The sequence below is a fragment of the Bubalus bubalis genome, chromosome 2 (genome assembly GCF_019923935.1).
Source record: "Bubalus bubalis isolate 160015118507 breed Murrah chromosome 2, NDDB_SH_1, whole genome shotgun sequence".
Lineage (NCBI taxonomy): Eukaryota > Metazoa > Chordata > Mammalia > Artiodactyla > Bovidae > Bubalus > Bubalus bubalis.
Genome location: NC_059158.1, coordinates 146,582,131 through 146,726,309, shown reverse-complemented (window position 1 = coordinate 146,726,309; position 144,179 = coordinate 146,582,131). Strand labels below are relative to the sequence as shown.

General features: G+C 40.0%; 3 protein-coding genes, 1 long non-coding RNA gene and 2 other non-coding genes across 28 annotated transcripts; 2 read left to right on the top strand and 4 right to left on the bottom strand.

Moving 5' to 3' along the window:
• The first annotated feature begins 36,726 nt into the window (after window positions 1-36,726).
• Window positions 36,727-84,112, top strand: CMKLR2 (chemerin chemokine-like receptor 2). 20 transcript variants are annotated; one of them, XM_044937572.1, is made up of 7 exons: window positions 61,907-62,070; window positions 63,522-63,679; window positions 64,917-64,945; window positions 65,691-65,814; window positions 70,514-70,576; window positions 80,784-80,865; window positions 82,572-84,112. In XM_044937572.1, exon 7 carries the CDS (start codon window positions 82,593-82,595, stop codon window positions 83,658-83,660), a length of 1,068 nt encoding a protein of 355 aa, XP_044793507.1. In that variant the 5' UTR covers window positions 61,907-62,070; window positions 63,522-63,679; window positions 64,917-64,945; window positions 65,691-65,814; window positions 70,514-70,576; window positions 80,784-80,865; window positions 82,572-82,592; the 3' UTR covers window positions 83,661-84,112. The 20 variants fall into 20 exon arrangements, with proteins under 20 accessions (XP_044793554.1, XP_044793555.1, XP_044793541.1 ...); XM_025278078.2 differs by having other exon boundaries at window positions 65,691-65,884; XM_025278080.2 differs by lacking the exon at window positions 65,691-65,814.
• A 14,287-nt stretch (window positions 84,113-98,399) lies between these two features.
• Window positions 98,400-101,567, bottom strand: EEF1B2 (eukaryotic translation elongation factor 1 beta 2). 2 transcript variants are annotated; one of them, XR_003107226.3, is made up of 7 exons: window positions 101,242-101,567; window positions 100,670-100,792; window positions 99,553-99,679; window positions 99,212-99,278; window positions 98,950-99,095; window positions 98,685-98,810; window positions 98,400-98,599 (listed from the first exon to the last, which is right to left on the bottom strand). XR_003107226.3 is itself a non-coding variant. In XM_006063622.4 (6 exons), the coding sequence occupies exons 1-6, from the start codon at window positions 101,319-101,321 to the stop codon at window positions 98,445-98,447; spliced, it is 678 nt and encodes a 225-aa protein (XP_006063684.1). In that variant the 5' UTR covers window positions 101,322-101,528; the 3' UTR covers window positions 98,400-98,444. The 2 variants fall into 2 exon arrangements, 1 of the variants encoding a protein (XP_006063684.1); XM_006063622.4 differs by lacking the exon at window positions 98,950-99,095 and having other exon boundaries at window positions 101,242-101,528.
• LOC112583100 lies at window positions 98,951-99,084 on the bottom strand. Its single transcript, XR_003107447.1, has one exon. It is a non-coding gene; the product is annotated as a small nucleolar RNA SNORA41 (small nucleolar RNA).
• Window positions 99,359-99,434, bottom strand: LOC112583098. The gene has a single exon (XR_003107445.1). It is a non-coding gene; the product is annotated as a small nucleolar RNA SNORD51 (small nucleolar RNA).
• Window positions 101,568-101,832: 265 nt separating the features above from the next.
• Window positions 101,833-131,835, top strand: NDUFS1 (NADH:ubiquinone oxidoreductase core subunit S1). Of its 3 annotated transcripts, none has more exons than XM_025278077.3 (19): window positions 101,833-101,987; window positions 104,525-104,589; window positions 105,284-105,375; window positions 107,489-107,596; window positions 108,268-108,344; window positions 108,976-109,057; window positions 109,149-109,279; window positions 109,724-109,909; window positions 112,261-112,395; window positions 113,069-113,183; window positions 114,828-114,973; window positions 115,325-115,453; window positions 118,908-119,037; window positions 122,732-122,892; window positions 126,264-126,418; window positions 127,948-128,123; window positions 128,800-128,934; window positions 129,036-129,108; window positions 130,375-131,835. In XM_025278077.3, the coding sequence occupies exons 2-19, from the start codon at window positions 104,529-104,531 to the stop codon at window positions 130,464-130,466; spliced, it is 2,184 nt and encodes a 727-aa protein (XP_025133862.2). In that variant the 5' UTR covers window positions 101,833-101,987; window positions 104,525-104,528; the 3' UTR covers window positions 130,467-131,835. The 3 variants fall into 3 exon arrangements, with proteins under 3 accessions (XP_025133862.2, XP_006063682.3, XP_006063681.3); XM_006063620.4 differs by having other exon boundaries at window positions 101,848-101,987; window positions 104,528-104,589; XM_006063619.4 differs by lacking the exon at window positions 101,833-101,987 and adding an exon at window positions 102,003-102,147.
• On the bottom strand, window positions 126,191-137,150 carry LOC123332042. Its single transcript, XR_006548885.1, has 2 exons — window positions 137,050-137,150; window positions 126,191-126,429 (listed from the first exon to the last, which is right to left on the bottom strand). It is a non-coding gene; the product is annotated as an uncharacterized LOC123332042 (long non-coding RNA).
• Between the last annotated feature and the right edge of the window lie 7,029 nt (window positions 137,151-144,179).

Below are 144,179 nucleotides of genomic sequence, written 5' to 3'. Positions count from 1 at the left end.
ATTATGACAAACCTAGATAGCATATTAAAAAGCAAAGACATCACTTTACTGACAAAGGTACATATATTCAAAGCTGTGGTTTTACCAGTAGTTATGGATGGATGTGAGAGTTGGGCCAGAAAGAAGACTGAGTGCCAAAGAATCGATACTTTCAAACTGTGGTCCTGGAGAAGACTCTTGAGAGTCCTTGGACAGTAAGGAGACCAAACCAGTCAATCCCAAAGGAAATCAACCCTGAATATGCATTGGAAGTACTGATGCTGAAAGTGAAGCGCTAATACTTTGGCCACCTGATGCGAAGAGCCGACTCACTAGAAAAGACCCTGATGCTGGGAAAGACTAAATAAAAAAGGATAAGATGGCAGCAGAGGATGAGATGGTTGGATTGCATCACTGTCTCAATGGACATGAGTTTGAGCAAACTCCAGGAGATAGTGAAGGATAGGGAAGCCTGGCGTGCTGCATTTCATGGGGTCACAAAGCATCAGACACGACCTAAGTGACTAAACAACAATATTAGAGTATTACATGGTAACTGAGAGATACCAATAATCCATATGAAAAATACTTCTTCACTACAGGAGAAATTCCTCTCTGGGCTTCTAGCTTTAGGAGCTATTGTTTTTTACAAGGATATCATCATCAAGCACTTAGCCTGATAACTACCAGCTATATGCCTTTGGCTAAGCCCAAACCTCAATGTACAAACTTCAGGGTTTGCTAGGGCTTCTATCTCAACTGCAGATTCAGTCTGTTCCATTTGTCCCTTGAGAAACAGAGTGCCCCCAACTTGGTTAATAAATCTCTTCCCATTAAAGGGATAGGGCAATCAGGCATAAACAAAAAGGAATGTAAAAGTAGTTGGCCATTAATGTTACGTATAAGGAGTTCCAGGAAAGTATGTCCCTGTCTTTTTCCTGATATGATCACAACATAGTCTTTATGACTGCTAAGATTTCCATTTCTTTGGATTAAGACAGAGAAGGTGGCATCAGTGTCTATAAGAAATTCTATTAAGTGACCTGCCACTTCAATGATCACTCGAGACTTGGCACTAGTTATGTAGATGACATCTCTAGGCAGAGCCTCTTCTGGTCTTGGCCCTATCAATCTTCTGATTGTGAAACCTGCAATGACAAGATGACTAAGGGGCCCCTGTAGCTCACTGGTGTCTGGGGAATCTGCTCTGCCAATGCCCTGGGCTAAGATTAGGGTCCCTTGTGTAACTCAGGAGTTCCAGAATATGGTGGTGACCTCTCCTCAGCCTTGGGTACACTTTCCCCTGGGATTTTGGCCTCAGCTGGAGCACAGATCTTGCAGAAGCAAGGAGCCTCTGCTGGCACGATATCTCCTCCAGGAGGGTGAGGAACAGCTCCCACTGGGCAGGCAGCTTTGGTAGGAGCAGCAGCTTCTTCCTGTTGGGGATATGGTCTTTGCACAGCCCATACATTGGGTCAGCTAAAATGTCCTCTGATTCCTTCCTTAAATTAGCCATCTGGGTTACACATATACTAGATTCCCTTCCAGTTATATTTTACAGAAACAAGGTCATAAAAACTTGAACATAGGATATTTCACTCCATTTTGATTCCTTTCTATGGTATAAGTCCAATTGCAATACAGTATTATAACTTAGAGACCCATTCTGGCCACTTTTCTTGGCTCTCTATCTTATGTTGCAGCCAAACGTGGTTATGTAGCCTAATATGCTTTTTTTTTTCCCTTCAAATCTTGTTGTTCAGGTTTTTTCCAATACTGGAGTGTGCATCCCAGAGGGGTATCAACTTAGAGTGATTGAGTTTGACCCATCACCTGAGGAAACCTCTCTGATTCTGAGTCTCCACAAGCTTTGTTTTCAAGCAATATGATCAAGATTTGCACTTACAAAGTACGTAAGTGGTAGATGGTATAGCTTCCAAAACAGTCTCCCAACCAGATGTTAGTGGCCAAGAAATTGCCACAAAGGCGTAGTACGGAAGAGGTCCCCAGTGGTCCTCAGACGACAACCTGGAACCAGTCTAGCGGCAAGTCAGAAATAAAAGGGTTAACATTTTCAAGAGCCAGAGGGAGGAAAGTGACTGACATCAGGACCCGGTAGGTCCTCCATTGGGGAAAAGTACTCTAAGTCTTGTAAGCTAGTTCCCTGTCACGTAAACTGACAGAGAAGGATGAATTATTATATCTCAGTGATCACACAGGTCTTTTGGAGTTAAAAGAAATGGAACAGAAACAGCTATAAAGCATAGCAGGAAAACCTCAGAGTAAAAGAGAAGAGTATAGATTGCTAAATCCTGTAACATCATGTAGCATCTGACTTTATTCCAGACTTGGCGGTTGGATATGCACAGCATCCTTTTGCAAAGTCTTTTTATGTTTGTGTGCTGCCAGGACTTGAACCTGGCCAAAGCAACCCGGGGAGTGAAACTCCTTCCTTTTCATATACCTTCTCCCGCATCTCCTGAACCAGTGATAAGATCCCTTCCACATCTCCACACCACCATTCTATGGCAACCCATGCTGACTGCCACCATTCTTCCAATTTCCTATCTTAAATATCCATATCCGTACAATCATTCCTCTGGCCTGTCTGTATCCAATCAGAGCCTCAAAGCATTTGAGGCTGAAAACTGCAGTCAGCTGTGGCAGAGCATCTTCCTTGATACTCCTGGCCTGTGGCGAACCACGACCCTTCTAGGACCTGACTCCAACCTTTTTATCTTACCACGGTCGTGCCGCGGTCGCCACCTGAAACCATTTGGTGTAGTTTTCATGGCACCACAGTCCTTTATATCTCAATACAGAAAGGAATTCAGCAAGAGACAAAGTGATAGATAAAAAGTGATTTATTACAATAGCACCTCTGTAGGGTTCACAAGGATGCAGGCAAGCTTTGTGCTTCCCAAGTTCTCAGTGGGTTATGTTTTTAAAATCAAAGGAAGGGAGGGGAGGGAGAGAAGATCTTTTTTGTATTTCTCTAGTAGACATCACGTTTCCTCATCAGCCCCTCCCCTCAGGGAAGGCAAGAAGTATACTTGTCCCTATATGGTCAGGTCACGACTGTCATTGATAACACTTTGGAAAAATATTTTCAGGTCTCTGTACAATGAGGGTCTTTCATTTTTAAAAGTCACCTTTCCATAAATGATTGTTCTTTTGTGTGCACATAGCATGTTTTGGGGTTCATTAACTTGGTGACGCCACTGGACAGGATGTAGGTCTCATGCCACCATCTTTTTATTGTTTGGGGGCATTTTTCCTACTCTGTTGCATAGTTTGGTTGTGTGAAATGAAAATATTAGTGGTAAAGAACCTGGCTGCCAATGCAGGAGAGATAAGAGACACAGGTTCGGTCCCTGGGTCAGTAAGATCCCCTGGAGGAGGGCATGGAAACCCACTCCAGTATTCTTGCCTAGAGAATCCCATGGACAGAGGAGCCTGGAGGGCTATAGTCCATCGGGTCAAAAATAGTCAGACATGACTGAAGCGACTTAGCACGCACCTGCCATATTAATAAACAAGAAATGTCACAGCCATCGTGATTTCCGGCCTCCAAAAGTGAATGAGGGCTCCCAAAACTGCAATCCAGTGCCTGCTGCCACCCCCAACAGTGACTGCTGAGGAGCGGAGGGAATGCAAGAAACAAGGTGAATAAGGAAATAGGATTCGCCCTGACCAGGTAGCTGAGGTGCATATGAAAGGAATGAATTCAGTGAGCCCAGAGGCTTGAATCTTCCCATACATAGGATGCTAAATTCCTTAACTTAATACCTGACCTTTGATGTTTTGACTGCCTGCTCCCTTTGTTGCAGACAGCCTGACTTCCCCTCCTATCTCCCTGGAGCAGTTTTCTCAGAGCTTCTGAGATATTGTCTCCTGCGCTTGAGTCCTAAACATTACCACCAAATAAAATAACTCTCTACTTTCAGGTTATGACTATATTTTTTAGTCAACAGTTTCTAAGCAAGTTAGCTTGATTAATTAAGCAAGCCAATCTGGCTTTGGTGCTCAGCAATTTGTTCTGCTTTATGAGTCAAGCAAGCATACACTGTTTCAGAATTTTCCCTCCGTTGAGTGATCATTAGCCTTATTGGGACACCCCAAAGCCCTCTCCCTATCGCCAATGGGAGCTTCCCTAATGGGGTTTCTAAGTTAACTATTTTGATCATCCTACCCAATCTCGATCACTTTTGGTCCCAGAGACACAGAGAATCGTCACACACCACTTTAAGCATAAAGGATCTGAACAAATGCTATGAAACTTGTTGTCTGCCTTGTTGCTATTGTGATCGTCACCCAACTCAGTGAGATTGAGGGATTGCATCTTTGGAGACTTAAGCTAATGAAAACAAGGGGAAGGAGTAACTGGTTCAAGTTAGCCACAAAATTCCCCAAGAGGTGGACCAATTTATAAAAGATTACATGGAAGAAAGGAGTATAATCTGTAAAAATACTGAATCACTATTAGAAACATCTGAAACAAACATGATATTGCATTGGCTAATGTGGAGGACACGCTGGCACGGGACACTTGAGGGAAACCCGCTGACCCCTCTTTGGGCTCCAGGCCACCATGGAGGACTGGGTAGCACTGGGCAGGTGAAGGGGAGAAGACCTCTGAGCCCCTCTGTGGGATTATGGCCAATGTGGAAGACCGTGGGGAACTGGGTAAGTTGTGATACGGGGTTAAGACCACTGAGCCACTGTGGGGCCTGTGCCGTGAGAGATCCGGTGGAACTGGGCATGTGGTGGGGTAATCCCCTGAGCCCTTTTTCTGGGGCTCAGACACACTTTGGGCTCCTGGCTGTCGTGAAGTACCGTGGGGAAGTGGGCAGGTGAAGGTGAAGCCTGCCAGGGTCCTCTTCAGGCTTTTGGCCACCGTGGAAAACCAGGCCTGAGGCTGTGGAAAACCCAGCAACACTGGGAAGGTGTGAGGGTTTGAACTTCTCTGCTCACCCTGGCAGCTGTGGAATCAGTTCAGTTCAGTTGCTCAGTTGTGTCCAACTCTTTGCCACCCCATGGACTGCAGCATATCAGGCCTCCCTATCCATCACCAACTCCTGGAGTTTATTCAAACTCATGTCCATCGAGTTGGTGATTGCATCCAAACATCTCATCCTATGTCGTCCCCTTCTCCTCCTGCCTTCAATCTTTCCCAGCATCAGGGTCTTTTCCAATGAGTCAGGTGGCCAAAGTATTGGAGTTTCAGTTTCAACATCAGTCCTTCCAGTGAATATTCAGGACTAATTTCCTTTAAGATGGACTGGTTGGATCTCCTTGCAGTCCAAGGGACTCTCAAGAGTCTTCTCCAACACCACAGTTCAAAAGCATCAATTCTTTGGTACTCAGCTTTCTTTAGAGTCAGACTCTCACATTCATACATGACCACTGGAAAAACCATAGCCTTGACTAGACAGACCTTTGTTAGCAAAGTAATGTCTCTGCTTTTTAATATGCTATCTAGGTTGGTCATAACTTTTCTTCTAAGGAGCAAGCATCTTTTAATTTTATGGCTGCAGTCACCATCTGCAGTGATTTTGGAGCCTAAGAAAATAAAGTCTGTCACTGTTTCCATTGTTTCCCCATGTATTTGCCATTAAGTGATGGGACCAGATGCCATGATCTTCATTTTCTGAATGTTGAGCTTTAAGCCAACTTTTTCACTCTCCTCTTTCACTTTCATCAAAAGGCTCTTTAGTTCTTCTTTGCTTTCTGCCAGAAGGGTGGTGTCATCTGCATATCTGAGGTTATTGATATTTCTCCCAGTAATCTTCCAGCTTGTGCTTCATCCAGCCCAGCATTGTACTCTGCATATAAGTTAAATAAGCAGGGTGACAATATACAGCCTTGACGTACTCCTTTTCCTATTTGGAACCAGTCTGTTGTTCCACTAACTGTTGCTTCCTGACCTGCATACAGATTTCTTAAGAGGCAGGTCAGGTGGTCTGGTATTCCACCTCTTGAAGAATTTTCCACAGTTTGTGGTGATCCACGAAGTCAAAGGCTTTGGCATAGTCAATAAAGTAGAAATAGATGTTTTTCTGGAACCCTCTTGCTTTTTCAATAATCCAACGGATGTTGGCAATTTGATCTCTGGTTCCTCTGACTTTTCTAAAACCAACTTGAACATCTGGAAGTTCACAGTTCATGTATCGCTTAAGCCTGGCTTGGAGAATTTTGAGCATTACTTTGCTAGTGTGTGCTGCTGCTGCTGCTGCTGCTGCTAAGTTGCTTCAGTCATGTTCGACTCTGTGGGACCCCATAGACGGCAGCCCACCAGGCTCCCCCATCCCTGGGATTCTCCAGGCAAGAACACTGGAGTGGGGTGCCACTGCCTTCTCCATTGCTAGTGTGTGAGATGCGTGCAATTGTGTGGTAGTTTGAGCATTCTTTGGCATTGCCTTTATTTGGGATTGGAATGAAAACTGACCTTTTCCAGTTCTTTGGCCACTGCTGAATTTTCCAAATTTGCTGGCATATTGAGTGCAGCACTTTCACAGCATCATCTTTTAGGATTTGAAATAGCTCAGTTGGAATTCCATCACCTCCACTAGCTTTGTTGGTAGTGATGCTTCCTAAGGCCTACTTCACTTTGCATTCCAGGATGTCTGGCTCTAGGTGAGTGATCACACCATCGTGATTATCTGGGTCGTGAAGATCTTTTTTGTACAGTTCTTCTGTGCATTCTTGCCACCTCTTCTTAATATCTTCTGCTTCTGTTAGGTCCATATGATTTCTGTCCTTTATTGAGCCCATCTTTGCATGAAATGTTCCCTTGGTATCTCTAATTTTCTTGAAGAGATCTCTAGTCTTTCCCATTGTATTGTTTTCCTCTATTTCTTTGCACTGATCACTGAGGACGGCTTTCTTATCTCTCCTTGCTATTCTTTGGAACTCTGTGTTCAAATGGGTTTACCTTCCCTTTCCTCCTTTGCTTTACACTTCTCTTCTTTTCACAGCTTTTTGTAAGGCCTCCTCAGACAGCCATTTTGCTTTTTTGCATTTCTTTTCCATGGGGATGGTCTTGATCCCTGTCTCCTGTACAATGTCACGAAACTCCGTCCGTAGTTCATCAGGCACTCTATCAGATCTAATCCCTTAAACTTATTTCTCACTTCCACTGTATAATCGTAAGGGTCATTTGATTTGGGTCATATGATTTGGGTCATACCTGAATGGTCTAGTGGTTTCCCCTACTTTCTTCAATTTAAGTCTGAATGTGGCAATAAGGAGTTCCTAATCTGAGACACAGTCCGCTCCCGGTCTTGTTTTTGCTGACTGCGTAGAGCTTCTCCATCTTTGGTCGCAAAGAATATAATCAATCTGATTTCGGTATTGACGATCTGGTGATGTCCGTGTGTAAAGCCTTCTGTGTTGTTGGAAGAGAGTGTTTGCCATGACCAGTGCGGCGGCTGCGCGGCGGCGAGGAGCTGCAGCTGTGCTTCGCTGTAGCGGCTGTGAGGAATATCCTCCGGCAATTAGGAGATTGCAATTAGAGCCCTCTGAACCCCCGTGCCGGCTCCTGGCCACTGTGGAAAACCCAGGGGAACTGGGTAGACGTAAGGGAGCCCGCTGAACCCCTCCACACACACCTGAATGCCGTGGAAAACACTGTGTCACTGGAAAGGTATAGAGGGAGCCCGCTGAACGCCTGTGTGCGCCCCTGGCCGCTGTGGGGAACCCTATGGCACTGGGCAAGGGTGGGAGGAACCTGCTGAAGCCTTCTGCTCTACCTTGGCCACTGTGGGAAATCCTGCAGCATTGGGCAGCTGTGGGCCGGGGGTGGGGGCTGCAGCTGTGCTTCGCTGTAGCGGCTGTGAGGAATATCCTCCGGCAATTAGGAGATTGCCATTAGAGCCCTCCGAACCCCCATGCCGGCTCCTGGCCACTGTGGAAAACCCAGGGGAACTGGGAAGATGTAGGGGAACCTGCTGAACCCCTCCACACACACCTGAACGCTGTGGAAAACACTGTGTCACTGGAAAGGTATAGAGGGAGCCCGCGGAACGCCTGTGTGCACCCCTGGCCGCTGTGGGGAACCCTATGGCACTGGGCAGGGGTGGGAGGAACCTGCTAAAGCCTTCTGCTCTACCTTGGCCACTGTGGGAAATCCTGCAGCATTGGGCAGCTGTGGGCTGGGGGTCGGGGGAGGTGCCTCTTGAAGCCCTCTGGGCGCTCCTGGCCACTGTAGAAAACCTGTGTCATTGGTCAGGTTGGTGGCGGCTCTTGAACCCGTGTGTACCCATGAATGCTGTGGAAAATGCTGGTGCACTGGGCAGGTGTTGGGGGGAGCTCTTGAACTTTCCTACATGCCCCTGAACACTGTGGAAAATGCTCCTGCCCTGGGCCGGTGTAGTGGGAGCCCTCTGAACCACTCTGTTTGCCCCTAGCCTCTGTAGAAAACTCTGTAGCACTTGGCAGGTGTGCTCCTGGCTGCTTTTGGAAAAACCTCCAGCACTGGCCAGGTTTAGGGTTAGCCCATTGAGCCCCTCTGCCTGCCCCTGGCCACTCTGAAAAGTCCTGCGACATTGGGCAGGTGTGGGCAGAACCCTTGAACCCCTCTGTGCACTCCTGGCCACTGTGTAAAACGGTGGGACACTGGGCAGTCGTGGGCAGAGCCCTCTGAACCCCTTTGAACCCCTCTGTGTGTTCCCTGTGGCTGTGGATAACCCTGGGGCACAGGCATTTGGGAGTGGGACCTGGCTGAGCCCTTTTCCATATACTGGCCGGCGAAGGAGACCATGGAGTACCAGGCACGTGGAAGGGGATCCTGCCGAGTCCCTCTGTGGGCTCCTGGTGCCTGTGGAGGACAGTGTGTAACTGGTCAGGTTTCCGCGGGACCTGCGGAGCTGTCTGCAGACTAATTACTGCCGTGGAGGACCAAGCAGTGCTGGGAGGGAGATCACTCAGGGAGGGAGCCCCCTGAGCCCCACTGCGGGCTTCTGGCCGCTGTGGAGGAACCTACCACCCTGGCACTTTGAGGGGAGTCTGCAGAGCCCCTATTTGGCCCCCTGGCTATTGAAGAGTAGCATGCGGCACTTACTACTTGGGGCACCTTACAGGGCCCATCTGTGGGTTTTTGGCTGCTGTGGAGGCATGTTTGGCATTGGGGGGGACCCTGCCCAGCCCCTCTGTGAACTCCTGCTTCAGTGAAAGAAAGTTTGGCATTTATTTTACCACAGAAATCCCACGGACAGAGGAGCCTGGTGGGCTGCAGTCCATGGGGTTGCAGAGTCAGACACGACTAAGCAGCTGAGCGCGCACAGGTGCGCGCGCGCGCACGCACACACACACACACACACTCCATCAAAAAGTACTGCCACTGTAGGTTTCTGCAAGAAATGCAGAGCTGGTGGCTGATGAACCCAAGGATCCAAAGAAAGAGCAAGCTGACGCTGCCAAAGGAGCGTTCAATAAGAAGTCTCCCTTCCTAAAGAGGATGGCCAGCGGCCATGTAGGGAATGGTTCAAAGTGGCCTTTTGCTGGTCCGCAGCCAGTTAGGAACCAGGCCTCACAGCAAGAGGTGAGCTCCCGGCAAACAAGGGAAACTTCAACTGCTGCTCCCTCCCTCGCATTACTCTCTGAACCGTCATGCTCACTCTGTCGTTCATGGACAAATTGTCTTCCATGAAACCGGTCCATGGTGCCATAAAGGTTGGGGAGCTCTGGCATGGAATGTGTCAAAGCATCAGACTGTGTAGACCAGTTCTGAGCCACATGCGGGAACTGCATACGGAAGTACCCAGAGGAGATTCCTTGTTGGCGCAATAGTTAAGAAGCCACCTTCCAATACGGAAGACACAGGTTCAGTTGGAAAATTAAGATTCCACATGCTGAGGGGCAACCAAGCCTGAGCCACAATTACTGAACCTGCACATTCTAGAGTCAGTGCCCCAAACGAGGAGCCCGTGAGCTGCAACTTAAAGACACCGGGTGCAGCAACTAAGACCCAAGGTAGCCAAGAAATACATATTTTTAAAAAAAAATGCGGCAATGAAAGTTTCTCAGTGCCGCAGCTAAGACCCGATGCTGCCAAAAATAAATCAATACATAAACATTAAAAAGAGAAATGCCCCGAACTCCTATCCTGGGGGATGGTAGAGCTGAAGTACCCCTAGTCAAAGTGTTACTCAGTTGTGTCTGACTCTTCGTGGGCCCCATGGACTGTAGTCTGCCAGGCTCCTCTGTCCATAGGATTCTCCAGGTAAGAATATTGGAGTGGATTGCCATTCCCTTCTCCGGGGGATCTTCCCAACCCGGGGATCAAACCCGGGTCTCCCGCAGGCAGGCAGGCAGGCAGATTTTTTTTCCCATCTGAGCCATGCTATAATTTCATTCATGCCTGATGTTGACACCCCAGGTGATTCATTGCTGTATTCAATTCTCTCTACCATCTTGCTTCTGGATATTCTGGGCTTGTGATAAAGATACTGCACTACTATATCCTATACATTACTGTACTGTACAAGTGCACAAAAGCAAAACCAGTTGTAGAGGGTGCACACCGTAACAGTGTACATGACTGAACATACCGACTCACGTTCGTATCAAAGTTCACAACTTGAAGGGGACTAACTGTATCAGTTAGGGAACCACGGCCCGCAGCTTCACCAGACTCTGAATTCCAAAACATTCAATGTGCTGGACGAGGCGCTGCAGTTCCACCGCGAGGTGTCGCGGTAACCCTTATGGTGCAGCCATAAAGAAGACTATTCCATGATGCTTCACGAAATAAAATTCCTCTTCATATTCAAGAAAAATTTAAGCAAAAGAATTCTTCTTGAGAGTTGCTTGCTGGTCTGGTGGTTAGGACTCTGTGATCAAATCTGGAAGGCGGGAGGTTTCGGTGAAATTACCAAATTGGATTATAGAAAAAAGTTTGCAGATGAGCCTAGGAGAACATTCAACAGCCTGACAAGTTATCAGGATCCTCTAATGCGTGTCTTCCTCAGTACCAGGAGTGTCTCTAAGAATGCCTAACTTTCTCAGTTCCTTTTTTTCTCACCAGTGGAATCTTCCCCCCAAACCAGGACCCCCTAATGAGGGTAAAAACCAAGAAAAAATAAGATTCTGACTCATGTACAGAAATATGCAAACATCCAAGATGAAAGCCAAACCAATTCCAAAGGGCTCACTTTGATATAGGGCTTCTCTGGTGGCTCAGATGGCAAAGAATCTGCCTGCAATGCGGAAGACTTGGGTTCAATCCCTGAATTGGGAAGACCCCTGGCGGAGGGCATGGCAACCCACTCCAGCATTCTTGCCTGGAGAATCCCATGGACAGAGGAGCCTGGTGGGCTACCGTCCTTGGAGTCACAAATGAGTGACCACACTTTCACTTTGATACAATAGCCTAAGAAGCCTATGCGTACGGAATTTCATCCCATTTTCTTTCCCTTTTACAAGACAGTTCTAGTTGAAAGACAGTATTATAAAGAGTCATTAAAGTATAAAGAGCTGTTGTTCTCCAGATCCCAAGAAGTACTGAAGCTAAGCTGTATTATGATCAATACAATTTTTTTTTTTTAATTTCATGGGAATATAGCTGAAGATCTCCCAGCTTTGCAAAATACATGCTGGAGACTTGTATGGATGGAATTGTTTCTATAGAAACAAGATGGAATTGTTTCTAGTCATGGCCAATATTCTAGTCATGGCTAGAGACAGACTGGCAGATCCATGTCTGGTAACTTCTAAGGGTAGCAAGTTCTCTAGCGCTAGGATGGAAACTTTCCTACCTGCCATTCCAGGCAAAAATGCAAACGAGCCTCAATCTAGCAGGGAGTTTCCCAATTACCACTTAAGTGGTGCCAGATGGCCAAGGAACTCCTCAACCCAGAAGTAAAAATCCAGTTTAAATGATGAAACCATGCTACTTAGATATCGACTTGAACCCACAGTCTTTTAACTGAGATCACACACCTGGTCTCAGGACTTAATGAAGCTCAGGTTCTTGATGTCTCCTTGCAGAAAGAATTCAGTGAGAGGCAAAGTGATAGGTAAGAAGTAGAATTATTTGGAGAGAAACACACTCCACGGTGTGTGGGCCATCTCAGAAAGTGAGAGCAGCCCCGAAATATGGCATGGTTAGTTTTTACTGGTTGGTAATTTCATAGACTAATTAGTGGGAGGATTATTCAAACTATTTTAAGAAAGGGGCAGGAATTTACAGAAATTGGGCCAGCGCCCACTTTTTGATCTGGGATGGTTGTCCTCTGCTGCAACTACTGAGTCCAAGTGCAACAGCTAGAGAAAGCCCATGCACAGCAACATAGACCCAGTGCAGCCAAAACAAAAAATAAATAAAGTTCGTGCCCTGCCCCCTTCCTACCTGTTTCAGAAAGGATCCCCCCTTCCTGAGGGGCTTCCCAGGTGGTTCAGTAGTAAAGAATCTACGTGCCTATTGTCAACTACAAATGAGCACTTGCCAAAAGCATTTGCCAGCAACTGGAAAATGACAAAAAGGACATTTACCATCTGCAAAATCTGTGGAGGTTGAACCCTGGGCTGCTGCAGCTGCCACACCCACTAAGGGAAATTCAGGGTGGAGAGTAAGGCACTCTGTGCTCCAGGGAAACTAGTGGGACAGGTCTTTAGATAGTTACATATTTCCAGGGACTGATTTCATGATCTCAGTCCTTGGATCTCCTCATATCTAGAAAAGCATTAAATCCTTTCAGGGTAACATTAGCTCCTCATGACTAGTAGAAAACCTTTTGTAAAGGAAGTACTTAATTGCATTGAACTCCCTCTTCACCAAAATCTTATGTACTGATCCTCACTGCCTCTTTGGAGCAGTCTCTCAGAGCTCTCTGAGGTCCTGTCTCTTGGGCTGCAGTCCTCATCTTTGCCCCAAACAAAACTTAAGTTACAACTCTCATGCTGTGCATCTTTTTAGTTGATACAGTGCAGGAGACATGGGTTGGATCCCTGGGTCTGGAAGATCTCTTGGAGGAGGAAATGGCAACTCACTCCAGTATTTTTGCTTGAAAAACCCCATGGACAGAGGAGCCTGGCAGCCTACAGTTCATGGAGTAACAAAGAGTTGAACACAACTGAGCATGCACCCATGCCCCCTTCCTGTAATAGCAGCCCTCTGCTCAAAATCAGATTACCGGACTTCCCTGATGGTAAACTGGATAGGAACCGCCTGCCAATGCAGGGGATGTGGGTTCAATCCCTTATCCAGGATGATTCAGAACAACTAAGCCCATGACCCACAACTAATGAGTCTGAGCTCCAGAACTACTGAAGCCCACACACTTAGAACCTGGACTCCACAACAAGAGAATCCACTGCAATGAGACACCCACCCATCACAACAAAGAACATCCCCCACTTGCTGCAACTAGAGAAAAGAAGCCCATGCAGCAGTGAAGATCCAGAACAGCCAAAAGATAAATGAATAAAAAATATTTTTTTTTAAATGTCTTTCTTCTCACAACCAACCCCCCAAAGAGGAAAATTCCAATCAAGGAACCCCAGTAGCAAAAAATACATTGATGTCGCCCCACCTCTTACCAGAAGTGTCTTTCACAGCAGGATCTTTTGTTTCCTTCATCAGGGAATGTGGGACTGGAAAGCACATAGGCAGATGCGGGTTCGCGGCAAGTGCTAATGGACGGTCTGTGAGGCCAACGTGTCCAGGCTTGGCTGGAGAGGATCCAAGTGACACAACTAGGAAGGAGTCCATGATCCAAGGGTTAGATACTCACTCAGGTTTGCTCTCCCTCAGTAATCACCACAATTTTTGTAGAACTAAACTTAGATTCTCTCATGCGGCACAGCAAAGCCAACTTAACTGGCACCAGACTATGGTGAAGGAAAATATAGCATTGATTGCAAAGTCAAACAGGGAGAAGAGTAGCTCTTTCTTAAAAGACCCAAGATCCTGAATAGCTTTGGGGGCAACGTTTGGGGAAGGGTTGCAGCTTGGGGACTTTCTTCTGATTTGGTTGGTGGAATTTTAATCATCAACCTTCAGATTCCAACCAGTCTGGGCTCTACACACTCTAGTCAGCAGTAGTCGCCATCTCCAATTGAACAACTGAAAGATATGCATCCAGTTGTTATGTAAATTTATTTAAGAGGGACCAGCACTGCATTATCAATGAACATTGTTTAACCTATCATTACTTTTCCTATTTAACTGCTTTTCCTTTATTTCTGCTTTCCCTCATTTCTCTAATTAGTAACTGCTTGAGAGCTTTTGAAGCAGATCCAACCAGTCCATTCTGAAGATCAGCCCTGGGATTTCTTTGGAAGGAATGATGCTAAAGCTGAAACTCCAGTACTTTGGCCACCTCATGCGAAGAGTTGACTCATTGGAATAGACTCTGATGCTGGGAGGGATTGGGGGCAGGAGGAGAAGGGGACGACAGAGGATGAGATAGCTGGATGTCATCACTGACTCAATGGACGTGAGTCTGAGTGAACTCCGGGAGTTGATGATAGACAGGGAGGCCTGGCATGCTGCAATTCATGGGGTCGCAAAGAGTCGGACACGACTGAGCGACTGATCTGATCTGATCTGATCTGAAGGGAACATTTCATGCAAAGATGGGCTCGACAAAGGACAGAAATGGTATGGACCTAACAGAAGCAGAAGATATTAAGAGGTGGCAAGAATACACAGAAGAACTGTACAAAAAAGATCTTCATGATCCAAATAATCACGATGGTGTGATCACTGACCTAGAGCCAGACATCCTGGAATGCGAAGTCAAGTGGGCCTTAGAAAGCATCACTACAAACAAAGCTAGTGGAGGTGATAGAATTCCAGTTGAGCTATTCCAAATCCTGAAAGATGATACTGTGAAAGTGCTGCACTCAATATGCCAGCAAATTTGGAAAACACAGCAGTGGCCACAGGACTGGAAAAGGTCAGTTTTCATTCCAATCCCAAAGAAAGGCAATGCCAAAGAATGTTCAAACTACCGCACAATGTACTTATCTCACACGCTAGTAGCTGCTGCTGCTACTAAGTCACCTCAGTCGTGCCTGACTCTGTGTGACCCCATAGATGGCAGCCCACCAGGCTGTGCCGTCCCTGGTATTCTCCAGGCAAGAACACTGGAGTGGGTTGCCATTTCCTTCTACGATGCACACTAGTAGAGTAATGCTCAAAATTCTCCAAGCCAGACTTCAGCAATACACGAACCGTGAACTTCCAGATGTTCAAGCTGGTTTTAGAAAAGGCAGAAGAACCAGAGATCAAATTGCCAACATCCTCTGGATCATCAAACCAAGAGAGTTTCCTTTATTTCTGCTTTATTGACTATGCCAAAGATTTTGACTGGGTCACAATAAACTGTGGAAAATTCTGAAAGAGATGGGAATGCCAGACCACCTGACCTGCCTCTTGAGAAATCTGTATGCAGGTCAGGAAGCAACAGTTAGAACTGGACATGGAACAACAGACTGGTTCCAAATCAGGAAAGGAGTATGTCAAGGCTGGATGGTGTCACCCTGCTTATTTAACTTATATGCAGAGTACATTATGAGAAATGCTGAGCTGGATGAAGTACAAGCTGGAATCAAGATCGCCAAAAGAAATATCAATAACCTCAGATGTGCAGATGACACCACCCTTATGGCAGAAAGTGAAGAGGAACTAAAGAGCTTCTTGATGAAAGTGAAAGAGGAGAGTGAAAAAGTTGGCTTACAGCTCAACATTCAGAAAACTAAGATCATGGTATCTGGTCCTATAACTTCATGGCAAATAGATGTGGAGACAGTGGAAACAGTGGCAGATTTTATTTTGGGGGGGCTCCAAAATCACTGCAGATGGTGACTGCAGCCTTGAAATTAAAAGATGCTTACTCCTTGGAAGGAAAGTTATGACCAACCTAGTTCAGTACAGTTCAGTCACTTAGTCGTGTCCGACTCTTTGCGACCCCATGAATCACAGCATACCAGGCCTCCCTGTCCGTCACCAACTCCCGGAGTTCACTCAGACTCACGTCCATCGACTCAGTGATGCCATCCAGCCATCTCATCCTCTGCTATCCCCTTCTCCTCCTGCCCCCAATCCCTCCCAGCATCAGAGTCTTTTCCAATGAGTCAACTCTTCGCATGAGGTGGCCAAAGTACTGGAGTTTCAGCTTTAGCATCACTCCTTCCAAAGAACTCCCAGGGCTGATCTCCTTCAGAATGGACTGGTTGGTATCCTTGCAGTCCAAGGGACTCTCAAGAGTCTTCTCCAACACCACACTTCAAAAGCATCAATCCTTTGGTGCTCAGCCTTCTTCTGCCATAAGGGTGGTGTCATCTGCATATCTAAGGTTATTGATATTTCTCCCGGCAATCTTGATTCCAGCTTGTGTTTCTTTCAGTCCAGCGTTTCTCATGATGTACTCTGCATATAAGTTAAATAAGCAGGGTGACAATATATAGCCTTGACGTACTCCTTTTCCTATTTGGAACCAGTCTGTTGTTCCATGTCCAGTTCTAACTGTTGCTTCCTGACTTGCATACAGATTTCTCAAGAGGCAGGTCAGGTGGTCTGGTATTCCCATCTCTTTCAGAATTTTCCACACAGTCAAAGGCTTTGGCATAGTCAATAAAGCAGAAATAGATGCTTTTCTGGAACTCTCTTGCTTTTTCCATGATCCAGCGGATGTTGGCAATTTGATCTCTGGTTCCTCTGCCTTTTCTAAAACCAGCTTGAACATCAGGAAGTTCATGGTCCACGTACTGCTGAAGCCTGGCTTGGAGAATTTTGAGCATTACTTTATTAGCATGTGAGATGAGTGCAATTGTGCGGTACTTTGAGCAGTCCTGTGGCCACTACTGAGTTTTCCAAAAATTGCTGGCATATTGAGTGCAGCACTTTCACAGCATCATCTTTCAGGATTTGAAATAGCTCAACTGGGATTCTATCACCTCCACTAGCTTTGTTCGTAGTGACGCTTTCTAAGGCCCGCTTGACTTCACATTCCAGGATGTCTGGCTCTAGATGAGTGATCACACCATTGTGATTATCTGGGTCGTGAAGATCTTTTTTGTACAGTTCTTCTGTGTATTCTTGCCACCTCTTCTTAATATCTTCTGCTTCTTTTAGGTCCATATCATTTCTGTCCTTTATTGAGCCCATCTTTGCATGAAATGCTCCCTTGGTATCTCTAATTTTCTTGAAGAGGTCTCTAGTCTTTCCCATTCTGTTGTTTTCCTCTATTTCTTTGCATTGATTGCTGAGGAAGGCTTTCTTATCTCTTCTGCTATTCTTTGGAACTCTGCATTCAGATGTTTATATCTTTCCTTTTCTCCTTTGCTTTTCACTTCTCTTCTTTTCACAGCTATTTGTAAGGCCTCCCCAGACAGCCATTTTGCTTGTTTGCATTTCTTTTCCATGGGGATGGTCTTGATCCCTGTCTCCTGTACAATGTCACGAACCTCAGTCCATAGTTCATCAGGCACTCTATCTATCAAATCTAGGCCCTTAAATCTATTTCTCACTTCCACTGTATAATCATAAGGGATTTGATTTAGGTCATACCTGAATGGTCTAGTGGTTTTCCCTACTTTCTTCAATTTAAGTCTGAATTTGGTAATAAGGTAATGACCAACCTAGACAACATATTAAAAAGCAGAGACATTACTTTGTCAACAAAGGTCCGTCTAGTTAAGGTTATGGTTTTTCCAGTGGTCATGTATGGATGTGAGAGTTGGACTATAAAGGAAGCTGAGCAATGAAGAATTGATGCTTTTGAATTGTGGTGTTGGAGAAGACTCTTGAGAGTCCCTTGGACTGAAAGGAGATCCAACCAGTCCATCCTAAAGAAAGTCAGTCCTGAGTGTTCATTGGAACGACTGATGTTGAAGCTGAAACTCCAATACTTTGGCTACCTGATGCAAAGAACTGACTCATGTGAAAACACCCTGATTCTGGGAAGGATTGAGGACAGGAGGAGAAGGGGATGACAGAGGATGAGATGGTTGGATGGCATCACCAACATGATGGACATTAGTTTGAGTAAACTCCGGGAGTTGGTGATGGACAGGGAGGCCTATTGTGCTGCAGTCCATGGTGTCGCAAAGAGTCAGACAGGACTGAGCAACTAAACTAAACTGAACTGAATATTCCATTATGTATATGTACCACAACTTCTTTATCCATTCATCTGTTGATGGATATCTAGGTTGCTTCCATGTTCTAGCTATTGTAAATAGTGCTGCAATGAACAATGGGATACATGTGTCTTTTTCAATTTTGGTTTCCTCAGGGTATATGCCTAGGAGTGGGATTGCTGGGTCATATGGTGGTTTTATTACTAGTTTTTAAGGAACCTCCATACCATCTTCCATAGTGGCTGTATCAATTTACGTTCCCACCCATGGTGCAAGAGCATTCCATTTCTCCACACCCTCTTCAGCATTTATTTTGTGTAAACTTTTTGATGATGGCCATTCTAACTGGTGTGAGGTGATAGCTCATTGTAGTTTTGATTTTCATTTCTCTAATAATGAGCGACTTTGAGCATCTTTTCATGTGTTTGTTAGCTATCTGTATGTTTTCTTTAGAGAAATGTCTGTTTAGGTCTTTTCCCCACTTTTTGATTGGGTTGTTTGTTTTTCTAGTATTGAGTTGTATGAGCTGCTTGTATATTTGGAAATTAATCCTTTGTCAGTTGTTTCATTTGCTACTATTTTCTCCCATTCTGAGGGTTGTCTTTTCACCTTGCCTATAGTTTCCTTTGCTCTGCAAAAGCTTTTAAGTTTAATCAGGTCCCACTTGTTTACTTTTGTTTTTATTTCCATTACTCTAGGATGTAGGTCATAGAGGATCTTGCTTTGATTTATGTCATTGAGTACTCTGACTATATTTTCCTATAAGAGTTTTATAGTTTCTCATCTTACATTTAGGTCTTTAATCCATTTTGAGTTTATCTTTGTGTATGGTGTTAGGAAGTGTTATAGAGAAATTCTTTATTCCTTTCTCACCTACAGAAGACTCCATTGTATGGAGGTAACATAATCTCTTTGATTTAGGTGTGATTCCTATATATACCACAGAATTGTTAGTTTGTTTTTTAAAGTTATAAAACAATTTATGACATCAGAATGTGGTTACCAATTCTTACACTACCTCTGTATGGCCCTAACTGTGAATGACTGTTATAGAAAATGTTTCCTTCCACTTACATTAGGCCACTGTTTGGATAAGTAAGACAAAATGCTGGGGAAGCAGTAGTCTTATCTTTTATGTGTTTTGCACAGCATTTTGGACACTATGGCTTCACAAAAAATGTCTCATGACATAGTAATTTTCTTTTTTTTTTTTTTTTAACTTTAAACATTACAAGTACTTTTATTTTTTTTTTTAAGATCTTTTTTTTAAATTTTATTTTATTTTTAAACTTTACATAACTGTATTAGTTTTGCCAAATATCAAAATGAATCCACCACAGGTATACATGTGTTCCCCATCCTGAACCCTCCTCCCTCCTCCCTCCCCATTCCATCCCTCTGGGTCGTCCCAGTGCACCAGCCCCAAGCATCCAGTATCGTGCTTCGAACCCGGACTGGCAACTCGTTTCATACATGATATTTTACATGTTTCAATGCCATTCTCCCAAATCTTCCCACCCTCTCCCTCTCTCACAGAGTCCATAAGACTGTTCTATACATCAGAGTCTCTTTTGCTGTCTCGTACACAGGGTTATTGTTACCATCTTTCTAAATTCCATATATATGTGTTAGTATACTGTATTGGTGTTTTTCTTTCTGGCTTACTTCACTCTGTATAATAGGCTCCAGTTTCATCCACCTCATTAGAACTGATTCAAATGTATTCTTTTTAATGGCTGAGTAATACTCCATTGTGTATATGTACCACAGCTTTCTTATCCATTCATCTGCTGATGGACATCTAGGTTGCTTCCATGTCCTGGCTATTATAAACAGTGCTGCGATGAACACTGGGGTACGCGTGTCTCTTTCCCTTCTGGTTTCCTCAGTGTGTATGCCCAGCAGTGGGATTGCTGGATCATAAGGCGGTTCTATTTCCAGTTTTTTAAGGAATCTCCACACTGTTCTCCATAGTGGCTGTACTAGTTTGCATTCCCACCAACAGTGTAAGAGGGTTCTCTTTTCTCCACACCCTCTCCAGCATTTATTACTTGTAGACTTTTGGATCGCAGCCATTCTGACTGGTGTGAAATGGTACCTCATAGTGGTTTTGATTTGCATTTCTCTGATCATGAGTGATGTTGAGCATCTTTTCATGTGTTTGTTAGCCATCTGTATGTCTTCTTTGGAGAAATGTCTATTTAGTTCTTTGGCCCATTTTTTGATTGGGTCATTTATTTTTCTGGAGTTGAGCTGTAGGAGTTGCTTGTATATTCTCGAGATTAGTTGTTTGTCAGTTGCTTCATTTGCTATTATCTTCTCCCATTCTGAAGGCTGTCTTTTCACCTTGCTAATAGTTTCCTTTGATGTGCAGAAGCTTTTAAGGTTAATTAGGTCCCATTTGTTTATTTTTGCTTTTATTTCCAATATTCTGGGAGGTGGGTCATAGAGGATCCTGCTGTGATGTATGTCAGAGAGTGTTTTGCCTATGTTCTCCTCTAGGAGTTTTATAGTTTCTGGTCTTACGTTGAGATCTTTAATCCATTTTGAGTTTATTTTTGTGTATGGTGTTAGAAAGTGTTCTAGTTTCATTCTTTTACAAGTGGTTGACCAGAGTTCCCAGCACCACTTGTTAAAGAGATCGTCTTTAATCCATTGTATATTCTTGCCTCCTTTGTCAAAGATAAGGTGTCCATATGTGCGTGGATTTATCTCTGGGCTTTCTATTTTGTTCCATTGATCTATATTCCTGTCTTTGTGCCAGTACCATACTGTCTTGATAACTGTGGCTTTGTAGTAGAGCCTGAAGTCAGGTAGGTTGATTCCTCCAGTTCCATTCTTCTTTCTCAAGATCGCTTTGGCTATTCGAGGTTTTTTGTATTTCCATACAAATTGTGAAATTATTTGTTCTAGCTCTGTGAAGAATGCTGTTGGTAGCTTGATAGGGATTGCATTGAATCTATAGATTGCTTTGGGTAGTATACTCATTTTCACTATATTGATTCTTCCAATCCATGAACATGGTATATTTCTCCATCTGTTAGTGTCCTCTTTGATTTCTTTCACCAGTGTTTTATAGTTTTCTATATATAGGTCTTTAGTTTCTTTAGGTAGATATATTCCTAAGTATTTTATTCTTTCCATTGCAATGGTGAATGGAATTGTTTCCTTAATTTCTCTTTCTGTTTTCTCATTATTAGTGTATAGGAATGCAAGGGATTTCTGTGTGTTGATTTTATATCCTGCAACTTTACTATAGTCATTGATTAGTTCTAGTAATTTTCTGGTGGAGTCTTTAGGGTTTTCTATGTAGAGGATCATGTCATCTGCAAACAGTGAGAGTTTCACTTCTTCTTTTCCAATTTGGATTCCTTTTATATCTTTTTCTGCTCTGATTGCTGTGGCCAAAACTTCCAAAACTATGTTGAATAGTAATGGTGAAAGTGGGCACCCTTGTCTTGTTCCTGACTTTAGAGGAAATGCTTTCAATTTTTCACCAATGAGGATAATGTTTGCTGTGGGTTTGTCATATATAGCTTTTATTATGTTGAGGTATGTTCCTTCTATTCCTGCTTTCTGGAGAGTTTTTAATCATAAATGGATGTTGAATTTTGTCAAAGGCTTTCTCTGCATCTATTGAGATAATCATATGGTTTTTGTTTTTCAATTTGTTAATGTGATGTATTACATTGATTGATTTGCAGATATTGAAGAATCCTTGCATCCCTGGGATAAAGCCCACTTGGTCATGGTGTATGATCTTTTTAATGTGTTGTTGGATTCTGATTGCTAGAATTTTGTTAAGGATTTTTGCATCTATGTTCATCAGTGATATTGGCCTGTAGTTTTCTTTTTTTGTGGGATCTTTGTCAGGTTTTGGTATTAGGGTGATGGTGGCCTCATAGAATGAGTTTGGAAGTTTACCATCCTCCGAAATTTTCTGGAAGAGTTTGAGCAGGATAGGTGTTAGCTCTTCTCTAAATTTTTGGTAGAATTCAGCTGTGAAGCCGTCTGGACCTGGGCTTTTGTTTGCTGGAAGATTTTTGATTACAGTTTCAATTTCTGTGCTTGTGATGGGTCTGTTAAGATTTTCTATTTCTTCCTGGTCGAGTTTTGGAAAGTTGTACTTTTCTAAGAATTTGTCCATTTCTTCCTCGTTGTCCATTTTATTGGCATATAATTGTTGATAGTAGTCTCTTATGATCCTTTGTATTTCTGTGTTGTCTGTTGTGATCTCTCCATTTTCATTTCTAATTTTATTGATTTGATTTTTCTCCCTTTGTTTCTTGATGAGTCTGGCTAATGGTTTGTCAATTTTATTTATCCTTTCAAAGAACCAGCTTTTGGTTTTGTTGATTTTTGCTATGGTCTCTTTTGTTTCTTTTGCATTTATTTCTGCTCTAATTTTTAAGATTTCTTTCCTTCTACTAACCCTGGGGTTCTTCATTTCTTCCTTTTCTAATTGCTTTAGATGTAGAGTTAGGTTATTTATTTGACTTTTTTCTTGTTTCTTGAGGTGTGCCTGTATTGCTATGAACTTTCCCCTTAGGACTGCTTTTACTGTGTCCCACAGGTTTTGGGTTGTTGTGTTTTCATTTTCATTCGTTTCTATGCAAATTTTGATTTCTTTTTTGATTTCTTCTGTGATTTGTTGGTTATTCAGCAGCGTGTTGTTCAGCCTCCATATGTTGGATTTTTTAATAGTTTTTCTCCTGTAATTGAGATCTAATCTTACTGCATTGTGGTCAGAAAAGATGCTTGGAATGATTTCTATTTTTTTGAATTTACCAAGGCTAGCTTTATGGCCCAGGATGTGATCTATCCTGGAGAAGGTTCCATGTGCACTTGAGAAGAAGGTGAAATTCATTGTTTTGGGATGAAATGTCCTATAGATATCAATTAGGTCTAACTGGTCTATTGTATCGTTTAAAGTTTGTGTTTCCTTGTTAATTTTCTGTTTAGTTGATCTATCCATAGGTGTGAGTGGGGTATTAAAGTCTCCCACTATTATTGTGTTATTGTTAATTTCTCCTTTCATACTTGTTAGCATTTGTCTTACATACTGCGGTGCTCCTGTGTTGGGTGCATATATATTTATAATTGTTATATCTTCTTCTTGGATTGATCCTTTGATCATTATGTAGTGTCCATCTTTGTCTCTTTTCACAGCCTTTGTTTTAAAGTCTATTTTATCTGATATGAGTATTGCTACTCCTGCTTTCTTTTGGTCCCTATTTGCATGGAAAATCTTTTTCTGGCCCTTCACTTTCAGTCTGTATGTGTCCCCTGTTTTGAGGTGGGTCTCTTGTAGACAACATATGTAGGGGTCTTGTTTTTGTATCCATTCAGCCAGTCTTTGTCTTTTGGTTGGGGCATTCAACCCATTTACGTTTAAGGTAATTACTGATAAGTATGACCCCGTTGCCATTTACTTTATTGTTTTGGGTTCGAATTTATACACCATATTTGTGTTTCCTGTCTAGAGAATATCCTTTAGTATTTGTTGGAGATATGGTTTGGTGATGCAGAATTCTCTCAGCTTTTGCTTGTCTGAAAAGCTTTTGATTTCTCCTTCATACTTGAATGAGATCCTTGCTGGGTACAATAATCTGGGCTGTAGGTTATTTTCTTTCATCACTTTAAGTATGTCTTGCCATTCCCTCCTGGCTTGAAGAGTATCTATTGAAAGATCAGCTGTTATCCTTATGGGTATTCCCTTGTGTGTTATTTGTTGTTTTTCCCTTGCTGCTTTTAATATTTGTTCTTTGTGTTTGATCTTTGTTAATTTGATTAATATGTGTCTTGGGGTGTTTCGCCTTGGGTTTATCCTGTTTGGGACTCTCTGGGTTTCTTGGACTTGGGTGATTATTTCCTTCCCCATTTTAGGGAAGTTTTCAACTATTATCTCCTCAAGTATTTTCTCATGGTCTTTCTTTTTGTCTTCTTCTTCTGGGACCCCTATGATTCGAATGTTGTAGCGTTTAATATTGTCCTGGAGGTATCTGAGATTGTCCTCATTTCTTTTAATTCGTTTTTCTTTTTTCCTCTCTGTTTCATTTATTTCTACCATTCTATCTTCTAATTCACTAATCCTATCTTCTGCCTCTGTTATTCTACTATTTGTTGCCTCCAGAGTGTTTTTAATTTCACTTATTGCATTATTCATTATATATTGACTCTTTTTTATTTCTTCTAAGTCCTTGTTAAACCTTTCTTGCATCTTCTCAATCCTTGCCTCCAGGCTATTTATCTGTGATTCCATTTTAATTTCAAGATTTTGGATCAATTTCACTATCATTATTCGGAATTCTTTATCAGGTAGATTCCCTATCTCTTCCTCTTTTGTTTGGTTTGGTGGGCATTTATCCTGTTCCTTTATCTGCTGGGTATTTCTCTGTCTCTTCATCTTGTTTAAATTGCTGAGTTTGGGGTGTCCTTTCTGTATTCTGGCAGTTTGTGGAGTTCTCTTTATTGTGGCGTTTCCTCACTGTGTATGGGTTTGTACAGGTGGCTTGTCAAGGTTTCCTGGTTAGGTAAGCTTGTTTCGATGTTCTGGTGGATGGAGCTGTATTTATTCTCTCTGGAGTGTAATGAAATGTCCAGTAATGAGTTATGAGATGTCTATGGTTTTGGGGTGACTTTGGGCAGCCTGTATCTTGAAGCTCAGGGCTGTGTTCCTTTGTTGCTGGAGAATTTGCTTGGTATGTCTTGCCCTGGAACTTGTTGGCCCTTGTGTGGTGCTTGGTTTCAGTGTCGGTATGGAGGCGTTTGATGAGCTCCTGTTAATTAATGTTCCTTGGAGTCAGGAGTTCCCTGGAGTCAGGGTTTGGACTTAAGCCTCCTACTTCCAGTTATCGGTCTTATTTTTACAGTAGTTTCAAAACTTCTCCTTCTATACAGCACCATTGATAAAACATCTACGTGAAAGATGAAAAGTTTCTCTACTGTGAGGGTCACTCAGAGAGGTTCACAGCGTTACATGGACAAGAGAAGAGGGAGGAGGGAGTTAGAGGTGACCCAAATGAGATGAGGTGGAATCAATAGTGGAGAGAGTGGGCTAGCCAGTAGTCACTTCCTTATGTGCACTCCACAACTGGACCGCTCAGAGATGTTCACGGAGTTATACAGAGAAGAGAAGAAGGAGGCAGGAGACAGAGGTGGCCAGAAGGATAAAAGGGGGAAATGAAAAGGAGGGAGACAGATCCAGCCAGTAATCAGTTCCCTCAGTGTTCTCCACCATCTGGAACACACAGAAATTCACATAGTTGGGTAGAGTAGAGAGGGGTTAGGGAGGAGATACAGGTGACCTGGTGGAGAAAATGGAGAGTCCAAAGGGAGAGAGAGCAGTCAAGCCAGTAATCTCGTACCCTAGTGAAAAATGGGTCCTGAAGATTGGGTTCTTAAACGTACGAAATTGGTAACAAATACATAAAAGCAAAAATTAAAAATCTAGAGTAGAGTTTGGAATTTCAAAAATGCGATGTTAATGAAAAGAAGAAGGAAAAGAAAGAGAGAAAAAACGAACAAAGAAAAACAAACAAGGTCGTGAAAATTATAAAGAAACTACAGGTACAAAATTGATAACTAATACCAAAAAGCAAAAATTAAAAATCTAGAGTAGAGTTTGGAATTTCAAAAATACAACGTTAAAAAAAAAAAAAAAGAAGAGGAAAAATAAAGAGAGAAAACAAACAAACCAACAAAAACAATGTCGCAAAAATTATAAAGAAAATACAGGTACAAAATTGATATCAAATACCAAAAAGCATAAATTAAAAATCTTGAGTAGAGTTTGGAATTGCAGATATACGATGTTATATAAAAGAAGAAGAGGAAGAAACAGAGGGAAAAAAAGAAAAAAAATCACAGAAATTATAAAAAAAAACTATAGGTACAAAATTGATAACATATACCAAAAGGCTAAAATTAAAAATCTAGAGTAGAGTTTGGAATTTCAAAAATACAATGTTAAAAAAAAAAGAAGAAGAAGAAAAATAAAGAGAGAAAACAAATAGTCAGTAATTTTCAGAGAGGCCTGTCTCCTAAATCCAATGAGAATAAGCTTAAAACAAGATAAATATAAATTACCTGGAGCTGTCTCTGGCATTTTATTGCTGTTTTACAGTTTAACTAAAAAGAATATAATGCTAAAACAGACTGACCCAATAAAAAAAAAAAAATTCTCCTCAGTGTTTAAATTGTGACTTCACTTAGGCTTTTGGCAATGACAGTTCATCTGAAAGTTTCAGGGTCACCTGTTAATCACATTGGGCACTGTAGATTGGGGAGACAATCCTTGTAGATGTTTCCACTGTTCAAAAATACACAGAGCTACTGAGTTCATTCCTGTTCTGTGTTGTGATGTGCTGGTTGTATGACCAGCAAATAGGAGTAAAGAAACAGGCAATGATGAGCCAGCGTCTCAGGACCAGGCACAGCTGTGCTTTTCTGAATACACATCCTACCTAGACATTGAACCATGACAGTCAGTTCAGGGTACAATGGTGTGATTTCTCTCATAGCCCAGAAACACATCAGAAGATGATAAATTGTGGCCTGATATCCTCTGAGTACAAAGTTACTCCTGAGCTTCCAGTCTCAGGAAGTCTATTGACCCTCCTTTATGCCTGGCCTTCTCAATCAGTCTTTTTTTAAGAAACATGTTTGCTATTTTTATTTATTTATTTATTTGGCTGTGCCAGGTCTTATTTGCGGCACATGGGCTCTCTAGTCTTGGTTGCAGCATGTGGGGTCTTTAGTTGCAGTGTGCAGACTCTTAGTAGAGGCATGTGGGATTCTATTTCCTCGACCAGGGATTGAACCCAGGCCCACTGCAATGGGAGTGTAGAGTCTTAGCCCCTGGACCACTGATTGTCTTCTCAATCACTCTTGAGCTGAAATCCTATTGAATACATCAGATGAAAAACAATAATATAAAAATGTCAACTGATGAGCTATAAAAATAATTGTCCCTACTTTCTACTCCAAGGACAAGGCAAAGTGGTCTCTAGCTTGATTCCCTTTGTGATAGTCCTGTAACGTCAGCCACTACAAACCAAATAGACACACATACCAGGGACTCTATTAGGCAAGTCACTTTATATGCTTGCTTTCTTTCCATTTCATGTTTACAACACTATCAGGTAACTTCTCAGAGTTTTTTGGTTTGTTTCAAGACAGACTTACTCAGTTTACCTCATACAATGAGACTTTATTATGATTATAATGATACCTTGAGTAATGAAGTCATCACTATTTTTCAGGGATTTTAGCATGGTGTTGGTGTATGTGAGTTATCATTTGATTTGGTAAAATATGATAGCAACAAACTCAAAGTAGTAGTGACCCAGACACATAAAGGCTTATATTTCTAATAAACAATAAGTTTGGAGGTAGAAGATGGCTGGCACTTAGTGCCTCAAGAATTTCAAGACTGAGGTCTCTAGAAGTATAGGCTTTTTGTAACATCTCTCCTGTACTTTTCCTTCCCTTATAGCTCCTAAAGAGCTGCTGAATCTTCAGTCATCTTGTTGCCTTCCAAAGTCTACCTCCAAAGCAGAGCTAGCTTTCCTTGAAGCCCCGGCCCATGTTTTCTACATAAATCTTAGTGGTCATTCTCAGCATCTGTGGAAACTGAGACCTTTATCTCAGTAGTGCTTTATCTGAATACAACAACAATATTTATTTGCTAAATAAAATTGTGGTTCTGATAATAAGAAAGAGAAAGGAATGGATTTTGAGGAGGTAACTGTGGTCCCTGTCACATAGTGTATGGACAATAAAAGCACTTCATTTACAGATTGTGTAAGCGAAGAGCACCTTGGGCAATTCAGAGCAAGTAATAATACAAACATTTATTGAGACCTTACTCTTTATGTGGCTTTATATATGTCATAGAAAACTCACAACACCATGATATAGGTAGTATCATTATCCCCATTCTCCAGATAAGAAAATCAGGGCTTAAAGAATTTCAGAAACTTATTTAAAGTCATTCAGCTGGTCAGTGGGCGAGCAGATGGAATCAGAAAACCAGGCTTTCCTAATGCCCAACGTTTTGCAGTCAGTTTGTGGTGTGTTCTACTTTTCTGAAACAAGTGACTAAACACAAAATTGAGCATTTCTATCCTAGAGAGGAAAGAATTCTAGAACATGTGTGGTCCATGCCTTTCTAAGGCCTGGGCTCTTTATCTTAAAGTGCAATGTTAATCAATCTACTTTTTCTTCTAATGAGTAATTTCTTCAGTTCCATTTCCACGTTCTGTTTTGGCCACAGGTGTCCTGGTCTTTGCATTGATCACCCTTATGTGCTTTCCTACCATAATAATTTTGGGTGTTTTTTTTTTCCAGGTAAATTCCAGGTGTGATTTTATTGCAGTATTTTGACAGCTGCTATGATAGGAAATAAAATAAAATATTAAGTATGCTTTTTAAATTATGCTTTAAAATGCCATAAATTTGCCTTCACTGGGGAGGGTTCATGAATCTAACTGAAGCTAAAAACTTGCAGCTCTGTTGCTAATTAATTCTGGAAGATGATAGAGAAGTTTTCATTTTTCCATTTCAATATGCTTGTAATTCAATATTTCTCCCCACTTTGCTTCCTTTGCTCATTACATTTAAATGGAAAATATTAAATGGCTTAATAGGTAGGCCCCACCAAATAGCATGTTTGCCATGACTTACCTTTTCAAAATATAAAGTCTCATTATATTAAATACATCTCATTATTGTAATTATACTGCTACAAATATAGTGGATAACGCATCAAATTATTATTTAATTCTAGGAAAAAGTTTTCTAAGTTGTTTGTTGACAGATAATACCAGATTCTATTTGTCTAAATTGCAGCCTGTGCTAAGGTTTTATATTTCATTTTAATATTTCTGAAAATGTGCTCATTTTTGGTATCAAACTTGATAGAACTTTGTGTTAGTATAAGATGTATTGGAAATTACTTTGAAGACAGGTTTGACAGTACTGCAATTTTTGTGTTCTAGGATGACAGTCAAGTTGCCATCTTTAAAAACGTCTTAAAGAACATCTGTAGATTGTGATATTATGCAGTCATTTAAAAAACATATTTTTGAGTAACCTATAATGACATGGAAAATGCTCATGGAGGAAGTGGGCAGGTTATAAAACTGTAAGTACAATCTAGTCTCACATAAACATTTTTAAAATAAAGAATTATGCCAAAATTCCAAGGCTCTGATTTCTTGAAATGGCGAGGCTAAGGATGAATTCTCATTTTATGCTCTTTTGTATTTTCTGAATTTTTTTAGATAAGCATACTACTCACTTGAAAAATGTTATTGTTTTAAAAAATGACTTTGTGGGAGTCAGGTGTCAGTCATGACATTGACAGCACAGTGGTAAAGCTTCAACTAGCAGCTGATGTCTCGTTCCATGGACGTCTCAGGGTGAGGACGCCAAGCGTCTTCAAATGCTGAAGGAAATAGTGGTCTCGGCCTCACTTTAGCCCCTCCAACAACTCCACCTGGAAGACTGCCATACCTGGCAAACCAGCCTTCCCCTGGCAGGATCTGCGCATATCGCCTTTTCTATCTCCATGGGCACTGTGTGATGTTGGTTCCCTCACCCGTCATATTACCCTTCCCCATGCTGGTTACTTAGCCAGGGGTCCTCCCTTTACCTAAACTGTCAGTTGAAATTTCATTTAAAAATTCACACACACACATGGGAGTTCCCTTGCAGTTCAGTGGTTAAGACTCAGTATTTTCACTGCTGTAGCCTGGGTTCAATCTCTGGCTGAGAAACTAAGATCCTGCAAGCTATGTGGTGCAGTGGGGGGGAAAAAATCACAAGAAAAATGGGAGTTCTTGTTTAATAGGTATAGAGTTACACATCTGGAAGATTTAAAAAGAAAAAAAATTAAATGGAGTACAGAGAACTCCAGGGGCTTCTCTGGTGGCTCCACAGTAAAGAATCTGCCTGCAGTGTAGGAGACTTGGGTTCAAGACTCAGGTTTGATCCCTGGGTCAGGATGATCCTCTGGAGAAGGAAATGACAACCCATTCCAGTATTCTTGCTGGAAAAATTTCATGGACAGAGGAGTCTGGCAAGTTACCATCCATGAGATCACAAGAGTCAGACATGACTTAGCTAATAAACTGCAGAGAACACCAACACAGAATAAATCCAGGGACAGACACAGGAGCCCATGAGGTAACTGAAGGGGATCAGCATAAGCCAACCCAGAATATGCACTTTGACATAAGGATTATTTTACCTGAAAGCAGTTAAGAAGCAGCAGACACAGGAGGAACTCTCTGCCCTCCCTCTTTCTGCCTAAAAGCAAGGCGTAAATCTTCCACTTGTACAGGTGCCTCCCGTTCCTGCACCAGGAAGAGAATGACTCTCAGTACTGGAGATGGCACTGACTTGAGTCTACATAATAAACCTGACTGACGTCTTGGTCCGCTCCTGCTGCTGTAACAAAGACCACGGACTGTGCAGCTGACCAACAACAGACAAGTATTTCTCACATTTCTGGAGACTGGGAAACCCAAGATTAAGCTGGCAGCATGGTGGTATTCTGATGAGGGCCCTTTTCCTGGTTCATAGCTGGCACCTTGCTATGTTCTCAAAGGCAGAAAGGGCAAGAAAGGCATTTCTCTGTACCTCTCTTATAAGAGCACTAATCCTACCCATGAGGGCTCTGCTTGCTTACCTAATCACCCCCTAAAGGCCCCCTCTCCTAATACTATCTTAGTGTATGAATTTTGGGGGGACACATTCAGACCAAAGCACTTACTAAACAATTCTTATCTACCACACATTTTCTAGTTAAATTTCCTCAATGTATTATCTTCCAAAGCACAATCACTGGGACTTCCCTGGGGTCCAGTGCCTAAGACTCCGTGCTCCCAATGCAGGGACCCTGGGTTCGATCCCTGGTCAGGGAACTAGATCCCACATGCTGCAGCCAAGACTTAGCACAGCCAAATAAATAAATAAATATTATTTTTTTTAAAGGACAATCACTCACCTTTTTTTGGCCTAGTCACTTCTCCTTAACTTATTGCTCTTTGTTAAAATAATATATAACTTCCAGGCCTAACTACTTTAGGCTTTCATTTCTTTTCTGTGAGGTCCTTGTGTGCATGAGAAATAACCTTTCCTCCTATTAATATATCTTTTGGCAGTTTAACTCACAGGCCTCACTAAGAAACCTAAGAGGGTAGAGAAAAGTCTCTCCTCTGTAACATTATCTTGGTGGTCCCTGTGTGGAGGGCAATGGTGTACTAGTACATTGACACCTGGAATAGACTGATTTTTAGTAATCTCCTCAATATCTCTTGGAAGAAGTGGAGAGTCTCTCTGTCTCTTGTTTATCCTTACACGGCTAAGAAGATTTTTTATTTAACTTAGTCCTTAACAAGTTTTAAAAAGGAGCTTCCGTGAAAGCTCAATTGGTAAAGAATCTGCCTGCAGTTCAAGAGACCCCTGTTCAATTCCTATGTCGGGAAGATACCCTGGAGAAGGGATAGGCTACCTACTCCAGTATTCTTGGGCTTCCCTTGTGGCTCAGCTGGTAAAGAATCCATCTGCAGTGTGGGAGACTTGGGTTCGATCCCTGGGTTGGGAAAATTCCCTGGGGAAGGGAAAGGCTACTCCACTCCAGTATTCTGGCCTGGAGAATTCCATGACTGTACAGTCCATGGGCTCGCAAAGAGTCGGACATGACTGAGTGACTTTCACTTTCACTTCACTTTCCCAGGTACCTCTAGTGGTAAAAACCTGCCTGACAATGCAGGAGATATGCGACGTGGGTTCGATTTCCAGGTTGGGAAGATCCCCTGGAGCAGGGAATGTCAACCCACTCCAGTATTCTTGCCTGGTGAATTCCATAGACAGAGGAACCTGGCAGGCTACAGTCCATAGGGTCACAAACAGTCATACATGACTGAGCAACTAACACACACACACCCACCTCAATATGACCAAATAATTTCCAGCAATGTCATGAAATGAAACAATAATAAATCTAGGTAGTGAGAATTTTTATTTACTCAACTTTGGCTATATAATTATGCCAGGAAACAAAGTGAGAAATAAATACATAGTTGTAAAACAAAAGAAGAAAAATTGAACTGTTTCTTCAACAGTTTTTAATATCTAACAATTTGACTGTAGATCCTTTGTTTACAGTCTGATGTAATAATGAAAGTGAAAGTCGCTCAGTCCTGTCTGACTCTTTGCGACCCCATAGACTATACAGTCATGGAATTCTCCAGGCCAGAATACTGGAGTGGGGTAATTCTTTCCCTTCCCCAGGGAATCTTCCCAACCCAGGGATCGAACCCAGGTCTCCCACACTGCAGATGGATTCTTTACCAGCTGAGCCACAAGGGAAGCCCAAGAATACTGGAGTAGGTAGCCTATCCCTTCTCCAGGGTATCTTCCCGACATAGGGATTGAACTGGGGTCTCCTGCATTGCAGGTGGATTCTTTACCAACTGAGCTATCAGGGAACCCCCAATGTAATATTTTCTGCAAATAATTGTCCAGTGACACGGCTCAGGATACATCACCCCAAAGTGTGGCACCTTGCCATATTGAATATTTTGAGCTGAAGGAATTTAAGAAACAGGTTGTCCTTCTGAGCTGCTCCTGAGGCATGAAACCATCATGTGCGTGGTCCCCTTCCTATACTGATGAAAGGGGCATTTTCATCTCTAAGACACCAGGGGAATCTGAAAAGATGGGACTTGCTGTTTACCCCAATTTACTGCACTTAGTTCATACTCTTTCTGTCCCATCTAATTTTCTCAAGACTGGGCTGTTCATCAAACCAAGCATAAAAACACTCAGGTTCAACTGCTTCCTCAGGCCTTCATTTTCTTATGAAGTCTCTCAAGTCATGTAAAACTAAAATTATGTAAATTTGTATGTTTTTTGTTATTAATCTGTCTTTTGTTAGAGGGGCCTCTTTTGATGGATGGGGTGAAAGATTCTTTTCCTGCCCTACATCAACAATTAATAGCTTAATTTTAATAAAACTGATATGTCTGCTGAAGATACAACTTAGGCAACTTTTTTCTTAATAAGTTTATTTATCTATTTCATTTTTGGCTGTTCTGGGTCTTTGTTGCTGCACAAGTCCTTTCTTTAGTTATGGCCTGTGGGAGCTCTTTGTTGCAGCGTTCTGGCTTCTCATTGCAGTGGCTTGTCTCAAAGCCCGGGCTCTAGGGCACATGGGCTCAGTAGTTGTGGCACACAGGCTTGGCTGTCCCTCCAGGAATCCTCCTGGATCAGGGATCCAGTAGGTGTCCCCTGCATTGTGAGGCAGATTCTTAACCATGCGACCATCAGGAAAGTCCTAGGCAACTATTCAGTCACATCACTGCTCTCCATGCTTTTACTTCTTGAATCAGTCTTTTTTTGTTGTTTTTTTAAGATTTATTTAGTTAGTTCGTTTTGGCTGTGCTGGTTGTTAATTGCTGTGTGCGGGCTTTCTGTAGTTGCGGAGAATGGGTCTCTTCCCTGGTTGTGGTTCTTAGGCTTCTCACTGCAGTGGATTCTCTTATTGCGGGGCATGGGCGCCTAGAGTACAATGGCTTCAGTATTTGCAGCACATGGGCTTGGTAGTTGTGGCCCATGGGCTTAGTTGTCCCTCAGCATGTGGGTTCTTCCTGGACCAGGGATTGTACTCATGTCTCCAGCCCTGGTAGGTGGATTCTTTACCACTGAGCCACTAGGGAAGCCTAAATCAGTCATTTTAAAATAAACACTTTTCTTGAATGATTTTCAATTTTTAAAAAATTATTCAAATTCAGTAAAAAAAGAAAATTATCTCTGGACTAAAATTTACATTTGCCAAAAACAAAAAATAGCATAGCTTGCAGTTCCCCCTTGGTTTTACCAATGTACGTTTTAAATATAACTAAAAATTCCAAGTGGTTTCACAGAATAAAGAATTTGAAATAGACTGCCCTTTGTTCATCCCCCTTTGATGATATATAAGCACATATATATAAACACATTGTCTATTAAAGAATAAAAAGGAGTACGTCAAGGCTGTATATTGTCACCCTGCTTATTTAACTTATATGCAGAGTACATCATGAGAAACGCTGGGCTGGAAGAAGCACAAGCTGGAATCAAGATTGCCGGGAGAAATATCAATAACCTCAGATATGCAGATGACACCACCCTTATGGCAGAAAGTGAAGAGGAACTAAAAAGCCTCTTGATGAAAGTGAAAGAGGAGAGTGAAAAAGTTGGCTTAAAGCTCAACATTCAGAAAACGAAGATCATGGCATCCGGTCCCATCACTTCATGGGAAATAGATGGGGAAACAGTGTCAGACTTTATTTTTTTGGGTTCCAAAATCACTGCAGATGGTGACTGCAGCCATGAAATTGAAAGGCGATTACTCCTTGGAAGGAAAGTTATGACCAACCTAGATAGCATATTAAAAAGCAGAGACATTACTTTGTCAACAAAGTTCTGTCTAGTCAAGGCTATGGTTTTTCCAGTGGTCATGTATGGATGTGAGAGTTGGACTGTGAAGAATTGATGCTTGAGCAATGAAGAATTGATACTTTTGAAGTGTGGTGTTGGAGAAGACTCTTGAGAGTCCCTTGGACTGCAAGGAGATCCAACCAGTCCGTCCTATAGGAGATCAGTCCTGGATGTTCATTGGAAGGACTGATGCTGAAGCTGAAACTCCAATACTTTGGCCACCTCATGCAAAAGTTGACTCATTGGAAAAGACCCTGATGCTGGGAGGGATTGGGGGCAAGAGGAGAAGGGGACGATAGAGCATGAGATGGCTGGATGGCATCATTGACTCAATGAACATGAGTTTGGGTAAGCTCTGGGAGTTGGTGATGGACAGGGAGGGCTGGCGTGCTGTAATTCATGGGGTCGCAAAGAGTCGGACACAACTGAGCAACTGAACTAAACTGAACTGAACAGAAATTAAAATAAGAATAAGTAGCTTTCATATAAAGCACATCACCTATTAAAAAATAAGGCAGTGTATATGTAATACAAATATGTATATGTAATTAAAACTCAGAATAATTGTTGCTGGAAAGAGGACACCTTGCAGAGCCCAAGAGTGGGCTCATGTCTAGCACTCGAATAAACTGTCCAAGGAGGTACACGTGCTGACGAAGCAAGAGACTTTCACGGAAAGGGGTGCCTGGGCAGAGAGCAGCAGGGTAAGGACACCCAGGGGAACTGCTCTGCCACCTGGCTTTCAGTCTTGGGTTTCATGGTGGTGGGTGTTAGTTTCCAGGTTGTCTCTGGCCAATCATTCTGACTCAGGGTGCTTCTTGGTGGCTTGTGCATTGCTCAGTCAAGATGGATTCCAACGAGAAGGATTCTGGGGTTGGTAGGACATATAGACTGGCCTCCCCTCTCTCCTTCTGACCTTTGCGAAATTCTTCTGGTTGGTGGTTGCTTGTAAGTTCTGTGTTCCTTACCAGGAATTCCTGTTGTAAGGTAACTCATGCAAGTCATTACTATTGTTCCTGACCAGGGCAGACAATTTCTGTCCACAAATTTAATTTAATTTCTGTCCACTAATTTCTGTTCCACTAATATGATATCAGCAATTTTCTAGAACTTAAAAAATTTTTGAGGCGGAGAGTGTTTCATCACCTGCTTAGAATTTCTGGCACACAGTGATCACAAAAAGCAGAAGGGCTTTAGTTGGTTTTATTATTGGGTTGAAATTCCCTAAGGACAGCACTCCATTATTGCCTACCTAGGGCAGGTTGCTCCCACTGCTCTTCCTTTGCACCTACCACCAGTTAAGCTAGTTAAAGCTGGTTTCATTGATTTAATCATATTTTATAATGCAGTCTGGTTTTAGGAGGGAAGTTTTGGGGATTCATATTTTTTAAATGACCAAACCTAAAATTCCTTATGCAATAAAAACGATTGCCCAATGACTTATCTTTCTGTGTACGCAATTGTCCTAAATTGAAGAAACTCAACAGGAAAAGAATTGGAAAAGAATATGAGCGTTGCAAGCCCAACCTCGTAGGTCCACATGAACATTGTCTGTGAGTGAGAAGGCAGGGGAGAAAGGTATCAAAATGAATAGAAATGCCCAGCTGCAAGTGGCAGGTGACACCAGGAGCAGCTCCTATTCAGCCTTCCCCAACTGTATCCTTGTGGGACATAGTTACCAACCTCTGGCAATTTTTTTTCATGAGGAGCTGACAATCTGATGTCTTTGTAATATCCCTTGATTTTTAAATGATGGAAATTAATTCAAACTCTAGAAAAACACTGCGACGCAAACAAAATAGGTCCGCAGCTGCAGTTCACCCGCAGGCTACAAAATTCCTAATAAAAATGCAAGTAGTGATTGAATCAGTTACAGAAGTTGAGAAAATACAATTTATTTTCTGATCGTTTCCTTTCCCCAAATGCGACATTTTAGAAAAATCCAGCTACACTTACATCACATCCATAATCAGCAGTTTAACGAGAAAAGAAGCATAATTACAGTAAATAGTTGGGAGTGGCCTGAAGCCCCAGAGTCCTCCTTTCTCTTGAGTCAGAGCCAAGGATGGTGTCACCCAGATGCCTGTGGACTAAGTGATATACACCAGATTTATTTAACTACTGGCAACCACTTTTTTTTTTTCTTTGTAGGGCAATGAGTTAAAAGATTATTTACCTCCCTTGGTTACAAAAAGAAGAAATATTTCTTCCAAGACTCTGGGTAGCTGCAGCCAGTTCTTCCAGATAAATTCTTTACCTCAAAGATTCAGAGCACGGAGCCTGGAAGCCTTGGCCCACCGGACTCCTTGCCGCTGCGCTGCATGGGCACCTTCTGAGGGGTGAGTGAGTGCTTGGCCCTCCAAAGGTTTCAGGCTCAGAGCCTCTGAGATAGGTAGTTAAGAACAGCATTCTAAGTCTCAGTATGTAGATTTCATTTGAGCTGGCATTTGGCATATTAAAAGAGGTTTTTTTCAAGTAAAAGACAACAATAGAAGTTGTTCCACTCATTTCCACAGGTAATTAGAGCTTTGTGTATCTTAATTAAAAAGCTATATTTTAATTCCTTTGACAGATTTACTAAGTATCCTCAGGCTGGGTTCCTGCAGGGGCCATACAAAATTTAAAGCAAGAATTTGAAGCTGGCTTTGTCTTCTGTAGCTGTTAAGAATTGTCTGGTTTAAGTGCACGGAAGCGGCCCTATATGGCACATGGGCATGGCTCCTTGCTGTGACCTCCCAAAGAACTGAATCTGCCACTTAAATCTCAAGGAAAAGCTCCCTGTTAACCCACTAAAGGCCCCCAGGTATAATCTCTGACTCTGCCTACCCCAAAGAAACAGGCCTAAGAAGGGCATTTACACAAGGAGATAGTCATCTCCCTGTATGACAAGAGGAAAAAAACTCAAAAGAAGTGAGGTTTTTGCCTTTTTCACAGATCAGTTTCTTTTAAAAGAAAATATCCATCTTATCATATTGTCTCTTTCCCAGCGGTTATGTTCCGGGCCAATTTTTTTTTTTCTTTTTACGAACAACAACAAAAATATTAGAAATGGTCAGTAACAAAAACCACTGTGACCTATTGTGTTCTCTCAAATGTCTATTTCTGAAATTTCTATCATCAGAGTATTCAGGTGTTTGAGGTAAATTTGCTATTTTATCATCATACAAGAAAGGAAAAGAATAAAGATATTCTTGAACATTGCAAGATATGGGAGACCAAGTTCAGTTCAGTTCAGTTCAGTCACTCAGTCGTGTCTGACTCTTTGCGACCCCATGGACTGCAGCATGCCAGGCCTCCCTGTCCATTACCAACTCCCAGAGTCTACTCAAACTTATGTCCATTGAGTTGGTGATGCCATCAGACCATCTCATCCTCTGCAGAGACCAAGTTACTGATCCCAATTTTTTCTGGAGGGGTTGGAGTAAGGAGAAGGGACAGTCATCTTAAAAGCACCCAGTCCATTCTAACCACTAGAACCTTATTTAATACAAAGTTCTTCTTTTAAAACGTACTCTCTTCAAAAGACTTATTTTCTAAGAGTGAAATTTCAAGTATCAGTGTAGAAAAAGTATTTTTAAAGAATGATCCCATTCCTCAAAAACAGTATGATAGAGGCATTGTGTATCTTCCTTCTGAGCCCAGCTGGCCCTTTAGACCTGCTTATACACACCCACCCCTCTAGAAAGACCCCTTGAAACCCTGACCACAGCAGGCTTCAGAGAACTCGCACTGATTTGGAAAATGCTGGAACTGTCCTGAAAGTCTTTTATTTGGCAGAAGTTATTCCTGTCCCTTCCTCCTAGTCACTTGATTCTGGAAACATCTCTTCTCATAGAGCTAAGTGTCTTAATGTTACTAAGTCCAAGCTCACTCTCCGGACTGCACCAGAGGCCAATAAATCTGAGGGACGAAGTGTTGAGGCTGACTGAGAAAATGGCTGACTAAGGTCTCAAAATAACCATCTTGTTGGGGGCTGGATGCCAGGTTCCTTTATGGATCAGAGATGAGGGGAGGTCAGGAAACAAAGTGAAAAGACCGTTTTACTCTTGCAATTATCTCCTAGAATGGCAAGCCTCAGGCAAGGGGATATGTTAGTTTCTTTTACTTACAGTCATTCATTGGTGGGCCAGGTCAGATAATCTCCCTGTGAGCTAAACAAAGGCACTTTAATTTAAGGGTCAGGCAGAGGGGGCAGGGCTCTCTGAGGCAGGCCTTTATGTATGATTATAATAACAGAAACGGCAAAAACAGGGTTAAAGTCAGAGAAACAGATCCTGCAGGGAGTCAAAAATTAACCCTTCCGAGTTACATTAAGAGCTTGGCATTTGGAATCAGAATGCCTAGGACTGAACTCCAACTCTGCAACTCACAGGAGAGGTTCTCGTAACAGATCCCCAATGACCTGTCTCATCAGCTTAACCAATGCAGGTAAGCTAATGTCTAGTATACATGAGGACTTCAGTTTTAACTACTTTTGAATAAAAGATCAAGTATAAGGCAAGCCTTAGGAGTTTGAAGCCGAGCTCCTCAGACACAGAGCATAGAGTATAGGGCTGATTAGGATAGAGATTTTATTTACTATCCTTGATTTGGGGGGACCAATTTCAAAGCTAAGTAAGCATCTGTCACAACTTTGTTGTTTTAGGTGGTAACTAAAACAGAAAACTGAAAAGGCTGATCCTTTCCTGGGTTTCAGTGTGATTACTGTGCTTGGAGCACAGTAAATGCTTGTGAAATGTCATTTCTTTTGTCTTTTTTGCTACCTGATGCTTCACACTCCACTACTAGAAAATAAATCTAAAGCCATGTAAAGTAACCAAAACTTTCTGAAAAAGCTTCTTCTAAAAAAGTGTCTTTTATGGATGAAATTGTGCTTTTGTGTGATTATGGAAGACAACATGTAACTCAGTAAATACGAATATAGCTGATGCCAAGGGGTAGGAATTAGTGAGTGGATATCACCTCCATCAGGTATCACCTCCTTGATATGAGGTGATATAATATGCCAAGATTATTAATAGTGATATTTCTGTGGAATCAAGGACTGGGGGCAAACGTGGGAGAGTGTACATCCCTAGGGGGCTGAGGGACATTTGTAGTTTGAGAAATCATACCCACTCTATCCCCCAGTGTTATCCCAGTCTGCCCCCACCCCACTCTCACCAACTCCACCCCCCGCCCCAACAGAGGATTATTGTTTTCGATTTTCTGGACTTCATCTTGTAGAGGGGGGAAAATAATTTTCCTTCAACCTTTCATTATACTTGGCTAAATCTGCCACTGCAGATAAAAGATTAATGGGGAAATTTTTAAATTATGTACATACAGAAACCCCACTGAAAAGAAGATTGAAGAGAATATTCCATCCTGAACTAAGGAAAAGGATGGGGTCTGAGGCTTAAAGGTGGGGGAAGGCAATTCACAGACTGGTGAAAACAGGAATTGTTTGGTAAACTGAGGTGGCTGGGTCCAGAAGTTAAGTCTCAAATGAAAAAGAGGAATCTCTGTCTTCCTGATACCAGCCCCCTTTCTAATGTAAATTTCCTTTACAAATGTAAAATTTCCCTTACAAATGGGTGACTTCTACTTAGTTTTCGGAGCTTTTCCTGAACTTGAAGTTCCTTAAAATAAAAATCTCAAAATAATTCTTAGTCTTCAACAAGGCACCTTTCAGGGTGACCCATTCTCCTAAGCCCTCAGAACTCACAGCAATCAGACACAAATTGTGTTTTCTGGCCTCTCACACCTCACAGTGTTCAATTAGCTTGGCTAACGTTTTAAGACCTAGTAATGTTCACATGGACAAGCTGATGTTTGACCTTAAAGAAAATTGAGTTAGCTCTACAGATGGACAAGCTAATTGCATCAGGGCTGGCTTCCTAGTGTGAAGTATCAGCCTCCACACTTCTCATTCTCTGAGTCCTTCAGGTACACAGACTTGCCCTCATCTGCCCTCATCACAGATGAAATGAGAGAGAAGAATTGGATCTTTAATTTCCCCAAAACCTGGAAAACTCTCTCTCAACCCACCTCAATAAAGAAATAAACATTAAAATATTAATTCATACTTAACTATTGTGTGATTCTGATTCCTCCCACTGAAACCCAGGAAATAAAATCTCTTTCCTAATGAGCCCTGGGTACATTTGAAGAGCTCTACTTAGATTCTATGGTTCTTTTCATGCTAACATTGGAATGAACTTTAAATTGATTTGTAAGCAAAAGCCCATCCAAACAAAGGAGGGATTGGTGCCTCCCCCTTTGGAAGCTGGTTTCCAGCTTGAGGCGCTGCAGCCAACAGCAATGATCTTTCAGGGAACAGACCTCTGATACACACGTGTACATGCTGAGCAGAAGAATTAATCTGTGCAGTGTGTTCACTGCTTACTTTTCTCCTGGAATACATGATGAGTTTTTTTGGAGGGTAGAGGAGGAAGGGAAAAACCACATTCAAGCGAAACCCTACATCATTCTCCTCTTCAGTGTCATTTCAAAAGCCAGATAAAAGCCGAATGAAGAGGCTGGGGAAAGTGTCCAACGTAGCTGTTCTGAAAACCACTCTCCATTTCATTCTGGAGCAGGGAAGTTACACCCAGACATTACAAAAGCTTCTCTCCTCACAGAAAATTAACTGGTAAGTGCTTTCTTGTTTTCCTCACACTGACACGTTTGCAGCTGACCTGATGAGGATGCCTGCAGATGATTTATTTACAAAGCAGTATTTGGACCAGCTGGCAAAAAACAAAAAGGAAAAGGACTTCTGATAGCTTATGAAACACTCTCTGTGCAAATTCATATTTTTGGTCCTGTCAAAAGTGTTTACGAAGAGTGTAACTGGGTTTGCAACAGCTGTGATTAAATCTGAAACACTGAGAGAACAGGGCTAGGTTGCTGGGGTGGTATGGGGGAATTGGGAAAGCGCAATGAAGAACTTTCAGTCATTTCGTCAGCTTTTACCTAGAAAATGACAGCCCATAAATGCAGTTATGAGTCAGAAATGTCTACCATCATTAGTGGAAAGCTCGCTGTAGTGAAATCGAGTAGGAGGAAATGGTGCTCTCAGATGAAAACTTGATTTTGCCCTCTTTTGATTACATGGTAGGAAAAAAGTTCTAAATTGAATTGTAACGTGGCTTGGTTTTCTCCTTTTTGAGATGAATAGCATTCGGTTCTTCAATACCAACATTTCTTTGTTGCTGCCGCGTTTTTGAAATCTCATTATCAATTGCCTGTTAGAGGATTCGGTATCTGAGCTCATCTAATGCAGGACGAGTGGCTCACTGAAGGGAGGTATGTGGGAGAAAAGGTTGGGCTAACCCTGGGTGGTCAGATAACTGCGCACCAATTGCTCTTTGTCAATAGTTTATTCTTTTCCCCTAAATGAAAACTAATGAAAACCAAATGAAAATTTGATAATAGAACTTCCACCATCAGTTACTCTCTTAAGCTGGCCATGCTTCCTTCAAACAAACTCATTTGCCCAAGTTTCCACCAACTTGTTGCTAAATTAATCCACTAGTATGTCTTGTTTTGTGAAAAAGCCAACAGACATCTCAAATTACCTAGTTCAAGTAATTTCTCTTTTTGTATAATACTCATCATGTTTGCACTTCTTCCAGACACTGAATGATTTTTAAGTTTTTTCACAGATATTATTTATGATTTTACCTAAAATTTAAGTTCTTCAGTTTATAAAGAATGTCATACCTTTTCTGTGTTACTTTACTACTAACTGTCATCTCCCTGAGAGACAGTTATTTAACCCAACATTCCCCTCTCAAAGGCTACAGCAGGAAAAAAAAAAAAAAAGGCTATAGCAGTTGAAGTTAACTCACAGAAGTAATTCTGAAATAAGAAAAGTCTTGTGCTCAAAACACTTTTTTTCTGAATTGTTTACAATTTTAAAAAACTAAAAGCAATCTAAATATCCAGCAGTAGAAAGCTGCTTAAGAGGTGGGTAGGAGGGAGGGGATTATATGTGTGTGTGTATACACACACACACACACACACACACACACATATATAGCTGATTCACATTGTTATTCAGCAGAAACTAATACAACATTGTAAAGCAATTATACTCCAATCATTAAGAAAATAAAGCTAGTTAAGCTTCTTATATATTATTTCAGTGAAATGTTTAAGTCATTAGGCAATAATACTTTGGAGGAATATGTTACATCATGGACAAGTGCTCATAATACTGACAATGACTGTGATTATGTAAAAAGGTAAATGGGAATGAAAAAATTGAAGAAAAACACACAAAATTGAAAACAACTGTGTTAAGCTAATGGCGAACTGATGCTTTATCAGGGAAGAAAAACTTTTCCTCTCCCCTCTTAAATTCAGTTTCTGAAGGCTTATGAATTAAACTAATAAATGAGAGATGATGGACTTCACAGAAAAATGTCACTCAAAGGAAGGGCTGGAATTGGGGGCTGGCAGCAGTAGCAGCAGCAACACCATCTTAAAGGGAAGGGAGGAGAAAGAAGGACACTTACAGGAATACACGTGACTTCTTAAATATCTAAATACGGAAGGAGGAGGTGGAGAAAGGGCACTTATGGGAAAACAAATGACTTTTGAGAAACAGAAATGGGCCTTTAGGAGAATAGATGGGCAACAGGATAGTTTGCATGACCTTGTTTGGATCTGTTGTGGAGACTTCTCGTCCATGGAGGTTAAGCCTTGACCTTTCCTTGCTGCTGCTGGGGAGGGGGTTTACAACAACTGAGTTCTTTGGGGACCTCACATGCCCTCTGTTCAAGATAATTTTTATGCCACAGTGGCACATGCTGGACCCCTTCAGGTGATATATCCTTTCTCTTTCCCTAAACTTTCTCTCTAATAGTCCATTATTTGTATAATTTTAAAATTTTATAATATTGAGAATTCCCATCTATTTTTTTCTTCAGGTCTTTAACCTGAAGATCTGAAAGTTAAACCCTTCAGTCTGGTGGAGGCTCTTCCATTCTAATTCATCCAGTTTCTTTGGTGACATTAACTTGAACAAAGGTTTCTGCCTCATGAGGCGTCTTTTGACAAATGTACTGAAGTATAGTTGGCTACCAACATTGTGTTTGGTTTCTGCGGTACAGCAGTGGCCGAGTTGTACATATGTGTATATGCATTCTTTGTCCTGCTCTTTTCCAGCATGTTTTATCACAGCATATTGAATGCAGTTCCCTGTGCTGTAGAACAAGTAAGACCCTGTATTTATTCGTCCTATGTATAATAGTTTGCATCTACTAATCCCAAACTTCCAATCCTTCCTTCCCCTACTCCTGCTGCTGCTGCTGCTAAGTCGCTTCAGTCGTGTCCGACTCTGTGCAACCCCATAGACGGCAGCCCACCCGGCTGCCCTGCCCCTGGGATTCTCCAGGCAAGAACACTGGAGTGGGTTGCCATTTCCTTCTCCAATGCATGAAAGTGAAAAGTGAAAGGGAAGTCGCTCAGTCATATCCAACTTTTAGCGACCCCATGGACTGCAGCCCACCAGGTTCCACCGTCCCTGGGATTCTCCAGGCAAGAGCACTGGAGTGGAGTGCCATCAGTGGTTTAGGAGGACTTTTTTTGAACACCAAAAAAGAGAGACCTTACTGGTATTGCTGGCAAGAATGCAACCACTAGATGACAACATTCAAGAAAGTAATTTATTTAATAAAGTTTAGCATATAAAGAGTTAAATAAAAAGAAGTCATAATCTTCTCTCAGGAATCATGAAGAAGCAAAGCTTATCCTGTGTCCTTTAAAAGGCCTCAAGGGTTACTCTCTGAAGTTCTACTTTGGTATTTCTTCTAATGCAAGAAACAAACAAAAAAAAGTTAAATTTAAGAACTGTCCATGGTCACCCAGTCCGTAATTTAGTACAATAACCAAATCATTTGGGTGTTAGAGAGGTAGAAAACTTCCCTTCTTACTTTCAAAGGTGTTTGGCTGGTGTAATAATCAAATAAAACTGATTAACAAGAGAAAAACTAATTTCATGTGTACAGAAGTCCATATATGAAATTCAAAGCAGTAACCAAGGCAGGCAGCTTGTATACCTTTTAGACGAAGAATAAATTTGTGAAGAATTGATAGGACAAAGAAGTTTGGATTTGGAATAGTGAATTAGTGAAGAAGTAACAAGTTTTTTTTATAACGTCTTCTTGGCCCCAAATTCCCTATTTCTGGTGATAAACATGCTTTCTACCCTCCTGATACACGGAGGCTACCTTTCACATAGGAGGGTTATTTCCTACTTTGGGGACAAAGAAGGGTCAGAGTATCCTTGTACCAGCTGTTTCTCACATAACTTTAACTTGGAATAATCTATATGCCAAAGTGGCATATTTGAGGGTGGCATATTCTGACCCCCTTCAGTACAGTTCCTCCATTTTAAAATGCTTTATACAGTTCCATAAAGCAGACACCAACATTCAACAAAAAGTCATCGTTATAAACAGAAAAATTACTGAAGTGTTTGAGGAACACTAGCGGGTGCATCGGAGAAGGCAATGGCAACCCACTCCAGTGTTCTTGCCTGGAGAATCCCAGGGACAGGGGAGCCTGGTGGGCTGCCGTCTATGGGGTGCCACAGAGTCAGACATGACTGAAGCGACTTAGCAGCAGCAGCAGCAGCAGGGGATGCATCAGGGCTTGGGATAAAGGCAGAGTTAATACTAGAAGGAGAGGGCTTTATGAAGAAGGACTTTTGCATGGACTATGCAACCTGGCAGCTCAGAAAAGAGAGAATCCAAGTCAAGTCTAATAATATGTGCTGGGTTGAATTTTCATTAGGACCTAAGGGCTTGAAATATAATTTGTATGTGAAATTAGATCATTAGACCTAGTAGTAAGTGCTTATAGATATGACATCCTTAATTTTCATAAATCTTTCTCTTTGGCAGTTAATGATAAACCTCTATTTCAGTGGAAAACATATGGTAATGGTACATTCCGCTTATTGTGTAATTAAAGAGTTGACATGGATTTTTTTTTTTTTCTTTTCACTTGGTAGACATGGATTTTTTTAAATGAGGTTGTACCATTTAAAAGTGCTGTTATCTGTCCTTGATGATTTTTGACCTAATAAAATGGCAATGTTGTATGCTTCAACATAAAATATAGATTATTAATTTAATAAAATAGAAAGATATATATAATTTCTTTTATTGCATAAATATTTGGTTTGTATATTTTATTTATACACATTATATGGTTAACTATGTCTAACACTAAAACTATACTCAACATGCTATAGTTTTGAGGATGGAGAAAGCACTTCCTCCTTCATTCACTAAACTTTTATTGAGTACCTACTATGTTCCCTGCACTCTCTGTTCTGTATCTGAGATACACAAACGAGTAAAGCTTTGTCTTTATCTTTATCACCTTGCCCTTGAGACTTTCAACATTTAGCAAGAGAGATAAACACACAAACAGGTGGTTACTACAGAGAGCATGTGTACAAGGCTTAAGAAGGAAGTCCCTGAAGTCAGACCCAGAAGTCTAGTCTGGGCTTCACCACTTTTGTTAATTGCCCAACCTCCCTTAGCCTCATAGAGATAATAATAGTACCTCACAGGGTTGTTGTGAGAATGAAATGCGAAAATGCAGTTGCCTAGTGTTGTAGTACACATAACAAGTACTCAGGAGATGTTACCGTGTTACTGTAATGTGTTAAATGGTGTCGTATAATTAGGTGTCGTATAATGTCGTATGCTTCGGTTGCTTCATTTTGAATGTAGTTAGGTAAACTGTTCTTAATAATAAGGCATATGTTATTGGGTGTAATTTGCTCCTGATAATAGTTTAGAGAAAAATCTCATCATCTTTCCCTGTAAGTGGGACTTGTTTTCATTCAAAAATCCTGATCTAATTAAGTGGCCAGACAGATTTAAAACATCTCTAAGGAGTGAGAGTCATCATTCTTTTAACACCTTTAATAAGAAAGAGGACCTGAGAACAAAATCTAATGGATTCGATGGTAATTAAGAGCTGAAATTTCCTTCTCAAACTCACCTTTGCCTTTCAAGCAAATATAAATATTAGTTGCCCATGACCGTGAATGCCTTTTCTCAAAACCCACCAAATATGGGACTACCTTGGTGGTCCAGTGGTTAAGAATCCACCTTGCAATGCATGGGGTGTGGGTTCCATCCCTGATTGGGAAACTAAGATTCCACGTGCTGCAGGGCAACTAAACCAGTGTGGCACAGCTACTGAGCCCGCATACTGCAACAAAAGATCCCAAGTGATGCAAATAAACCCAATACAGCCAAGTAAATAAATTTTTTTTTTAAAAACCCCACTGAATAGTTTTACTGCCAGCCAATAAATATTTGTGCATGTGCTCTCAGTTTGACTCTTTGTAGCCCTCCAGGTTCCTCTATCCATGGAATTTTTCAGGCAAGAATACTGGGCTGGGTTGCCATTTTCCTACGTCGGGATCTTCCTGATCCAGGGACCGAACCCACGTCTCTTGTGTGCACTGGATGGGCAGGCAGATTCTTTACCACTGGCACCACCTGGGGAGCAAAGGGAGTATGACGGAAGTATCTGGGAGTATGAAGAGAAGCGAAGCAACAGTCTGGTGGAGGAGAGAGATTCATCAAACAAACATTCAAATATATAAAAATTCTAAAGGAAGAGTTTAGAGCAGGGATCCTGATTTAGGTTGAGGGATAGACTTGTGGAGATCAGGAAAGAATTCACTTAGGAAAGTAATATCTAAAAACATAGCTTACCCTTTAGAAGAACTGATGATTTTCTCCTTAATTCTAAACCACCAACAAGTTTAGGAAATGAGTTTAGTCAAATCAATTGTTTGGTTACTTTATGGGAAATACTAAGTCTATAGAAATTGTTTATTGTATTACTCAAATGTATAGATAATACTAAATGTGACTCTTCTTTTGATTGTCATTCTGTCCCATATAGGCTTTTATTTCATTAATTATTCAAAATAAGACCATTCACCTCTAGGGTAATTCTGTCATTATCAACACACTCAGACACAAAATGTATATTTAATTCAGTTGTTTACATTGAATAACCAAGAAGGTGGAAAATTTTGAAGATAGTAAAATGACTAAATTCTTCCTTGTTTGGGAGAGGTGCCTTGCTCTGGGATGGTATAAGGAGGCATTTCTCCTTGGTTTGCTTTTTGATTTCTAAGAGATTGAATAGGGAAGGAGGAACTTCAGAACATGCCTAACATGGTTTATCTCTTAGGAGGGATCATAATATACCAAACCCTATTTAAAAGTGTATTTTCATATCTCCTTACAAATGTCTTCTATCCCCCAGAACATAGGAGCGGGTGGAGGAAATGATTGTGAAGAGTATCTCTTCATTGTAACTTTCTATTAGATTATTTATAAGAATATTCACACTCATTTATTTCAGTCTTAATTAAACAAAAGCTTGATTTGTTAAAAACTAGGTCTATTTTTAAACCTTGTCAAATGGAATTTGTACTGAGTACACTTCAATAATTTTCTAAAAAGACAACTGCTTTCTTTTTACACTTTTCTCAAGCAGTCAGTAAATAACTCATTCATCAAACTTAAGAGAGCACCCAAACAGGATTTCTTTGGAAAAGCTCATTTTTTGTTTTTTGTAGGGCTTTTTTTATTTTTGCTTAGTCAGACAGTTGATGTATTTTCTAACCAGTTGGATTGCAGCAAGTCACAGAGATTTCAGCAAGAAGCCATTCCCATTACTTCATTCCCATCTTTATCACAAGAAATGAACTTGATCTACATAAATCATTTGACATAAAATAAATAAACTCCTTTAAATAAAATATTATCACAGGATCAAAATGTTCCCCTTTGGAGAGGAAGGAATGAGTGTAATGTAGCTTTACTGTCCCAGCAGGAAACCATTATTTTGTTGCTCCCGTGGTATCTTTCAACTAATGTTTTCTTTCAGGATGAAGCACAAATCCAGAATGTTATCTAAACTAATTACAAATAATATCATCAAATGAGCTCTCTGATCAGAACCAGTGATCATTAAACTAGCTGGAAGCCCAAGAATGTGCTACCTTTCAACAAAACCATATGTTAGTTATGTGAATTATTTCATAGTACACCCTAATAAAAAAGCACTAATAAAGTAAGATATAAAAATGATATTGCATATTTCCTGAGCTCTTACTATGATCCAGGCACTGTGCTAGGCACTTATATACATTATCCTGTGTAATTCTTACAACAACCCTAGAGTGGTTTGCTGATGGTGTTCCTCCCCAGATCCCAGATGAAGAAACTAAAATTTAGTTCAGTTCAGTTCAGTGGTTCAGTCATGTCTGACTCTTTGTGGCCCCCTTGGACTGTAGCACACCAGCCTTCCCTGTCCATCACCAATTCCCAGAACTTGCTCAAATTCACATCTGTTGAGTCAGTGATGCCATCCAACCATCTCCTCCTCTGTCATCCCCTTCTGCCTTCAAACTTTCCCATCATCAGGGTCTTTTCCAATGAGTCAGTTCTTCTCATAAGGTGGCCAAAGTATTGGAGCTTCAGCTTCAGCATCAGTCCTTCCAATGAATACTCAGGACTGATTTCCTTTAAGATGGACTGGTTGGATTTCCCTGTAGTCGAAGGGACTCTCAAGAGTCTTCTCCAACACCACAGTTCAAAAGCATCAATTCTTCAGAGCTCAGCTTTCTTTATGGCCCAACTCTTACATCTGTACATAACTACTGGAAAAATCATAGCTTTGACTAGATGGACCTTTGTTGAGAAAGTGATGTCTCTGCTTTTTAATATGCTGTCTAGGTTGGTCATAGCTTTTCTTCCAAGGAGCAAGCGTCTTTTAAGTTCATGGCTGCAGTTGCCATCAGCAGTTATTTTGGAGCACCCCCCAAAATAAAGTCTGTCACTGTTTCCAATGTTTCCCCATCTATTTGCCATGAAGTGATGGGTCCAGGTGCCATGATCATCGTTTTTCGAATATTGAGTTGTAAGCCAGCTTTTTCACTCTCTTTCACTTTCATCAAGAGGCTCTTTAGTTCCTCTTTGCTTTCTGCCATAAGGGTGGTATCATCTGCTTATCTGAAGTTATTGATATTTCTTCTGGCAGTCTTGATTCCAGTTTGTGCTTCATCCAGCCTGGCATTTCACATGATGTACTCTGCATATAAGTTAGATAAGCAGGGTGACAGTATATAGCCTTGACCTACTCCTTTCTCGATTTGGAACCAGTCTGTTGTTCCACATCTGGCTCTAACTGTTGCTTCTTGGTCTGCGTACAGATATCTCAGGGGGGCAGGTCAGGTGGTCTGGTATTCCCATCTCTTTAATAATTTTCCACAGTTTGTTGTGATCCTCACAATCAAAGGCTTTAGCGAAGTCAATAAAGCAGAAGTAGATGTTTGTAATAAAAAATATGGTACCTGTGACCACTGTTATTGATTTGCTGATGTAGAGGAGGAAAAAAGAAAAACATCTTTCTTCCTCTTCTAGATTCTCAGCTGGAGCACCTATAAAAAATACAAGTTAATAGGAGGAAAGCATTCAGATTTTTAAATATAAGTTTAAATGAGAGCCTTTACATAAGAGCCTTCATAAGGAAATGAAGACCTAAGGAAATAGTTAAGTTTGAGTGTTTTTATGCATACTAGGTTTCATGAAAAGTGAAGAGTCATTGAGAAATGTCATAGAACAAAATGAATGTGAACTAAGAGTGGTAAATTGGGGGAAACTTAGCAAGGCTGTTCATTCAGATTCCACTCAGCATCCTTCCTTCTTTGGAGATAAAGATGTTCCTTTCCTTAGGGCATAAGGAGGGCACCTTTCACTTGAGGATCTCATGCCTGACTCAGGGGAGGGTCAGAAATCCTTCTTGCACCTGTTGTTTCTCATACTCCTTCAGCTTAAACTATTGCATATGCCAAGGTGCCATTATTTGGGGCTAGCAGTTGAACCTCATCAGTATCTATGTTGGATTGAGGGGGGAAATGTGAAGTAGTACCTACAATAACAAAATAAGAAATAGAAGTACACTATTAACAGAGAGAAGACTGGAGACAGAAGTAATAGATGGCTATGTATCTGACACTAAGCTTCACTCCATTGCCAAGTTTTTCTCCTCACAACTCCCTGATACAATAGATATTATTATTATATTATCCCTATTTTTACAGATGGAGAAATTGCTGCTTAGAGCTTTTGACTGACTTTCCAAGGCCACACAGGTGAGAGACAGAGAGATAGCAGTGGGTGGTAGCGAGAATCCAGATCTTAGTTCTCTGCCCAGGAATTGGACCTGGGATGAAAATCGGGAATCCCAGCCGCTAGCTCACCAGGGGCTAGAGGCTAGAAGCAAAATTCCCCTGGCCCTTGCCCCCATTGAAAAGTGCATTTCTCAAGGAGGCAAAAACTGTAGAAACAGGTACAACGTTTATTTTTAGAAATATAGCACACCAAGTGGGAGAGGACACAGAGAAATAGTTTGTTTCATTAAGACAGAAGCAAGACAGAGATATACACCAGGAGAGAAAGGGTGTGAGCATCCTGGCTGATAAGGAGGAGTGTGGTAAAGAGGTGGTTAAATCATTTACGTAGGGCAGTTCTGGGTCTTTGTTTACCTTTGGCCAATTATCTGTCTTCTCTCACCCGCTATCTGTCCTAGGACGCTCTCTGACATACATGTGCAACTTTTTCCCAAGATGGATTCCAACCCAGGGGCCTATGGAGGGACCTTGGCATCACCTATGCTGGGGTGGTGCCACCTCCTTTTTGACCCCTAAGGAGACTTTCTACACATGTGCAGTGACTCCCTTGGCCCAAAAATGGGAAATACGTGACCTCTTGATCTTTTATTCCAACAGGGTTTAGCCTCTCTCCGTTCCTGCCATAACCATTATCTTAAAGTGTCCATAGGAGGCAAAGTCCAACTGATATTTGCATTCCAAGATGGAAGTAAATATCTAGCCCAGAGCCCACCTGCATCCTTGCTTAGAATTGTAAAATGTAGGCTAGCTGTAAATGCCTAGCCTGGAGCCCATCTATTTCCTGCCTCCAAAGTGGCACTGCAGTTAGAAGCCAAGGTCTGCCTGACTCCAGGGCTTTCATTCCTACCTACCATAAAATGTGGCCCAGAAAGGATTCTGATTGTTTCTGGATTATGTCAAAGCACATGGTAAGGAGGGACTGGTAGGGAAGAAGGTAGTTTACCCAGGGTAACAAGACAGAAAGAAGACAGGAGGGAAGACTGGAGAAGGGGATGTAGAAGTAAAAGTCAGCTTTACATAAATACCCTAGTGGGTTTAGTTATCTCAGGGAATAGCTAGGGCAGGGCAGGTCTCTTGGCTGATCTCATAGAACTGAAATTTCTTGGGTGGCCACTGGGACTTCTCTTCATCCTGCTTTGGTGAGGCAAATGGTGTATCCTCAGGATGAGGAAGGCATCCTGTGTCCTCCAGCTGCAGCGCTGACCAGGCAAAGTGCCATGTCTAGCCAATTATTTTGAAGTTTGGAGGTGGCTGGAACATTGGCTTGGTTCCCTTTCTCTGAGTAGTGGCTGAAGGGATTAAGAGGCCTCAGTCTGACTGCAAAAAAAGAGAAAAAGCAAGAGAGATAAAACGAAAGCTGTACATATTTGAATGCTGTGTTAATGTCCTGGCTGTGTAAAACAATTGTACTAAGCTTCCAACAGTCATATCAAGGGCCCGGCTTTAACATACCGTTCTTAAAGAGAGCAGATAGGAATGAAGAGTGAAGGGGAAAGAGTTTGAGATCCCTAAATTTAGGAAGAATTTGCTTCAGCAGTACAACCTCGTGGTGGTATCAGGATTTTCTCTCCTTCAGCCCTCCCTGCTTGCCTGGTATTGGACTTCAACCAAGCCCTCGCCCCCACCTCACCCCTTCCTCTAAATGAGCCCTAATGTTCCCTTCCTCTAAATGTGTCCCCCTGTCCTAATGTTTAGTGGTATCATTACCCTAGGACTAGAAGGTAAATTTAGATTTTGGAAATTCATGGCCAGAAAGAAACTTTATAGACACTTCCCTACCTCTCTCTTCCTACTTCCATTTGTCCTCCCAAGGTTAGACTAATACTGTTGGAAGAAAGACCTATTAAAAGACCTGATTTTATTTTTTAAAACAGGTAAATCATGACTCACATACAAATATAAAGTTAACCTGTTTCAAAGGCTTTACTTAACTCATTAATTAATGATACAATCAGTTAAATGGGTTAAAAGGAGAATTCAAAGTCTCACACATGTATAGTATAGACCATCAGGACTGTTGAAATGGATTTATAAACAGTTGCAAAACTGGTCAATATTTATAGGACAATAATTGATTGCATCTCACTAGACACAATTCATTTGTATTTCTCTGGAGGAGATTATTTGCATTATGAAAAGTTGTCTGTAACTTTCATGATTGCAAAATACACAAAAGACAATCACAAGCAGAGAAAACCTGAAATAGAGCTCCACCATAAATCATATTTTTCAGGATGTCTATATATCATAAATCGTGTCTGACAGTGTACCTCTGTATTAAGACCACTTGTACTTACTGATTTTATCTCCAATGTTCCACCTCAGTATGTCAAGAAGTTGAGGATTATGGTCCTTTTGAGCAGTATGATAAGATATCACTTTGAAAACACTTTAGATAATTTGCTGATCTTATTTAAAAGGATAATTTTAGGTTGGTGGTTTTAGTTACTAAGTTGTGTCCATCTCTTGCGACCCCATGGACTGTAGCCCACCAGGCTCCTCTGTCCATGGGATTCTCCAGGCGAGAATACTGGAGTGGGCTGCCATTTTTAGGTTACTCCATGTAAAATAACTAATTACAGATTTAAACAAATTATTTTGGATAAAAGGAAATGGCAACCCGCTCCAGTGTTCTTGCCTGGAGAGTCCCAGGGACGGGGGAGCCTGGTGGGCTGCCATCTCTGGGGTCGCACAGAGTTGGACACGACTGAAGCGACTTAGCAGCAGCAGCAGGGAGCAAGCAGCTTTTTAGATCTGAAAATGAGAAGGTGGATGCTGGACAGGAAAAATTGAAGTCTCCCACTCCAGTGTTCTTGCCTGCAGAATCCCAGGGACGGCAGAGCCTGGTGGGCTGCAGTCTCTGGGGTCTCACAGAGTCGGACATGACTGAGCGACTTAGCAGCAGCAGCAGCAGCAGTGATACTTCACTTGACGTTCTCTGTTTCTAAACTGGAAGTAGAAATAGTAAGGCTAGAAGAGCAGACTATAAAGCGTGCCCTGAAACAACCGCAGTGTATGCCTCTGGGGGACACTTTAGCCCCCGTTAGCCACCAGCGCTGTCAGCCCCAGTGGTCTGCAAGGAAGTCATGATCCTGAGAAGGTGTTTGTTTCACGGTTAACACTTCCGTATTGGCCCAGGTGGGGAAATATCCAAATAGGACAAAAGGGATCCCCCCGGCTGCTGTGACCTTTTTCCACATCTGTTTAGTTTTCTCTTGATTCTTGCTCCAGTCCTGATTTCTGCATTCTGATTCCTGACTGTTCAGTCTCCTGCAGCGTTATTCATTTCTGGTCTCGTTGAGTATTGACCATTTGTTAATAAATAAGCTACATGTTTTGATGTGTTGGCTTCATATGGCCTCCTGACTTCGTTCCTCCACATGTAGTGGAGCATTGGTTTTCCTAGTTTCAAGTCAGCTCGAAATTGTGTGGTGGTGGGTCCTCTCCTCCTAAGCCCTTAGTTGCCATTGTCCTTTTTTCCTCAAGGTCACCCTGTACCTGAGCACCCTAACAGGTTTGCATTCAAAAGGCTCTCTGCTGCCCCCTCCAGGAACCCAGAAGCACTACTTCAAACTGCTTCTCAACTCAGCTTCACCCAGATTAACTACTTGGCTGTTGAAATAATCACAGAATTCCGATTCTCTCAATTTACAGTAAGAAAGAAAAAGTAAGCAAAAACAGTAAAACGAAGTTCTTTTTTGGCCATAATGATAGGAGCTGATGTGTAATAGGTAGAATTATTCATCCATACCGAAATTCCCAGGTGGCGCTAGTGGTGAAGAACCCGCCTGCCGATGCAGACGACATAAGAGATAGGGGTTCGATCCCTGGGTCGGAAAAATCCCCTGGAGAAGGGAATGGCAACCTAATCCAGTATTCTTGCCTGGAGGATCCCATGGACAGAGGAGCCAAGGATCAACCACAGGCCCTGGGCAGTGAGAGCACAGAGTCCTAACCACTGGCCCTTCCCTGCCCCGTTTGCTTTTACTATACTGTATGTAAGTGTATATGTTGTTTTTCTGAATTGCTTGAGAGGAAGTTGCATACATTACATCCCCTTTCCCATATATTTTTCAGTGCCTATTTCTTAAAAACAAGGACATTCTCCTACATAACCACTGTATATTTACCAATTACAGTAAATTTAAAATTGATCCTGTGTTTTTGGCACAATGGTAAAGAATCCATCTGCCAGTGCAGGAGGTGCCAGAGACGCAGGTTCGATCTCTGGGTCTGGAAGATCCCCTGGAGAAAGAAATGGCAACCTGCTCCAGTATTCTTGCCTGGAAAATTCTATGGACAGAGGAGTCTAGGGGTCTATAGTTCAGGAGCTGGCAAAGAGTCGGACTCGACTGGGTGACTGAGCATACACACACACATAGTTGATTTATAATGTGTTAGTTTCTGGTATACAGCAAAGTGATTCAGTTATACATATATGTGCATTCTTTTTGATATACTTTCCATTATGGTTTATCACAGGATATTGAATATAGTTCTCCGTGCTCTACAGTAGGACCTTGTTGTTTGTCCATTCTATGTGTAATAGTTTTGATGCAATCCTTTTTTAACTCTAATCTATAGTCCGTATTCTAGTTTTGTCAATTGATCTTGCAATGTTCTTTCTGGCTTTTTATTTTCTTCCAGTACAAGAGGCATGCCAGCATCACATATCTCATTAAAATTGTCATGTTTCTCTAATCTGTTTTAATCCAGAACATTTACTCAGCCTTTTTTGACTGTGATGACACTGGCATTTTTAACGAAAACAGAACTTAAAAAAAAATGTTCTTTGTTTGGAGTTTGTCTGATACCCATCTTGCGTTGCAGATTCAGTTCTGCTAGAAGAAAATTTTAGTGGTCTTCTTCTAGTTTAAGACAGAGTTTAATGGTCAGATGTTTACTAGTTTATGCCCTTAGAATCAACATCTGCATGTGGAATGGGAGGTGAGGGGGTGGGCATGGGGGACAACACAACCAGGCAGAGGGAGAGATTAAGCTGTAACGTAGAACTGACAACCATATTTGACTCTCGATGGACCTCTGAAGCTAAAATGGACTTATCAGAATTACCCTTCACTGGTCCAAGGTGACCAGGCCTTCCTACTTCCATCTTAATCATTGTTGGCAGTTGGCTACTCTAGAAGGGTAGGATCTTGGGCCAAGGGCCTCTACGTAGTAGCAGAAGTCTCTGAAGGGCTGTTATTTATAATTGGGGCCCTCTCTTGACAGCTCTTCCAGGAGTGAGGGCAACAAGTTTGTCCTTATAGAGGGATCTGGAGAATGCATTTCCATTCACCACATTTCACGATAAAAATCAGATTTTTTCACTTCTATCTGGATGACTACTCTGTATGTGTATACATATATTATGTATATTTTCTTTTTTATTGGAATGGGCTATGATCCATAGTGTCACAAAGAATCAGACACAACTGAAGTGACTTAGCACACATGCATGCACATGGTTGATTTACAAGGTTGAGTTACAATAATTTCTGCTATACAGCAAAATGACCCAGTTATATATACATTTTTTAACATTCTTTTCCATTATGGTTTATCCTAGCGCTTTTCTGAATCTTTTGAAAGTTAGATTGTAGACTTCAGCCCTAAAAACTTCAGCATTTACCTAGAATAAAGAAAATTGTCCTACAAAACAATATCATTAACATACCTAAGAAAATGAATAAGATATCTTAATGATATTCAATTCATATTAAAATTCCCCCTATTATTCTCAAAATATCTTTTATAGCTTTTTAAAATCAGTATCTAATCAATCATATTAAATCCCTAGTCATATTAAACTCCCTTTTCTCTTTTTAACTAGAATAATCACTCTTTTTCCATGACAAAGCCTTTCTAAGGAGACGGGGTCTGATGTCTTGAAGAACCTTCCTATTTTTGAGTGTTTTGTTTTGGTTTTTTTTTTTTTTCAAATTTGAAAGTCATAAGACTTAATGTTGCAAGAACTGAGGATGTTGCTTTTTCTTAGATGATTTTAAGTATTAATACAGATGAAATAATTTTTAAAGATGTGAACTGCCTTTGTTGGTGAAGGACAGGTAAGCCTGGCATGCTGCAGTCCAGTTCAGTTCAGTTGCTCAGTCATGTCCAGCTCTTTGCGACGCCATGAACCGCAGCATACCAGGCCTCCCTGTCCATCACCAACTCCCGGAGTTCACCCAAACCCATGTCTATTGAGTCGGTGATGCCATCTAACCATCTCATCCTCTGCCGTCCCCTTCTCCTCCTGCCTTCAGTCTTTCCCAGAATCAGGGTCTTTTCTAATGAGTCAGTTCTTCCCATCAGGTGACCAAAGTATTGGAGCTTCACCTTCAGCATCAGTCCTTCCAATGAATATTCAGGTCCGATTTCCCTTAGGATGGACTGGTTGGATCTCCTTGTTGTCCAAGGGACTCTCAAGAGTCTTCTCCAACACCCCGGTTCAAAAGCATCAATTCTTCGGCACTCAGCTTTCTTTAGAGTCCAACTCTCACATCCTTACATGACTACTGGAAAAACCATAGCTTTGACTAGATGGACCTTTGTTGGGAAAGTAATGTCTGCTTCAAAAAGACATTACTAGATATATGCTGTCTAGATTGGTCACAGCTTTTCTTCCTAGGAGCATCTTTTAATTTCATGGCTGCAGTCACCATCAGCAGTGATTTTGGAGTCCCCCAAAATAAAGTCTCTCACTGTTTCCATTGTTTCACCATCTGTTTTCCATGAAGTGATGGGACCAGATGCCATGATCTTAGTTTTTTTTCTAATGTTGAGTGAGTTTTAAGCCAGCTTTTTCACTTTCCTCCTTCACTTTCATCAAGAGGCTCTTTATTACTTCTTTGCTTTCTGCCATAAGGGTGGTATCATTTGCTTATCTGAGATTATTGATATTTCTCCTGACAATTTTGATTCCAGCTTGTGCTTCATCCAGCCTGGCATTTCACATGATGTACTCTGCATATAAGTTAAATAAGCAGGTTGACAATATACAACGTTGACATACTCCTTTCAGTCCATGGGGTCACAAACAGTCAGACACGACTGAGTGACTGAACAATAACAATCTTTAGAATTGTAATTGAAGGCCTACTTTTATATCCATTATTAATTAAGGGGAGTCAAAGAGAAGAGATAAAATGGTTTTTATACCATTTTTATTACATTTTTACAAAATTTAGTCAATATTTGTGCACTACTGTGTTTGTATGTGGAAACATAACTAGATTCTATTTAACTTTCACATCTTCTCTAACAAAAAGTAAAGGAAAATAAAAAGCCACTTAGTATTTCTGTAATTTTTTAAAAAAGGAAATGAAAGACTCATTATCTCACCCTATCATATTATGTTGTTTCATGATCATATTGCTAAAGCTTTTTAGTCTTTTCAACTTAGCACTCATTATGAACAGCTCTTATCCTCTTAAAATATTATGACTCATTCATTATAACAGATTAAGAAAGGTATGAGACACAAGTATGTTTTCAGATTATTTCCAAACAGGTTTTTTTTTACCTAATGTCCTTCAATTGAGCTAGTTATGAATTTTCTGATGGAAAATAAGTTTGTTTCTGCAAGGTATTTGTCAGAATACTTGCAAAATTTGTTGGTGCCCCCATCTTTTCAGCTAACAAGAATACTTTTCTGTCTCCTCCTTCTTTTCTCCTTTCTTCTATTTTTAACAGAAAGAATTTACTGTTAAACCTATATTTTTACCCAAACTAAGATATATCCCATAAAAACTAAAAGAAGTGGGAAACCTAAATATAAAACTAAATATTTAATGTTACAAATAGGATAAAATATAATAGACAGCAGGTCATTTTTTCCTATTTTGAGCTAATCTATTTTGGTTCAGCACCATTCTTTGAGTGCCTATTATGTTTAGGTTCCTGTACTGAACTGTACAGTCCCTGTACTGTGTGAGTCACAAATTTCATTAATTCATTTATTTATTCATTCATTTTTATAGTCTCTAAGACTAAAGCAAGTTTAAGAAAGAGAAGGAAATGGTGGGAAAATATATGTTTTTCCATAGAGATTTATTAAGTGGTTATTCCTCCTCTTTGATTTCATAAGCTGAATTTTTAAAAGAACACCATGCTGTTTCAGTCAAATGGTTTCCAGACACACAAAATATGCCAATTCAAACTCCCTATCCAGGTGACATGAGCAAAATTAGTGGAGTAAGGATCTCAGAAAATCCTCTTTCACAGAAGCCGCAATAAACTGGCAAAATGGTCAGAATCAAATTTTTCAGAACTCTGGAAATTACCCAAAGACTTGCAACAATCTGGGGAGTGCTTGTCAAAGACAAGGAGGAGAAGGAGAAGGGAGAGGAGGAAAAACAGCTCAATCTCAGTGAAAGAAACGAGTTTTCTGTGTTAAAAATATTTTTTTTTTTTTAATTTTTTGGCCACACCACTCAGCAGGTAAGATCCTAGTTCCCTAATCAGGGATCAAAATCATGCTCCCTACATTTGAAGCATGGTTTCTTAACCTCTGGACCACTAGGGAAGTCCCTCTATGGCATTTTTAACTTTCCCTAGTCCCATCTCATACTCTCCTGCTTTATGATATTCTTAAAAACCAACAGCCTGCTGGTGAAGGGTGAAGAACAGCAGCCTGAGAGCCAAGGGAAGGGACAGAAAGGGGCTGAAGCTCTTTCAAAACTTCATCCCCAGAGAATTATTGTATGGCCTGTCTGTTGGATGGGAATTTTCCCTGGAAAATTCCACTTTCTGGGTGATTTATTTGACTTAACTCAGAGCTCATTCAGCGTGAAAAATTTTTTTCCCCATAAGCATTTTTCAAAAAAAATTATAGGCAGTTACTTAACTTTGCAGCTGCCTGAGGTGATGGATACCAGTTGGGTGAAAACATTAGACTAACCAAAAAATTAAAAACTGGGAATGAGACATACAGAGGGTCTCTTTGAAGCTTCTGAATCAAGAAGGCCACACACATGTATGGATTATGCTCATGCTCATGGCTCTGTGCATTGCCAAGTCTGACTTGAAAAGGCTCTAAGCTCTCACCTCTCGGTGACCTTAAGATTCTGTGTAAGGGAGGTGAAGGCTAAGGCGGAGCTGAAAAATGCACCCTCCTCCCAACAAGCACATAGAGCCTCTCACCAAAAGCTGGGATACTTGTTGGTTCTAGGCATTTACGGAAATTTCCAGGTCCTGAAACTCTGAGTTGATATATATTAGATATTCTCCATTCCTCATTTTTAGCCTTTCTTTCATATCTTGCATATCATCATCTTTCTATACTACATTTTGGATAACTTCTTCAGATGTGTCTTCTAGTTTACATTCTCCCTTCAACTGAGTATAAACTACAATTTTATGTATCCATTAAATTAAATTTCAAGGTTAACTTTGTAATTTCTAAAAGTTCTACTTTATTTATTTATTTATTTTTTGGCCATGCCGTGTGGGTTCTTAGCTCCCCAACCAAGGTTGGAACCCATGCCTCTGCATTGGGAGCTCCAAGCCTTAACCACAAGACCACCAGGGAAGTCCCTCTATTTGATTCTTTGTAAAACTTTCTTTTCCAAAAGTCAATATTCTGCCTAAAATTTGAGTGGTTATTGGTGCTTCTGTCCTTTGTATTCAGTGTTTTAAAGTGTTCTGCTAAATTTCTGTTTTCTTGTGTATAAGATGGAAGGACTAGAGTAGATTATCTCCATTATCTTATCTCACTTCAAGGACTATGATTCTATGGTGTTTAGCCACCCTGACCCCAACCACTTTCAAAGAAATTAAAGAATTGAAACTAATCTGTAAGGGAAGAGAACTCTCATTCCACAAACAATAATGGAAAAAGAATAAAAGTAACAGAAATGACAACCAGATATTTGGGGGTGAATAGGGGATATAAGAAAATTGTTTCCCTTCATTGTACATCACATATGAAGGAACTGTTCTAGTGTTTTCTCTCTACCCTTCATGCTACCCTATCTATCTTAAACACTTAGCAGAAAAAATTTATAAAAAAACAAATAAAATACTTAGAGACAGCACCGCATATATACATGATGGATAGAAGACCATGACTAAGCCACAGAATCAGCTGTACATCCTGATCCATAGCCAGGAGAGCCATCAAACTGTACCAAGTATAACATTAGAGTAACCAAAACCTGGAGTTTCAGGGTTGGCAGAACTTTAGACATTAAGTCCAGTCACGTTTGATGTCAGAAAAACCTTCAGCTTATTGTTGTCTCATTAAACATCTCTTAAGAATGAGATCTGCACCATCATCTAACAAAGCTTTGTACTTGACCAAAAGCTCCATGGCTTCATTTCATTACTATTCAGCACTGTTTCATTGGGGCCTTGAACACATAGGAGATATTCAGAAGATACCTATTAAATGAACAAATGCCCCTTTTAACAGCTATTTATAATCTTAAGAAAGTTTTGCTTTATATTGAGTTAAAATGTCTCTTTCCCTCATAGTCTTAGCTTTACCCTCTAGCCAGATAAAATATTTCCTGCCTCTGCATGAAAAAAATGTTACCCTGATCTTTCTTTTCCAGAATAAACAGCTAGAACCATGTCATCCAAAACTCCTCCCATGATGTCATTTTAAGCTTTCCCTTCATCCTGTTCCCTCTCTTCTGGACATGTTCCAGTGTATCCTTCTTCATAAATTTAATTTCCAGGAAAGAACACAGTACCTCCAGGTGCATTCTGACAACTCAAGCAGAGTTGGACAAATACTCCCTCAATTCTATCACAACAGCCAAGGGCAAATTCACTCCCCCTTCTGTTTTTCTAAACTGCCGCATCCCTTTCTTGACTTTGATTAAGCTCATGGTCAAGGAGAAAGCATGTGTTAGGCAGAAATTTAGTATATTCAGAGGTCAGAAGAGGTCACCCAAGGGCACTGATCTCAGTACATTTGGTGAATGGTGCCCATCCCATGGAAATGCAGGTGAAGGGGGTTGTGGGGAAACCTTCTGGGTGCATCTATCCCCTGCTTGTGGATGGTGAAAAGGCATGGAATAAACCATTAGTTCATAGGTATGTATCTCTTTAATGTAGGCTTACCAAATCCACTTTAGGGAAATAATTCAGGTCCTGTGACGGCTGTCTAAGCACATCGCAGCCGGGAAAACCTGTCTGAGACGATGATTTGCTTTGTGCTGTAACTGGCATAAAGTTCAGTGCAGGTATTGCTTAACAAGCAAGTTCTGAAGTGAAAGAAGATAGGTAAATTCTAAAGGACATTCTGGACACTGCCTTTCAGCCGCATTTTCCAGGTCAGTATGGTGGAATTCGACTTTTTTAGAAGCAGTAGAATAACCATTCTGACTATCTCTCTAGAACCTTCAAAACTTTGTGTTGAATGAAAGCAAAACTAAAGTGTTTTAGACTCAAGGCATCTATGCTTATTATTAATATGACTGTTCTTAAGTGCCATTGAAATAGAGCTTAGAAATGGCAAGGTTTTTTTTTTTAATAAATAGTCACATGAGTTATTAAACATAGCTTCAGGGAATCAGACTTTAGACTTGAAGTAGTTTATGTGACTTTATCTTATTAGAGAAAAGCTGTGATTTGCAGAAGAGAGAGAGGAACTTGTTCTAAAACTAGAATTTTTAAAAAGAGATTTTATCGCATCCAGGATATCAAGTGATTTGCTACTGAGTTTCATCCAAGTTCCTTGTCAGGAAATACACTGCCTACATTTTGTTCATTTAATACATATATTGTGTTATTTGTATAGGTGCTCAGATATTTTCTGACTGCTCCTTTGTGCTTGAGTACTTGGAGAAGTGCTTGGCTTTTGAATTATCCAAAGTTCAGACCATCCCCAACTTACAATGATTCAACTTACAATTTTTTCACTTTACAGTTGTGTGAAAATGATACACATTCAATAGAAATTCTACTTCAATTTTTTTAAAGATTTTTAAAAAATGTTTATTTTTATTTTTTTATTTGGCTCTGCCAGGTCTCAGTTGCAGCATGCAGATCTTCAATCTTTGCTGTGGCTTGCGGGATCCTTTAGTTGGAGCATAGAAGCTCTTAGTTGCAGCATATGGGATCCAGTTTCCCCACCAGGCGCCCTGTGCTGGACCATGTCTTAGCCACTGGACCACCAGGGAAGTCCCTGTACTTTGAGTTTTGATCTTTTCCCAGCTAGCAATGTATAGTGTATGATATACCTCTATACTCTGTTGTGATGTTGGGCAATGGCAGCAGCCTCCGCTCCCAGGCAGCCAAGTGATCTCCAGGGTAAACAAGTGATACAACCGCTCTGTGCCCAGACAACCGTCTGTTTTTCGCTTTCAGCATAGTATTCAGTACATTACATGAGCTCTTCAACACTTTATTATAAAATGGGCTTTGTGTCAGATGATTTTGCCCAGCTGTAGGCTAAGTGTTCTGACCATGTTTTTAAGGTCAGCTGGCTAAGCTGTAATGTTCCTAAGGTTATGTGTATTAAATGCATTTTTGACTTATAGTATTTTCAAGTTACGATGGGTTTCCCTGGTGGCTCAGACAGTAAGGAATCTGCCTACAATGTCGGACCCCCAGGTTCAATCCCTGGATGGGAAAGATCCCATGGAGAAAGGAATGGCTACCCACTCCAGTATTCTTGCCTGGAGAATTCCATGGACAAAAGAGCCTGGTGGGCTACAGCCCATGAGGTAGCATAGAGTTGGACATGACTGAACGACTAACACTTTCACTTTTTCACCGTCAGAATATAAACCCGATCAAGGAAGATCTGTACTGAGATCATATATGCCTACATATACCAGATATATGCCTATGTCTTTCTCATGAACCACCATACTAATGACCTTGAGAAGATCACTTTATTTTCCTGAAGTACCAGAGGCAAGGTGTTTCTGAGGCAAGGTGAGTAATACTAAATATAAAAGAAACAAATTAAATATATTAAAATTATTTACTGAATATTTTTACTGTGTTCAGAACCAGTTTGCAAAATAACGTAGTTGAGGTCTCAAAAGTGGTTCTTAGGACTTCCCTGGTGGTCCAGTGGCTAAGACTCCATGCTTCCAATGCCGCAAGCCCAGGTTTGACCCCTGGTCAGGTAACTAGATCCCACATGCTGCAACGAAGAGTTCAAATGCTAGACTAAAGATCCCACATGCTGCAACGAAGAGTTCAAATGCTAGACTAAAGATCCCACATGCTGCAACTAAGACTCAGTGCAGCCAAATAAATAAAATACTTATATATGTATTTTTTTAAAGTGGTCCTTGCCTCAATTTTCTACCATTGGTCAGAGAGTAAGTAAATGTAAAAAATGGCCATAATTTAAAATGAGCTAGGAATAAGGAAAATAGCACTCAAAATAAAATCATATGTTTTATCAATATCTTCCTACCTCCCTTGTCTTTCCCCTCTTGCCTTCCTCCCTCCCTCCCTTCCTTCCTTCTGTCATTTGTCAAGGAAAAAAGAGGAGGAAATAAAAAGGAATATGGGCTATGTGAACAAATACTGTCTCTCCCTACTTTCTAATTATGCAAACTTAAATACTGTATGAAGATCTAGTTAGGAAGGGGAAGTCTCATGTCTTCTGCAGCTCTATGACAATTTCAGGCAGGGCTGTGTGTTTATAAACTTTTCTCGCAGATGTTACATTTTATGAACTCTGACTCACCAAGGGTGGTACTGGTGTCTTTAGATGGAAAGAAATCTCTGAGGGATGAAGGATTACACAAGTCTGGTTCACTCAGAACCTGAGATATTTGAATAGAATATTTCCTGGGGGCGGGGGGGGGGGGTGGGGAAGCAACAAGATTTTGCCACACTTAAATGAATTCAAATCCATTTTTTTTCTCCGAAGAGCATGAGGGAGGGACAGGATTCTTGTCTGGGGAGGTTTTGTTTTCATTTGCAAAGTGTTTTTAATTTGTGTAGGCATTTTGTTCTGGGCTTTGGTCCATATTTGTGTTCCAGTGTTCAAAAAGCCACTTACTAGTAGACATTTTTTGAATACTCACTCTAGGCAAAGCACTGGATTTGATGCTACTTGGAGGCACAGAGAATAAAAGGGCTAGAATACTTTGTACTGCCATATTTGATCTTCTAGTGAAAGTTTAAACTCAGTGTCACCTGTATCTTTCAGATTTGGCACCTGGGATCCTAAGTAGGAAGGTAACTCATACAAAGTCTTAGAGTGATGACACGTAGGACAAAAACTTAGAACCATCTTTTCTGAGTTCCAGTGTTCTTTCAACACACCAGGCTACCTAATACCAATGAACGTCAATGGGGTCAAACATTATGACACCAAAAATCTCAGTAAACAAAATGAATACAAGAAGTCCATGCTGAACAAAATACCAAAATTTTAAGTGGAGTCAGGATCTGACCCTGTACTTGCATGACCCAACTTCACTTGCCTCACCAAAGTCTTGGCCCTACGTCATGTACTCTGAATTTGTGGGTGGACCAATGGGGAAAGCCAATATGAAAATATTCTGGGACTGGGATAACACTAAAGGAATCCTGGAGTAAATAGAGTAACATGTCCAGATATTCAGAGATGGATCACACACGATCCACGTAGTAGTGTATTGAGATAAAATAGCTCTCATTTGTTTTAATAAGACACATATCAAAGACAAGAAGAAAAACTTGAGATGCGATGGTGGGTCATGCTAACTTCTAGGGGACAAGAACCCCGTTTCCCTCAAGGGCTCTGCAAGGTGAGGACAAAGTGGAGTCCTGAGAGTCTCATAATGGGGTTTGGTTGGAGGGCTTTGATCAGAACTAGAAACTGGGTTAAATTTTTCTTCCTCTTTCTGATTTTCTTTTCTCTCTCACCCATGTCCTGTGCTTGAAGTGATAGTCCAGGTCCTGGATATACACCATTTGAAAATAGTCTTGCCCTTTGTAGGACAAGAAGAAGTCACAGTGGAGTCCTGGGGGAAAGAAGAGGCTCTTGGGCAGATGCAGTACCTACGTGGTCCAGGCCACAAGGGGACTTGAGACTTCGCCAGCTGTGGAGTAGTAAAGGATAGGTATTTGCCTGGATGTCCTCAGAACACAGCTGCCATGGCTGGATGAGCATTGGTTTAGGTTCCTGGTCTGGTAATTTTGTTCTTCACGTTTCTACATTTGCAGTAACTTTAACAGCAAAGTTAGAACCACGCCCAGGAATAGAACAGATTCTGGATAAATATGGATCTCTGGCACAGCTCTGATGTGTAGCCACAACAGAAGCTCAAAGACCAAAACTTCTTATAAGCTGGATCCATCCAGCCTGGAGGTGGGGTTGTGGGGTGAGGAATGGTGGGAAAGAGTCTAATTAAAAAACAGTGTAGCTACTTTTTTTTTTTGCTTCACAACAAGCAGGATTTTAGGTCCTTGACCAGGGATTGAACCTGTGCCCCCTGCAACAGAAGATCAGAGTCTTAACCACTGGATGGCTAGGAAAGTCCCCAAAGCACCTTTCTTTTCTTACATTATTCTGAACTTCCTCCTTACTTGGAAGGAAGAGGGGTTTATTTATTTTGCTTTTTATTCAACCAATTATGGCTCTAGAAAAGTAGAATTATACTCTCATTTCAGTGTTGTTCTTAGAAACTATTGCTTTAAACACTCTGGAGAAAGGATTCTTATACCTTGGGTGCCTAGAGGGTAAGAACTTGGGCACTTACACATTTTAGTAAGAATCTAACCATTCTAATTTGCCAACTGAATGGTTTTTGCAATTTCCTTAAGTTTCCTCACCTTCAGTTTCCCAATCAGTAAGTAGAGAATAAAATCTCCAAAGTAATATCTATTATCATAGATTCTTGTCCTTGATGGATGATGTTAAATACCCTCTAAATACAGATGTCAATACCTTCTAAAATGTCCCCGTCAGCAGCCATTCAGCCCCCTTCATGCCCACCCAGTGCCATGGATCTCTTTGTTTGTTTGTTGGCTGATAGATTTTGAACAGCTATAAGTTTTGGGTACTACTAAGCCAAACTTTTCCTAGCTATTGTGCCAAGTAATTTTTTGCCCTAGCTTCAACATTGGAACCACACAGAATAAATGTTTTATTTTTTCCTCATCTTCAGGTATATGAAAACAGCTCTCAGACCGCCTTTATTTTAAATTTTTTAATATTGGAATATAGTTGATTAACAGTGTTGCGTTAGTTTCAGGTGTTCAGCAAAGTGATTCAGTTATATATATACACAAGTCTATTTTTTAAAAAATTCTTTCCCCATTTACATTATTAGAGAATATTGAGTAGCATTTCCTGTGCTATACAGTAGGTCCTTGTTGGTTATCTATTTTAAATATAGCAGTGTGTACTTGTCAGTCCCAAGCTCCCAATCTATGTCTCCTCCCGACCTGTCCCAGCTGGTAACCATAAATTCATCCTCTAAATCTGTGAGTCTGTGTTTTGTAAATAAGTTAATTTGTATCATTTTTTTTTAATTCAACATGTAAGCAATATCATGTAGTATTTGTCTTTCTCTGTCTGGCTTCACTTAGTCTGATAGACTCCAGTTCCATCCATTTTGCTACAAACAGCATTATTTTGTTCTTTTAAATGACTAAATAATATTGATTGTACATATATACCACATCTTCTTTATCCATTCAACTGTTGATAGATGCTTATGTTGGTTCCATGGCTTGACTATTGTAAACAGCCTTCCTTTCTTACCGATTCCTTCAACCATTCCAACAAATGTAATTTAGTCTCGAGTCCTTTCTTTTGCATTACTTCTTTTTCCAATGGTCTTCTCAAAATCTGTTTTTGCAGACTTCAACCAACTATACCTCATATAGACGGACAGTGATAAAGTGGAGTGCTGAGCCTACTAGCTTACTTTCACTACCATCAAATAATTTAAAGTGTTCATGAAGAATGTTTCTAAACCATTGCAATGATGACTTTGGTATCCAACTGTTTGGTTTTTATCAATGGCAAATCTTTCACCTGGTGCTTTATTTTGCCTTCCATTACTACATTTGATCCTATACTCATTTCTATTTCCTCTAAGTGAAAAAAATGGCAGAAATATTTTCAGGCATAATCTTGTATGAATGGGAGGAAATTCTAGAACTGTTGTCCCTCCCTCCTCCTACTTTTTTGCTGCTATTTTGAAAAAACATTACTTTTGCTACCAACACAAGTTTCCCTTCCCCCCGCTTTACCAAGTTCACTAACCATCTCTCTGTATGATGAATAGTATTGTTTTGTGAAGTGGCTGAAACTTCAATATATTTTGTGAATTACTTGAGTACTGTTTTTTCTCCTTTTGGAGACTAGCCTTCTCTCTTCTTTTTAATTTTCTTAGCTATTTATTTGTTTTAACAAATATTTACTTACTTATTCGGCTGCTCCAGATCTCAGTTGTGGCATGTGGGATCTTAATTGTGGCATGTGAACTCTCAGTTGGGTATGTGGGATCTAGTTCCCCAACCAGGAATTGAACTTGGGCCCTCTGCATTGGGAGCTTGGAGCCTCAGTCACTGCACTACCACCTTTCTTTTTTAAAAGAAGGAAATATCTTGATAAAAATTGAAATAAGCATGTAGTAGCTGGCCAGTTCAGTTTCATCCTAAACTGGATGTTTCTCCTAGATTTCTGTCCGTGTCACAGCAATATGTGATTAAGATCAAAACATCTTCAGTGCGAAGGCTTCAGAAAACAGAAGTGTGGTACAGCAGCAGCACAAGCTTCTACTGTGTGTCCCTGACTTTGCTGAAGCATGTGTTTGTCTGCAGAGATATCAGGTCATGGTTAAAGATTTTTGATGCACACCAACATAGTCGTGTTTGACTTTTTTTTTTTTACTGACTAAACCATGGATGGTATCTATGAGAAGTTTTATAATCCGGTAGGTACCTTGTTGTGATTTTTGCTTCCAAAATCAGTTCTTCAGTAAACATAATATTGCCCAGAAGACACTAAAAAGGGTTAAAGCTCTACTTTTGATCGCTTATGTGGATGGATATATCCATGACATAAATCGAACAATTCAGATGTCCAATAGCTAGCTAGTCATATGCCTTACAAAAATAAAGTTACAGAAGTCCTCTAGCATCAAAGTTTCCAAATTAAGTGCCCACTTCTTCTTGCTAAAAAATTATTTGCATGTACAGAAATCCTTTTTGAAGAACATTTTTAAAATTTGCTCTGACCAAGGGTTTGAAACATTACATTGTTAATTGGGGTGATTCTGTCCCAGATTCCAGACAAAATTTGGAGAAAAGTGGGACTTCCCTGGTGGTCCAGTGGTTAAGACTCTGCTCTTATACTGCAGGGTTCAATCCCTGGCTGAGGAACTAAGATCCAGTGTGCTATGTGGCACAGCAAAAGAAGAAAAGAAAAGAAAAAAATTTGGAGAAAAGCGAGATAAAGACCTAGATCTTTAATAAAAGGTGAAAAATAGCTTTTTTAAAGAATAAGAGAAATATAATCTTTATAGTGTTCTGTTTTCTCACCACTCTTGGTCAGATATAGGGATAGTACTGGCATTTGGGGCTAGACCCAAGGGTTCCCCAACTTCCTTTGGAGGACAGGCATCTGACAGTGTGTGATCTCAGTCCAGATTCGGTATTTTTCATAATATAAAGCACACAAAACAAAGCAAGTTTAAAATCTCTCCTTAAGTCTTCTCACTCTTCTCCTAAAGTGACATAAAGAAATCCCATTATCTTTCTACTTTCCTTCTAACCCTCTATTGTGTACTGCTTTTAGTCTTAAACTGGTAGTAATTGGAACTTCCCTGGTAATCTAACGGGTAAGACTCCCAAAGCAGGGGGCCTGGGTTCACTCCCTGGCCGGAGAACTATATCCCACTTCCTTCAATTAAAGCTCCCTCAGGCTGCAACAAAGATGGAAGATCTCGAGTGCCGCAATTAAGACCTGGCACAGCTAAATAAATAAGTATTAAAAATGTAAATAAATCCTAAGAGTTCTCATCACAGTTCAGTTCAGTGGCTCAGTTGTGTCTGACTCTTTGTGACACCATGGACTACAGCACGCCAGGCTTCCCTGTCCATCACCAACTCCCAGAGCTTGCTCAAACTCATGTCCATCAAGTCAGTGATGCCATCCAACCATCTTATCCTCTGTCATCTCCTTCTCCATCCCAGCATCAGGATCTTTTCCAGTTCTTTGCATCAGGTGGCCAAAGTATTGGAGATTCAGCTTCAGCTTCAGCATCAGTCCTTCCCAGTGAATATTCAGGACTGATCTCCTTTAGGATGGACTGGTTGGATCTCCTTGCAGTCCAAGGACTCTCAAGAGTCTTCTCCAACACCACAATTCAAAAGCATCAGTTCTTCAGCACTTTGCTTTCTTTATCACAAGGAAACACTTAAAAAATGGTAGTGATAAATAGCTATAATTACTGAGCATGCTCTGTGTGCCAGGCACTGAGCTAACCTTTTTTTGAGGATTTCCTTATGTAATCATCATAGCAACGCTATGACTTCGAACTATTACTGCTCTCATTTTGCAAATGAGGAAACTGATGTTTCAAGGTAGCAGGTGATTTGTCCAAAAATCCACAGCCAGAAGAGATAGGACTAGGATTTGAAGTCAGGTATTCTGATTCCAGAGGCAATAGACCCCTTTGTGGTCTGATATTTAAATTACACCCATGTGTTAATTATCTTAAAGTCTTGCAAAAAGAATTAAGCCTGAAAATTTCTCCCTAACCTAAGGTTATTCATTCACTCTGTTTTCCTCCCCCAAATCCACAGAGCTTAACAGATTGTGCAAATCAGGACATAAACCTCTGGGTGGAACGTCAAATCAACTGTTGTGTAAGTAGGCACTGACCTTTCAAATATGTGCTATGTTCTCTTGAACTGTCCCAATGAAGCATGAGGGTTAGACGTGTAAATCACTCAGCAAGTGCCTTTTATGAAAAGACCTTGATCCCAACAGAGTGAAAATAGGTATCACTTCATGTCCACTTGGTCAATTTATTTTTTTAACTAAAGAAAAAATTTTCTCTTCCCTAACTCCATTTCTTTCTAAATTTTTTTTTTTTAATTTTTAATTAGAGGATAACTATAATATCATGCTGGTTTTTGCCATATATCAACATGAATCAGTAAGAGGTATACTTATGTCCCCTCCTTCTTGAACCCCATTCACACCTCTTCTCCATCCCATCCCTCCGGGCTGTCACAGAGCCCTGGCTTTGGGTTCTCTGCATCATACTGCAAACTCCCAGTGGCTGGCTGTTTTACATATGGTAATGCATATGTTTCAGCGCTAGTCTCTGAAAATCATCCCACCCTTTCCTTCTCCCACTGAGCCCAAAAGTCTATTCTTTACGTCTGTCTCCTTTGTTACCCTGAACGATCATTGTTACCATCTTTTTAAATTCCATTTATATGTATTAATATACAATATTTATCTTTCTCTTTCTGACTTACTTCACTCTGTATAATAGGCCCTAGATTCATCCACCTCATTAAACTGACTCAAATGTGTTCCTTTTTATAGCTGAGTAATATTCCATTGTGTACATGCACCAAAACTTCCTTATCTATTCATCTGTCGATGGACATCTAGGTTCCTTCCATGTCCCAGTATTGTAAATAGTGCTGCAGCAAATATTGGGGTACATGTGTCTTTTTCAGTTATGGTCTCCTCAGAGTATATGCCCTGTAGTGGGATTGCTGGGTCTTAAGGTAGTTTTATTCCTAATTTCTTAAGGAATCTCCATACTGTTCTCCATAGTGGCTGTGTTAATTTGCATTCCCACCAACAGTGTAAGAGGGTTCCTACCTGCATTTCTTTATGACTTGTGGGTTTTTAGTTCCCCTATATGCTAAGTCACTTTAGTTATATCTGGCTCTTTGTGACCCCATGGGATCACAGGCTTCTCTGTCCATGGGCTTCTCCAGGCAAGAATACTAGAGTGGGTTGCCATGCACTTCTCCAGGGGATCTTTCTGACCCAGGGATCGAACTCACATCCATTCCATCTCCCGCATTGGCAGGCAGGTTCTTTACCACTAGCGCCACCTAGGAAGCCTTTTAATTCCCCTATCAGGGATCAAACTATGCCCCCTGCAGTGAAAGCACAGTCTTAACCACTGGATCACCAGGGAAATCCTTGAAATTAGCTAGTGTTTAAACCCAGGGTTGAGTTTCAAAGCCAAGTCAGTAAAAAGTTATTGTGAGTGTTACCCTAGCTTAGCTAAGCTTCCTAAAAGATTCTATTCATTTCCTAAATGAATGTCTTTCCAATATGTCTCCCTCATCTCCGTTCTAACTCTCACTGCCTAGGGGCCCTTCCATCTTTGACCTCAAGTGTGTCAATATGTCCCAAACTGCCTCCAGACGATCTTTACAAAAATTCAGTGATGACACTCACTATTACAAATAGTTTTATTTGCTCCTAACTCACAATGGAATAAAACCTTAACTAGCATGACTTTCAAAGGCCTTCATTACCAAAACATTCCCTTGATTGGTTTTGTCTTTTCCAGTCAAACCAAAACACTTTCACTTATCCTAATATGCCCATTTTCCTAATAAGGGATATTAACATTTGTCTTAATGTGTGGCACTAAGGAATAAATGGGAGCTACAGATAGATAGGCTGCTGCTGCTGCTGCTAAGTCACTTCAGTCGTGTCCGACTCTATGCGACCCCAGAGATGGCAGGCCACCAGGCTACCCGTCCCTGGGATTCTCCAGGCAAGAATACTGGAGTGGGTTGCCATGTCATTCTCCAATGCATGAAAGTGAAAAGTGAAAGTGAAGTCGCTCAGTTGTGTCTGACTCTTAGCAACCCCATGGACTGCAGCGCACCAGGCTCCTCCGTCCGTGGGATTTTCCAGGCAAGAGTCCTGGAGTGGGGTGCCATTGCCTAGATGCCTCTTACTCAAGGATAGGCTCTGCCAGGGCTTGGGGTGGAAAGAAGCAATCCAACAATAACCGTTTAACCATCAGTATCACACTCAACCTTCAATTTCCATTTAAAACTCCCTTGCTTCTCTTGGGTGAATAAACAGGGAATCTTTATAAAATACTGCTGTGTCCCAACACCTTCCAAGCAGAGGTCATCTTTCCAAAGGGCAACAAAATATTCTGCTGGTGCCAAACATCTTGAGAACAAACTGGGGTGTGGTATACTGTTTATGTTTGATAGTGAGTGAAAAATATTGAGCAATGACCTCAAATAACCCTCCCCCACTCTCTTTCTCTCTCTCTCTCACACACATGCTTTTGAACAAAGTCTCTTCCCTAAGTAGACAGCTTTTGAGAGATATAATTTACTGATCACATATGTTTGCTGATTGATGGATTTGGGTTTTCACCAAAGAGTTTCTCTCTCATGTCCATTGATTCTTCCTGCTTATTTTTGTCATTCAATCAGAAGCAGGATATAGATATCCTCAAGGTTCCCTATGGTTTTCATGGGAGATACATTTCATAGGAGATGCATTCTTGAGTTCTTTATCAGGGTAAATGGGGGAATTCTGGGGCTTCACCGGTGTCTCAGTGGTAAAGAACCCACCTGCCAATGGGTTTGATCCCTGGGTGGGGAAGATTCCCTGGAGAAAGAAATGGCAACGCTCTCCAGTATTTTTGCCTGGTAAATCCCATGGACACAAGGAGCCTGGCGGGCCACAGTCTATGGGATTGCAAAAGGGTCAGACACGAGTTAGTGACTAAACAACAACGACAACAAGGGAAATTCTACACAGGCAGACAATGGTCAGCAACATCAAAACCTTCTCTCTGGCTGAAGCAGATTAGACCTTAAATTTTCTTAAGATTCTGTTAGGTGTACATTTTTGCAGTGGTCCATGACAACCCATCTAACTCAACAATATGAAACTAAATTAAACTCCTTTGCATTCACCAAATGTTCTGCCAGAAGGAATCTTTGTGTTTTGTCAAGGTAAATAAATGTTTCCCTCTACAGTCAAGTCTCATTTAAAACCACACTTAAAGATACACATTTCTACCAGATGTTCTTTCCCCAAATCATCTGGATATTATGGAATGTTTATCACTATTTTTTCTGCCAGGACTCTTGTAGTGAAATCTATTTATTCAGGAAAGAGTTTCAGCTTTACCATCTATTAAGCCTGCATAGATCAGAAACCAATTTGCTTAATTCAATAAACTGCTCTGTGCTCCAGAAGTAGATATTTGTCACTTGAGTGTCAATGTAACTATAACCCAGGAATGTGACAACTTGGTTCCCCACAGCAGCTGAATCCCTGCGGTAAACATGCCCCTCCACGTTCTTTGGAAACCAAACCACAAACCTCAGGGGGTGCTTCTCTGAACTTTGCTCCACACCAAGCATTTTTCACACATTTCTGATGGACTCAGGCGGACCTTTTTTATATTCATGTCCACAATACAGCTTGGCACTCACTTCAGAGTCTACTCAAAAGATTTAAGATCATGGAGATCTTTCTGTCTTTATTTCAGTCAGAATTATTTATTTGCTTTTCAGCAGCACATATGGTTTAAGACAAATACAGTAGCTATTTCCTCTTTTTCAGTCAAGTCAAAAGGACTCATCTTGGCGATGTTTTGTGTACTTCCAAATTGAGAAAAATATGTGACGTCTCAATGGAAAGCCACGGCCAGCCAAGACAGTTTCATTTTTCCTGTTTAATGAATGTGAAAGTTTCCTTTAAATCTGGATTCTGAGTTGGCCTGCTCCGCATCTTCATTTCTGGTTATTGCCTAGCCAGGGTTTTTTTTAATTGTTCAGACATTCCTCCAGTTTTATCTGAGTCTTCATTAATATCTCCTCTTCTCAAAAACAGAAAAAGTTTTATGTGCCTAAATATACACATGTGTGTGCGTATATGTAGTATGTATATGTGCTCAGTCATGTTCAACTCTTTTCAACCCCATAGACTGTAGCCCACCAGGCTCCTCTGTGGAATTTCCCAAGCAAGAATACTGAAGTGGGTTGCCATTTCTTCCTCCAGGGGATCTTCCCAACACAGGGATCAAACCCACATCTCTTGTGTGTCCTGCATTGGCAGGCAGTTTCTTTATCACTGTCTCACCTGAGAAGCCCTGTATGTGTGTATACACATGGTGAAACTGAAGAAAAATTCCCCCATACTTTCTTTCTGTATCTCTTTTTGCTCTTTCTCTCTTATCAAGAATAAACAGATAAGTATAACAGTATGTTTGATGATATAGCAGAATGTCAGGGGCTTTTTTTAATAGAATTTTTTTTGGAGTATAGTTGCTTGAATATCAGTTTTTAAAAGTTTAAAAATACTTGTTCTTAAATGTAGGCCCTTAAATTTAAATTGGCAGAAATGCCCAAGGTAATATCCTTTCTCTGTAGACCACATTTTTACTTTGAGATTGCAGGTATTTTCTCGAGATTGCATTATCGTACAGTTCGTTTGCATTCTCACATGTGTATAGCTTTTCTTTTTTCAATAATTTTATCTCTTACTATATACAAGGCATAGTGTTAGCAAAGATTGCATATTCAAGTATTGACAGCATCTTGGAAAGTGTCATAAATGAGTGATTTAGAAGTGGTGACCACGACAAATGAGACAATACATCCCTTGTCTGAAGAGGAATGCAAATGCTGCTATAGGAAATACAGGTCCGTTATTACCAGATAATATACATTTTCCAAAGAAGCTAGAAATTGCAATTATTTTTGTGAAGTCTATTAATGTTTAATATTAGCATTGACATCTAGCATACATTTTTTAACACTTTTTCAACCAAATCAAATACATTTGCAGTCTCTACAAAGTGCAGTTGGTTTAGTGGGGTAGAGTGGACCAGGCCAAGCCAGGACTCCAAGGTGAGGGTGCCCACAGATAAAGAGCAGATTCAGCAGCAGGAGATAGAAGAAAGGAGTTCAGACTGAGCCCAGTGTGTGTAGATGAGGGTTTCTTAACTTTGGCATCCTTGACTTTTGGGGAACATGATTCTTTGTTGTGGGGCTGTATACTCTAGGATGCTTAGCAGTATCCCTGGTCCCTACCCACTACATAGCAGCAGCATTCCCCCTCATCCTCCATCCTTTGTTGTGACAATCAACTGTGTCTCTAGATATTGTCAAATATCCCCTGGGAGGCAAAGTTGTCCCCAGTTTGAGATCCACAGGTGTAGATTGTGGCAGGGACGGACAATGGGAATTGGTGTCAGAGCACTGACCCCTGGGATGGTAAGCGGATAGTCTAACCAAGGTTTGGAGAGAAGCATGGATCTTCCTAGAGAGGAAAGGAATAGCATGATGGAAATGTCCTAACAGTGTTCTCTAGAGGACCAATGGTATAGCAATCCAAAGCTGGAACCTGGAGTAAGGACTAGGAACAAGGCAATAACCCAGTCATTCAAACCAGAGAATGAAGTAGAAATAGAACCATGGATCAGGATGGCTGCCAAGTTACACTTTGAACAAGAAATATAGTTGAGTCCAAGTTTGGGGCAGAGCAGAGCTTACAGGTAGAGGTTGAAAGCCCAAGCTGTGAGAATTAGAATAGTGATGAGGCAGGGAAATAGTGGTCTAACCAGAGACGGCAGAAAGCGGGGTGTGGGTCATTATCAGGGAATTTACTCATCATTCCCTTTTGAGAACCAGGAGCTTTGTTACAGCTCCTAGGAAGGGCTCTGGTTCTAGGTAATGATCCATTGTTTTGCCTTTCTTATCAGGGTCCTCCTTAATAACTCTAACAGAAACCCAGTAAAGTCAGGAACTTGTCCATAGCATCTTTTATCCTAGAAAAAAGAAGAGTTATCTTGATACTTATATTGATTTGGAGAAGGTTAAAATGAGGGTCTGTGGAGAGGCCCTGAGTAGCATTAAATCTTATGATTGCCTCACGGCACCAAGGGGCAAGTCATTCTCAGAGGCCAACTCAGAGTTTCTATTTCCATTTAACATATAGCCGCCTCTCCTTCACTGTTGAAAAGCTCAAGAGTCTTCAAAGAGTTTGCCTCCCCCAGAGGTCACAAATTTATAGCTGGGCTGAATATGACCCACAACTATTTAGTTTTAAAACGGTAGTTTAGGAGTTGGGAGCTTTTCACATTAAAAATACAGATATTCAGGGACTTCCCTGGAGGTCCAGTGGTTAAGACTCTCCACTTCCACTGCAGGAAGCACAGGTTCAGTCCCTGGGGGGAACTAAGATCCAGCATGCTGCAAGTCATGGCCAAAAAAAATAAAAAAAAGAAACACCTTAAAATATATATGTGTGTGTGTATATATATATATACGTATAAATTTTCATCCATTCATCCAAAACTCTGGCAACACTAAGCCCTCATTTCCCACATGGAAACAGTTGGCTAGAATTGAGTAGCTGCTTTCCACTGAAAGCAAGTCCACTGTTTTTTGGTTCACCCAAATCCCATTATCTCCCCAACTTGGACTATTGTACCCATTAAACTTACCTGCCCTTGTGACATTTAAATTATGAAATAAAGGGCAGAGGTCATTTAACTCTGCTCAAGTCACATAGGTCTATTACAACTCTAGATCTGTTCCTCATTTCCTTATAAAACAAGAGTCTCACCAGCCCGTCATAGTCAATGGCAAAAACTGCTCCATGAGATCATCCAGGCACCCAGGCTTCTATCTTGTGAACCGTCATACTTTCCTCATCCCTCTGGTATATGATGGTTCATCACTGCATCCTCATTCAGCCAATAAGAAGAGAAAGAGGGTAGGGGAAGGCCTGACACTGGCATAGAACCAAGAGGTCTAAACATATTATTGTGTATATAAGCCAAACTTCCAAAGTTTGCCAACAGATTACCAGAATCCAGGCAAGAAACATGGAACAGATTGTCACTGATAGCCCTCAGAAGGAAATGACTCTGCCTACACCTAGAGAACAGTTTTCTCCAGACTTTGAAACAAAAAACTTGTAATTTTAAGCTACTGAACATAGAGCACTTTGTTACAGCAGCCCTAGGAAACTAATAAAGTTAGCCTCTAGATATTTGGATAGGTCTAAGTACCGTTTGGAAACTTAATTCGATCTGGAGGCATGTGTAAACTGTAAAGCAAATATTGGGTTGGCCAAAAATTTCATTTGAGTTTTTTGTAAGATGTTACAGAAAACCTGGACAAATTTTTTGGCCAACCCAATACAAGCAAGGCAAATAATTAAGAATATGTCCTCGAGGGTTAACTGTCTAGCCAAGGACTTGGTAGGGTAGTCTTTGAATTCTGCCTTACTTCTCTATTTTCTCCATCCCACCCCTCCCTCTCACCATCACCAACACACAAAAACATCTGCTGTAAGTCACAGGGGAATTCCTAGCTTATATTTCCTGTGAGGGCTTCAGCTGGGCAGTATACAGCTCCTCTTGAAGATCTTTCTCCAAGCCTAAACTGGTCATTGCATCTAACCTACGCATCTGCTTTCTGGAAGATTAGCAATTTCTCTGGAACAGGGCTTTCTGTTAGAAGGGATTCTGTTTGGAAAGATCACTCATCCTCAAGGTAATTCTCATGCCCCAAGAGAACTGGGAAGAAGGGTGGTTGGCATCCTTCAGCAGACCCTATGACCATTCTGGCCCAGCATGGTCAGCAGTGACATCTCCTGACTTGGTGAATATAGTGGTTATGTGCAATTACAGGTCCTCCAACGGCTTTTCTATGTTTGGGGAATGAGATTCCATCTACTCATTCCTTCAGGTTTTGTAAGGTGATCCCAGGCCATTTGGTTTCAGGATTGCTAATAGCCTAAAGAATAGGTCACAGGCACCAAAAACGTGGCTTCCCTGGTGGCTCAGTTGGTAAAGAATCTGCCTGCAATGCAGGATATCCAGGTTCAATCCCTGGGTCAGAAAGATCCCCTGGGGGCCGTGACAACCCACTCCAGTATTGTTGCCTGGAGAATCCCCATGGACAGAGGAGCCTGGCAAGTTATACAGTCTGTGGGGTCACAGAGTCAGACACGACAGAGCAACTTAAGCCCTGTATTAAGCACTGTGGGGTCCAAAGATGACAGTCATTCTTGAGGAATTCACAGTTTGGTAGAGCAGAAATCAAAGAGAAATCAATGAAAGTGTAATGTGTTATGTACAGTAAAGAGCAGGGTGACAGAAGAGGGGGAATGTCACATGGTTAAGAGCTCAGGATCTGCATTCAGTGGAGCTGAGTTTCGATTCTGACTCCAATTATAGGTTGCCGTGAAACTGGGAAAGTCACTAAGCTTTTCAAAGCTTCAGTATTTTTCATTGTAAATAGGAAAATAGTAGTATTTATACACTTTATATGATTTTTTTCAAGGATCAAATTAGATCATACATGCCTAGCATCTAGGAAATTCCCAACGGCATTGACTACTGCATATGATAATAGTTATTATTAAGTATTATTAATATAATTATCTGAGGGGAGGTAATGTTAGAACACGTTCCCAAGAAAAGGTGGCATTTGAGCTGAATAATGAAAAATAAAGAGAAGTTGGCTGAGTTTGGGTTTGGGAAGATACTAATGAATTGCTTTTGTTTATTATGCTCAAATTCCTCAAATGAATTTAGATAAGATGATGAATTCAGTGTTAGTCAAATTGAGCTTGAGATGGCTGTGAGCAATACAAGATGTTTTGACCTCTTCATTCTAACTTTCTCAAATCTTATATATTTACTCTATCAGTGATTATAGTCCATGAGATGACTATAACTACTAGTATTTTTTCTACTTGATTTTGAATACTACAGATAGAAATAGCAAAATAAATTGATGAAGCTAGAATTGTACCTAATAAGCTTTGTTTTGGTTGAAAAATTGACATTTAAGTCTTCTTAGCCCAGGAAACTAGACTTGCTAGCAGGAAAGAAAAAAGAAAGCACAGAAGAAAATAAAGTTTGAAAGTGAAAGTCGCTCAGTCTTGTCTGACTCTCTGTGACCCCATGGACCATACAGTCCGTGGAATTCTCTAGGCCCTTAAATGCACTCTACAGGAAGTTAATGTAGAGATTAAGTGGTCATAGTCAAGTTTGTTCCAAAATATATCTTTTAGTTGAAAAGTCTTCCATATTGACATAATTCTGATGAATATATTTGAATTTATAAACACAGAATCAGAACATCCATTAGTGCCAAATAGCGTCAAAATCTCCAGTGCTTGCCTGTGACATCCAGGTGGTGAGCCAAGGAAGCAAGTGGAACTCTGTCCAGATCTTAAGAAGTCAGAGTACTAAAGTTTTTGTTCAGAAGTCTTTTATTATTAGAGGAGGAATTGCTTTACACTGTTGTAGTGGCCTTACTGTACATCAGCGTGAAACGATCACAGTTATATATATAGCCCCTCTGTCTGGAGCCTCCTTCCCCCCACCATTCCATCGCTCTATGTCATCATACAGTGCCAGGCTGGCTCCCTGTGTTATAGCAGCTTGCTGTTTCTATGTTTTACACATGATAGTGTATATATTGTCTCTGCTGCTTTCTCAATTTCTCCTTGCTGCTTCTTCCCCTGCTCTGTCCATAAGTCTGTTCTCTATGTCTGTGTCTCCTTCTCTTCTCTGTAAACAGGCTCATGGATGCAAATAAAGATGTTAAAGTCATCACACATAAATGTTAATCTGCTTTCTTTTGCATGTTCCATAAAATAAAAATACTTGGTAAGAACTTAATAAGTACTTGAATTTTAGATTCTCTTGAGTCAGCCCTGCAAACATTATGAACATAGAAATTGCACCTATAGTGTGAATCATTTGAATTTAGCACTTACTGAATATTTAAAAAAAAATAAACTTTCACAGCCTTGAGAATGATTATAGCAAAATTTAGGTCCATCAAGACTTGGATACCTAGAGTGTTAATCACAAGTCCTACCAAGAAATATACTATTTCTAGTTCATAACATGAAAAAGAATGCTTTTTTTTTTTTGCCACACCATGTGGCATGTGGGATCTTAGTTCCTTGATCAGACTTTGAAGCCCTTTGCATTGGTAAACAAGGAGTCTTAACCACTGGACTGCCAGGAAAGTCTGAAAAAAAATGTTTTAATTCATGATATTTCTTTAATAATTGTAGGTATATTCAGGTTTTGTTTCTACTTGTGTCCATCTTGGAAGAATACACTTTTTTCTAAGAAACATTTTGCCAAATATTTCAAGTAAGTATTTTTTTTCATAGTTCTCTCTCATTTACAAAATCTCTACTTCGTTTTTAAAATTTTTTTTATTGAAGGATAATTGCCTTATAGAATTTTGTTTTCTGTCAAACCTCAACCTGAATCAACCATGCTGCTGCTGCTAAGTCGCTTCAGTCGTGTCCGACTCTGTGCAACCCCATAGACGGCAGCCCACTAGGTACCTCTGTCCCTGGGATTCTCCAGGCAAGAATACTGGAGTGGGTTGCCATTTCCTTCTCCAATGCATGAAAGTGAAAAGTGAAAGTGAAGTCGCTCAGTCATGCCCGACTCTTAGCGATCCCATGGACTGCAGCCTACCAGGCTCTTTTGCCCATGGGATTTTCCAGGCAAGAGTACTGGAGTGGGGTGCCATTACCTTCTCTGTAGGTATACATATATTTCCTCCCTTTTTAATTTCCCTCCCATCTCCCTCCCCACCCCACCCCACCCCTCTAGTTTGATACAGAGCCCCTGTTTGAGTTTATTAGTCATACAGCAAATTCCCGATGGCTATATATTTTACATATGGTAATAGAAGTTTCCATGTTACTCTTTCCATACATCTCCCCCATTCCTCCCCTCTCCGCATGTCCATAAGTCTATTCTCTATGTCTGTTTTTCCATTGCTGCCCTGTAAGTAAATTCTTCATTACTGTTTTTCTAGATTCCGTATATATGCGTTAGAATATGATATTTATCTTTCTCTTTCTGACTTACTTCATTCTGTATAATAGGTTCTAGATTCATCCACCTCATTAGAACCGACTTAGAGGCGTTCCTTTTTATGGCTGAGTAATATTCCATTATGTCTATGTACCACAACATTTTCATCCATTCATCTGTTGAGGGACATCTAGGTTGCTTCCATGTTCTAGCTATTGTAAATAGTGCTGCAATGAACAATGGGATACATGTGTCTTTTTCAATTTTGGTTTCCTCAGGGTACATGCCCAGGAGTGGGATTGCTGGGTCATATGGTAGTTTTATTCCTAGTTTTTTAAGGAACCTCCATACCATCTTCCATAGTGGCTATATCAATTTATGTTCCCACCAATGGTGCAAGAGCATTCCCTTTTCTCCACACCCTCTCCAGCATTTATTGTTTGTAGACTTTTTGATGATGCCCATTCTGACCGGTGTGAGGTGATAGCTCATTGTAGTTTTGATTTGCATTTCTCTAATAATGAGCGATGTTGAGTATCTTTTCATGTGTTTGTTAGCCATCTGTATGTCATCTTGGGAGAAATGTCTGTTTAGGTCTTTTTCCCACTTTTTGATTGGGTTGTTTGTTTTTCTGGTATTGAGTTGTATGAGCTGCTTGTTTATTTTGGAAATTAATCCTTTGTCAGTTGTTTCATTTGCTACTATTTTCTCCCATTCTGAGGGTTGTCTTTTCACCTTGCCTATAGTTTCCTTTGCTGTGCAAAAGCTTTTAAGTTTAATCAGGTCCCACTTGTTTACTTTTGTTTTTATTTCCATTACTCTAAGAGGGGGGGGGGTCATACAAAATCTCTACTTCTATAGTTATGTCTCCCTTTTGTCCCTAAATTGTTATTAGTGGCTATTAAGATAAAGTATTTTTATCCTTATGTCCTTTATTACTTACTAAACATTTTTTCTTTGATAAGTTGTTTTCTATAAACAAATTTTTTAAGTTGTTTTCTTTCTTTTTAAATTTGCTTCCATAGATTTGTTCGTTCTGCAAGATCATGGAAGATCTAGAGGAGACATTATTTGAAGACTTTGAGAACTACTCCTATGCCCTGGAATATTATTCCCCAGAGACCAATTCAGAGGAGAAAGCACCCCTGGGAGCCATTCACTGGGTCTCCTTGGTGTTGTGCTGTTTGGCATTTGTCCTGGGCATTCCAGGAAATGCCACTGTCATTTGGTTCACGGGATTCAAGTGGAAGAAGACAGTCACCACTCTCTGGTTCCTCAATCTAGCCATCGCGGATTTCATTTTTCTTCTCTTCCTACCTCTGTACATCTCCTATGTGATCATGAATTTTCATTGGCCATTCGGCATCTGGTTGTGCAAAGCCAATTCCTTCATTGCTCAGTTGAACATGTTTGCCAGTGTCTTCTTCCTGATGGTGATAAGCCTGGACCGCTATATCTACTTGATCCACCCTGTCTTATCTCATCGGTACCGTACCCTCAGGAACTCTCTGATTGTTATTATAGTTGTTTGGCTTTTGGCTTCACTAATGGGTGGGCCAGCTCTGTACTTCCGGGACACTCTGGAGTTGAATAACCACACTCTTTGCTATAACAACTTCCATGAGCATGATGTGGACTTCAGGTTGATGAGGCATCATGTTCTGACCTGGGTGAAAGCTATTGTTGGGTACCTCCTCCCTCTGCTAACAATGAGCATTTGCTACTTGTGCCTCATCTTCAAGGTGAAGAAGCGAAGCATCCTGATCTCCAGTAAGCACTTCTGGACCATCCTGGCTGTGGTCATGGCCTTTCTGATTTGCTGGACTCCTTATCACCTGTTTAGCATTTGGGAACTCACGATTCACCACAATAGCTATTTCCACCAAGTGCTGCAGGCTGGCATCCCCCTCTCCACTGGCCTGGCATTCCTCAATAGTTGCTTGAACCCCATCCTTTACGTCCTGATTAGTAAGAAGTTCCAAGCACGCTTCCGGGCCTCAGTGGCTGAGATACTAAAATACACGCTGTGGGAGGTGAGCTGCTCAGGCACCCTGAGTGAACAGCTCAGGAACTCTGAAACCAAGAATCTGAGTCTCCTGGAAACAGCCCAGTGAATTCTTGCCCTCCCACCCATCAGCACACGACTTTTGTGTGGTTCCCCTGACATGTTTTCAGATTATTTGGTTCCAAGACATAGAGCTGATTGTATCTTTTTATTTTTTTGGTAATTTTATTGGCATCCTATTTTTCTTTAGATATAAAACATAAGAAGGATCTTCATTTTTCTTTTCAGCAACTTAAATTATCTTATTCTTGCTAATTATACTATAGTGGATTAACCAACACTACTTTTCTAATTTTAATGACTTTTTAAAACTTCTAAATTTTAATATTAAATGTATGATTGATTTCAAAAATATAAAAATAGGCGTGCTTAAGCTACTTTAATTCTGCACAAGTAATCTATTAGACTTATTCTTAAAATGCAACATATGTACTTAATTTCTTTATTTCATGTAATCTGTATATGTGCCTTTATGAATTAAAGTGATAGTTGATTATAGTAGGTTATAGTATATATTCAGGGTGCCTGAATACTTGGTAAACTGCCCCAAAATCTAGAAAATAACTATTATTATTATCTCTCATGATTCTGAGAATCAGGAGTTTAAACAAGGCACAGAAGGGAGGTTCATCTCTCTGTTTCACAATATCAGGGGCCTCAGCTGTATGGGCCGAGCAGCTTTCTTCCCTTCCACCCTATTCTCTTCCCTTCCTTCTTTTCCTTCCCCTCTCCTCCTCCCCTTGTTTCTTGTATCTTCTCCTCTTCTTTCTTCACATGGGTATTCCAGCATGGCACCTCAGGGAAGCCAGACTTAGGGTAATACAGGGCTCTAAGAGACCAGGGTGGAAACTTCCACTCCTTTTAATGGCTATGCCAGACACTGCACACTTCCACTGTACTCTATTGATCAAAGCAGTCACTGGCCAGGTCAGATTCAAAGAGAGGAGACATAGACCCCATCTCTCAACTGGGATATATGCCCAAGTAAACCCCTACACTAATATAAATATAAATGTTTATATAAAGGTTTCTGGAAAGTTCTGGATATGTGCAAATATGTATAAGTTTGCTATAAACATGAAACACTGACATCCAGATAGTAGGTAGGCCAGCCCAATATCAGAAAGATTTCAGGAAAAGAAGGCATGTATGATATTTCTGCTTTCTATTTCTATATTTATATAGACAACAGTGTAAGACCAATAAGGTATACCTTTAAGTCAGTGACCTTTTCATGATGCAAATATGTTGCATTTAAGACTATAATAGTATTTTGACTTCTATTCATTTATCGCTTTAGCAAATAGATGACTAAGAGTTATATAAAACTTTAGTAGATAGATATTTTAAGGGATGTCAAGAGGCAGCCCTAGTGGTAAAGAACCTGCCTGCCAATGCAGGAGATGTAAGAGACATGGGTTTGACCCCTGGGTTGCAAAGATCCCTTGGAGGAGGGCATGGCAGTCCAGTCCAGTATTCTTGCCTGGAGAATCCCATGGACAGAGGAGCCTGGCTGGCTGTAGTCCATAGGGTCACAAAGAGCTGGACATGACTGAAGCAACTTAGCATGCACACAAGATGAATAAGGTACTTATAGAAAGTGAGAGTAAACTTGGATAAGAACAATCCTAAAGCAAGATAGACAGTAGTAAATACTATTCAGTTCAGTTCAGTCGCTCAGTCGTGTCTGACTCTGCGACCCCACGAACTGCAGCACACCAGGCCTCCCTGTCCATCACTGACTGCCGGAGTCTACCCAAACCCATGTTCATTGAGTCGGTGATGCCATCCAACCATCTCATCCTCTGTCATCCCCTTCTCCTCCTGCCCTAAATCTTTCCCAGCATCAGGATCTTTTCAAATGAGTCAGTTCTTTGCATCAGGTGGCCAAAGTATTGGAGTTTCAGCTTCAACATCAGTCCTTCCAATGAACACCCAGGACTGATCTCCTTTAGAATGGACTGGTTGGATCTCCTTGTAGTCCAAGGGACTCTCAAGAGTCTTCTCCAACACCACAGTTCAAAAGCATCCATTCTTCGGCACTCAGCTTTCTTCACAGTCCAACTCTCACATCCATACATGACCACAGGAAAAACCATAGCCTTTACTAGATGGACCTTTGTTGGCAAAGTAATGTCTCTGCTTTTGAGTATGCTGTCTAGGTTGGTCATAACTTTCCTTCCAAGGAGTAAGCGTCTTTTAATTTCATGGCTACAATCACCATCTGCAGTGATTTTGGAGCCCAGAAAAATAAAGTCAACCACTGTTTCCCCATTTATTTGCCATGAAGTGATGGGACCAGATGCCATGATCTTAGTTTTATTGAATGGTGAGCTTTAAGCCAACTTTTTCACTCTCCTCTTTCACTTTCATCAAGAGGCTCTTTAGTTCTTCTTCACTTTCTGCCATAAGGATGGTATCATCTGCATATCTGAGGTTATTGATATTTTTCCCGGCTATCTTGATTCCAGCTTGTGCTTCCTCCAGCCCAGCATTTCTCATGATGTACTCTGCATATAAGTTAAATAAGCAGGGTGACAATATACAGCCTTGACGTACTCCTTTTCCTATTTGAAACCAGTCTGTTGTTCCATGTCCAGTTCTAACTGTTGCTTCCTGACATACATATAGGTTTCTCAAGAGGCAGATCAGGTGGTCTGGTGTTCCCATCTCTTTCAGAATTTTCCACAGTTCATTGTGATGCACACAGTCAAAGGCTTTGGCATAGTCAATAAAGCAGAAATAGATGTTTTTCTGGAACTCTCTTGCTTTTTCGATGATCCAGCGGATGTTGGCAATTTGATCTCTGGTTCCTCTGCCTTTTCTAAAACCAGCTTGAACATCTGGAAGTTCACGGTTTACGTATTGCTGAAGCCTGGCTTGGAAAAATACTATAAGAGAGCCAAGAAGAGTGTAGCCTGTTCAGAGAGCAAAGAGATGGACTCCAGTGGGCCAGTGAAGAAGCACTGGAAATCTATGTCCTTGGCATTGGGATTTCTTAAAGATGCCAGTCCTTTTCCATGTCTCTGCTGGTTCTCTTTTATAAATACAAACTCTGCTACTCACTGCAATTTTTAAAATCCTTTTCTATAATTTCTTGATTTTATTTGAAAGTTGTGAGGGAAGATATGTATCTTTTTAATTTCACCCCTTAGTTTTTAGAAATGCTAATATCAGATCATTTACTGGCTATGTTCTTTACTGTTAGCCCCATGCAACGATCAGATCTGATTTGGAAATTATTCCAAGAAAAAAATAAAATATGTGGCACAGCTCAGCATATCCCAAACTTTTGTCATTCCCAAGCTTCCTGCCTCCTGCCATACCCAGTACAGGTTAAGGGAAGATTGGGAGAGAAAGGCTTATTGTGAGTTTCTAGCCCTCTGTGCTCCATTGAACCCTGCCCCCTGCACGAGGAGGGTTTGCAATATTTCACTCTGGTGTACCCCTCAACCTTCAAGGGATGGGATCCCAGGATCAGGAGAAAAGCTGGAGGATCCAAGAAAGAAAAGAGGATTATGTAGGTTCATCCCTGGTTTGTGCAGAGAGACTGCTAGGGGAGAAAGAAGGCTAAGGAGCAGGAAAGAAGGCCATTAAGCTACCAGGGTCAAAAGTACATTACAGAGCAGGTGGTGGTCTGGAAGTTCAGGACAGTGCTTCCTAAGCTTTGTGAGTTAGGAACCTGTGCAGAGCAATTTGGTTTTTCCCATGCTATGGGCACAGCATCTAAGGCCTCTGAGCTTTCCAAGGGCCTGTGAAAATGTTTGAGATCCTGAAAAAATATCGTCTATAAAATTAAAAAGGGAAACTTGAAAAGTCAAAATTAATAAATATTCTGAGTTTATTTGAAAGTCTAATGAAAAGTTATGGGTCCTTTCCCCAGAAAAACATGCTTTTAAATAAAACTTCAGGGAGTCCTTGTACCCCAGGCAAAGAACTCAAATTTTAGTGGCTTTTAAAATAGATGATAACGGGGCTTCCTTGGTGGTCCAGTGGTTAGGAGTCTGTTTTGCGATGCAGGAGACACGGTTCACTTCCTGGTCTGGGAGGATCCCACATGTTGAGGGCAACTAAGCCCATGCACCACAACCGTTGAGCCTGTGCTCTGGAGCTGGGGAGCTGCAGCTACTGAGCCCAAGGACTGCAACTATGGAAACCCATGTGCCCTAGAGCCTGTGTTCTGCAACAAGAGAAACCATCACAATAAGAAGTCCAAGCACAGCATTGAAGACCCAGCAAGCCAGAAATAAATAGCTGATAGCCTGGGTGTAACTTACAGGAGTCTACTGGTAGAAAGTAGCAACCAATGCAAACACTTTTGAGCAGAAACAGGGGTTCATTTTTTTCTCAACTTGAGGGAAGATCCAGAGCGTAGTGTAGGACCCAAGGCTGGGCCCAGATTTAGAGACTTCAAGCCTCCTCCCCTGGCAGCTGGAATTGGAGAGTGGGGCTCTCCAGGGGCCTGCTGCTGCTGCTGCTGCTGCTAAGTCGCTTCAGTCGTGTCCGACTCTGTGCGACCCCATAGATGGCAGCCCACCAGGCCCCGCCGTCCTTGGGATTCTCCAGGCAAGAACACTGGAGTGGGTTGCTATTTCCTCCTCCAATGCATGAAAGTGAAATGTGAAAGTGAAGTCGCTCAGTCATGTCCGACTCTTAGTGACCCCATGGACTGCAGCCTACCAGGCTCCTCCGTCCATGAGATTTTCTAGGCAAGAGTACTGGAGTCGGGTGCCAGTGCCTTCTCTCTCCAGGAGTCTAATAACCTCTAGTGAGTAGCATGAATGAATGAAAGGACACAGGGCTAGAGGAAGAGGACTGCACTGGGGCAATCTGAGGAGGAAGCAAGGAAGCTCAGTGCCTGGTTGGCAGAAGAGTAAAGAATCCCATGGCTCCCAGGGACTGGGGCATGAACCCAACAAGACAGATCTGATTCCTTCTCAAAGGAAGGAAACAGCCAAACAGAGTGCAATTTTCAGGGCCTCCTGAGGCAGGATATCTGGCTTTGAATTATGACTCCCAGTTTATCCTAGGTCTATGACCTTGGCTAAATTGACCTAAATTTTTAGACTTCAGTTTCCCCCATCTGCAAAATGGATTCATAATAGTAGTACTTACTACATAGGATTATTATGAAAATTAAATGAACTGACAAAGGTGAAGTACTTCAAGTGGGCGCTTAGTCTTATAAATACTTAATATTACTTGGTATTATACTTAGTGAAACTCCCAGCATCTTCTAACATAGTAATTACTTATTAATGTTACAGCCCTTTCACCTCTTGAATGAATATAAAAAAATCTCATAGGAAGAAGGGAACGTATACAAAGAATTTCAAATTTTATAAATTTTATTTTAAAATGTGTATTTATTAAGAATTTCCTGGGGACTTTCCTGGTGGTCCAGTGGCTAAGACTCCGTGCTCCCAATGCAGGAGGCCCAGGTTCTTTCCCTGGTCAGGGAACTAGATCCCATATGCTGCAACAAAAGATCCCGTGTGCTCCAAATAAGACTTGGTGCAGCCAAATAAATAAATAAAATATTATTAAAAAAAAAAGAATTTTCTGGCAGTCCAGTGGTTAAGACTCTGTGCACTCACTGCCTAGGCCCCAGGCTCAATCCCTGGTCTGAGTACTAAGATCTTATAAGCTGCACATTGTGGCCAAATTAATAAATATTTCTTAAAATTTATAAAGTTTAGAAATACTATAAAAGGATATTATGGGCTGAGAGGCTACATGAGGCAGGAAAAGTAGAATGAAAGACATTAAAAGAAGTGATTTAAGTGCAGCTGCTGCTACTGCTGCTAAGTCACTTCAGTCGTGTACAACTCTTCGCGACCCCATGGACTGCAGCCCACCAGGCTCCTCCATACATGGGATTTTCCAAGCAAGAGTACTGGAGTAGGGGTGCCATTGCCTTCTCTGTAAGTGCAGCTAGAATGACTCTAATTTTAACAAGTGCAGGTGAAAAAGTATTTCAGGTAGGTGGCCCCTCAAGAGCATATGTTTATAGAGGACGGAAAACAGACTGTGTTCAGAAAAGAGAGGAGTCCCATTTTATAGGGGCAAAGCAAGGATAGAAGATTCCCAGGTTGGAGTCAGGCTTGAATAGTAATTCACCACTCAATATTCTTCCATATGTGAATAGTTCCTTGGGGATGCACATTTAGAAGTCTGTAGACAGTTTTCTTTGCTGTTCACTTTAGTATAAGCTGGGCTTCCCTTGTGGCTCAGTTGCTAAAGAATCCACTTGCAGTGCGAGAGACCCAGGCTTGATCCCAGGGTTGGGAAGATCTCCTGCAGAAGGGAAAGGCTACCCACTCCAGCATTCTGGCCTGGAGAATTCCATGGACTGTATAGTCCATGGGGATGCAGAGTCGGACATGACTGAGCGCCTTTCCCTCATTTCACTTTACTAAAAGCTATTCCGGACAATGACATTTCAAATGACAGACTTTCATTTGGGACATTTTCTAGATGCAACTATTATCCATACAGGGCATGTATGGAGAGAATATGTTTATCTTTCTTAATTTTAAGTTTATCCTTATGTGATACTGTTGTTTTACTTCTCCTAGTTGAGGGTATCAAGCAAGGGTTAGATGAAACAGGATCAAATTGTCTAAATGCAGGAATGAAGAACTTTCCCCATTCTGTTACCAATATATTACCTGGCCCATGAAGACATGGGCTTGCATTCCTTCTGTCTCACTTACTAGGTGAATAACTGGGGAATGATCCTTCAGAGGTGTATCCTTACCTGTAAGTGCTGATGGTAGTGTTTGCTTTATCTCACCAGCTTATAATGGGGTTCATATTAGACAAAGTATGTGAGGCATGCACTTTTTTTTTAACACTTATTTTATGGACAATAACTGTCATTGCCAAATGCATTTGTTTGGAAAAAAATTATATACACATTCAAAAACACGAATGCAACTCTTTTTTGTATCTCTGTCTTTGTCCATAAGCTTATAGTTCATAGTTATGGCCAGTGAAAAAATCAAGCATTTTCATTGCTGCTATAATCTCCATTACTGTCTAAACTAAATGTATTAAATTTATAAAAACTTTCACATATGCCATGATTTAGCCCTTTCTGTTGTTAAACAGTCCTCTTATTTCCCTGCTTCTGTCCACAGATCTCCAGATCAGAACTTTTTTTTACTGAAATATAGTTGACATACAATACTATATTAGTTTCAGATGTACAACATAGTAGTTTGACATTTATGTACATTAAAATTGGTCACTATGCTAAATCTAGTAAACACCTGTCACCATAAAAAGCTATTACAATTTTACGGACTATATCCCCTACACTGTACATTGCTGTGACTTATTTTAAATTTGTCCCTCTTAATTCATCTATTTCACCACCCTCCACCCCTCCCACCTCCACCTCTGCTCTGCCTTTGTCATTCTCTGGCTTGGAAACCAGGCTCCCCATTGCCCTCACGGAATGAGCCAGCCTATAACTCAGATGTCTCTACAACCTGACCCTGTCTATTAATAATCCCAAACTGACACTACAAAATCCAGCCAAACTGGTCTAATTGCCTCCCCAAACTGTTCTCATTCTTGCCTTCTCATTCTGCCTTTCACACCATCCTGAAACTTTCTTTTTTTTAAATGAATGACTGATTAAGATCTATCTGACTCAAGTCCTAACTCTTCTAAAAAACTTTGATTCAATTCTAGCCTTCCCTGAGTCTCTGGACCTTTGGATTACTGGGACACCTCCTTATCTGCAGGTTCTACATCTGTAGATTCAACCAACCACCAATCAAAAATATCTGAAAAAAAAAAATTCCAGAAAGTTGCAAAAAGTAAAACTTCAATTTCTCCCATGCTGACAACCATTTACATAGCATTTACATTGTATTAGGTATTATAAATAGTCAAGATGATTTAATACAGGAGGATGCTAGTAGGTTATATGCAAATACTATGCCATTTTATATAAGAAATTTGAGCATCTTAGGATTTTGGTACCTGAGGTTTGGGGGTGGTTCCTGGAGCCAATCTACCCTTGGATACTGAAGGATGACCGTACTTAATCACAAAATAACTTAATTTTAAGGATGTTTGAACCACCTCCCTTTGGCTATTTTCTTACTCCTTTTGTAATTTTATAACATCTAATAAAGTGACACTGAATGAATCAGTTTTGAATTCCCACACTGTGCCCAGTTCTTATACTGGATGGATGAATATGAAAAAATAAAAGGTTTCAGCGTCAGGTAATCACTTAGGGAACACATCAAAAAAGATGAGGTTCTTATACCAAGGCCAGAAACAGAAAAAAAATCTTTCTTTACATAAACCTATGCCTTCTGAACATCAGAGATCAGATCAGATCAGTCGCTCAGTCGTGTCCGACTCTTTGAGACCCCATGAATCGCAGCACGCCAGGACTCCCTGTCCATCACCAACTCCCGGAGTTCACCCAGACTCACGTCCATCGAGTAAGTGATGCCATCCAGCCATCTCATCCTCTGTCGTCCCTTTCTCCTCCTGCCCCCAATCCCTCCCAGCATCAGTCTTTTCTAATGAGTCAACTCCTCGCATGAGGTGGCCAAAGTACTGGAGTTTCAGCTTTAGCATCATTCCTTCCAAAGAAATCCCAGGGCTGATCTCCTTCAGAATGGACTGGTTGGATCTCCTTGCAGTCCAAGGGACTCTCAAGAGTCTTCTCCAACACCACAGTTCAAAAGCATCAATTCTTCAGCGCTCAGCCTTCTTCACAGTCCAACTCTCACATCCATACATGACCACAGGAAAAACCATAGCCTTGACTAGACGAACCTTTGTTGGCAAAGTAATGTCTCTGCTTTTGAGTATGCTATCTAGGTTGGTCATAACTTTCCTTCCAAGGAGTAAGCGTCTTTTAATTTCATGGCTGCAGTCACCATCTGTAGTGATTTTGGAGCCCAGAAAAATAAAGTCTGACACTGTTTCCCCATCTATTTCCCATGAAGTGATGGGACCGGATGCCATGATATTCGTTTTCTGAACGTTGAGCTTTAAGCCACCTTTTTCACTCTCCACTTTCAGTTTCATCAAGAGGCTTTTGAGTTCCTCTTCACTTTCTGCCATAAGGGTGGTGTCATCTGCACATCTGAAGTTATTGATATTTCTCCTGGCAATCTTGATTCCAGCTTGTGTTTCTTCCAGTCCAGCATTTCTCATGATGTACTCCGCATATAAGTTAAATAAACATGGTGACAATATACAGCCTTGACGAACTCCTTTTCCTATTTGGAACGAGTCTATTGTTCCATGTCCAGTTCTAACTGTTGCTTCCTGACCTGCATACAAATTTCTCAAGAGGCAGATCAGGTGGTCTGGTGTTCCCATCTCTTTCAGAATTTTCCAGTTTATTGTGATGCACACAAAGGCTTTGGCATAGTCAATAAAGCAGAAATAGATGTTTTTCTGGAACTCTCTTGCTTTTTCCATGATCCAGCAGATGTTGGCAATTTGATCTCTGGTTCCTCTGCCTTTTCTAAAACCAGCTTGAACATCAGAAAGTTCACGGTTCACATATTGCTGAAGCCTGGCTTGGAGAATTTTGAGCATTACTTTACTAGCGTGTGAGATGAGTGCATTTGTATGGTAGTTTGAGCATTCTTTGGCATTGTCTTTCTTTGGGATTGGAATGAAAACTGACCTTTTCCAGTCCTGTGGCCACTGCTGAGTTTTCCAAATTTGCTGGCATGTTGAGTGCAGCACTTTCACAGCATCATCTTTCAGGATTTGGAATAGCTCAACTGGAATTCTATCACCTCCACTAGCTTTGTTCGTAGTGATGCTTTCTAAGGCCCACTTGACTTCACATTCCAGGATGTCTGGCTCTAGGTCAGTCATCACACCATTGTGATTATCTGGGTTGTGAAGATCTTTTTTGTACAGTTCTTCTGTGTATTCTTGCCATCTCTTCTTAATATCTTCTGCTTCTGTTAGGTCCATACCATTTCTGTCCTTTATCAAGTTCATCTTTGCGTGAAATGTTCCTTTGGTATCTCTGATTTTCTTGAAGAGATCCCTAGTCTTTCCCATTCTGTTCAAAAAAACAGTTCAGTATACTGGCTCACATGAATATGTAAGCATTGCTCATAATAGCAAAAAAATGAAAGCAAACTAAAGATCCAATAACCAGACTAAGTAAGATATGAGAAAATGGATTATATAACTGTTAAAAAAATGAGGAAGTCTTTTATGTACCATTACAGAATAAAAGATATCCAAGTCTATTTCTAGGGACAAAATTTAAGATGCAGAAATTTGCATCATATGCTATAATTAGTATGCTACAATTAGTCTCTACATATGCTTAGACTAGCTCTGGAAAGACCTAAGAAACTGGCGACCTTGGCTGCTTTTATGAAAGTGAATGGGAGACCTGGGGGACAGGGAAGACTTCACTGTATAAACTCTAGAATTTTGAATGATATTAATGTGTAATCTTTTTATTTTTTATTTTTTTAATTTTATTTTATTTTTAAACTTTACATTATTGTATTAATTTTGCCAAATATCAAAATGAATCCGCCACAGGTATACATGTGTTCCCCATCCTGAACCCTCCTCCCTCCTCCCTCCCCATTCCACTCCTCTGGGTCGTCCCAGTGCACCAGCCCCAAGCATCCAGTATCGTGCATCGAACCTGGACTGGCAACTCGTTTCATACATGATATTTTACATGTTTCAATGCCATTCTCCCAAATCTTCTCACCCTCTCCCTCTCTCACAGAGTCCATAAGACTGTTCTATACATCAGTGTCTCTTTTGCTGTCTCGTACACAGGGTTATTGTTAATTTTTTATTCAGGACCATGGAGTCAAGATCTTAAAGTCATATGCTTCATTATTTTAAGATTTACCAGACAGCTGTGGTTTGAATTGACTATTCCAAATTTTTTAACTCTTACTTTTAACCATTGTTTTTCCTATATTTCAGCAGTGTGGTCTGTGGTATCTTGGTTCAGATCAGGAATCCATGTCCCCTTCAGTGAAAGCACTGTGCCTTAACCACTGGACTCCAGGGGAGCCCCTTAAAAACATTTTTAATCATTAGTTTAAAATTAATTACTTTTCATACTTAACATTTTGGTCAAGCTACTTGATACTCAAGCTATCTGGTACTCAAGTAAGTGACTATGAATTATTTTTGGCTATACACTAGGCTACTACATCTCTGCTTTTCCATATCATTTCCAGAATCCCCAGGCTCTGCTGTTCACAAAATCAAGTGCTGCCCTCTGCTGGCTTCCATAATTATGACAACCTGAAAATATCTCCAGTGATTTTAGACTGGGTCTGTTGTAGTCTCTTTGGCCTACAGACTACAAAATGAACATTTTTGGAGGTCTACAATTCCCAAGCTCTACTTTTCTGAAAACTACTACTGCAAAAAAATATATAAATACTGCTGCTGCTGCTAAATTGCTTCAGTTGTGTCCGACTCTGCGACCCCATAGACGGCAGCTCACCAGGCTCCCCCGTCCCTGGGATTCTCCAGGCAAGAACACTGGAGTGGGTTGCCATTCCCTTCTCCAGTGCATGAAAGTGAAAAGTGAAAGTGAAGTTGCTCGGTCGTGTCCGACTCTTAGCGACCGCATGGACTGCAGCCTACCAGGCTCCTCCGCCCATGGGATTTTCCAGGCAAGAGTACTGGAGTGGGGTGCCACTGCCTTCTCCGATAGAAATACTACTCAAAGAAAAAAAAGGAAGTCCCACCAAGGGACTTCCTTGGTGGTCAGTGGTTAATAAGACTTCACACTTTCAATGCAGTTATCCTGGGTTTGATTCCTGGTCAAGGAACTAGATCCCACATGCCACATCCAAGACTTCTTGTTCAGTTGCTCAGTCGTGTCCAAGTCTTTGCTAGCCCATGGACTGCAGCACACCAGGCTTCCCTGTTCTTCACCATCTCCCAGAGTTTGCTCAAACTCATGTCCATTGAGTCAGTGATGCCATCCATCTCATCATGTTGTCCCCTCTTGCAACTAAGACCGGCTACAGCCAAGTAAGTAAAAAACATTTATATATATAATATATACTCAAAGGTTCAGTATATTGCTGTTAACATGCAGCTGTTTCCAATACTGGACTATCCTCTGACTACAGTACCACTCTCCTCTCAGTACATTCATTCAACTGTAGCACCATCTCAGTTTTGAAGATCCCCCCACCCTGACAGACTTAGACTTACAAATTCAGGTAGAATGTCCCACTTCCTCACCCAAGCTAGACTCATGAACCACAGCCTAGGGATCAATCACCCATCTTTAGGCCTCCCTCCCAAACACTACTACACAGTTCAGTTCAGTTGCTCAGTCATGTCCGACTCTGAGATGACCCCATGGACTGCAGCACGCCAGCTCCTGTCCATCGCCAACTCCTGGAGCTTACTCAAACTCACGTCTGTGGAGTCGGTGATGCCATCCAACCATCTCATCCTTTTGTCATACCCTTCCCCTCCTGCCTTCAATCTTCCCAGCATCAGGGTCTTTTCCAAGTAGTCAGTTTTTTGCATCAGGTGGACAAAGTATTGGAATTTCAGCTTCAGCATCAGTCTTCCCAGTGAACATTAAGGACTAATTTCCTTGAGGACTGACTGGTTTGATCTCCTTGCAGTCCAAGGGACTCTTAAAAGAGTTTTCTTCAACACCAAAAAGCATCAATTCTTCAGTGCTTAGCTTTATGAGCCAACTCTCACATCCATACATGATTACTGGAAAAACCATACCTTTGACTAGACAGACTTTTGTCAGTAATATCTCTTTTTAATATGCTGTCGTTTGGTCATAGCTTTTTTTCCAAGGAGCAAGCGTCTTAATTTCATGGCTGCAGTCACCATCTGCAGTGACTTTGGAGCCTATGAAAATAAAGTCTATCACTGTTACCCTTGTTTCTCCATCTATTTGCTATGGAGTGATGGGACCAGATGCCATGATCTTTGTTTTTTTAATGTTGAGTTTTAAGCCAGCGTTTTCACTCTCCTCTTTCACTCTCATTAAGAGGCTCTTTAGTTCTTTGCTTTCTGCCATCAGGATGGTGTCATCTGCGTTATCTGAGTTTATTATTTCTCCTGGCAATCTTGATTCCAGCCTGGTATTTCACATGATGTACTCTACATGTAAGTCAAATAAGCAGGGTGACAATATACAGTCTTGACTCCTTTCCCACTTTGGAACCAGTCTGTTGTTTCATGTCCAGTTCTGTTGCTTCTTGACCTGCATAAAGATTTCTCAGGAGGCAGGTAAGGTGATCTGGTATTCCCATCTCTTGAAGAATCTTTAGGCTTCCCTCCCCACACCACCACACAGGCTCAACACAAATTCTCCCTGAACAGTACAGAAGGTGAAGGTGAAGTCCCTCAGTCGTGTCTGACTCTTTGTGACCCTGTGGACTGTAGCCTACCAGGCTCCTCCGTCCATGGGATTCTCCAGGCAAGAATACTGGAGTGGGTTGCCATTTCCTTCTCCAGGGGATCTTCCCGACCCAGGGATCAAACCCAGGTCTCCCGCGTTGGAGGCAGATGCTTTAACCTCTGAGCAACCAGGGAAGATCGAATAGTACAGAAGGCACTGTTTAAAATTTACAATGTTGTCTTGATGCAGGTTGCAATTCATGACAAATTCTGGGAATCCTCCCCTCCTCCAGGTTGCCTACAGGCTGTCACTTTGTGTTGTCTCTTTGTGACCCCATGAACCATTGTCTACCAGGCTACTCTGTCCATAGGATTATACAGGTAACAATCCTGGAGTGGGCTGCAATTTCCTTCTCTAGGGGATCTTCCCAACCCAGGGATTGAACCCAAGTCTGCTGCATTAGCAGGTGGGTTCTTTACCACTAGCACCATTGGGAAACCAAGCTCTGGGTTAGGTAGGTAACCTTTAGTAAATCACACATACTAACTCATGTAACACGTAACATTTTTAGTTGGGACTTTTAATTGTGATTTTAGTCACAAGTAGACCCTAGCTTGGAGAAGGGAATGGCAACCCACTCCAGTGTTCTTGCCTGGAGAATCCCAGGGATGGGGTCACACAGAGTCAGACACGACTGAAGCAACTTAGCAGCAGCAGCAGACCCTAGCTTGAAGATGTTAGGTCACAACAAACTACTGTCAGCCATCGTCCCCAACTACAAAATGAGTTAGTCTTGGCCTTTAATTCCTTTAACTCCAAATGTTAACTATCCAACAAAATGATATTATTTGCCACATGCCTGGCGTTACCATAAGCACTTTACCTGTTTTTCACTCATTTCTTATGATTCAAGATATTCTGAATATTCTCATTGAGGAGTCAGCTCAGATATTAGGTAACTTTGTAACTGAGCCATCATTATACATGGGCCAAATTAATCTAAAATCAACTCTTGGCAGTTAACTGCTTTTGACCTGGGTAACTAAAGTCCCAAAAGCCAAGTGATGTGGTCAAAGAAAAAAAAAAAACTCTTAGTACAAATTCTCAGTCAAGTACACCTCTCCAATAATATAAACGCTTGAAATACTGCAGTAAAAGCTGTATCACCACTTATAGAGGACGTCACTAACAGGTAGAGAAGTTGTCCTAAGTCGACTTTTGTTTATGAAATCTACCTTACATCGATGCGTAGCCACAGTATTCATAATAGGTAGTCTTTTTTTGGCTAAATGTGGAATGACAACGCTGACCTAAATTTACATTATTTATGAATTATCTAGCCACTGAATTTCTTCCCTCAAAAATGGAATATAAGTACCACCTTCTTATTTAGAAATCAAGAGCCAAGGGTTGTCTTTCAAACTTTTATTTATGGGCACTGAACCATGATGGATTTTAGATCTTGTTGAATGCAGCCACATCCATAGACTGTACATACTCATCGAAAGCAGTGATCTGCTCCTCCAGCATGTCTGTCCCAACTTTGTCGTCTTCAACTACACACTGTATTTGAAGTTTTTTAATGCCATACCCAACCGGAACTAGTTTAGCTGAAAAGAAGATCGAAAAAAATCTTAGAATTGACACAGTTGGAAACCATGCAGATGCCAGTGTCAAAAAGAAGATTAAACTCACAAGAGCCCCAGACCAAGCCGTCTGCTTGAATGCTTCTGACGCACTCCTCTAGTTTTGCCATATCGGTCTCATCATCCCAAGGTTTCACGTCTAATAAGATGGAAGACTTGGCGACAAGTGCTGGTTCTAAAAAAATTTAAAAAGTGTACAGGAAACACCATCGTTCAAACAATTCTTTTTACCCTACTCCAAGTCACTTAACAAATCTTAAATTTGTTTCTAAATGGATCATCTCCTTAGCCACACAGAAGTATAGAACACACACCTTGTGTTTGTCACACACATGCCCACTTTCTGTTGTGCTGAGAAAGAGGTGTTGAGTTGTGCGACAGTTTCTTTCCCACAGTGGAATGCCACAGCTGCTACCTTTAAGAACAGCTGCAGACCAGTAGCTGTGGAAGTTTTGAAGCTCTACTTCAACAAAATGGGGAGGAAAGGAAATTACTTTGGAGGTTAGTTTTTTTAAAAGATTATTTACATTATGAAATCTATTAAGTCAATTAGACACAAATTATAAAATGACCCACTTTTGGCTTTCTTTGACTCATACTGGGCAAGGCGTTCTTCTCTTAGCCTCTTGGCTTCTTCACTTTCCTGTAAAGGAAAAAATTTCATGTATTTCACAAAGTGGGTTGTTCCTCAGTTTAAAGCTGGTGGGTTGTAACGAAGACTGACTGTGTCAGAAAAAAGCAAATCCATCACGAGCTCAGCCGAAAGATGGTGATTTGATTTTATTCATCATGTAGCCAGTCAGAATTTTTAAAAGGCAGGTAATTTTAAGTGAAGCCAGAGTTAAAACCCAGGGGTTTTGGCTACAGAGCCTGTGCTTAAGCACAGTAATACACACATAAGTCAATTTATGCCATACCTCCTCATCATCAGATCCAAAGAGATCAATGTCATCATCATCTTTACTATCTGTAGCTCCACTTTCTGTGGTGTCTTCCACATTAGCAGGGCCATACTTGCCCAAAGCTTTCTTCACTCCTGGCAGGCTTGAAAAAAAAAATTAATCAAATGTTACTAAGTCACCATGATGTCCCCTTTCATGTAACACAGGAGAACTTGTTTTCATTACAATTAAAGAATCTCTTTTGTACTAAGAATTTACCCTTCAACCCTCCCTGGTAAATACTTTTATATATATGTTTAGCTTCTCACCCAACAATCATCAGTACCATGTGAAACATTATATTCAATATGGACAACGATATAGTTTCAGAATGAGTACTTCTATTTGAGATTTCATTAAGTATGCTCAGTTCCATTCTTAGTGAACTGGAATCTATCTCCTCCAACTTCCATTCTTGTTAGCAGTTTCCGAAGATTGAAGAAGGACCTGCTCATCCCAGAGGTGCACCACCCCCCAAGTCAAGGTCAGGCACACTGGCAGGGCAGTGTGGGGAAAAGCTGAATTGCTGTTTTTGATCAAGTAAAATTCATATTTTGTGGCAAGACAAAATAAAAATTAAAAATTAAATTTTTCTTAGTCCATTTGAACCACCTCCCTCCCCTCTAGGCTGCATTGTATATGTGCATTAACCAACCCTCTTAAAAAAATATTTCTTCTTAATCTTGGGTCATGATGAACCATGACCTGCTTTGCACCTGTAGATCTAGATTATATAAACCGTCATTAAATAATACATGAATTAATGTACAGCCTTGTCTTACTTATGTGGAGGGAACAGTTGTCAGGTTTTGGAGGAGTTTTTCAGAGATTATAACCCTCGGTGTGGCTTGAATAAAATTTTCTATTTCCTAGATTGACCAATTTTTTTCTTCAATATGGTCACGTTCTACCTGCTACGTGAAAAAACGGGAGGATTTCGGTCTCTTGGCCCTTCTCAAGTCATGGAGAAATTATTTGCTCACAACATCCCAACAAAACTAAAATATCCTGAACCCTAACTTGTCACGTGAAAACCCCGAGTTTAAGCTCTGAAAGTATTCTATTCTTCAAGCAAACACAAAGATAATTTTACCTGGCCTTTTCCTTCTCATAAGATTTGATGTGATTATACCAACGGAGGGCATGACACAAGTCGGCAGGTGGTGGGCCGGAGACGGCTTCAAACACTGCTACATCTGCTTGGGATGGCACATACCTGCCGATGATACAAACGTAATTACACACACTTTTATAAGGAGAGATACAAACACCAGCAAATGAATGACAAACACTACGAACTCGCCCTTTCGTCACCGGGGTACCTAAGCTGCTTTGTCTTTTGTAAGAAATAAGCTTCTTAGGATAAGGGATCATTTATTTGGTTCTCCGCGATACCCTGAGACATTCTTGCCACTCAGTAGACCTCTTCAGAAATTGCAATTGCTAACATGGAGCTACAGGCTTACATCTGTTAACGGAGCAAAGACGTGGAAAAACCTGCTGGAGTTAACCGTGCGGAAAAAGCACATTTTAACCCTTGTTCCCTCGCAACCCCCTCCCCAGGGAGAGCCCCGGGACCGGGTTTCCCTTCCTCTAGCCGCAGCCGAGGCGGCGCCACGTGGCCCCACCAACCCGGCCCTGCCCGACCCGGGCCAATGCGCTCACCCCTCTATGTAACTCTTGTCCGCCAAGTAGTCGTTGAGCACCTGGAGGCCAGCGGGGCTTTTCAAGTCTCCAAAACCCATGGCGACGGCTAATCTAGAACTGGGAGGCAGCGAAGAAAAAGAGGCGCGCAACCGGTCTGCGCCCAGCGCTAAGAGGAAAAAAAGGGCCGCCAAAGGCCGGAAATCCCTTATATAGAAACGGAGGCGTTTCTCTCCGAGGCCCTCGGCCGCAGGTTAAAGGTCAAAGTACGTTAAGATTCTTCAACGTAAAAAGCAAAGGCTCTAAATTAATGGCCCGCAATTTATCCGTTGGCCCTTCTTTGCGTTTGGAAATCAATTAATAAAATGGGTATTTCTTAAATTGCCACCTCCAAGCTTTTCGAACACTCTAGGACCCGCCCTCTGGGGGTGCCGGAGATGGCCGAAAACGCTCGGCCTCAGCCGACAGGCCACTTCCGGCGGAACTGCGGGTCCGAGCCGGCCCCCGTCACCCCCAACCCTACCCCGGCCTCCTCCCGGGTGCTAGGCCCTCCGCCCCGCCCTCTGTCAAGCCCACGGAAGTTGCCGAACTCTATCAGCCGGAAATTGTCGAACTGGGGTTTCTAGTCCCTCCCGGCTTTCCGTTCTTCCAGGCCCGGCTGGCGGAGATACCCGAGACCGCCATATTGAATAAGCAACCCGGCCTCTGAAGGGGTCGGTGTATTGCAGACAATTCTGCAGGGTAGCCTCCGCGGTTCCAGGGAGAAGGTGAGGTCGTGTTTGGGTGAGAAGGCTGAGGTGCCCCAGCCCCCGGCGTTTGTTTATTGACGAGACTGTTTCCTTTGTCTCGGCCCACTCATTCTCCTCTTGTCCTTGACTTTGCGCCGCGTTCCACCCCGCCTCCTTGGGAACCCCCGAGAGCCGGCAGGTGAGGACTGTTAGGCAAGATCTCTGGTCTGATGGAGCAGAGAGGAGGAGGAAACCTGGAGGCCCTGGGGAACGCTGGCCCGAGTGCACCTTGTGGGTGACCTTCCCTTTGCACGGGAATGCAAGACAGTCCCCTTCCTGGAGAGGACCTGTGTCAGTGACTTAGGCCTAAAGACTGAAGCTTTTCCCCCAAATTAACACATACCTGGTACAGGGCATCTTTGGCCGCTGTTGCCTTAGCAACTGTGCATGCCTTTTGTTTTGTTTTTTTTTTGGTTTTTTGCAAGGGCTGCATTGGGTAGCACTTCTTACCATTTTCACTGTTGGGGAAGAAAGGGACATTTAAACAGTTGGCCCAAAGGTTGTACTGCAAATGACAAAGCTACGTTGTTTAAATTTGGGGGATCTAATGCATGCACATGTACTATAAAAGCGTGGATCAGATACAACTCTGCTCAGAAACAGAACTTTCTGAGAGTATAGAGGCTGTAACATGAACTGTTTCTGATGAATAAACATCAGGTTGGTTTTTTACTGAAAGTCTCCCCCCCCCCACTGAATTGTATATGCATCTTTAAGCAGGGTGTTACAAGACTGCCAGAGCACCTACACTCTTTAATGCCAGGAAAGTGGAAGTGATGGCCAGATGGTAGATATAGAACTCATTTAGCAAATAGTTACTGGACGTCTATTATAAACTAGAAGCGAGTCTGCAAGGAAGAATTAAATGAGTGACATGACTGGGGAGTAGTTAACGATAGTTTTAGTTAGACTGGTCTAAGAAAATCTTCCTGAGAAATGCCTTTTAAGGCAGAAATTTGAAGGATGAGGAGGGCCCAGAAAGATCTGAGGAAAGAGCATTTCAGTCTGAGGCCACGGCCCTTGGCAAGATGGGAGAGGCAATGGGAGCAGTGTGGAAGCCAGGAGACCTGTTAGGGGGCTGTTCTAATAGTCCAAGCAAGAGATGATGGTGGCTTGGAATAGGATAGTACCTTGGAGGGAAAGAAGTGGATAGATGCAGGATACATGGTGAATGTGGAGTGGTATTATCTATCCCTGTACCAAAACGAGTTCAGTCTAGTTTTAGAAATGATTCATCATTAGCACTTTCCCATCTTATATTTGATTTTTTCTGTTCCTGCAAGGTAGCCAAAAAAGTGTAAAGCACTTAGCAAAGTTTTGCAAATCTGTATTTCTTATGTTGGGGTTATGCAGTCTTCCATTTGATGCTGGGTGTTCAATACAAATAGTCCTCGTGGATTTTCTAGCTAAAGTAGGCACCAGTTTCATATTGTATTGGACATGAACAAAATAGTAATTAACATTTTTTACACTGTTGTATGAAATATTGATTGTTGATTTTGAATCTGTGCTGTTCTGATTCAGCAGTGCTTTGTCCATATGATCAAGTGAGTGGACAAGAAACTCTAAAAGATCAAATAACTTTTCAGTGTTTGCTTATGTACACCTTTAATTGGTGTTAAGTTATGTAACCTACTTTCATTTATTTCAGTAATTCAGCAAATCCTGTAGAGAGGGCTTCTCAGCCGCAGCACTTTAGGTAATTCTATTTATGGGAAATTGTCCTGAGCATTGTAGGATCTTTAATTGCACCCTGACCTCTACCCACTAGACGCCAATAGGTTTCCCCTCATCATGACCACAGACAATTTCTCTGGACCTTGCTAAATGTTCCCTGGGAAACAAAATTGTGTCTTGTAGAGAACCACTCTTTTAGAGCTTACTGTGCGCGATCCTTGGGGGTAGAGATAGAAAGATTCAGCAAGTTCATAATACAGTGTGGGGGTAGAACAAGCACAAAAACAAATAATTGCAAATCTGAAAGATAAATGTACTACTTGACACAGAAAATGGCACTCCAGACTTTTTCAAGCTTAGGCTTGTGAATATCTTAGGCTCAGAATATCTCAGGAGCATTTAGTAGATAACTGCTTAGAACATAGAATTTTGGAATGTGTATTAGCAGGAAATGAAGATAGAAAGGTAGGCTCTATTTTACATAGCAACTAATGATAAGCTAATTCTTAGAATTTATTTTACTACATAGTTGTATTTAAGTTTGACCATTTGTTTATAATTAAAAACAACAAAACTGCCCTTTGTATAGAATTAGAAGGCTCATATTTATATACTAGCGGCTCTTCCTTAGCTTCTTGATGATGTAAAAGTCAGTTACTTTAGCTGAGATGGAGTATTCTCATCTCTATAATTTGAGAAACAATATCAGGACTTGTGAAATGTTCCATGGAATAAAATATGTATATGAAGTCCTTTACACCCATGAAATATTACTGAAAAGTTTGTTATTGGGATTGTTTTTTCTATCATAACATAGCCCTTCTTTGTTTTATTTTTAGCAGTATGTTAAGGATACCTGTAAGAAAGGCCTTAGTAGGCCTTTCCAAGTCTTCTAAAGGATGTGGTGAGTATCTTTTTTTTAAATTGCAAGTTTGTGGGCACTAAACTATCTTTGTAAATTTATAGGTTTATGGAATGTTTCTTGAAAGACCCTAAATCCATAATAGATTTTAAATAAAAATAGAAACAATGTTGAGTCAGTGGTTTATTTTTATTTAAAAGTATAATAATTTTTATTAAAAATAGACTAGAATAGCTGAATAGAATAATACAGCTTTAAACAGTTCATAGAAATGGAAAGTAATAGGAATTCCCCATCAGTGCCAGAATGGAAAAAGCAGTCGTTCTGCTTTGAGAAGTGATCTTCCCAGGAACATGTGTTCAGTGGCATTAAAAGTTATAACTGGGGCTTCCTGGCAGTCCCATGGTTAAGACTCTACACTTAACAGTGGCAGGAGGCATGGTTCAAGCCCTGGTAGGGAACTAAGATTGTACACATGCCACACAGCAGGGCCAAAAAAGTTACAGCCTAAACTGCTGTTAAAAATAGACAACTATATTCCATTTGGTATTAAGGATTGGAAAAGCTTTCCTCTAATTCAGTATTTTAAAAGTTTGCATCTAGAGAAATAGAAGGGAATAGTATAAAATGAGGAAAAAATTTAGACCTGTAGGTTAATTATTTAATCCATTACCCTCTGCTGTGATAACTTGAATTCTGTTCATTTCATCTTCACCTCAATGTTTTGGATGATCAGTTCGAACAACTGCCACAGCAGCAAGCAACTTGATTGAAGTATTTGTTGATGGTCAGTCTGTCATGGTGGAACCAGGAACTACCGTCCTTCAAGTAGGCATTAATTTTAATTCTTTATTTTTGTGCATAATCTGATTGAAAAAAAAATTTATTTTCCTGATACTGTTTACTTCTAAAATTTTCAAGATTCCTTGACAAATGCTCTTTAAAGAACTGTAGATAGTAAAATTATATGAAAATAACTTCGATTTGAAATCTTGGCATATCAGAATGAGCTTTTCTGTTTCTGACTTTCTTAATGAACTATGGGAATTCTTTTGTTTCACTTCTGCCTTACAAATAAATTCCCATTTAGAAATTTTAAGTTATGTGAAATAAATTATTAGTTAATATGAGTAAGTTTGGGAGAAAGGTAATCTTTGTTATGAGCCTGCTTGATGCACATTTACATAACTTTCTTGTTTTTAACAATATTTCTAGGAAGGTGTCCTACAAAGCAGGTAAATGGGGGGTAGTAGGTTCTTGAATTTATGCCCTAAACACTTAATATCTCCAATTTCTTCCAGAACTAACAAAATTGGTCATGGAGAAGTAGTGCTTTATTCCATTGTAAATTATTGCAGAGCTAAATGCTCTTTATTCATTTTAGCAGTAACTTTTGTACCGTCAGGCATAGAAATATAAGCAATAAATATATAACAAAAATACGTTCAGTGTACAGTGGAGAGTATTTTGGCATGAATAGGAGGTGGTAGAAGAGATGTCAGAAATATCTCAGGTGATGCCTGAGAAGTTTTTAAAGGATGAATAGGTGTTTATATGTGGACAAGGAAACTTCAGGTCATTTAGTACTGGTGAAACAAGGTATGTGTAGAAGAGGAGATAACAGGAAATCAGAACTGTGATGTTGGAGAAGGTCTAGTCATTAAATATAGTCAGTGCAATGTTAAAGAGCTTGTAGTTTGGCCCATCAAGAGTTTTCATGGCTACTAAGCAGTATGACATTGACTGTAGAGTATGGTGCTTTGGCGATTAAGATTAGAATGAGACAAGGATAGAGTATATCTTGCATTAGTGGAGCAGGAAATGAGAAGGGCCAAAATAGTGGCAATGGAAATGGAAACAAAAGGGTATATTCATGAGAGAGTGAGATGTAGATAGACAGGCGTTTAGGAATGATGAAGAGCGGAGGAGTTTTTGTGATTTCTGGCTTTGTTATCTTATTTGGGGATATATAGGAGGGGACAGGGCTTGCCTGTGGCTCAGATGGTAAAGAATCTGCCTGCAATGCAGGAAACCTGGGTATGATCCCTGGGTGGGGAAGATCCCCTGGAGAAGTAGGGAACGGAAATAGATTGAATTTTAACTGTCTAAAGGACATGCACATGTAAATGCCTACCTACATCTAAAGAAGTGGAAGACTGTCAGGATTGCAGATGAAGGTTCGAATGTAATCAGTATGTAAAATGAGCTAGTGTGAAGGTGGGGACAGTTGACCCACTGCATCTAGCACACAGGAAGACTTGGTGCATTTTTATCAAGTTGTTAAAAATATTGAAAATTGATGAGATTGCTTTAGAGTGAGGGCTAAGGATGGAATAACTAACTCTCGAAATTTAAATGCATTTATAGGCTCAGAGAAGGAGCAGGGATAATTGGCAGAGCTGAACTAATCCCCCTCACTAGGCAAATGGGAACTGAGAAGAGCCCTTAGCCAACAGTGGGGAGTCCTGGGCGGGATATATGGGGCCAAAGACAGAACCAGATTATAGTCACCTAGATGATGTGAAATGAAGTCTAATCTAAAGGAGGAGAGCTAGTCAATGAGGAAATCCAGGGACATGAAACCACTGGGACAGAGTTTGAAGGAGGAATCTTTGTAGAGAATGGTTCAGAGGACAAGTGAGTAGTCAAGCACAGTCTGAGGATGCTTTATCCAGTTTTTAGGCATGGTGAGGATCTTTAAAGAGGTATCTTCAGAGCAGACAGAGGTTGGAGTCAAGAATAAAGAAAAGGAGGGAAATCTCTTTGAGGATGAAGGTAGAACGAGGATGCAGATATTTGGATTGGAGTAATTAGATAAGTAGTGGATGGCCTCATTTTTTTCTAGTTAGATTTTTGTTTGTTTTCTTTTTCCTGTGTTTTAGACAAGACACGGGTAAGGTCAGGTTATTCTAGTGCAAATATTTTTTACTTTCTCTTCTAGGCTTGTGAGAAGGTTGGCATGCAGATTCCTCGATTCTGTTATCACGAAAGGTTGTCTGTTGCTGGAAACTGCAGGATGTGCCTTGTTGAAATTGAGAAAGCTCCTAAGGTACTTAATGCCTAAAATTACACACCATGCTGTAGAAAACTTTAAATTATGTAGCAAACTTTATTTAAAATCAATATTGTTGTAACCAAGAGTCTGGTCCTGTTTACTTCTATCTATAAATTTATTTTCTGTGTGATTGATTCTCTTCATTTCACAACTGGCAACACATTGTACTTTATAAGTGCAAGTCCTATATAATTGTAATGTTTAGAAATTAAAGGGACCTTCTTAGAGCAGTCAGTATTTCCAAATGACTGTATGACACACAACACTGGAAGCGCTTATGCTGTGCCATTTTTCACTAGAGAAAAGGGTTGTAGTGAAAAGGTTCACGTTCAATTTAACTCTGTTTTGGCTTATGCAATTTTAGTTCAGTAGTGCCTGCTCATCAAAACAGTTATTTGATGTTCTGTTTCAGAGCCTCTTATTAAAAAAATCATATTAATTATTATAATAAAATTAAGATGATGTCTTATTTTTAAGAGAAATGTAAAGTGCCAGACTATCATATTATAAATATGAAAACTAAAAAACTCAGTCTTCAAAAATATTCTGTTCTTTGCTTGTTTTCAAGTATATGATTTAATATTTTTATATATTGGATTACTTATAATTACAAATAAAATTTGTATAATTACAAATACTTAGAGATTTCTCCATTGAAATTCCAGGTTGTAGCTGCTTGTGCCATGCCAGTAATGAAAGGTTGGAATATCCTGACAAATTCTGAGAAAACTAAGAAAGCCAGGTACTTTATTGTTAACTCAGCATAGTGACTTTTCTTGGCAGAAAATTGCACATTTCAATATGTAGACCTTCCCATAGATGAGAAATTCAGTGTCAGACTCTGAAGAAGTTGTGCTTGGCTTCTAGCAGCAGTTGGAAGTAAGTCCACATAGAGGAGGTGAAGTCAGATGTTTATGTTTTTGAGTCTGTATTGGAATCAGCGTTAAAAACCCCCGTTTAGAACTTTGCTCAGCTTGTGATGGCAGCGGCTCTGGGGCTCACTGAACGGAGATTATTGCTGATCCTGAACTGTACTGGCACTGGTTGTGTTTTTGCTTTGCGTTCATGTTTTTCTGAATTAATGCCTGAGTTTTCTGAGGCCCATTCAGCAACTTTTGATAATTCTGTGTTGTTAAAACTCATAATTTTCTAGGTTCTCGAATGATATTTTATTCCAGATTCATAAACATTTTTTAAATTATGTACTTATTACTTTTATGATAATTAACAGTGGTGTTTCTGATGGTAAATATAAAATCCATACTAACTGTATGAGAACATACATCTGTCACGGTTATTTAAATACCCTATATGTAAACCATTTTGAATGCCAGCAATTTACTTAAGTTCATATATTACGATTTTCTGTACAGAGAAGGTGTGATGGAGTTCTTATTAGCAAATCACCCACTGGACTGTCCTATTTGTGACCAGGGAGGTGAATGTGATCTGCAGGTGTGTAGTCTTAATTTCTTAATTCTTTTGGTTGTCGCAGGTTTTAATTTTGTTAGCAAAATTAGGTTGACTCTTTTGTAATCTACTTAAGGACCAGTCCATGATGTTTGGAAGTGATAGGAGCCGGTTTTTAGAGGGGAAACGTGCTGTGGAGGACAAGAACATTGGGCCGTTGGTAAAAACCATTATGACTAGGTGTATACAGTGTACTCGCTGTATCAGGTAATTATTTTTCTGTCTCTTGGAATATCGTTGTATTCTTAGCTCTAATATTCACAAAACTTGGTGGAATAATAACACTGGAAAGGATAGCAACTTTTATTTGGTGGAAAAGAGGGATGTTGTATTGGTTGTTTTTTACATAAGCCAATAGAGTGAATAAGTTTTCAGTTTTAGTTAACAGCAACTTTAGTTGGATTTAAAAATCAGAATCTACAAGCATTAACTTTGTGATAACTTGTTGAGCTGTACACATGGATTTGTACAATTTTCTGTATGTGTGTTATACCTCAAATGCCAGCATTTATTATTAATTTTTATTCAGGGACTGCACTTACCATTGAAAACAACCTTCTTAGTGTTTTGAAAATCATTATCTTTGCAATAATAAGAAAGGAGGTAATTTTGCGCGTCTGACCAGTTGTTTGGTGCATTTTTATCCTGTAGGTTTGCAAGTGAGATTGCAGGAGTGGATGATTTGGGAACTACAGGCAGAGGAAATGATATGCAAGTTGGCACATACATTGAAAAGATGTTCATGTCTGAACTTTCTGGCAATATCATTGACATCTGCCCTGTAGGTGCCCTGACTTCTAAGCCCTATGCCTTTACCGCTCGGCCTTGGGAAACAAGGTATTTATCATTGTATTTTTTGTCCTTTACTTCAGTACTGTTCAAAAAAATTTAAGATTTATTTTCTTCCTGAGTTCTAATTGTTTTGGTCTGCTAAGTTTATGTTTGCTTAAAGTGAAACCCTTTTACTGGAATGTAAGTTGTTAGATAGGATGAACCTGTGCAAGTCAATTGTGGTTTCCTTGGAAATGAATTGTAGAGTACTTAATCACAAAATTATTTCTTCCAAAGAGTAAGATTGTGTTGACTTTTAAAAATTTATACTTTCCTCTCATTGTATATTCAACTTTCAACCATGTATACATATCATATGTTATTTAATCAGTTCTTATTAGACCTTTAGTTTATTTCTATTTCTGTATAATTACAAATCTATGATAAATGTATTTACATTTTCTCTGATTCTATCTCTGATTCTTCTGATTAAGCTAAGAAATTAAATAGATCATTGAAAATAAATTTGAATACTTTTCAGGTTCTATAAACATATTAAATTGCCCTCTAATTTTAAACTCCTACCAGAGTATATGGGAGCATCTTAAAATTCCAGGCTTTGAACCATGTATTTATGTATAAAAAAAGACAGTACATAACTGAAAAGTTTAAGTAGAGAGTTTTTTCTCCTCTCCATAATACATATGATGGTACATTTAATGTGCTATAGGTCTCTGAGACACTATTCATTTTTCTTAAAACTTTTTTTCTCTTTGTTCTTCAGATTGGATGGATTCTGTTGACATATCATATCAAGTTCATTCTTTTACCATCCCAAATCTTCTATTCAACCGCTTCATTCAGCTTTTTATTAGTTACACTTTCCAACTCCAGAATTTCTGTTTCTTTCTTTCTTTCTTTCTTTTTTAATTTTTGTATCCTCATGGGGAATCTTTACTTGTTGATTCATGGTTTTATATTTCCCTTTAATCTTTTTTGTTTTAATAGTTATTTTTATTTATTTATTTGGCTGTGCCAGGTCTTAGTTGTGGCATGCAGGATCTTTAGTTGTGGCATGTGAGATCTAGTTCCCTGACCAGGGATTGAACCCAGGTTCCCTGCATTGGGAGTTCAGAGTCCTAACCACTGCACCACCAGGGGAGTTCTTCCCTTTCATCTTTAAACATTACTTTCCTTCTTTCATTGAACATTTTAATATTATTGTTTTATTTTTAAGCAGGGCTTCTTAGGAGTTGCTTCTCTGTCTGTATAGCTTAGTGTCAGATAATGATCATGCTCAAATTCTTTGAGCCAGTAAAGCTTCCATCCTCTGCCAGTGGATCTGTGTGTGGATTGTTGTTCCTGTTTAGTTGCTAAGTTGTGTCTGACTCTTTAGGGACCCCATAGACTGTAGCCCGCCAGGCTCCTCTGTCCATGGAATTTCCCAGGCAAGAATATGGGCAAGAGTGGTTTGCCATTTCCTTCTCCATGGGATCTTTCTGACCCAGGAATTGAACCTGCATCTCCTGCATTGCAGGCAGGTTCTTTTACCACTGAGCCACGTGGGTTGCCCTTGTTTGTGGATAGAAAAGCATATTCAGAGTTCAGGCTGTTTTCAAGTCTGCCCAACTTGTAGTTTACATTAGGTCTTTTGGGTCTCTGTGTTGTCCAGGAGAGTGTGAATAGCCTGGGCTGTCTCTGGTCTCAGCTGCACATTTGTGCAGCCTCCACTAGGAATGCTCACCCTGCTTGTGACTGCAGCCTCATGCTAGTAGGTCCTTGACTTTCCTCAGCTCAGTGACCTCCAAGGTATCACTTCCACAGACAGCTTTTCCATTTCTCCAAATCAAGTGAGTCTTTGTCTGCAAGAAAAAACCCCCTGTCTTCATAGCTTGCCCCATCCTACCAGAACCTCCAGTTCAAGGTGGTGAGAAGGGCAATAAGAATAGTCCCAAGCCAGAACACCACTGGTTTCCACCATTCTTTCTAGAAGTTCAGCAGTTTCTCTAAACATAAAACCTTTACATGATGTTTTTGCTATTGTTTGCTCTCCAGAGAGTTGAGTTGGTTACTTTTGTCAGTTTTGTCTAGCTTTATTTTTGCTTTTGGAGGGAGGATTTGTCAAGCTCCTTAATCAGCCATACCCCAAAATTTATTTATTTTGATAGTCAAGTTTTCACAGTTTGGCTATTTATGGCCTTTCCAACTGGCTTCTGTTTTAGATAACTAGATAACTGTTTTAGATAACTGGCTTCTGTTTTTGTGTTATGGTCTGCTCAAATATGAGAGTATGTGTGTATATATGTAAGGAAAGGAAAGTTTATGTAAAGTTTTTTGATTTTAGTAAACCACGTAACAGAAACTTTGTCCGTTTATTCTCAAAATCAGCTAGTAAATATATGTGTTTATTTTCTTAGAAAGACAGAATCCATTGATGTAATGGATGCAGTTGGAAGTAATATTGTGGTCAGCACAAGAACTGGAGAGGTAATGAGGATTTTGCCAAGGATGCATGAGGACATCAATGAAGAGTGGATCTCTGATAAAACCAGGTATATGCTGTGTTTTTTCCTTTAACTTTGGCAGTAGATTTAAAGGAAATTTTATAATTTTCATTTTAAGGAACAGTCTTTTATATTTGCAAATTACTGTTTATAGACTATTAAAATCTGGATTGTTAGGATATATAGTGAATTGGACAAAACTGACATTAATAATAATCCTAGGTATATTACTGGCTTTCATATTTACTGGTTTTCATATTGAGAAATATCTTGTTTTCTCCTAGATGGAGAAATTGAAGTAAATTAAGATATTTAACCTATTTCAGTTTGTCTCTCTTTCATTGGAGAATAGAAGCTAAATATAAGTTTGAGTTTGCATAACATAATTTTGAAGAAATATCTAGAGATACTCAGGTTTTATAAATGATTTGGCTTTCTCAGCTACCAAACGTATTGTAATTTTAAGTTTCTTTGGGTAGCTGAAAATAAATGATAAGAACTCAGACGTTTTAGGTGGCATTTGAGTTTCAGATAATGTTTGTAAAATATTAATTCATCTCCAAAGAAATGTGGAATGATTATTTATATCCATGTATTTATTATTCTATTTGACCTTTAACCAACACTGTACTTAAATAACATTTCTTTTAGATTTTAAATTTGAAAATTACAGTTGCCTTTTTAGAAAGATTCCACAAATGGTGTAATTTCTGTTATCTAGATTTGCCTATGATGGGCTAAAACGTCAAAGACTTACCGAACCGATGGTCAGAAATGAAAAGGGACTTTTAACACATACCACCTGGGAGGATGCACTCTCTCGTGTAGCTGGAATGGTAAAAAATTGAAATATAGAATAACTGTATTTGTGGTTTCCAAGACACATCTTTTTTTTGGCTGTACCAGGTCTTCATTGTGGCACACAAGATTTCTATTTTTGTTGCTGCATGTGGGTTCTTTAGTTGTGGCATGTGGGATCTAGTTCCCTGACCAGGGATTGAACCCAGGCCCCCTGCACTAGGAGCACAGAGGCTTAGACACTGGACCACCAGCGAAGTCCCACAGGGAGCATCTTTCTAATGAAGAGGCGTTATTGTTTCTCTTCACTTGTTTCCTCTTACCAGGATTACCTTCCATTTAACAAGCATTTATTGAGAGCCATCTGATGTCATGCTAGATGTAGGGATATAAAGATCGTACCACATGGTTCCTACTTCCACAATCATTTAGTAGGAAAAGATGCATCATCAGGCAATTATTGTATGTTGCTTTAGGGTAGTCATGCAGAAGATGATATATGAGAGAGCGCATTGGAGGGATGCCTACCAGGGCTACCATATTACCTAGGTAAGATGACTTCTTTGTTTAGTTGCTAAGTCATATCTGACTCTTTGCAACCCCATTGACTCTAGACTCTCCCAAGCTCCTCTGTCTGCAGGATTTTTCAGGCAATAATGCTGGAGTGGGTTGCCATTTCCTTCTCCAGAGGATCTTCCTGACCCAGGGTCATAACCTAAGTCTCCCACATTGACAGGCAGACTCTACCACTGAACCACCTAGGAAGCCCTGATCCTAATTTACTGGGTTTCTAATCAGAGCCTAGCCTACCTGAGAGAAGTGAAGTACCTAACCTCAGCCACCTCTTGCAGTCCTATACCATGTGGGGGAGGGGAGGAGAGAAACTGAAAGTTCACTGGCACAGGCTCATTGAGAGACTAAAACCTAATCATAGGACTAGAAAATACTTCCCCTGCCCACTCAACCTCACCACCATATTTACTAAACACCTGTTAGCTCAGTTCCTTTTACCCAGTACATCACATCCATCTTTGAGCAATGACTTTCAAGGCGTACTAAAAGGTAAAAACACAGCTTGCAGAGACTGAACAAGCATTAGACCCAGAGTCATCTGTGACGAGAATATTGAATGTATCAGACCAGGTATTTTTAAACTATGACTAAAATGTTAAAGACTATATTGGAAAGAGAAGACCGCATACAAAAATGGATGAACAATGTTAGCAGAGAGATGGAAATTCTAAGAAAAAACAAAAGACAAATGCTAGGGATCGAAAACACTACCAGGAATGAAGAATGCTTTTGATGGTCTCTTTAGTAGATGAGCCATGAACAGGCATGCCAGAGCAAGATACATAAAGGGCTTGAAGGAATGACAGATGCTTCAGAAGATTGTATTTGGCTACAAACTCTGAAGTCTTCATCTTCCTGACATCATTTTGAGGCCTTTTGTTCCTAATTTAAAACAAACAACTTTTATTACAAGCAGATGTTGTTATTCTTGGCCCCACATACACTTTCTGCTTCTCACTTTCAGACTAATAATTAGTGTAAAAAGCTTTTTCGTCAGAAATTTGTTGCTTTTATTTTACTTGACGTTATTGTTTTGTTTTCTGAATGAGTCACTGTGGTCTTTTTCTGAACGAAGGTTTCTTGGTGATAGCCTTTTCATCCATTTCTAGTTACAGAGTTTTCAAGGCAACGATGTGGCAGCAATTGCAGGTGGCTTGGTGGATGCTGAAGCCCTTATAGCTCTCAAAGATTTACTTAATAGAGTGGATTCTGACATGCTGTGCACAGAAGAGGTCTTCCCCACCGCAGGAGCTGGGTGAGAAATTTGAGGCTAGGATCTAGGTGTTCTGTTCCTTCTTCCTTTTTTTCCTTCTGTTTATAGGTTGTGTTTAAACCAACACATCTGTGGCATCAGTGACTTATATGTGACAACTTGGAGACTCCAACATACCTCCTGGTTATTTTCACATATAGACCAAAGTCAAACCTGGAGCTATTAGAAAATCTAATTATTAATAAAGTATTTGAACCTTTGATGCAGTTTAAGACTACTTCAAAAAATTTTTTGTCAGGCAGTGAGCTGTGGGTTTAATGACAGAGTATTTCATGGATTGTCAGTGTGTATTAATTTTAAAGTAAACTTGGATTTTATATTTTATGTTTCTAGCACAGATCTACGTTCCAATTATCTTCTTAATACTACAATCGCTGGTGTGGAGGAGGCAGATGTTGTCCTTCTAGTTGGTACAAATCCACGTTTTGAGGCACCGCTATTTAATGCTAGAATTCGAAAGAGGTTTGTAATAATATTCTGGGTTTTAAAAACATTTACATGATAATTTGTTTTGTATATGAAAAATGACTGTCTTAGCTGATTCCTAATAGTGGGAGTAAGATTCCAAAAGATAATTGAAGGGCAGTTTCTAACAGCTCCATTTCCCACTTCTTCCCTGCTGATCTTTTTTTTAGTTTGAAATAACTCAACTTTGTATACCCACGTTTGTGTAGTGTTCACACAGATTAATCAGTGCTAATGTTTATATTTTTTTCTTTTCTCTCCATCTGTATATTTGTGTGAACATAACCATTTGAAAGTAGGTTGTATACACGATGCCCTTTTAATCCCAAACTAAACATGTCTGTGTGGGTTTCCTAAGGACAAGGACATTCTCCATTTAGGAATTTGATTGTTTATTTAATTAAGAATATAGTATTGATACAGTATTATTATCTATTTGTGCTTAAATTTCACTGAATTTTTTCCATAATTGTTTCTAAAATTTCCATAAGTTTTTCCATTTTGACATTTTTTTTTTAAGACTACAGGCCAGTTATTTTGTAGAATGCCTCTCTATCTTTTTATATCTTAGAGACTTGTAATAGCTCAACCATATAGTTGATTGTCTAAACTGGGACAGTGCTGGGAGTAGAAAAGGGATTTGTTATTCCAGGGTGACAGGTTAAAAACCCCTACTGTCTCGGACAAACCAGAATATATGGTCACCACATTTATTAATATTTTTGGAGGAGCTGGATCCATATTTCTTTGTCAGTAGACAATAAATATGAATGATGTAGTTTGTTTTTTATGAACTTTTATTTAAATGATAACAGATAATTAGGACTCTGCTGTGTAAATATGGCAAAATAAAAACATCACTTATTCTAAAATTAAAGTCTGTTATAGCTAGCTTAGAGTTAGCATTCTAACACAGCAAGTTAATTAACTGACTTTTCTTGGTGTGTGCAGACTTACCTTATTTTGTTATACTTTGCTTTATTGCACTTTGCAGATATAGTCTGTTTTTTGCAAATTTAAGGTTTATGGCAGCTGTTGTTCGAGTAAATCTTTCAGTGCTATTTTCCAACAGCATTTTCTCAATTTGTGTCTCTGTGTCATATTTTGATAACTCTCACAATATTTCAAACTTTATTATTACTACATTTTATTATGGTGATCTTTGCTGTTACTCTTGTAATTGTTTTGGGGCACCATAGGCCATATCCATATAATATGGTGAATTTAATCAGTAGATGTTGGTGTGTTTTGATCACTCTACCAACTGGCCAGTCCTCCATGTTTCTCCCTCTCCTTGGGTCTCCTTATTCCCTGAGACACAACAGTGCGGAGAGTAGGTCAGTTAATAACCTACAGTGGCTTATAAGTGTTCCGGTGAAAGGAAGTCTTGTACATCTTACTTTAAATCAAAAGCTAGAAATAATTAAACTTATTAAAGGAGGGATATTGAAAGCATAGATAGGCCAAAAAACAGACCTCTTGTGCCAAACAATCATGTCATGAATGCAGAGGAAATTTAAAGTGCTACTCCAAAGTGCGCAGTGCATGATAAGAAAGCAAAACAACCTGATTGCTAATGTGGATCAAGTTTGAGTGGTCTGGATTGAAGATCAGACCAGCCATGACATTCCCTCAAAGCCTAATCCAGAGCAAGGCCCTAACTCTCTTCATTTCTAAAGGTGAAGAAGCTACAGAAGAGAAGTTAAAACTAGCAGAGGTTGGTTCATGAGATTTAGGGCAAGAAGCTGTCTTCATAACATAAAGGTACAAGTTGAAGCAGCCAGTGCTAATGTAGAAACTGCAGCTAGTCACCCAGAGGTCTAGCTAAGATAATGAAGGTGGCTACAGTGAACAACAGATTTTCAGTGTAGACAAAACAGCCTTTTATTGGAAAAATGTGCCACCTAGAACTTTAATAGCTAGAGAGGAGAAATCAGTGCCTGGCTTCAGAGCTTCCAAGGATAGGCTGTGTGAGGGGTTAATGTTCCTGGTGACTTTAAGTTGAAGCCAGTGCTCAACTTACCATTCTGAAAATCCTAGGGCTCTTGAGAATTTTGCTAAACCTGTTCTGCTTGTGCTTGATAAATGGAACAACAAAGCCTCGTTGACAGCACATCTGTTTGCATTATGGTTTACTGACTGTTTTAAGTCCATTGTTGAGACCTACTGCTCAGGAAAAAAGATTCAAGATACTGCTAACTGATAATTGTACCTGATCGCCCAAAAACTCTGATGAAGATATACAGTGAGATTAATCTTGTTTTGTGCCTGCTAACACAGCATCCATTCTGCAGCTCATGGATTAAGGAGTAATTCAATTTTCAAGTCTTATTATTTGAGGAATACTTACTCTGCTGATCAGATCAGGATTCTGCTGATGGATTTGGGCAAATAAATTGAAAACCTGGAAAAGATTCACTATGCTAGATGCCATTAAGAACATTGAGTCTTGGGAAGAGGTCAAGATATCAGTGTTAAAAAGGAGTTTGGAAGAAGTTGATTCCAACCCTCCTGGATGACTTTGAGAGGCTTCAGTTGAAGTACCTGCAAATATGGTGGAAATAGAGGGCTAGAATTATTAGTGAGGTCTGAAGATGTGACTAAATTGCTGTGACCTCATGATAAAACTTTAATGGATGAGGAGTTGCTTCCTAAGGATAAGCAAAAAGAAAGTTATTTCTTGATATAGGATCTACTCCTGGTGAAGATTCTATAAAGAAATTATAGAAGTAACAACAGTGGATTTAAAATGTGACATACACTTAAGTTGATAAAGCAGCAGCTGGATTTGAGAGGATTGACTCCCAGTTTTGAAAGAATTTCTACTGTGGATAAAATGCCATCAAACAACACTGCATGCTACAGAAAAATTGCTTGTGAAAGGAAGAGTTAATTGATACAGTAAACTTCACTGTTGTCTTATTTAAGAAACTGCCACAGCCACCCTAATCTTAAGTGAACCACCATCCTGATTATTCAGCAGCCTTCAACATTGAGGCAAGCGTCTCTACCAGCAAAAAGATTTCCACTCGCTAAACGTTCATATGATGGTTAGCATTTTTTAGCAATAAAGTATTTTTTTTCAGTATAAAGTATTTTTTAATTAAGGTGTATATATTATTTTTTTGACATAATACTTTTTATACACTTAATAAGCTACAGTGTAGTATAAACATAACTTGTATATGCCCTGGGAAAGCAAAAACTTTGTGTGACTTGCTTTATTGAGATATTTGCTTTATTGTTGTGGTCTGCAACCAAACACAGGTATACCTGTATTTTTACACTTTATTTTGAAAAATACACAATAATATCTGTTAATGTTTGGGGAAAGCTTTAATGCTTTTTAACATTTTTAAATTTAAATAGATGTAGCACTTAGCATTGATGAGACTAATAACTGTACCGACTTAGTGATTTAGCTCTAAAAACTTCATTGTTTTTATTTCAGCTGGCTTCATAATGACTTAAAAGTGGCCCTTATAGGCAGCCCAGTGGATCTCACTTACAGATATGACCATCTGGGAGATTCTCCCAAAATTCTTCAAGACATTGCTTCGGGTAGCCATCCATTCAGCCAGGTGCTCTTAAGTTACATGTATAAGATTTTTAAGTTATATGTATATGATTTTTAAGTCTTATTTTTTAAATTTATTATTTTCATAATAATTATGAGATTGCTGTTAAAATATATGTATATCAATATAGAAAATAATATATAAGAAAGTAAACATAATCAAAAATCCTACTACAAACAACTGTTGATGAAATGTCCTATGGTCATTTCTCATTTATATAGAGAAAGATGGATGGATAGGTAAGCAAAAAAAATGAAATCATACTCTACATTTTTATTTCAGTTCAGTTCAATTGCTCAGTTGTGTTCAACTCTGCGACCCCATGGACTGCAGCATGCAGGCTATAAGTTAAATAAGCAGGATGATGATATATAGCCTTGACGTATATTGGGAATATATGTCAAGGGAAACTGCTTTCCCAATTTGGAATCAGTCTGTCATTCCATGTCTAGTTTTAACTGTTGCTTCTTGACCTGCGTACAGGTTTCTCAGGAGGCAGGTCAGGTGGTGTGGTATTCCCATCTCTTTCAGAATTTTCCCAGTTTGTCATGATCCACACAGTCAAAGGCTTTGGCATAGTCAATAATGCAGAAGTAGATGTTTTTCTGGAACTTTCTTTTTCAATGATCCAACGGATGTTGGCAATTTGATCTCTGGTTCTCTGCCTTTTCTAAATCAAGCTTGAACATCTGGAAGTTCACGGTTCACGTACTACTGAAGCCTGGCTTGGAGAATTTTGAGCATTACTTTGCTAGCGTGTGAGATGAGTGCAATTGTGTGGTAGTTTGAACATTCTTTGATATTGCATTTTTTGGGGATTGGAATGAAAACTGACCTTTTCCAGTCCTGTGACCACTGCTGGGTTTTCCAAATTTGCTGGCATATTGTGTGTAGCACTTTAATGGCATCATCTTTTAGGATTTGAAATAACTCAGCTGGAATTCCATCACCTCCACTAGCTTTGTTTGTAGTGATGCTTCCTAAGGCCCACTTGACTTCACATTCCAGGATGTCTGGCTCTAGGTGAGTGATCACACCATTGTGGTTATTTGGACCCCTAAGATCTTTTTAGTATAGTTCTATGTATTCTTGTCACCTCTTCTAAATACCTTCTGCATCTGTTAAGTCCATACCATTTCTGTCCTTTATTGTGCCCATCTTTGCACGAAATGTTCCCTTGGTATCTCTGATTTTCTTGAAGAAGTCTCTAGTCTTTCCCATTCTATTGTTTTTCTTTGTTTCTTTGCATTGATCACTTAGGAACACTTTCTTATCTCTCCTTGCTATTCTCTGGGACTCTCCTTTTTTTTTTTTTTTAACCAGAGTTTAATTTTACTTGAAGTTATCAGAAAAGAAAATGATGTGAAACTGAAAGAATTAAATTTTAAACTTTAGTAAAGTCTTTCTTTACAGCAAGAGTTATTATTCTTTAAAGAAAATTCACTGGTCTTTTTATATGACCTTTTCATTACTAAATTCCTTATTTAATTTTTTTTTCATTTGCCACCTTAAGTTTAGAGCTTTCAGGCTTCTTATTTCTTTGTTTTTTTTCAAGAGATGTAGGTACACCATTTCTTAAGTTCTTTCTTGCTTGAAAATGTTTATTTTATTCCTGACGAGAGCCTTGGCAGAATGTAAAGATCTTGGGTTATACTTCTGTTTTTCCCTGTGAACTTTATAGATATGGGCCCACCCTCCCCCTTTAAATTAATGTATTTATTTGGCTGTGCCAGGTCTTAGTTGCAGCATGCAGGATCTTTTAGTGTGGCATGCGAACTCTTAGTTGTGGCACGTGGGATCTAGTTCCCCAACCAGGGATTGAGCCCTGGCCCCCTGCATTGGGACGACAGAGTCTTAGCCACTGGACCACCAGGGAAGTCTAGACACTGCCTTTTGTTATTGTGGAGAATCCTGATTTGAGGTAGTATTCTGTTTCAGCCCTGTCCTATTTTTGTTGTCTAGATACATTTTTGTTGCTATTTCGTACTTGGTTTTTTATCTTTGAAATTTAGTGACTTCACTAGAATATATCTTAATGATGGTGGTTCCATACCCTTTTTTTTTTTTTTTTTTAATGGGATATGCTGCCTCCTTAATTTTGAATACTTAAGATTCTCTTTATTTTAGGAGTTGTATGTGTGCTTGTATGTGGTATACGGGCTAGTGATTATTTAAAAAAATAAAAGAAAGGTTCTGTTTCTCACATAACAGTGATGCTGAAGTTTGACATATCGTGCAGCTGTCCAAGGATCTAATCAAGGCAGGAGCCTGCCCTCCTGCTTGCTATCCTCAGTGTACTGGTTCACTCACATGTGTTTGTGTGTGAGCCTCTCCTCATGATGTCAAGATGGTTGCTTTGCTTATACCTCCGGATGTAGGCATGAAGAAGTCAAGTGTGAGGGGACAAAGCAGCCAAACCCAACTCCTTTGTTTTCAGTTTTGAATAACATCTCTATTATTACTAGCATCAAAAATATTTTTTAAAAAATTTTATTGAGAAGAAGCCCTCTCTTCTCTATAGTTCCCTTCCCCATTCCCCAGAAGGTGATGAGTGTTCTTCAGGAAAGTTTTCTTTTATAATAAGATTTAGATGTATTTTCCATTAGTTGCTTCTAATGGAAGTAACTTCTAATGGAAGTAACTTCTAGTTTGTTAAGAACTCTTAATGCAGATATTGGATCCCTTTTTCTATCTTTTCTGTCACTTATTTCTTTATTCCTCTGTTCTTTTTCAATTTGTTTTATATAATTTCCTATATACTTCTTGCTCCTGTATTTACACTCATGTTAAATTTTGGTTTTTGTTGTTTCTGGAATGATGTTCATCTCTGCTTTGTTTATCTTTTAGTTCTTGAACTTTCTGATGAAAATCCTCTATGATATTGTCTATCATATAACTTCTCTGAGCTCTTTTAAAAAATATTTCATTTTCTTTGAGGCTCTTGAAAACTGTTTCTCATTTTTTAAGGCTATTGAAAACTCTTCACAGTTCCTTGGGAAACTTCTCTTAAGATGAATGGCCTCTTCTTTGTAGTATCTAGAAATGATTTTCATGCTGATTCATTGATTGGGATCAGCCCTTTATCAAAGAATGGATGGGCAGGGGAATGAACTGTAACAATCTACAGCTTTACTGCTAATTTTTCTGTTCTCCACCATATCTGTAGTTGCTTTTGCACTTGGGATGCATTCCTTCTCAGTTTCTGATATTCAGGTAGTTACTGTGGTTTAAAGCAAAGCCCTTAAAGTATTCTGCATTGTGATCTATGTCCATTGCTTTCCCTACCTTTTCCTCTCTGTCTGGAACATAGAAAGTAGATGGAAGACGGTAGACATGGTGCTTCAGCTTGATTTCTCTTGTTAAACGTTGTATCATCTGAACCTCTGTGCACATATTCTCCAGTTTTTTCTGGAACCTATCCATAGTCATTCTGACTAAAGGATGTTTGGCTCAGGCTTTTATTCCCAGTGCTTCCTTATTGAAACTATTTTATCTAATATTCATTTAGCTACTTCACAGTAGCATTGGCAAGAGGTTTTTGAGTAAATCCGGTTTGTATGTATATCCATATGTTGACTAGCAAATCACAATGTTCATCTTGGAACTAAAGCTTGGGACAGCATATTATAGATACAAATTTGGTTAGATTTAGTTACTTCTAATTTTTTTTTTAATTCAAAGTTCTTTTTAAAAATAGGTCCTACAGGAAGCTAGAAAACCAATGGTGGTTTTAGGCAGTTCTGCACTCCAAAGAAATGATGGTGCAGCAATTCTTGCAGCTGTTTCCAACATTGCTCAGAAGATTCGGACAAGTAGTGGTGTTACTGGTGATTGGAAAGTTATGAATATCCTTCATAGGTAAGTTGAATAGTTGTTTTGTAATCTGTAATTGTGTGTATATGTGTTCCTGTACACCATCACATTTATTTTTAAAACAAATTAATATTTAGTGACATTATCTCAGTAGCAGATGTGAAATAGCAACTTTTATTTTGTGTGAGAAGAACCCAAGATAATAAATAATATTTAAAATATCCAAATTGTGGTAAGTGCTAGAAAAAGTCTTGAAAATTTATATCATATTAATATACTGGGTTCAAAAATTGAAACAAGAATTTCCTCCTGTGATTATAAATTCTTTATAAATATAAAGTAGAATTGTTCTGAAAGTAGAACTATTGCAGTGAACAGGATAAACATTTTTGAGGTTTTTAACGCATATTTCCAACTTATTTTAGAAAGATTGTACCAATTTTGCATTAGCAAACGAGTTTCCCATTTCACACAATTCTTTCTACCTTAAATGTTACTTTTCGAATCTGCAGATTTGTTTTAAGATTGAGGGTAAACACTCAGTGGGCTTCCCCAGTTGCTCAGTAGTAAAGAATCCGTCTGCAGTGCAGGAGGTGCAAACAGGAGGTGCAGGTTCGATCCCTGGGTTGGGAAGACCCCCCCAGAGAAAGGAGATGGCAATCTACTCCAGTATTTCTGCCTGGAGAATCTATGGGGTCACAAAGAGTTGCACATGACTGGGAAGCTAAACAACAATAAAATAAACACTCCACGATAAGCAAATATTTTTATTTTAAAAGTATTCAAATGCATTCTTAAACATTCATTTCAGTGTTACATTTCCCCTCTTAATAGATTAATTTGGCACTGTAGGTCATCATGTAAACATTTTTTTAAAACTTTATTTTTTAAATAGTTTATTTGCATTGATCACTTCCAGATCTTTCTAGCCACAATTTTTAGAATAGAAAAGAGACTAATTATTTTCTTATTTTTAATTCACTTTTGAACATATGTCTTTATTAATATTTTTTGTTTCTGTTTTTGTCTGAAAAACAATAACATAATAACTTTTTTAAGAAAAATTTGTGCATGTCTAATGATGTCTTTATGGTTCCTTTTCACCGAGGACCACTTGGCTAAATACATAAATCACAGATTTTTTTCCTTTAATACTCAGTATTTTTTTCACCCTGCCTTTCACATTTTAGAGAGGATCTCATCTAATCTGTTTTGTTGTGTGGTTTTTTTGTCTCTGAGAACCTGGTTTTATGTATGTATGTGTTCTTGTCTGCCTGTCCACCCTTTGGATTCCTAGAGGGACTTCCCTGGCGGTCCAGTGGTTAAGACTTCATGCTTCCAGTGCAGGGAACACAGGTTCAATCCTTTGTCAGGAAACTATGATCCCATATGCTCTGCAGTACAGCCTGGTCAGAAAAAAAAAATTATACTGGGATATAACTAAGTGACATTTGTTTGACATCACCTTTGCCTGGGAGTATCATAGAACTCTCCATTTTCAAATTGAAAGTTTTTGTTTTTTCATGTAAGTTCAGAAAAAGCCAGTTTGTCTACTTTTACGTTGTTGTTTGCTCTCATGCAGAAGCTTCTATTTATTATGCACTGGTTGGCCCTTCAGACTTTATTTTGTCTCTTCTCTCTCATAATTTTTCTCACTTTTTTCCTGTGTTTAGGGAGAATTTCTTCTTTATCTTCTGTCATTTGTGAGCTGTGATTATGGAGAGCGCTAATGCCATTGTAATTTTTAATTGATTAGACTTGTTTTTTAATTTCATTTCATTCTTACATAAGATTTCATTTTCATGAGAACAGCTTGTTTCAATGCAGTTTGTTAAGACATACCTTCTAATTAATGCTTGTTGAGAACATGAAGAGTATTTATAAACCTTTTTAAAATTTCTTACAGTAAGTTTATTTCATAGTAAAGCATAATTTCTCATTCTTGAAGAATCTTTTAATCAGCCTGTAGTTTCTTTTTTTACTCATCATTCTCTCAGCAAACTTAAGTGGGCAAACTTATGTTACCCACTTTGTTTTCCAAGATGAGGTGGGCTCTGTCATGAGTTAGTGTGAGTCTGTGCTCACATCTTTGTGAGACATCAAGGCTCAGAAGGGGAGATGTTTAAAAAAAAAATACTGTGTAGGTGGAGAGGCAAGAGGAGATAAGTTTTGAAATTGAATTTAGGAAGTCTGAGTTTTCTGACTTTGTTCATTTTTAAGATAGACTTGGTTTTTCAGGGTCCTTTGCATTCCCTTGCATTGCATTGGACTTCCCTTGTGGCTCAGCTGGTAAAGAATCTGCTTGCAATGAGGGAGACCTGGGTTTGATCCCTGAGTTGGGAAGATCCCCTGGAGAAGGGAAAGGCTACCCACTCCAGTATCCTGGTCTGGAGAATTCCATGAAATGTATAGTCCATGGGGTTGCAAAGAGTCGGACACGACTGAGCGACTTTCACTTCACTTTCACTTTGCATTCCATGTGACTTTTAGGATCAGTTTGTCAGTTTCTGCAGAGGACTCAGCTGTCAGTTTTGATAGGGATCGCATTAAATTTATAGATCAGTTTGGGGAGTAATGCCATCTTCAAAACATTAAGTCTTCCAATCCATGAACATAGGGTGTCTTTCCATTTGTTACGGTCTTTAATTTCCTTTGGAGTTTTGTAATTTTCATCATATAAATCTTAACTCTTCTTTTGTTAAATAGTCTTAAAGTATTTTATTCTTTTGATGTCCTATTAGAGAGTTTTACAGAGCAAGCAGCATCTAGTGGGAGTTTGTTTGATCTGCCCTCCTCCCTTAACAGGTAAAGATTAGCTTTATTCATAGTAGGTTCTCAAAATGGCTACTATTTCTATAAGTAAAATTGATAATACCTAACTAGAGCAAAAACTCCCAAATGTTCAAAGTATAGTTACTTGAAACTTCTTTAAAAGGTTTTTATCTGCTTGTGTAACAATAATATATATTCATTGAAAAAGTTCCCCAAGGACATACACCAGTGTACTTAATTATAGTTTTCTTTGAATTACAGTTTTATGAGTGGTGTTTAAATTTTCCTTTTAGGTTTTCAAAGTCTTCTAATTTTTCTCTAATGACTGTCTTTGACTCATCAAGTCTTGCTATATTGAATAAAAATCAAGTATGCGGTTGGCATAGTTTCCCGAATTACTCCATTAAGTATCATGTCATGAAGAAACAGTGTCCTCAGCATCTTATTTCTTTGTTTAGCATTCTTAAAACAGTAAAAGACTGCTTTTTCTAATTTTGACATTTATTTCACCTGGGTAAAAAAATGAGGGAAGATCTTTGACAGCATCGAACAGAAAAAAAAAGACTTGGTATTATTCAAGAATCACATTTAATTTTTTATAATGAAAACAGTAAGTATGCTGAAATCCCATAATTGTTTTACAGGATTGCAAGCCAAGTAGCTGCTTTGGATCTTGGCTATAAGCCTGGGGTGGAAGCAATTCGGAAGAATCCTCCTAAAATGCTGTTTCTCCTGGGAGCAGATGGAGGTTGTATCACTCGACAGGATTTGCCAAAGGATTGTTTCATTGTTTATCAAGGTTAGTAGCATCTGTGACATTAGAAACAGAAGAGAATAGTACATTTTGTGTATTAGAAACTGCATGGCAGTATATTTTGTGTAATAATATTTTCCATTTGAGAATTTCCCTATACGCTCACCAGTTTCAAAACAATATGTATTTTTATAGATTTTATGTTTTTTAAAATAGGCTTTATTACTTACATAGTTGTTATTGCTATTAAGAATTATCACCTTACATTATTTAATAACAAAGAATTGGAAGAAACCTAACGCCCCCAGTAACAGTAATTTAAATTATGAAATATTATATAGCATTAAATTCAGTTTTTCAACAAATATTTAGTGTGATTATATTTTAAAGCGCTAGCACTTTTATATAAACTGTAAAAATTAAAAAATCATGAGTCCTTTGTTAAATTTTGTACTTTGTGCATGCGTGCTCATTTATGTCTGACTCTCTGCAACCCCATGGACTGTAGCCCGCCAGGCTTCTCTGTTCATGGGGATTCTCCAGACAAGAGTACTGTAGTGTGTTGCCATGCCCTCCTTCAGGGGGTCTTCCCAACCCCGGGATCTAACCCAGGTCTCCTGCATTGCAGGCGGATTCTTTACCGCCTAAACCACCAGAGAAGCCCAAGAATACTGGAGTGGGTAGTCTATCCCTTCTGCAGAGGATCTTTCCAACCCAGGAATTGAACTGGGGTGTCCTGCATTGCAGGTGGATTCTTTACCAGCTGAGCTACCAGGGAAACCTTGTTTTATACAGAAACAATACTAATTTATAATAGGCTTTTTATTGCCATGCCACATAAAAAGCATTATGTAATATTTTGTTTGATAAACTTAAACCAAAATGCATAAACTAAAATCCTGTCCTAGTTCTATCCAGGGATAATCATTGATGATATTTTAGATATGCATGCTTCATACATATTTTTATATGTATACAAAATTATGTAAATGAGATCAAAGTTTATGTATTGTTCTATAGCTTTCTTTCACTTAACCAAAGTTCCTTTTTTCTTCCAACACTTCAGTTACTGTGTGACAGTCTTTAGCATACTGTTTTCTGTAATTTTCTCTTCATGCTCTTTTTAGTATTATTCCTGTCATGCCCGGTCACACACTTCTTGTTCCTGCACCATTTCAGTTTACTTTACCGAATCTCACTAGCAGACATCGGAGCATTTCCACTTTGTAACCATCAAGTGAGATAATATACCTAGTTGCCCATTAGATGTGTATGTGTGGTATTATGTATTTGTGTATTTGCAAAAATTGATCTGGTAAGATACATACCAAGTGCTTTAACAGTACCTTTTTTTGGAGAAGGGAGTTTAACTGTGGACCCAGTGGGCTTTAATTTTTATTCCATATACTCAATACTGTATTAATTTTTTAACAATAAATTTTTAAACACTTCATAAAATGGAATTCTAACACTTATAAAAATGAAATTTTAAAAGGATATCTACTGTGTTCATGTTTAATATGTAATCAGTTTTGTGCTAAAATGTGGTTTGCCATTTTCTATCTTTTTCACAGGACATCATGGCGACGTGGGAGCTCCTATAGCTGATGTTATTCTCCCTGGCGCTGCTTACACAGAGAAGTCTGCTACTTACGTCAATACCGAGGGCCGAGCTCAGCAGACAAAAGTAGCAGTGACGCCTCCCGGCTTGGCAAGAGAAGACTGGAAAATTATAAGAGCCCTTTCTGAGGTATTTGTCCTTAGTGATGCTGCTAGTAGGATGTTTGACATGTTAGCTTGTCAGAATGATTTCCGGAGTCAAGGGGGACGCAAGTCTGAAATGCAGAGATGATTTAAACAATCTGTAGGAGAAACATGAGAAACCCCAGACAGGGGTTTGGGGAATTCCCTGGTGGTCCATTGGTTAGGACTCTGCGTTTTCACTGCCAAAGGCAGTGGTTTAATCCCTGGTCAGAAAACTGAGATCCCACAAGCTGTGTGACTTGGCCAAAAAGAAAGAGAAAATGGGAATTTGAAATTGGTGTTTTTTATTTTTGACTTGTCTTTTGCCTAAAAAGACTCAACTCTTATTATAAAAAGAAGCATCATATGAGATTTAAAGTAATAATATACTTGTCTATAAACCTTGTATATGAGCAATAACAGGTTAGCTGAAATATTCAGATTTAGCAAAGCATTTATGTCATAATCATTCTGTTTTCTAAAAATAAATGACCAATGTGTTGACAGCTACTTATGAATTAGAAGAATATTCTAATATTCCCCACCTAACCACTTGCTTAATATACATGCAAATGGACACCAGTATATTTTTCATACTAGTACTGCCTTATTTTACCATAGTTGCAATGATGTATTATTTGAAATTTATAAGTATTAATGCTTTGGAACCTGTTACGTTATAGATTGCAGGTATGACTCTTCCATATGATACTCTGGATCAAGTGAGAAACAGATTGGAAGAAGTCTCCCCTAATCTTGTTCGATATGATGATGTTGAAGGAGCTAATTATTTCCAGCAAGCAAGTGAGCTTTCCAAGGTAAAACCTTGTCTATTTGCAGTTTTCATAATAATGTATCCTCTGGTGTAGCAGTACTAGTTTTCAATACTATTACTGATCTCTTATTCCTTTTTTTGCAGCTAGTGAACCAACAGCTTCTTGCTGATCCACTTATTCCACCTCAGCTAACAATAAAAGACTTCTACATGACAGGTATGCGGTTGTTAGCATGGCTGCCATAAATGGAAGGTGGGAAGGAATATCATCACCTAATTTAGTGTTACGATTCTCACCTGCTAGTGGTAGTATTTGATATGTCTAATCTCACAAGATTTTTCAAATATCGAACTAATATAACTATATATTCTGGTTTTACTCTAATTTTTTTTCTTTCTGAAATGTAAGTAGAGTTAGAAAATCCAGCGATCCCATGGACTGTTGTCTACCAGGCTTCTCTGTCCATGGGATTTTCCAGGCAAGAGTACTGGAGTGCGTTGCCATTTCCTTCTCCAGGGGCCAGTAAGACTTAGCAGATTTTAAATATAAACGTTTACTATTATATGTAGAACTACTATACAGCAATATGGGGATAATTTTCTGAGTGACAAAAAACTGAAGGTTTTTTTTCTGAGAATTACAGTAGAAGAATGAAAACACTAAAATGTGAAACATGTTAAATGGTGCTTCTGATATAAATTGTTAAGAATATTCTTAAGGAATGCAGACTAACCTACAGATTTTATAATACATGATAGAACATCTAGGTTATGAGGTAGTTGACAGACATTTTAAAATAATTTTCTGTCTAAAAGCAGATAGATATTTTTAAGTTTTTGGTACAGTTTGTATCCAAGATTGTTTTTAGGATTTTTAGTTATATTGTAAAAGTTATGTTCATTATAGAATACTTACCTAAGGCCACCATAACAAGGTAAAAACACTACCATCCCAGAAATAACTATATTTATGTTTAACATTTTGGCCAATCAACCAGGGATATACACATGTATTTATTTAAATATAAATGAGATTATTCATTTACCCTGGGAGGGAGGGTTTGTACAGCTTTATCAAAATATAATTCACATACCATAAAATTCACCCATAAAGTGTATGATTTATGGATTTTAGTACACTGTTCTGTAACCTTTTTTCAATAACCGTATATATGCATATTCTTTTCCTGTTGTTAATTCAACACTTTTCTATAATATTCTTAATGATTGCATACTGGCCCTTTGTATGGCTATATATAATTATTTAATCATTCCTATGAGTACTTATTAAAACCATTTAGCTGTTTTGGGGCTTATATTCTGAATTTATCAGTTGATTTTTACAATATTTACATATTGTTACATAGACTTTTATAGTCCTTTTGTTGTTTGTTGTTCCTGAATATGCGCAATAGATAAGTTTTCCTGTGTGCCTCTGTTGAAGTTATATTATCAAAATGCACATTTTCTTGATATCTTTCAGATTCAATTAGCAGAGCCTCACAGACAATGGCTAAATGTGTCAAAGCTGTTACAGAGGGTGCCCATGCAGTAGAGGAACCATCTATATGCTGAAACATCACTAAGGCCCAGCTAGTTAATGGACAGTTATGTTGGCACGATCTCTTGAAGGTGTATCTCTTTCAAAAATAATCTTGATGTAATATTTAAGGTTCTGCCATGCTTTATTTGAAAATGATATTGCAATTATCTGAGAACTTTGAAGTTTCAAAATAATTATGTGTTGAATGTAAATGTTAAATAGTTTAATAAACATTATATAGAGGACTTTTCATGTAAAAGCACTGATAATCTTTGTGACATAAAAAAGAAAGTCCTTAAAATATAAATTTTTTTATCTTCATTGCTCACTTATGCTTGTAAAGTAAAGAAAATAAGAATAGCTTCCATTGCTCCTGTTCTATCCTAGTGCTAAAGAAAAGATTTAAGTATTCTGTCAAACTGGGTAAATAGAAAAAATATATATAATATAATCACACATCAGGTATGTATCTTGAACAACTCTGATAATAATCATAGTAATAATAGCTTAATGATTATTCAGGATTTTCTGTGTCCTAAGCACTCTGGTTTTACATGCATCATCTCGTTTTGTCCTTGTTACATCCGTGTGAGACGGTATTATCTCATATTACAGGTGAAGAAACTGAAGCCCAGAGATACTGGATAGTTTGCCTGAGTCCACAGCAAAAAAAGTCATAGAATCAAACCTGGTTCTCTGACTTCAAATTCAAAGCCCACTGTTCTTAAGTGTTGGACATAATTTCCTCTCATTAATACAAATTCCATAGGTTGTTACCTCCAATAATTGGTATTGAGAAGCTTAATGGATAACACATTTTTCTGTTTTTTCTTACATCTGTTTATACAATATAAAGTCAGGGTGATTTATGTGATTTTTTTCTTTGTATAGTAGATTGCACACACATCCCTTGGAATGAGTGAGGTCTCAAGAAATATAATTTAGGTTCTCATTGATGTTCCATATTTATTATATTAACACCATTTGTAGTATTTAAGTCAACTAAATTACTCCAGTAATAAAAGACAAAACTAACAGCTTTCATAATTTTCAATTGTCCAAAAAAAGTAAAAAACTTACAATTAATCTAGGAGATGATCTAATGCTGTATTTTTTTTGAAATCTTATGTTCAGAATCATTTGTTTTATAATCTTTATTCCTTTTTGCTTTCACCAGAGATTTATTAGCCCAACTATAGGTTGCAATTTTACTGATACCAGAAAAGGTAAAATTTTTAGAATATAGTTTGTCATCTTCAAAAATTGCTCAGAATTTGTCACCCGTAACAGCTTTTTCAGAATTATTTTATTCATTTCAGTCATAAAGTTGTGTACTTTGTTTTAAATTCTCAGTTGCCTGAAATATAACTTCTTACTAAAAGACTTTGAATTTAATACAAACTCCTTATGTCTCTCTACCTTCTTTACTCCTTAGCCTGTTGCTGACCTCACAGGGGCGGACACTTTCGGTTTTTTATTTTACACAATACTCTTCAGTGATAGACTTCATAGGATTCTTGGTGAGGGAGTGTTGCATTCAGATGGAGAAATGGTGATATGACTAAGATGGTCCAGGATCCTAGGGCTGCCATCTAGGCAGCATGTGTTGAACTTGTAGTTTCATAAAGAATATCTTGTCTGGGCTAAGTAGTACTCATTAAAGTTGTTGGTTTTGCATAAAGTAAATATGAAAGTCTGTCCCATGAGCACCTATCAGTCATTTAATACAAAATATTAAGGTTGAAAAGTGAAAGTGTTAGTCACTCAGTTGTGTCCGTCTCTTTGCTACCCCATGGACTGTATAGCCCACCAGGCTCCTTTGTCCATGGAATTCTCCAGGCAAGAATACTGGAATGGGTAGCATTCCTTTCTCCCTTCTCTCACATTGCAAGCAAAATCTTTACCATCTGAGCCACCAGGGAAGAGCCCATATTAAGGTTATCATGAGCATAAACATTGAAGATGGTTTCAAGACTTTCTGAAGAATTGATCCAGATAGAAGAAAAATACATATAGATAAGAAGAATAACACTGTTGATGGAATTTTGATTCTAAGCAGTGAGGGAGTCAACAATGAAAACCTGCAAAGAATCAAGGCCAAGTCCTTTTAGGTGAAGATGGCAATCTGGAAAGACCCTGGAATAATACCATGTAGAGAAGACCACTAATATGTGCCATTAGAGTTTTAAGTACATTATGTCTAGTTAAAGCCATGCTAACAATCGGTATTAAGACCCAAGAAATATCAAATAACTTGTCCATTTTTACCCAGTTAAAGACTAAAAGCAAGAACGTTTAACTAGAGATATTTTTACTGTTCCATTTTGCCTCAAAAAATGTTGTGGGCAATTAGTAGAATAGATACACAGGAAAAATCTTAAAAGCCTTAACTCCATACAGAATGCCCCTCAAATTTATTGTGAATTGTATTATAATGAATACATTAATAAAAAGCATTAATAATACTCAGTATGCAATAATTTACTATTGTTTGTTGCTGAGTTATTTAAACACCATTTCTTGCCGGGTCAGACAGATCTTGTTCCACTTTGGAAATGTTACTTAGAAAAATGGAAGATTGTTTCATTATCTGTAAAATGATAAAAATTCTAATGATTGTACCTGCTTTGAACCTCACAGTGCCGTAATGAGGATTAAGTTAGAAAGTCTCTAAAACTTTCTTAGGCTATTTCTTGACATATAGTAAATGTTCAATGTGGTTAATAACTGAGAACCATCATTATAGGGAAAGCCTGTGTTCAAAATTTTGCAGACTTTCAGGAAGTTGCAGCTAAGCATCCATGGGGTCCTTAAAGTCCCCATTCTAAGTGAACCAAGAGAAAAACTCAATTCTGTCAAGTGTGAGGGAAAGCCAAGCCTAATATAACCTCTAGCTTCTGTTTTCCTAAAGAAAACTATTTAATTCAAGAGAATTGAATGACTTATCCAACGTCAATCAAGTCAACAGAGTACTGCTACTACAAACTGTCCACCAGGGTTGTGAAGATTATAATTTATTATGCAGAATTCTTCAGATTTTGATGGAATTTTTGTTAGAATAAGACTTACTGAATCTGTTGAATTCTAACCCTTAAAAGAGATTACTCTGAAAGCAAAAAGATAAAGCAGTGCTATCAGAAGAGGGAAAACTATATGCTGATAGAAAGGGAACAGAAGGAGTGTGAGAGCTATTGATGTGCATAAAAGGGGACAGGAGGATTTTTTTGCTGGCAAAAGCCTTTGGCTAATATAAACTGTCAGCTTTATTGTTACTGAAACAAATTAACTCCACCATGATTCAAGTTCTCAAGGAGAGAAGAACTGAGGCAACTTAGCAACCAAAGCAGTGGTAAGAGGTAAGGTTTGTTTTGTTTTTTTTTTTTTTAATGTTAACAATGTCATTCATGACCACTGTTAAAATGTCACTAGCAAAATCATTACAAACGCCTGTTACCAAAGGCCCAGTGTGGCTGGGAAAGAGTCCAAGCAGAAATAAATGATATGCATGACAATTTTTTAGGACATTTTGTAAGGCTAATGCTACCTTATCGCTAGACCATAGGTTTGTGAGTGACCCAACTTTTGGAAACAAGTATTCATGAAAAAAATCAACCTTGATAAAGACTTTCTGAAATCAAAAAGATTAAAGATTAATTATCTGAAACTGATCTTCAAACTGTGATTGATGTTCAGAATCTTTGACATCTGTATAATTTGTAAAATAAAATGAAAAATATATGTGGGCATTGAAAAATAGGGTAAAATGCATGGTCTAGGACTAGTGATTATAATATTGAATTTGAATTGGTTTGTAAAGAGATCATAAGATGAATAACAGTTTCTTTCTTGAAAGAAAGTGAAAGTGAAGTGGTAATCACTTAGTGGTGTCTGGCTCTTTGCAGCCCCATGGACTGCAGCCCTCAAGGACCCTCTGTCCCTGGGATTCTCCAGGCGAGAATATTGGAGTGGGTTGTCATTTCCTTCTGTAGGGTATCTTCCCTACCCAGGGATTAACCAGGGTCTTCCATGTTGCAGATGGATTTGTTTACCTCTGAGCCATTTCCTTCTTAGACATGTATTTTCAAATCTGGAAAGGACTATAGGAAAAAATCTAGCATTACACATGTGTTTGATAATTATGGAATTGGAGGCCAAAGAGAATAAGGGTAAATTAGAGGTTTTGCGATTTGAACCAGCCCTCTGATTCCTGGTTCAGTGACATCTCAAAGCCTTCAATTCAGCTCCAACATTTATTTAGCATTTGCAGAGTATCCTCTGTGTGAGGTGTAATAAGTACTAGGACTACAAGAGACATATATACATTTTTACTGTATGTATTGTCAGCATACATACATGTTTATTATGTGTGAAAAGTGTCTTAGATGCAACTACCTCAGGGTAGTTGAACTAGTCTGAGGAAACAGCTTAAAGAAAAGGATTGTCAGGACTTCCATGATGGTTCAATGGTTAAGACTCTGCTTCCACTACAGGGGTTGCAAGTTTGATCCCTGGTCAGGGAACTAAGAGCCCGCATGCCATATGGCAGAAAAAGAAGACAGTACACTTCTATCACTTGAATATTTGAAGATTTTGACAATAAGAATATATTGCTTTTATAATTTTTTAAAACATATAAATGAAGAATGGCAAAACAAAAGAAGTTGATGAAAGCTAAAAATAGGATACAAAATTGTATGCATCCTCTGTGTGCTTGGCAGCCTCTAAGACGGCCCCACTGATCCCTGCCTCCTGGGATTCCCTCCCCTTTGTCGTCATCTCTCCTTGAGTGTGGGCCAGACTTCCTGATTCACTTCTAATGAGTAGGGATGTTTGTGCTGAGATTAGGTTTTGTGTTTTTTTTTTTTAACTTAATCTGCAATTTCGGTCTGGGGTTTGCTCTGATTCTCTCCCTCTCAGATCACTACCTGCCATGTTGGAGGATACTTAGCCTACAGAGAGATCTCGTGTGGTAAGGAAGAGGCCTTCCAGCCACCATTTGTAAGTGAGCCAAATCTTGGCTGCCAAATGAGATGACTGCAGCCCTAGCCAACAGTTTAATTGCAACCCCATACATTTCTGGATTCCTGACACAGAAATTATGAGCTAGTAAATAGTTGTTGTTTTGAACCATTAAATTTTATGTTATTTTGTTATGTAGAAATAGTACAGGGATTTCCCTGGTGGTTAATAGAATCCACCTTGCAACGCAGGGGACTTGGGTTCTATCCCTGGTTGGGGAACTAAGACCCCACATGCTGTGGGGCAACTAAGACCACGTGCTAAAGAGCCCATGAGAGTCAACACAGCCAAATAAATGAATGTTAAAAAAAAAAGAAATAGCTAGTATACTATGATTACATCTAGGCAAAGCCTGCAGCTGCTGCTGCTGCTAAGTTGCTTTAGTCGTGTCCGACTCTGTGCGACCCCATAGACCGCAGCCCACCAGTCTCCCCTGTCCCTGGGATTCTCCAGGCAAGAACACGAATGCGTTGCCATTTCTTTCTCCAATGCTTGGAAGTGAAAAGTGAAAGTGAAGTCACTCGGTCGTGTCTGACTCTTGGTGACCCCATGGACTGCAGCCCACCAGGCTCCTCCGTTGATGGGATTTTCCAGGCAAGAGTACTGGAGTGGGGTGCCATTGCCTTCTCCGAGGCAAAGCCTAGGGTGACCCAAATCTAATAACTGACTTGTGGGATTATAAAGGCCTGGCCATGTAGACCTCGGTTCACTTCAGTTGCTCAATCGTGTCTGACTCTTTGCGACCCCATGAATTGCAGCATCCCAGGCCTCCCTGTCCATCACCAACTCCCGGAGTTCACTCAGACTCACGTCCATTGAGTCAGTGATGCCATCCAGCCATCTCATCCTCTGTCATCTCCTTCTCCTGCCCCCAATCCCTCCCAGCATCAGAGTCTTTTCCAATGAGTCAGCTCTCTGCATGAGGTAGCCAACGTACTGGAGTTTCAGCTTTAGCATCATTCCTTCCAAAGAAATCCCAGGGCTTATCTCCTTCAGAATGGACTGGTTGGATCTCCTTGCAGTCCAAGGGACTCTCAAGAGTCTTCTCCAACACCACAGTTCAAAAGCATCAGTTCTTCAGTGCTCAGCTTTCTTCACAGTTCAACTCTCACATCCATACATGACCGCTGGAAAAACCATTGCCTTGACTAGACGGACCTTTGTTGGCAAAGTAATGTCTCTGCTTTTCATCTAGACCTAGCGGAGGACAAATGTGAAGGGCTCTTTTAGCGTCCAGGTTTTCTATGGGCCTGTCTGAGGCTGTCATTGGCCCTGCATTGCAGTTTAACTTTGCCCTCTGCCCACTTCTGCCTTCTTCCCCTTCTTTACAGGTGTTGATCCCCATGGAACTATTTAATGAGTGTTTTGCATATTGAATTCTGCTCAGTATGTGCTCCCTGGGGAATTCAGTCTGTGACAGCCTTCTGGAATGTCTGTGGATCCTACATAACTGCTTCAATTATCACTATATCTCAGTCAACAAGAAGCAGTGAGGGATGGCAAGTGGAGGACCAGCGCTAACATTTTATTAACATGACTTGGAAATTGCATCACTTCCACTCACACACCACAGGCAAGACTCATTACCACACTCACCTGCAAGAGTGGACACTGGAAAATACAGCCTTTAGCCCAACAGCCATTTTTTCAACTAAAATAGATTCCAAGAGATGTTCCAGTTATCTTTTGCTGTATAACAAACCACCCCAAAACTTAGTGGTGTAAAACAACAATCTTTTATTATACTCATGAGATTCAATAGGTCCAAAATGTAGAAAGGGCACAGCAAGATGGAACCTCAGCTGGGTGACTAGAGTACTGGGGGATGACTTAAAGAGCTAGGGGCTAGAGAAGCTCTGGCTGAAGCACCTTAAATCCCCAGGTAGCATCTTCACTTACATGCTTGGCTCCTGGGCTGGAATGGTGGAAAGACAGGCTCACAGGGGGTTATCTTCCAGAGCATTCAGCTCGACAGTCCCAGGACAGATGGACTCACAGGGTGGTTCAGGGTTCCAAGAACCACAGTGTTCCTAGAGGCCAAGGAGGAAGCTGCAAGGCTTTTTATGACAACTTCAGAAACTATAGCATCACTTCACTGTGCTTTACTGGTCAAGCCAGTCTTGGAGCCCACCCAGGTTCAAAGGAAGAAAGCATACACCCCACCTCTTGAGAGGAGGAGGGTCAAATGGTTAAAACAACCACAAGAATAGACATTGGGAGACAAGCCCTATGAGACCTACTGCAGTAGTGAAGAAGGAGATACGCAGGAAAAAAAGACTGTAATGGATTACAAAGTGAAGCTTCTACAACATACCAATTAATCTATCCCTGTTTTCTCATTAGTTATCACAACTCAACTGCTTTTGTATCCAGTATAGAGGTGGTAAGTCTCCTGTCATACATAAGATAGAATGAAGACCCTTTCCTTTGGCTCAAATTCTTTAAGCTTTTAAATATAACCCAAGAATGTTGGCACCTGTAACCGAGATGCTTTGGGGGGGGCATAAAGGCTGTTTATAGAAGGAAATGAGCCTTTGTGAGTTTCCTCACAGATTGTCCAGTCTGGGTTGCTATAGATTGGGTAAGTACTAGGCCAGATGGAGTAATGTTCCTCAAGTAATAGATTTAATATCACAGTCTGAGTACAATAGTAGAACCCAAAGTGTAGTTTTTCAGTATCTTCTATTCCATTTCCACTTTACAGGATTTACTATATTCTTCAGTAGGGTAAGTTACCTCCCTGCCAGAAAATGTACTGTAATTAATATAAATTATTTTCTGAATTAAAAAAAAAAGTGGCAAGTCATGAGGACAAACTAGGACAAGAACTGAGTCTGGAGATCCTTAAACTCTTTGAAGACTTGGGGATTTTCCTCATGTTCTGAGGGTTAGGGTGACCTTGTTCCATTGTTCTAGAACAGAAGCAATCTACTTTGCTGCTGGGAAGCCCTGGGATAATGTTGGAAATCTAAAAGGAGCAGTAAAGCACGATTAAATTTCATTAATCTCAATTTCCCCTGCCAAGAAAAATAAAGCCCAAATATTTTTTTTGCCTGTTTTCTGCCTTTTTTTTTTTTTAAACTGAGGCAACCTGGTCTTTTTTTTTTTTTTTCCAATTGGAGTATACTTGCTTTACAATATTGTGTTCGTTTCTGCTGTACAGCAAAGTACATATATAGAATCAGCTATATGTTTACATATAAACCCTGTGTTTGGATTTCCTTTCCATTTAGGTCACCACAGAGCATTGATTAGAGTTCCCTGTGCTATTTAGTCAGTTCTCATTAGTTATCTATTTTATACATAGTAGTGTATATATGTCAATCCCAATTTCCCAATCCATCCCCTCCCCCAGGAACCTGGACTTTATACTGAGATATATTGTTACATGGATGAAGTTAAATCATGATAGAGCCTTCTGGTAGGTCCCCCAAACTACAATTCCCATAAAACATAAAGTGGAAATTTATGGTTTGCTTAGTAGCTGGCACTAACCAGCTACACCCCTTCATGAGATGGGGCTTGTTTTGTATCTGCAAGCTGGGAGGGAATGAGGAGGGAGGGGCAGCAGCATTTTCTTGGGAGTTTGGGGTTGTTCCTCAGTAACTGTGTCTGCGTCTTTACCCCGTGACCTCTGTGCTCTCCTTGCTTACCCTTTGTTTTCTAGTTAAATGCCTGTGTCCATTTCTCCAAGCCTTTTTATTCCATGAGAGGTAGGATGCGCCCCTGACCCCTTTCACGAATGTTCTTAGCTAATACTTTTGTATTGTTCCCAGTCATACATGAAGTGCGTTTCCTACAGGTTCACACTTGTCATTGTCATCTCATGTATTCTGTACCTTTCCCTCATTTTGACTCAACATATAAAATATAGTGCCCTTTGGTATAACTGGAACAATTCTTATCCAAAACTAGAATATTAGGACAATTATTTTATAAGGGAGTGTTTTTAGGAAACGGTGGTATCCTGTACAAATCTCTTGATTGCCAGAAAAGAGATACCTGATCTTTTAAAATAAACTGTTTGATCCTGAGAGTCCACATCTTAGATCTTTTTGATTGGAATTGGTTCTTCCATTTCATGTTTTGTGGTTTAATCGATTAAGTCTCTTGCAAGAAAAGCGATTTTCAGAAGGGAAATGAAAACCACCCTAAAAGGGGGCAGAGATCTTTCTGCTAGACAAAACTACCAAGAAATTATTAGGAACTTCTATGTTCCTAATACACCAACCTGCTATTATCATTACTAAGTTACAACTAAGGCTACTAGGCAAGGACTGGGCCTGCTCAGTGTTTTTCCCCAGGAAGTACCCAGTGTGCTCTTAAATTTGAACATTGTGATGTTAACTAGGATTACTATGTATAATCCTCAAGACTGAATGGACCAAATCAACTGCTCACCCCTGGAAATAACACTTCACTTTTCCTAGGCACCAGGACACTGATCAGGGCTCTGGGCAAGGAATTTTCCTAAATCAGCACTGCAGCCCAGGAAGTCATTCCTTCTCCCTGGTGAGTATCTCCCTCCCAGAGAGCAGGGTTAACTCACCTCTGACTCAGCATGCTTATACACAATAAACAGTTGAGAAAATATTACCTGCTAGAGTTCTCGATGCAGTAGAACATCTGGATGCAGGATGTATATATATGTGTATACATATACACATATGTGGAGAAGGCAATGGCACCCCACTCCAGTACTCTTGCCTGGAAAATCCCATGGATGGAGGAGCCTAGTAGGCTGCAGTCCATGGGGTCCCTAAGAGTTGGACACGACTGAGTGACTTCACTTTCACTTTCATGCATTGGAGAAGGAAATGGCAACCCACTCCAGTGTTCTTGCCTGGAGAATCCCAGGGACAGGGGAGCCTGGTGGGCTGCCGTCTATGGGGTCACACAAAGTCGGACATGACCGAAGTGACTTAGCAGCATACACATATATGTACATATACATACATATATATAGAAGATATATATCCATATATGTGTGTGTATCTGTATATATATATATATACACATACATATATATAGAACATATATATATACATATATATATATATGTATCTAGTGAACCAAAAGATACCAGATCCCAGTTTCCTGTGGGGCACATAATTCTTCCCTGGTCTCTTAACTCCCTTGAACCCACCCACCAAAGTAATACCTCAAAAGCTCTGACTGCTCATTTGCACCAACGTGGATGGACCTACAGATGATCATACTAAGTAAAGTACTCACTTAGTATGTACTTACTTAGTATTGTCTTTTCTCTGAGAGAAAAGAGAAAGACAAATATCATATGATATCACTGATATGTGGAATCTAAAAAATAGTACAGGACTTACCTGGTGGCACAGTGGATAAGAATCCACCTGCTAATGCAGGGGACATGGGTTTGATCCCTGGTCCGGGAAGATTGCACATGCCTTGGAGCGGCTAAGCCTGTGTGCCAGAACTACTGAGCCCAAGTTCTAGAGCCCCCGAGGCACAATTACTGAGCATGTGTGCAGCAACTACTGAAGCCTGCACGCCTAGAGCCCGTGTTCTATAACAAGAGAAGCCACCAAAGGGAGCAGCCCGCACACCGCAATGAAGAGTAGCCCAGCTCACCACAATTAGAGAAACCTGAGCAAAGCAATGACCTAGCGCCACCAAAAGTAAATAAATAAAAAATAGTACAAATAAAATTATTTACAAAACAGAAACAGACTCACAGACATAGTAAACAAACTTAAGGTTACCAAAGGGGAGGGGGCAGGGAGGGATAAATTGGGTGTAGGGAATTAACAGATGCATACTACTATTTGTAAAATAGAAAACAAAGATTCATAGCACAGGGAACTATATTCAATATCTTGTAGTAAACCATAATGGAAAAGAATTTTTAGAAAATAGTATAGATATATACAGAAGAAGTGGCAAGAAGACACAGCAGAACTATACAAAAAAGATCTTCATGACCCAGATAATCACGATAGTGTGATCACTCGCCTAGAGCCAGACATCCTGGAATGTGAAGTCAAGCAGGCCTTAGGAAGCATCACTATGAACAAAGCTAGTGGAGGTGATGGAATTCCAGTTGAGCTATTTCAAATCCTAAAAGATGATGCTGTGAAAGTGCTGCACTCAATATGTCAGCAAATTTGGAAAACTCAGCAGTGGCCACAGGACTGGAAAAGGTCAGTTTTCATTCCAATCCCAACAAAAGGCAATGTCAAAGAAGGCTCAAACTACTGCACAATTGCACTCATCTCACATGCTAGTAAAGTAATGCTCAAAATTCTTCAAGCCAGGCTTCAGCAATATGTGAACCGTGAACTTCCAGATGTTCAAGCTGGTTTTAGAAAGGAAGAGGAACCAGAGATCAAATTGCCAACATCCACTGGATCATCAAAAACGCAAGAGAGTTCCAGAAAAACACCGGTTTCTGCGTTATTGACTATGCCAAAGCCTTTGACTGTGTGGCTCACAATAAACTGTGGAAAATTCTGAAAGAAATGGAAATACCAGACCACCTGACCTGCCTCTTGAGAAACCTGTATGCAAGTCAGGAAACAACAGTTAGAACTGGACATGGAACAACAGACTGGTTCCAAATGGGAAAAGGAGTACGTCAAGGCTGTATATTGTCACCCTGCTTATTTAACTTATATGCAGAGTATATAAGTTAATATATACTTAATTTATAAGTTTTATATATAAAACTTACATATTAAGTTTCTCATGAAACTTAATATGAGAAACGCTGGGCTGGAAGAAGCACAAGCTGGAATCAAGATTGCTGGGAGAAGTATCAATAACCTCAGATATGCAGATGATGCCACCCTTATGAAAGAAAGTGAAGAAGAAATTAAGAGCTTCTTGATGAAAGTGAAAGAGGAGAGTGGAAAAGTTGGCTTAAAACTCAACATTCAGAAAACTAAGATCATGGCATCCAGTCCCATCACTTCATGACAAATGGATAGGGAAACAGTGGAAACAGTAGCTGACTTTATTTTGGGGGGCTCCAAAATCACTGCAGATGGCGATTGCAGCCATGAAATTAAAACTTACTCCTTGGAAGGAAATTTATGACCAACCTAGACAGCATATTAAAAAGCAGAGACATTTACTTTGTCAACAAAGTCCGTCTAGTCAAGGCTATGGTTTTTCCAGTGGTCATGTATGGATGTGAAAGTTGGACCATAAAGAAAGCTGAGTGCTTTAGAATGGATGCTTTTGAACTGTGGTGTTGGAGAAGACTCTTGAGAGTCCCTTGGACTGCAAGGAGATCCAACTAATCCATCCTAAAGGAGATCAGTCCTGGGTATTCATTGGAAGGACTGATATTGAAGCTGAAACTCCAATACTTTGGCCACCTGATGCGGAGAGCTGACTCATTTGAAAAGACCCTGATGCTGGGAAAGATTGAGGGCAGGAGGAGAAGGTGATGACAGAGGATGAGATGGTTAGATGGAATCACCGACTCAACTGACATGAGTTTGGGTAAACTCCGGGAGCTGGTGATGGATAGGGAGGCCTGGGGAGAAGGCAATGGCAACCCACTCCAGTGTTCTTGCCTGGAGAATCCCAGGGACAGCAGAGCCTGGTGGGCTGCCGTCTATGGGGTTGCACAGAGTCGGACACGACTGAAGTGACTTAGCAGTAGCAGCAGGGAGGCCTGGCATGCTGCGTGCGGTTCATGGGGTTGCAAAGAGTCAGACACGACTGAGCGACTGAACTGAACTGAACTGAACTGATACATATATATAACTGAATCACTTTGTTGAACACCTGAAACTAATATAATTTTTTAAGTTAACTATACTTCAATTAAAAAAATTAGCCCAAGGAGAGTGGTAACTAGGGATCATATTCATCCCTAGTTCCTGTACATTAATGGAGGAACTACCAGTGGTTGGGAACTGTACAGGTGTTGGAGATTGACCCTGTCTTCAGTGGCAAAGGCAGAAGGGTCACTGATGATTGCATGTATGTGCAAGTGCTGTGACAGAACAAGGTCCGCTGGGAACAGTAGGGAACGCACCTTCGTGACAGCCCTGACTGGGAGGCTATCGAGCTATCAGGGAAGGCTTCCAAGAGGAAGTGCTTACTGTGAGGAGGCCTGTGGGCTGTGCAGGAGTAAGTCAAGTGGACAGAAGGAGCACAGCGAGCAAGGACAGATGCCCTTTTGGGACAATGGGAAGCAGCTCTGACAAAATGGATACCTGATAATGTGGTCTGCTCCATGAAAGACCTTACGCTTTCCTTGGAGGCACTGAAGTGAAGAGCGTTGAGTTGAGAAAAGTATCTTGAAGTCAATACAGGTTCTGAGCTTCGCATAGCATAGTTAAGCTCCAGGTGTGGCTGTCAAACCATTTCACCTCTATAATTTTGTGGTCAACCAGTAGTAACACCCACCTCTTAGGGTTACTTCAAAGACTAAATGGAATTATTTACTTACATCAAGCTGGCAGCGAAGTGCGTGTCACCTAATGAGCATTTTAATAAACATCAGTTTTCTTTGCCTAGAAAAAAAAAAGTTGGCAGGTCTTTTCTCTATACAATCCACATTGCCCCAAAGCCTCTCCCCTTTCTCCTCCTATAATGCGCCCCCAAATAATTTTATTTTCCATCAGAGGCCCCCCACATCTGCTCTCTGTTCTTCAATATATATGCACAAAATTCAGCCCCTCTCTAGCTAAGTTTTTTGCAGGGCATTGGAGAGAGGAGACAAAGTGAGTTGGCAA

What these genes read in the sequence shown, in the direction of transcription:
- CMKLR2 (XM_044937620.1), top strand. Translation starts at nt 82,593, where the DNA reads ATGGAAGATCTAGAGGAGACATTATTTGAAGACTTTGAGAACTACTCC.
- EEF1B2 (XM_006063622.4), bottom strand. Translation starts at nt 101,321, where the DNA reads ATGGGTTTTGGAGACTTGAAAAGCCCCGCTGGCCTCCAGGTGCTCAAC. An exon ending in GACAAGAGTTACATAGAGGG is followed by an intron (nt 100,793 to 101,241) that starts GTGAGCGCATTG and finishes TATCATCGGCAG; the next exon opens with GTATGTGCCATCCCAAGCAG. An exon ending in TGAGTCAAAGAAAGCCAAAA is followed by an intron (nt 98,811 to 99,211) that starts GTGGGTCATTTT and finishes AAATTTTTTTAG; the next exon opens with AACCAGCACTTGTCGCCAAG.
- NDUFS1 (XM_025278077.3), top strand. Translation starts at nt 104,529, where the DNA reads ATGTTAAGGATACCTGTAAGAAAGGCCTTAGTAGGCCTTTCCAAGTCT. An exon ending in GAGGTGAATGTGATCTGCAG is followed by an intron (nt 109,058 to 109,148) that starts GTGTGTAGTCTT and finishes AATCTACTTAAG; the next exon opens with GACCAGTCCATGATGTTTGG. An exon ending in TTGTTTCATTGTTTATCAAG is followed by an intron (nt 126,419 to 127,947) that starts GTTAGTAGCATC and finishes TCTTTTTCACAG; the next exon opens with GACATCATGGCGACGTGGGA.